General features: G+C 42.4%; 2 protein-coding genes and 3 long non-coding RNA genes across 7 annotated transcripts; 2 read left to right on the top strand and 3 right to left on the bottom strand.

Annotated features, from left to right (window-relative positions):
* Positions 1–3130: 3130 nt before the first annotated feature.
* Positions 3131–44619, bottom strand: BBOX1 (gamma-butyrobetaine hydroxylase 1). Of its 2 annotated transcripts, none has more exons than XM_082204177.1 (8): positions 44412–44619; positions 28600–29071; positions 28027–28141; positions 19730–19928; positions 10032–10137; positions 5467–5663; positions 4846–5012; positions 3131–3857 (listed from the first exon to the last, which is right to left on the bottom strand). In XM_082204177.1, the coding sequence occupies exons 2-8, from the start codon at positions 28996–28998 to the stop codon at positions 3697–3699; spliced, it is 1344 nt and encodes a 447-aa protein (XP_082060303.1). In that variant the 5' UTR covers positions 28999–29071; positions 44412–44619; the 3' UTR covers positions 3131–3696. The 2 variants fall into 2 exon arrangements, with proteins under 2 accessions (XP_082060303.1, XP_082060302.1); XM_082204176.1 differs by lacking the exon at positions 44412–44619 and adding an exon at positions 39363–39603.
* A 6302-nt stretch (positions 44620–50921) lies between these two features.
* On the bottom strand, positions 50922–54601 carry LOC309527512. Its single transcript, XR_014217260.1, has 2 exons — positions 53165–54601; positions 50922–51160 (listed from the first exon to the last, which is right to left on the bottom strand). It is a non-coding gene; the product is annotated as an uncharacterized lncRNA (long non-coding RNA).
* LOC309527684 lies at positions 51063–52392 on the top strand. The gene is made up of 2 exons (XR_014217290.1): positions 51063–51140; positions 51368–52392. It is a non-coding gene; the product is annotated as an uncharacterized lncRNA (long non-coding RNA).
* Positions 54602–54950: 349 nt separating the features above from the next.
* Positions 54951–92795, top strand: LOC309527373. 2 transcript variants are annotated; one of them, XR_014217201.1, is made up of 3 exons: positions 54951–57360; positions 81109–81176; positions 92024–92795. It is a non-coding gene; the product is annotated as an uncharacterized lncRNA (long non-coding RNA). The 2 variants fall into 2 exon arrangements; XR_014217202.1 differs by lacking the exon at positions 92024–92795 and adding an exon at positions 88111–88216.
* Positions 57729–59228, bottom strand: FIBIN (fin bud initiation factor homolog). The gene has a single exon (XM_082212973.1). It carries the CDS (start codon positions 58630–58632, stop codon positions 57982–57984), a length of 651 nt encoding a protein of 216 aa, XP_082069099.1. The 5' UTR covers positions 58633–59228; the 3' UTR covers positions 57729–57981.
* Positions 92796–122224: the final 29429 nt, after the last annotated feature.

Below are 122224 nucleotides of genomic sequence, written 5' to 3'. Positions count from 1 at the left end.
TCCTGCTGGTGGATGTTAAAATTCTAGTTAAAAAACAAAGGAAATGCCTCAAGCCTGACGTCTGCCCTTCCCTGGGATATAAAATATCAAGACAGCTGCTTGTGGGAAGAACTGTGTGTCAAGAGAAACTGTGTCCTCCTGATCCAGACATTGGTATTTACTCTGCTCCTGAAACAACTACCAAATCAGAAGAGTCTGGGAATGGGGGGAGAAATTCACTTCAGTTCCCATTCAGGGGTGAATCTACCTAATTCAGAGTTTCTGAACCCAAAACCCAACCAGCCTACAAAATTCACACCATGTTATTGCTGTCATTGTTGACTAACTGGAAATCACAAATCCATTTACCTCAGATCACTTAAATGGGCAAATGGGGGCAGGAGAGGATGTCCACAGGCAAATGCCACAGGGTAAATTTGCTTATCTATGCCATGAAGTATATGGAAAAAACAGTCCTACTGCACTAACATTAGTAAGACCCACTCTGAAGGAACACCATTCTTGCAACAGGGGATATGCTGCCAAAAGCAATTCTCTTATAGATTTGGCTGAGCCACAATTTCCCTTCATGTAGCCAAGCAGCTTTCTTATCTCAGCAGTGCATATCTACAAGTTTAGAGGTAATCATGGAAAGCCTTTTTGCTAAAGTAGTCTTCCTCCAGAATTATCTTTATTTTAGCATCTGTGCAAGGCACGATTATAGCGAGAATGGGTTTTTGCAAGTAGGCAAGAATCCAATCGGATAACTGGTTCCAAAACTAAACTTTATTAATGCATAAACACACGACCAAGTGGTTTTCAGGAAGCTTTGGGGTTGAAAGGCTGAATCAAACTTAAGAATTTTTGGTTTTGCTGTAGGATAGCACCATCTTAACACAGTAAACACTGGAAAGTTGACTTGCAGTTAAATGAGCAAGACCACTGGAAAATTGTTTTAATACACACAGATTAGAAAACATAAAACTGTTTGGATGGAAAATAAGAAAGGAATTAAGGGGATCGAGTAGCAATTAGAAGCCAATGTTTATGTTATGTCACATCAACTTGTGCTGTATTACATCAAACTCTAAAGTGATGCCAAAATTCAAAGCAGGAAGGAAAAGCCACTCTTTTGTGTTGCTTGGGGCTAAGCTTGCATTCTCAAATCCAGATTCCAGTGTAAATCTTAACTGTAACTTCAGCTCATTCTACTATGGAGTGGGGAAATAATAGCATTTATTAAAGCCAGTCTTGAAGTTCTCACATTTAGGAGAAGTCTTTTGGGGCTGAATAGATGCCTTACACTGCTGTTGGTTGTAATCAGCCACAGCTGTATTGCCAGGTGAATTCAAGCGAGTTTGCTCAATGCCCCATCACAGCAGCGGTGTGTCAAGGAGAGCAGGGTGGCAGTGGTGCCTTCTTGGTGGAGGCACTGCAATTATCGGGGGGGGGGGTAAGGAAGATAAGGAAGCAGTGAGGTCAGGGGAGATTTGGGTTGGCATCCTCATTTTCCTGCACATTCACATATACTTTTAGGATGTCACGATGCCACCAACACAAAGGTCCTCCAATTATGCTGTTGTCTCGTTCCATCCATCCTGATGAATGCAGCATCTCCTCTGTTGAGAAGGCACTGCTACTTCTGCTGCTGCTCTGTCCCCATCCTTCCACCCCCATCATGCACTGCTGCTATTCCATCAGGCTGAAAAAGACTGGGAGATGGAGAGCAATGCCATTCCACTGGCTCTGCTGAGAAACCAGCTCCTTTTGGCTCCTCCTCTCCCTCTATCTTTAAGAATTGGTACTGTTGTTTGCTTGTTTTCCTCTTCCTATATCATCCCAAAGCCATTTTGACTTTGGTGTCATGCCTTTGAGATTGATTTTATGGCAAAAGAGCAGGGCAAAAATGCTTCAAAACAATAAATGAAATAAACAGAGGAAGTGCAGCAGCAGTACTCAGTGGATCACAACGGGTTTTCATCTTTCTTTTGAGTGAAGCTGAGCCAAAATGCACCCCCTGCTTTAATTTCAGTGATTTTTCAGGGAGGGAAACTGAGGCCTTCCCAGAAGTGGCAGTGTTTCTCTCAGTGGCTGACAGAGTGTCAACAAGAGGTTGTGTGTGTGGCCAGTTTACAAAAGGCAGAACCTAGAAGGGGGGACTGGATAGGGCTCTTTTTATGACAGAACCTCCGGCCGTGGGATGCCTCCATTATGAGGCATGAAGAAGTGCAGAGCCACTGAGGAGGCTGAGATAGAGGTGGTTGCCTGCCTTTTTAGAAGTAATGGAGAAAGAGCACCAGTTGGCAGGTCCAGTCAGGAATCTCCAAGCACATTACCATAGTAATGTCATAGACCCACCCCTTGCTGGGAGTATCAGTTGTTATTTGCTAGTCTGTCCATAAAAGGCTAGCTTTTCAATTCTGTTACATGTTGGGGGGGGACCACTGCAAATCAGGCCTTAAAACTAAACCAGGAGGACCACTCAGAAAACATTGGCATGTAGTGTACTAGCAATGACATCATCTGGATGTCTCTCTTTTAAAAAACCAGAGTGAACAAGGGATTGCAATTCTGGACCAATATTGGTCAACAGGGCTAGAATGAAAACAACCAGAGTCAGTACAACAAAAACAATTCACCCTAATTCTTCCAGGTCCACTTCAGTAACAAGAGCAATGCACAAGCTCTCAGTTTCATCCAGCAAAGAAACATTAATACGAACTGGGTTTAAAAGAATGCCAGCATCACTGATGCAATAGTGAACTACTTGAAGTGGGAAACATGGAAGAAAAGAATTGCCAGTTCTGTACGTCACAGGAATTCCATTATGGTAGCATAGCCAAATGGGAGACCAATGCAAGACATACATTTTTCACTGTCATACTTTCTGTATGGTTTGCAGTCACTCTGTGCTTGTTTATTGTTACTATTTTAAAAGAAAAGCAGTATCAGTTTGCCTTTCAGATAATCTTTTGGGACTTGATTAGAAGATAAAACGTGTTGCTCTCGATGTAGCAGAAGATAAGACGTGTTGCTCTCTGTGTAGCAGGCAAAATACATATTACTATTGTAAAAACCTCAACACCATTTTTAGCCTGTCTTTCTGTCTGTAAGAAGTTTAGAATAACAATAAACAGTAAACTCACAATGGTTAACACAAGAAAAATCAACGTTTATTTTTTAAAAAAACCCACCCAAATCAATAAAACATTTTAAAAAGTATAAAAGACAAAGCCAGATGAAAACAGTGAACAGTACCCTTCAAAAGCCTGCTGAAACAAAACAGCTTTGCTTACAGACCAGCAGTGATATAACTAGGTGGACTTAAATGGGAAAGGTATTCCACAAAGTAGACACCATTACCAGAAATCCCCCTGCCCATTCTGGTTTCTTTGGCAACATCATTGGCAAAGCATAAGCTTTCAGATGGGCTCCAATACTTGTTGCAAATTCTTCACCACTTCTGCCCGGTCATCCTAGTTGCTTCCTTGCCCGTAAATCTCTGGGGAAAATAGGAAGTTTGGCCAGGCTGTTGTCAGCAGGAAAGGCCGTTTACATGATGTTATGCTAACCACTCACGTCAACCTTGTTTTAACAGGGGAGCAAAAGCTAAGACAGCCAGGAATTCCCTGAGGACACTGAAAACCTAGTGGATCCGTTGAAGGCCACCCCACACCTGCTCAGGCTGCAAGTCCCCAGTAGTCAAACTTTCAAGGGTTACTTTCTGCTCAGAACGTTCTTTCGCAAAATTCGGAGCCTTGACATCACCACATCCCAGTCTGCATAAGCCCCTTCAAGGTGACGGGATATCTCTGTTCCTGCTTCGTAACTCTGCCGACCGTGAAGTAAACGCCAGTTGTCAAACACTACTATTTCACCTATAAATATGACGAAGGGTACGTTTTAGAATACAATTAGTAGTAAACATGTATAGAGTTTTCGAAAATGCGATAGACCAGGAGAAGTGAGAGACCAGGAGAAGGCCGGCCCAAGACATTTTGGCACCCGAGGTGAACCACAAAATGGTGCCTCCCTCCCTACTAGGGAAACAAGGGTGAGGGAAGATCTACATCAGGAACTGTGGGGGGAGGGAGGATAAATATCAACATTGGGGTCTGCTGCCCCTGTGGATTCTGCCACCTGAAGCAGTTACCTCATGAGTGGGTCAATCCTGCTCATAGCTGACAATGTTTTGTGTTAGTGAAGCCCCATCAAGGCATTTTTGAAAATTGATGTGGCAATGCATATATAAATAATACAAATTTGTTGGATTTTATTGCACTAGCCAAATAACATCCAAAGAAGGAAAAGAAAGGGGAACACACACACACACACACACACACACACACACACACAGCAGTCGCTACATAGCTAGAGAAGAATGACAATATAGTTTTGAGCAGACCCAAGAGTAGGAATGTTGGAGAGATTCAGTGCAGTTCACATTTTAAGGTGAATTTTCCCATTTCATGAAAAAAAATGCAATTTGGAAAAAAAATCTCTCTTTCAAAATTCAACCTATTTTTGGGATTCAATTCTCTCAAGAGAATGTGTACAAAATTGTATATATTGGTGAAAATGACATAAAAATGCAAGAGAAATTCATTGAAAAAAATGTATGTAAGTCAAAATTGCATGCAAATGTGTATATTAGGAGAAATATGCACTAAAATGCTGGTGAATTCTGGAGAGGACTTTTTTTTAATTGCAACCTATTGAGGAAATGCAATGAACTGCATTTAAGACTAAAAAAAAAAAGGGAAACTGAGAGAAACCACAATTGGCAGATTCTTCACTCCTGCATAAGAAAATTGCTATTCTTGCTACTAAAAGCATTTTGGCTTATTATGCAGTTACTTTACTTACCTGGTTTCATTTTGTAGATGCATTTATTATCTTTGCTGTTTAATAAATCAACATAGTCCTTGAGAGCAGCATAAAATGGCTTTACTTTCTCAGCAGGTATATCAAATACTGTGTCTCTGGTTGCATTGTTGAAGTTGATACGAACCACTTCACCTTTCTCATCCACACTGTTGAGATATATACATAGGGAGAAAAATGTGATGTCCTGAAACTATTTCAACAGGTTTGGTGTAAGAAAACATAATTCGTAATTATTTGAAATTGTTTCGTCTTATAAGGCTCCCATAGCAGCAGTTCTTCACTACCATGCAGTGCTTTGCTAAGGGTTATGGTAACAAAAAGCAGAATTAAAGATATAAAGATAAATTTCTCCTCCCCCCCCCAACCCCGCAACTCTCCCCACCAAAGTATATTACAACGTGATACATCTAATAGTACAGACTTTTTTGTTGAAAAAGCTGCTATTTTTTTCTTGTCCACAAGATGGCAAGCTCACTTTTTGTTACTGAAATGGTGCAAAATGATAGCTGTTGCCTGTAATTCAAGATTAAACAGCTAGGCAGTGCCATCAGTACAGGATGAGATTGGTACGGTATAATCAGATGCTACTTTGTTACTTACTCTATAATTTTTTGTTTGGACTGCATGGAGAAATCGCAGTAATCAACCCCAATATCTGTGAAGTCCACGTAGGTGGAGGTCAGGATTTGGAAGGCTTGAGGGTTTTGTTGCTTAAGCTTGTTTGCTACATGAAATCCATCCACAACTTCACTTTCTCCCCCAGTAGGAGTCTGTTTTATACAATGGAGTAACTGAATCTGTAAGAAATTAATGCCACGTTATAACAGGCACCGATCTAGAAATGTCCCCTTTCATAGTCATCAGTTTATTGTTGTGGACTACACTTTTATTTTAGGGACGCGAGTGGCGCTGTGGGTTAATCCACAGAGCCTAGGACTTGCCGATCAGAAGGTCGGTGGTTCGAATCCCTGTGACAGGGTGAGCTCCCGTTGCTCGGTCCCTGCTCCTGCCAACCTAGCAGTTCAAAAGCACGTCAAAGTGCAAGTAGATAAATACCGTATTTTTTGCACCATAACACTCACTTTTTTCCTCCTAGAAAGTAAGGGGAAATGTCTGTGCGTGTTATGGAGGGAATGCCTACGGGTGGCATGCCTACGGATTTTTCTCCTCTAAAAACTACGTGCGTGTTATGGCCGGGTGCGTGTTATAGAGCAAAAAATACGGTAGGTACCGCTTTGTCGGGAAGGTAAACGGCGTTTCCGTGCGCTGCTCTGGTTCGCCAGAAGCGGCTTAGTCATGCTGGCCACATGACCCGGAAGCTGTATGCTGGCTCCCTTGGCCAATAATGCGAGATGAGCGCTGCAACCCCAGAGTCATCCATGACTAGACCTAACGGTCGGGGGTCCCTTTACCTTTACCTTACATTTTTATTTTAAAAAATCATTTCAACTCTGAATTAGCTTTGCTTTTGCCTATTGCAAACCACACCCTAGGCCTTCAGGATGGGCTGGACTAGATTTTTTTTTAACTTGAAAAAGGTTCTGACTCAGTACAGTTTTACACCTGTTTTCTACCAGTATTGCTCCAGTGGCAAATGGTTATAATACTTATAATGAAATCTGGATCAGACCTAGATCATCCGTCATATGCACAGATAAGTATGTGCCATTACTTTATCTCTATTTCCTGGCAGGAGAGATGCCATTTCAGTGCAAACACAAAACAAAGCTGGCTAATAAGGGTAATGAATGGGCTTGCTGACCAATAGCCATTATACAGCTGCTTGACTCGATTTTTGCAATTGCTCCTGAAAAATGTGGGGGCAATTGTATTCAGGCAGTTGCAATTACTCTAATTAAAACTAAGACACTGGGTATGTTTATGGTGCAAAAATTATGGGGAGCTTTATAAAAGACTCTTAAGTCTAATCATACTGTAAAACATTGGGTTAAGTGAATATAAAACTGCCTAAGCACTTATTTCTGCTCACTTGATGTTCCTACAGGTAAGACTACTAATCACCTTTATCTGCAAGACTGTGGAAGGAAATCAGTGCTGTCTGCCCATGACTGTGGCAGTAGCAGTAAGGAGTAGGACTGACTAATGACTGTGTGTGTCAGCTATCATGCCTTCAATCCTTTCAAACCAGCAGGGATAGAACCCAGACCTGTCCAAATTTGGAGCTTTCCTGGAGTCCCCATTATTTACTAAAGTGGGGCATGGTATAGGAGGAAGGGGTCCAGAGGTAACAGAGCCTGTTTGGTTAAGCCATGGAAAATGGAGTTCCATTTAGGTACTACTGTGAGAATGCACAGCAGCATCCAGCGACATGAGGAAAGTAGAGCTACGTTTTCCATTGTTCCTAGTGGCCATGCTCACTACTGCTTTCCTTGGGGCAAGGAGTTCCATGGGCATGCTTTCCTCAAGAACTGACCTTTGCTCTTGAGATATTGTGACTCAGCCTTTGGGCAGAACTTGCTGATCCAGAGACTCTAAGTCAAGAAGGTTTTTAAAAATATATTTTCCTCCTCCTGAGCCCACCCCACTGTAATCACCTTCTGTAAATTCTTCTCCAGTTCTCTCTTCACACTCAGCTTATACTTTATTCCTCTTCCAGCTGCCAGTTTCTTTCATCCCTCCTCCCTATTCCTTTTACATTCACTTCTTCCCCCTATAACTGCTTTCTTTTATTACCTCTTTCCTTTTGATACCCAGTTTATTGATTTATAACGTTATTATTTTACTAATAACAATGAATGGTTAATATCTATTACAATATGTCACTTTCTAATTTCCTTCAGCACTTTCTCAGGCCCTTTCTTTCTCCTCAGAGGAGGGAGACCTCCCTTCCTCCCCTCCTTCCCAACTAGCTTTACTCAGTATGCAAGGAGTTCCTGGTGCTGGCATTGGCTCAGCCAAAAAGCCAAAGTACAGCAGGGCAGGGCAAGCAAGCAAGCGAGAAGGCACTGGGCAGGATGTGGCCCTGAGGCCCACCTTGCAGCAGCCCAAGGTTCACTGGTGAGTCTCAGCCCACTGTCCAGAAAAGACTGTTGTGAAGGTGGGGCAGGAGAAACGATATTTTTGGATCCAGTTACAGATAGGTAGCCGTGTTGGTCTGCCATAGTCAAAATAAAAAAATTCCTTCCAGTAGCACCTTAAAGACCAACTAAGTTAGTTCTTGGTATGAGCTTTCGTGTGCATGAAGAAGTGTGCATGCACACGAAAGCTCATACCAAGAACTAACTTAGTTGATATTTTTGGAGTCACTTTGTGCTACTCTTTGCAAAACATTTTGGCAACATTTCAGAAAGCATCGTAAAATTAGGCAGACTGAGAGAGCGTGTAGATGGCAGATTGCTTCCAAAAATGAAAAAAAGACAAAACAAAACACCATTTCTATTTCCTAAAAGTATTTCTGAATTGAAAAAAGATTGTGGCTAACATCATATGGCAGTGTGTGATTCTTGGCACATGAGACAGTGAGCTAAGCTTCTCACATGAGGGATACCCCTCTGTTTCCATGCCATACCCGCTTGTACAGCACTGAAATGAATTTTCAAGGTAGCGCAGTGAAAGATCTGGCACCTCTTTAGAAGCACATGACGCTGGCCTGCTCCATTCATTAATAACACGATTGCTACAAATCGTCTGAGGGCCTTGAGCAAAAGTTTCCGACAGCATCTGTGGTCTGCACATTAATCTCCCGCCTGTGCTAATGCAGACAGAAAGGCAGAGCTTTTGTCACCATGTCATAAGTTCAGTAGGTTATTCAAGCGCTGGACAGACATGTTTTTTCCATGTTCTCCACTGCAACGCCTTTGCTTCTCGACAAATGGATGCTTTCTTGTGGGCAAGGGAATTTGAAGGCTGTCCTGCCCCCACTGCACATTTCTCAATGCTACAGGTGAATGCTGAGTAGCCTTTGATTTAGGAGAGTTGCTTTGTCTACATAAGCCTTCCAGAACCTGGTGCCGTCCAGATGTTTTGGAGTTTAACTCTCATCAGATCCCCTGGGGGACACCAAGTTGTGAAAGATTGGTCTACACCAGTGTTTCCCAAACTTGGGTCTCCAGCTGTTTTTGGACAACAACTCCCATCATAACTAGCTAGCATGACCAGTGGTCAGGGGTGATGGGAATTGTAGTACCAAAACAGCTGGAGACCCAAGTTTGGGGAACACTGGTCTCTACACAGAGAACTTGTTGGAATCAGTGTAAGCTCCACCAGAAGGTGTATTCACACTGTTCAATTTGCACTTCTGCTGACTTCTTGGCAATCAACAGGGGATTATAAGACTCTGTTGGATGTTGATTGTATGCAGTTGGCATGTGGCTGTGGGACCTGATTAAGGTCACGTGAGACCACTCTAAAGATCTCTCACTTTTTTCCTAGTGGGAAAGCAATGTTCAGTGATGTAGGTGCTTGTTCCTCTGAAAACTTCTCTGCAAAGTGTCACAGAGCTCCATCTTCTTCTCAATCCTGTTCCAACATAGATACAGGACTACTGTCTTAGACCATATGAAGATTCAGCTGTTGAAAAGATCTTGTAGTTGTTGCTATTGTGCAATTAATACTGTCCTCATTTTACTTACAGATGTCTCCCCATCTCTCCCAGTTTGTAAGATCTACCACCCACTATGGCATCAGAACAAAGATGAATCATAATTTATTTAGAATCTAAACTTCTGTTTTCTGAGGTTCTCATGGGTAGCCAACATAGTGACCTCCAGATGCTGGTGGACTACAGTTTTCATAAGCCCAGCAAAAATGGCCAATGCTCAGGGATGATAAGAGTTTTAGTCCCTCAACATCTGGGGGCCTCATGCTGTCTACCCCTCTTGTAGATTGTTGAGACCCAACTGAAGCTGAATCCAGAAAGAATAACATAATGGGTGACAGGTTGTATGACGAACTGGTGGGATGGAATAGCATCTGGAAATAAACTTTGGTCACTGAGAATAAGGGAGCAGCAGCTCGATCAATAGCTAAGTGATCCTTTCAACAACTAAATTCTGCCTGAGCTTACAGGATAATGATAGGTAGAATAGTAAATAAAAAACATTGACAAACACAGGTTTCAGATAAGATGGTTTTGGATAGTTCCTAGTTTTCTCCTTGCCTCACTAGACAGCAACACTGCATGTAGGAACATTGCTTCCTCTTACCCCAGGTGGAAACTGAAGAACAGGGTAATCAGTATGAAAACTCAGCTTCTCAGTTGTGTAAGCCACATTGTTCGCGTCCGCTTTGTCTTGAACTTGCCATGTGGGCCTTTATAATGAGCAAGAAAGAAAAAAGAGTGGTTGGAGAAAAACGTAATAATCTACCTGTAAATCTGGCTACTTAAAAAAATTGGCGGGTCATAAAATGTGCGTCATCATTTTTATGAGATGACTATTTTAGAACCACCGGGACAAGAGAGGAAAGGGTTAAAGCTTTTCCCCCTGCTAGCTATAATCTTGATAATTACCAATTCCCCAGCAGCTCCCATTTGCATTTATACATTCAATGTCATGGTTAGAAGAGACATTCCTCAGTCTCTCTTGCATAGAAGGGAATACTTTTTAACACTACACTTGTTGATATACTGTTTCTGGAAGTACTTATAAATTCATTTTCATTAAGCGGTTAAAACTGTTTGATCATTTTCATTAAGCGGTTAAAACTGTTTGATCAATCTAATCAATTGAGTGTCTAAACACCAAAGCTCTAAGCATTATAAGCACTCATTTGGAGTGTCTAGATGCCCTGCATTTTTCAGTGAAATTTGTTTTGATATTGCTTGGGACATCAAAGGGCTTCTTTACAAAACTTGCCTTTCAAGAGAAAACAAATGTGCCAATCATAAATATTGAGCTATATACACATCTCATTTGTTCCCCTTCGAAGTTAAGAGCAGGCTGCACAACTAATGCTCCCTATTTCCCTCTGCATTTCCAAGGATTAATGAACTAACATGAACAAGAAAGAGCGCCTTTGCTGGCAACAGGGACAGATTATACAGGGTGAAATGGTTGAAATACAAGGGAACGTAGAAGACAACAACACATTGCAATGCAGCCAAAATATGAAGCAGAGGCCAAGACTGAAAACCACATTCTCTGGTTCAAATAAACTTTGGGTGATGGAATCCCGTCAATATCAAAAGCATAATACATAGATCAGACATTGTTTAGGAAGTGCCTGTCAATATACGCAACCCATGTCGTAGCTCAAGAAAATAATTTAAAAGGAAATATTTAGCATAGAATTGGTGTAGAACCAATATTCAAGACATTGCCCACTGAAAACTGAGAGAGAATGTTTATTTTATATCACACCTCAAATAAATATTTATCTGTTATTATTTATCTATTGTTATGTGTTCAAGGATTTGAGTCAGACCTAAAATCTGCAAGCAGAAATTCTAGAAAGATGTGAATGGTAGTCACAAGACTATTTAAATGTCATGGGGAATGCCATATGATTGTATGGTACATTATGTACTCAAGAGAGTGTGAGCTCAATTCTGAAATATGACAACCTCAACCACATTTCCACCCTGCTCAATTTGTATTATGTCATCTGGGCTTGATGGTACGTTTGGCCTCTTTAATTAAAAAGGCTCCAAAACAATTTACTGGTTCCCAATAAATTTAACCCTTGTGACTTGGTTGCTTCTGAGGAAAGCTTTTTAAAGAGAGTGATAGCTTTCTTTTGTTTTGTTTAATCTGTTTGCATCCCGTGTGATTAATGCACTGGAACATTACACCCATGCTGGGGGATACAAAATTAAATGCAGCCCAGTACAAACTTGGAAGATTAACAGAGGAAGCTGTAACTAAGAGGCAAGGAACCCAAAGTAAAGATGCTTGAAGAAAAGAGGAATGAAGTAGTGGAGGATACAGGAATTGAAGGAGAAGGTTGGAAGACCCAAGGAGAAAGGAAAACTCCATATTAGAGGGCTGAATAATGCTGGTTCGCAGTGGGTGAAACACCAAGATGTAATTATTGGGGATATTTTCTTCCAAGGCAGTTGCTTTTTCCTATATCCTAATGCTACTTATCTTGGGTGCTGTAAGTCAGGATCACTTATTGTACTTTCACCCTCTTCTGCACAGAATGAACTGGCTCTCAAGATGACCAATGATAAAGTACAATATATAATGTGTCCCATATGTTAAAAAAAAATACAAACAGCAGAAAGACCCACAGATATGTTTTGTTTATTGCCCTATTTGTATCATTGTTTACTACCTTTTATATATGCTTCCAGAGTACACCATAGTTTATTTTTGTATCTGTGAGTCTGTTTTTTCTTGTCTAAAGATGATCAGCCAGATCTTCCTTGCAATTATGATTTATTGTATAGCGACTTGTTTTGATTTTTGAAATTTAGGAACCCAAATCTTGGGTTTTGCTTAAGCATGCTATCAAACACAGGTCATCAACTGGTGTTGGCCTGAAAAAAGGTGAATTGCAACAGGAGCACTGCCACTGTGCAAAAGTTGTCCACGGGTCTGCTAGGCTATAAAGGCAACATTTCACAGTTTGGCTTCTATCTCTGTCCCTTTTCTTTGGCGCAGAGGGGCAAAGTCATCTCCAAGAACCAGCTTTTATTATCCACACAGGCCCCTGATTTCATCATGTGTCTGGGACTCAAGTTCTCTGGCCTAACAATTACTTGTATCTAAAGTGCTTGTAAAATTTAACTACAATTCCACAGATCGGGAGGGTATGTTTTAAAGTAATTCTTTAATTTCCCCCTTTGACTTCTTTATTTTTAAAAAAGACAGTTCATTTGATCCACGTTGAAATTTGGCTGTGCTAAACTTTCCCTTTCTACAAATTTGCCAGCCTAATTAAATATGCAATTTATAGATTAGCAACTGCACAGTGGATGTGCCATTGTTGTTTTTGTTTAGTCGTTTAGTCATGTCCGACTCTTCGTGACCCCATGGACCAGTGCACACCAGGCACTTTTGTCTTCCACTGCCTCCCGCAGTTTAGTCAAACTCATGCTGGTAGCTTCGAGAACACTGTCCAACCATCTCGTCCTCTGTCATCCCCTTCTCCTTGTGCCCTCCATCTTTCCCAGCATCAGGGTCTTTTCCAGGGAGGGATGTGCCATAGAAGAGTGCATATCCATTGTCAATGTTTGTTTAGTGGGCCACTGGGACTAATTATCTGTTCTTTTTTCATACATTCTGGAAATGGCAACATCCCAAATTTTATTTGTTGTTGTCAGTGACCAGATAATTTCAGCCTAGCAAGACGAAGGTTTTGTTTTCCTTCAGTCATTCTCTTAGTACTTGGCTGAAACATTTACTTCCTCTCTCTTCATTAGCAAGTGATGGACTAATGAGAGAGAAGGATCTCCTCCACTATTCTCAGCATCAGAGTTGGATGGCCCTATTTCCTTCATCCACACCATACTACGCTTAGCCAACCCTGCATACACCAATACAGGATTCATGTGGCCTTGTACAAAAACATTATCGGGGGAAGCAAATCATTGCTGCTTCTGGAAGGAATGTGACTCTTCTAGCCAAGCCTTAGGAGTATTTTTCTTTCTTCTGTTTATTTTAAATAGCTTCATCCATAGAAGGGAGAGACATTTGTTGTTTATCACACTGTTAACTCTCAAAAGGAGATGCTAAAAATAAAAGAGATGTTTAGCTGGAATTGTTATTATCCAAGAGGCGAAAAACATGAAAGGTATTCTTTGGCTCCCTCTCCCCGATGTTCTGGATTTTGTGTCTAAAATAGTAAAATCTTTAACTAACAGAAATGGCAAAATTACAGATGGTAACATTCAAATGTGGCATGCCTTTTCTCCTCTGCTTCCCCCCACCCCATTTATAAGTCATCAGAGAGAATCAATCATCAGAACTGTAGATATTAATGATGGTTGTACACTTTACAATTGTTGCTGTTTCCTCGGGAAGGGCTGCGGCTCGGCCTGTGCTGAACGGCGAGATCTCCTTGTGGTGGACAGCAAGGTCTGAGAAGTCCTGACTCGAAGAAAATGTGTGTGCAATGTTGGGGATGGCTGGCGCGGCTGCGTTTGAGCAGCAAGCCACGCCCCCACCGAGCTTCCCTATTGGGTGCCGAACCGGGGAGGGGCGTGGCACCAGCCCTGGAGTTGAAGCAGGGGGCGGAGCACCCCCTGCATGATGCGGGAATCGTCTCCCGCTCACAACCCCTCCCCTCCTGGGAGGAGGAAAGGCTTTGTAGAATGCTTTCCTCAGGGAGGCTGGTTTGACGCCTTTCTTACCTATCTTACAAGGGCCTGTAGATTGGCAAAAAGTAGACCATGACAACTGAATAGGCTAGGGCAGCTGTGGAGAACCTATGGCCTTTCAGATATTACTGAACTACAACTCCCATCCTCCTGGGCCATTGGCCATGGTTACTGTGGCTGATGGGAATTGCAGTTTAGCAACATTTGGAGGGCCAAATGTTCCCCATTCCTGGCCTAGGGTCAGAAGGCCAAATGGTTGAGACTGTTAGGGATCCACTAGTCTGAATTATGAATGTCTAAATGATAACATTTTCATGCCAACCATTTTCTAGTGTGGTAGAGGGCTTTCAGCTTAGGACAGTGTTTCACAAACTTTTCTCTCTGGGCCATTTTCAGAATAAAAATATTCTCGCGACCACCGAATTTCTTCATTGGAAAACAAAAATAAGTAACTTCTATCAGTGCTTGATTTATATAATAGAACACAGCTATGTTAGAATATGATCATGGGACATCCCGAAAGTATAAATTCAGCTACATGAATTATCTGCAAACTATAATTAGACATGTGTCTCTTACATGTGTACCTTAAGTATGTATACAAACTCAATGAGAGGTGTGAGCTTGCTTTTGCCAGGTAATATCATTTATATTAGGTCTAATTTGAGACAAAATCTCATCTCCTCACCAATAAAAAGAAGCCTTTCTCTTTTCTGATCTTTCATATTTGTCAAAATTGAAAATCCCTGTTCATAACAATACAACATGGAGAACTATAGAAGAATAGCCAATGCTACTGAAGAGAGTCATGGATACTTTCTGGTTGTATATATATATATGTGTGTGTGTGTGTGTGTGTGTGTGTATATATATATATATATATATATATATATATATATATATGCAGGTTTTGGTGTCTTCGGGTGTCTTCCCGTGTAAGAGTCGGGGTGTCTGTGCGACGTTTCGACGAGGTATCACTCGTCATCTTCAGGCTGGTGCTTTCGGCTTCTTGTTACTGGAACAGAGCAGAGTCTGGTGTTTGAGTTCCTATAAATACTGTTGAGGGGTGTGGTGTATAGCCTCCAACGTTCTGGGCAGAGAGGAAGTTCCTAGATTAGTGTGCCTTTTCTTCTTTTGTTCCTTAATTACTTGAGGGATATCTTGGGTGATTTCATGAGTGATATTCTGAATATCACTGGGTGGGTCATTAAGTGTAGATTAGTTGCTAAAGCTTTCGTGTCTTGACCTCTTGAGCTTGTGAAGAGTTTTTCTGAGAAGATGGCTGTGCTGCATTTAGTTGTGCTCTGGCTTGGCTTCGTGTATAGGGGCGAGCTATGGTTTTGTGCCTTGTGCCAGCCAGATCTGTGTAGGGATTGCAGGGGGGTGCAGCATCCGGAGGTGCCACTATAGTTTGGCTACTGGATGGAGTCTGTAATATGTCTGTGGAGAGGGTCTGGGTTTGGGTCTGGTGTGGTTGATTGGTGACGGCGTTCTGTGTGCCTCTGGTTCTGGTGTCGGTTTTTGTGGGGAGGGCTAATTTCCAGATGTCTGGCAGGCGGGACGTGTCGTCACGCTTGTTCATGTTGTGAGGGTGTTTCTCTATCTCGATGGCTTCCATGATTATTCTCTTGTGGTGATGTTCCATGTTAAAGAGCAATTTGGAATCTGCAAAATTAATTTCGTGTCCTGTTTCTTTCATGTGTTGGAAAAGAGAGGAAGTTTTTTCTTCTTTTTTGACGGCATTCTTGTGTTCTGCGATACGTGCATTTATTCGTCTGTTTGTTTGTCCAATGTACGTGGCTGGGCAGACTTTGCAGGGTATTTCATAGACCCCTTGGTTTTCCAGCTGGATTTTGTCTTTTGGGTTTCTGAGGATATTGGCTATTTTTTGGTTGGTGCAGAAGGCTGTTTTGATATTGTGTTTATGGAGGATTTTGCTGATTTTGTCTGTAGTGCCCTTGATATAAGGAAGGAGGGCCATGCCATTGTTTTCTTCTGTGTCTTGGTTTTTGGGGGGTGTTTCTTTTTGGATTAGCTTCGTAACCCTGTTTTTCTGGTATCCATTGGCGATTAACACATTTGAGAGATTCTGTAACTCAGTTGTCAAGTGGTCTTTGTCAGCCAGGCGTTTGGTTCTGGAGATGAGAGTCTTGGCTACGGAGTTTATTTGTGCAGGGTGGTGGTGTGATTGTGCATGTAAGTAGCGGTTGGTGTGTGTTTTTTTCCGGTAGATAGTGTGTCCTAGGGAGCCATCAGGTTTTTTGTAGATTAGGACGTCAAGAAAGGGGAGTTGGTTGTTGTCTTCTATTTCCATAGTGAATTGTATTTTGGGGTGTAGGCTGTTGAGATGTGTGAGGAAGCTATCTAGTTTTTCTTTCCCGTGTGGCCAAATTACAAAGGTGTCGTCAACATATCTGAGCCAAAGTTTGGGTTTGTGTTCTGACTTGTCTAAAGCATTGGTTTCAAAGTGTTCCATGTACAAATTTGCGATGACCGGTGAGAGGGGTGATCCCATAGGTGCTCCTTCTATCTGTTTGTATCTTTGTCCATTGTGGATGAAGTACGTGTTGGTTAGGCAGTGGTTGGTCAGGTCCAGGATGTATTTGGGGGGGTTGTATTTGTTTTGAATGGCTGTCAAGGCTTCATTAATGGGCACTTGAGTGAAGAGAGATACAACATCGAAGCTCACAAGTAGGTCATCGGGATGTAGGTATTGTTTCTTTATTGTTTCTATGAACTGGAAGGAGTTAGTAACGTGTGAAGCGATGGATTCTGCATAGGGCTGAAGTTGCTTAGCGAGAAATTTAGCGAGATTTTGTAGAGGTGAGCCTATGGAGCTGACTATTGGTCTGAGTGGTGTTCCTTCTTTGTGTATCTTGGGGAGACCGTAGAGTTTGGGGCATCTGGATGATTTTTCTCTGGGGATGATTCTTAGCTGGATTTCTTCACTGATAGGAGAGGCTTTTATTTTGGATTTGGTGGTTTTTTCCAGATAGGTGGTGGGATCTGTTTTTATAGGTTGGTAGGTAGGGTCTTGGAGTATATTTGATAGTTTTGCTTGGTAGTCCGATGTGTTCATCACAACAGTGGCGTTGCCTTTGTCTGCTGGGAGAATGATTATGTTGTTGTCTTTCCTCAGGTTGGTGAGTGCTTTCTGTTCTTCTTTGTGTAAATTGCTTCTGGGTGGTTTGCTGGAGCAGAGGATGTTGGTGACTTCAAGTCTGATTTTATTGGCTTCATCTGGGTCGATTTTGGTCAGGCTAGCTTCGACTCCGCATATGATGTTTTCCGTGGGGATGCGTCTCGGGGCGACTGCAAAGTTGAAACCTTTGGAGAGTACTTTGGTTTCAGTTGGGGTGAGGATCCTGTTTGATATGTTATGTACTGTTTGTACATACATGTACATGTACTGTTGTACATGTACTGTTTGTTTCATGGGTTGTTGTGGAGGGTGGCTGGGCTTCTGGCGTTTCTCTAGTTTGTAGAGTTTGTTGGTGTGTCTGTCTGTCTTATGTGAGGTCTCAGTTTCAGCTCTCCAGACGGAGAGCCAATATCCTCAGAAACCCAAAAGACAAATAGCCAATATCCTCAGAATAGCCAATATCCTCAGAATAGCCAATATCCTCAGAAACCCAAAAGACAAAACCCAGCTGGAAAACCAAGGGGTCTATGAAATACCCTGCAAAGTCTGCCCAGCCACGTACATTGGACAAACAAACAGACGAATAAATGCACGTATCGCAGAACACAAGAATGCCGTCAAAAAAGAAGAAAAAACTTCCTCTCTTTTCCAACACATGAAAGAAACAGGACACGAAATTAATTTTGCAGATTCCAAATTGCTCTTTAACATGGAACATCACCACAAGAGAATAATCATGGAAGCCATCGAGATAGAGAAACACCCTCACAACATGAACAAGCGTGACGACACGTCCCGCCTGCCAGACATCTGGAAATTAGCCCTCCCCACAAAAACCGACACCAGAACCAGAGGCACACAGAACGCCGTCACCAATCAACCACACCAGACCCAAACCCAGACCCTCTCCACAGACATATTACAGACTCCATCCAGTAGCCAAACTATAGTGGCACCTCCGGATGCTGCACCCCCCTGCAATCCCTACACAGATCTGGCTGGCACAAGGCACAAAACCATAGCTCGCCCCTATACACGAAGCCAAGCCAGAGCACAACTAAATGCAGCACAGCCATCTTCTCAGAAAAACTCTTCACAAGCTCAAGAGGTCAAGACACGAAAGCTTTAGCAACTAATCTACACTTAATGACCCACCCAGTGATATTCAGAATATCACTCATGAAATCACCCAAGATATCCCTCAAGTAATTAAGGAACAAAAGAAGAAAAGGCACACTAATCTAGGAACTTCCTCTCTGCCCAGAACGTTGGAGGCTATACACCACACCCCTCAACAGTATTTATAGGAACTCAAACACCAGACTCTGCTCTGTTCCAGTAACAAGAAGCCGAAAGCACCAGCCTGAAGATGACGAGTGATACCTCGTCGAAACGTCGCACAGACACCCCGACTCTTACACGGGAAGACACCCGAAGACACCAAAACCTGCATTCCTGTACCCGTGAAAATCTACGAAAGCATATATATATATATATATATATATATATATATATATATATATATATATATATATATATTACTATACTATACCACACTGAAATGTTTTAAATGTTTCTTTGATTGTCCATGAATCTTCCTGCCAACTAATTGCACTAGTTGCTGGTTCAGTTCAGGACCAGGCCCCATTTAAAGCACTGTGCTGAACTTTAAAGCCCTAAACAGTTTGGGAGCAGGTTACCAGCACTCGTTCAACCTTCAAGGCCCTACTTATATGTCACTACTTGGGTAAGTGCAATCAGGTTGGTAGGCAAAAGGGACAGGACCTTTTCAGTGGTGTCCCCAGGACTGTGAGACTATATTTCAGCTAAAATTTGTAATGCCTTATCTTTGCAGGCCTTTAAATGGGCCCCTAAACTAAGGTTAACAGATGCCCTTGTTTCCTGGGGACAGTCCCTGGATTTACAAATCAGTCCCCTGACAAAATCCTATCATTCCTACTGAAGTTGAAAAGTGTTCCCAGATTCATTAAAAAAAATAAAAATCTGGTAACCACAGCCTAAACTGCCTTCTCTTAAATCAGGATTTCATTGGTTTGCTGCATAAATTTCCCTGAATTTCTGGAACTGCTATAAATTTGTATAATTTTATCATTCTAACCGGGTTGAACGTTTTGTGATTAGATGATAGAATGGGGGGAAACAGTACACAACAGAAACTAGGATGCAAAACCTTGCATTTCCATCATCTCTGTAAAATATCTTGCTAGAATCTTGTACCACTGACTATCACTATGGAGAAAAATTAATGCAAACTCATTCTGTGCCAGTGTATTGTATACTTGAAACAACTGGCTGGAAAGCTTTTGCGCCAAATAAATTTATCTGGCTACATAACTATCACTAATGCAAAGAAAATGCTGAATTGATAGTAAAAGAATAAATTAATATCTCTCTACTCCCACCCCTGGAGTGATGTCAAGCAGCAATATGGGTCATAAATTTGACAAGAGCAAGCATATGTAAAAGCTTTAACTTACCCATAAAATGTGAGGCGAAGGAATCCAATACGTTGCCCAAGTTTAAGCAGCTCTCCCTGTCTGCTGGCAGCTCCCGTTAAGAGCACGATCCCTGTCCTTTTAAGGGTGACCAGCCACTTGTATGCACTTTCATCACTGTGCAAGACCTCTTCAAAGGCCAGAGTTGGCAGCTGAAGATCAGAACCCCAGTACTGACGTTCTGTAAAAGCCGCATTAAGAAAAGGGAACACATAAAGAAGTATTAATGATTATTAGATTGTTAATGAAAAGTACTAATAAGTACTAATTAATGAGAAGTATTAATAAGATCTACTTATTTCAGTGTTACAAACTGGAGTCTATCATTAGGACACACAAAGCTGAACAACTCCATTTAAAAGAGGACTCTTTCAACCCCTCACAGTGCTGCTGTAGCATTTTATTAGCCTTGCATGAAAACAATGCAGCCAATTTTTTTTGTACGGCTTCCGAATGGCATCTGCATCTGCCAAAGGGGAAAACGTCCCTCATTATTAATGTATAGGGGAATACTAAGTTCAAAAAGTAACCCCTGGGACATTTCCCAGGAAAGGACTTTGCTCTTTTACAGTGTGTGCAGAATGCTGCCTATTGTATAAACAGACACAAGCTTTAAAAGCAATTCTAAGAAGCCATTTGCCTCTTGCGTTATGAACCCACCCAACTAAAACCTATCCAGTCTAGCTGAAGATATTTTTCTTTGTGTGCACAGCACTCCAAATCTGTCTTGTCTCAGATGTTTGCAAGTTGAAGGTTTTCAAGGACTAAGTTAAGAAGCAAGATGCTCCAGGTTCAGCCACTGTGACTGGAGCACGAGGAATGCAGGGGCTCAAAGAGTGGGTGTGGGGGGTACTGCTGTCTTCATGCTCTGCCCCAAAGCATATGGATTGTCATTGTTGCAGACAGGATGCTGGATTAAAAATGGACCCTTCACCTGATCAGGCAATGCTCTTTCTATGCTCCCATGGAGCAAAACCCATGCACTTTCCCAGGGTTGTTATTATTGTCTACTTTACTTTCAGCGATGCATGTGATGATCCAAGATTTCCCCTGGAATTCTTGGTTTACCATCACATGGTTTAATTGCTGCCTGATCATGAATGGAAGAAAAGAGCCTTTACTGCAACTATCTATGCAGCAGTAGCATAATGCAAGCAAAGATACACAGACCCAACAGAAGCAAACAAGCTAATTATGAGCACACTGTGTGTGGGTGTGCCAGTACATAAGTACATACAGACCACCCAAATGAATTGACTTCATTGGAAATTTTTCTCTATAATAAATTCAGGCAGCCAAGGAAACTTGCTAAGCATCCTTTGCCAATTACTTGATTGCTAAGCAGTTAGATTATGACAGGGGAAACATATTTCCTACTGGTCTTCAGGAGAAATGAAGGACAAATTAAGACATGGCAGGGCAGTTATAGTTGCCTTAGTCACGCACTGGGTGAAGATTAAGCCATTCTCCATTTACAGCGAAATCAAAGCACATGGACTCCCCCCCACTCCCGTTATGCTGTCTCCTCATGGTTTGTCAAGCCCAAACACCTCTTCTCTCAACCTGACTCTGATACCAGAACTGGGAGGAAAAGGCTCGCATGGCAGACTGGAGGGGAAGTATGGGGTGGGCGATTCACTCCCCTGACTTGCACTCCCACCTCCTTCTTTATACATGAATAGAGAAGGCAATAAATAATAATAATAATAATAATAATAATAATAATAATAATAATAATAATTTTATACTCCTCCCATCTGTCTGGGTTTCCCCAGCCACTCTGGGCTGCTTCCAACAAAAGATTAAAAATAAATTAAAACATCAGTCAGGACGATGGGGGTGGAGACGCTCCTTCAGGTATACTGGGCTGAGGTTGTTTAGGGCTTTAAAGGTCAGCACGTACTGGGAGCCAATGTAGGTCTTTCAAGACCATTTAATTTAACTATTATGGCTGTCCCCAGGGGAAATGCTGATTGGCCCAGGATGCCCCACGCACATGGAAAAGCTCTGTGAGCATACATCAGAATGCATATAGACCTCTCTTTTGCAATTACTGAATATGTATCAGACGGGGAGTGTGGCACATAACCAGGCTCATGAACACTTGCCCTGTCATATCGTGCAAAATAATAAGTATGAAAATGGTGTCTTCTGCTTCTTGTAAAAGTAAAAAAAAAATTATTGAGTTAAACTAGTTGAAGCAGATGAAAGACTAAGGAAAAGGAAATTAATTAAAACGACCCCACTATTCATGGAAATATCCCAAAGGATCATCTCAGAGCTGGTCACTGAAAAGATGATCCACAATGAAAAAAATGTGTTTCAAGGATGTAGGAAACTACCCTGGATTATTAAAAAAGAAAAAAACCTTAAATGACAATGGCTGTTACTTTTGAAATAGCTATTCCAAGCTGCCATGTGGAAAAGCTAAAGGAAGGCTCCAAGAACCATCTGCTTAAAATTGCTTAAAAGTAGAACCTTTCTAATCACAAAATTAATAATTATCCCCTGGTAAAAAGTAGAGTTTGCACTGCACATACGAACACCCTGTGGAATATTATCTGCTTGTTATCATCACTATCCTCTTGCCAAGCCAAATAAGATTAAATAATTAAGGATATTCTGTGAGTTCATTCAACTAAACAACAAGGAAAGACATCATTTAACATTCCAACTGTTACTGAGAAGTTACAGTTTGTGAGGACTCAGAGTGGTGTTTTGTAACCTACTGTGAATGGCTCCTCCCACTCCCTACTCCAGCTCCTACCCCTTGCTCTGGGGCAGGTAAGGCCTGATCAGCATAATCAATCACAAGATGTGGTCACATATACCATTTGAATGGCAACTGGGGTAGGAGGGCTCAAATATTTTATTGGGGGGATGGGACAAAGGGACCTTGGCCTCTAGGAGTTGGCTTCTACATTCTGGGGGCAAGGGACCTTCACTCAGCCCTATGCCTGCCCTGGGATCTTCCCCAAACTCAGACCCAACAGCCCTCAATGCACTCAAACCACCTCCTTGGAACCTCAATCCAGTTCTCTGCCCTGCTTGCATGTTCAGAAGACAACCTACAGACCAGTAGAAAATCCACAGCTGAACTATGTGGCAGGACCTTTTCGGCAGAACATTCCTAAATCTACAAATGCTGTGGCAGACGAAAATGGTCTCCAGTTCAATTATTAAACATAGCTATTAAATTCAAGTTCTGTTTAGGAAAACAGACCAGCAGCAATAACTCTGCAGGCGTTGTTCGAGCCCACCATAAACTTAAAAGTGGTGGGTACTCAAGATTCTAAAGTTAACTTGGTTATTTATTTCACATGCTGTTTCTTGTGGCAGGTACGCATCTCAGTGTAGTCAGCAAAAGCTGCCCCGAGCCGACGACTGCAAGTAGTAAGAACAATTTTCTCCATTTGCAAGGTTTGCATTTTCCAACCACAGCTAGCATGTCTGATTCCTCTGGCTTAAGCCTGTTAGAGGGAGAGTCCAAGAAACACAACGCACACATCCTAATGTAAACCATCCACACAAACCATCTTTCTATCTGACTTTGTGTTTCTAAGAAGCTGTGGCATGACTGACAAGTTGCTGATTCCCCCCCCCCCAAATATTCCTAAAATGAAGAAAACACAGTGTGGTCCTTGAGGAGAAATGTAATCACACCTTATTAAATTCCTTAGCAAATCTGCTCCAACACACATTTTGCTGGACTCAATAAACCGTGGTTGCTTCACTATAAACAAAGAATGGCTCTTCATGAGGGGGACGGAAGGTTGCTTCCCAGATTAAGCCACTCTGACAGTAATAATTAAATTACAAAGCAAATCCAATAAAAGATAAATGTGTTTGCCTGGTGCATAAGTCCTGTGAAAATTGATGGGTTCCACTGTACGCTTTATTTTCTAGTTTTTCTTGTCTTATTTTTTTGATTTGGCTCCTGAGGTCCCAGCAGCAGAACCCCATTCAATGGGATGCTTCCGCTGGTGGGAAGGGAAATTATTTTCATAGATTCCACCTTCTCCCTGCAGTTGTTTGAAGACTTACTCCAGAGCACTTGAGGACCCTTCAGAACAGTGTGTGTGGCTACAGGGAAAAGAGGAATGAGTGAAAATCACCTGCTTTCTCCTTCCATGAGATGGAGCCTTAGCTGGATCAAAGTCTCTTCCACAAAGCCATTGTAACAAGGAGAGTTGGTTAGGCTTAGATCTGTAGTCCTCTCCACTACTGAAAAGGGGCCAGCCCAAGACATTTTGTGGCCTGAGGTGAAGGACAAGATGGCATCTTCTTCTAATCCATGTACAGAAGCTGACAACTGGTAGCTGAATATTACTTTAACACCGACGACAGGTTAGCTTCCATTCTCTGCACCCGAAGGTAGCGCGCTAGTTTAGAGATGGCCTGGCTATATGGCACAAACACCTCTCTTTCAACATCTCACCTTACTACTATTACTACTACCACTCTTGGGTAAAGTTGTATTCATTTTCTTGGCCATTCTTTGTTTGCACGTGCTCTACAAAATGAAAAATTACTACCTGGAAATGAGGGAAGAAGTGGTTACATCATTATGTCCATACTGTGACATTTCTAACACTCATGTATTATTGCTTAGAATGTATCTAAAAAAAGGGGCATAGTTTTCTTGACTGGTGACTGAAAGGCTTCCACACTGAGCACTGACTGTGATATACCAGGCTTTGTTCACTCATTTTTAACAGGGAATCTGCATGTGTTTCATCTCCATTTTTCCAGACTTCAGAAAATCCAACTTCATTTTTTAACTCTATGATCCCAAGTGTTGATGACCTTTTGCACTGTCATTCTGGCCTGTATTGATTCCTCTAGCCATTTTCTTCTTGGTTAACTGTTTTTCCTCTTGAGGAACCTTTAATCATTCCTTTTCCAAATAGCATTATTTTTGTATCCGCTTCATTTTTTTCTGCCCCACTCCCAATGGCAGTGCCGGCATAACCATCACAGAAAGTGCATTGAAAGAAGATGGCAGAACAAAATTATATCATCCCCTCCAAAAAAGCAACAACAGTTGGGGCTGGAGAAAGGGGACTGTCCATTTGGCTGCAAAGTGTTAGAAGTCAGGAAACAGACTTACTATTCTACTTCCAGATTAAAGCAGAACCGTGATGACTGGAGGCTGCTAAATGGGTGCACATCTTGAACAAACATCAACAACAATAAAAATCATAACAATTGAATCTGCAGCTATTTTCCAACAGCAGAGAAGACTAAAAAACGCAGCTCACATAAACATCCATTATAGCTAGCCTAAACAAAATGTCTCAACAGCATGCCTCAATGGGCCAAGCGCTTCAAAATCTGGCAAATGACAAATGTTAACCAATTCCATAGACACAGGCTGAATGCAACAGAAAGTCATGATAGCACCTGAGTGGCTGATAGGGCTCATAGGAACGTAAGAATTCTGCAGATATTCTTCTAGAGAATGGAAAGTCACCATCCAGCATGGAAGGAGTTAAAGATGATTATCCTTCAGATTTACAAACACTTTTATTGAAAATAACTCAGCAAATACCAGGTCAAAGCAGTATGTACAACATGCCTTTGTCTAAAATGTTGAAATAACTGGCTGTCCAAAAGAATAGCTTTGTCCCACAGAACACTATATGAGATGTAACAATATAATGCTTTCTAAATTGCTTAAACGCTTAAACATTTGTGCCTAGCTATGCACCATTCTGCCATAGGGCTTTTCTAAATGACAGACTGGATTTGACTTTACCTTTGAAACTGTTGCCAAATTATTAATGTTTAAAAAGTTTCTTATCTGCAATTCAGATAATTATATACAGAAATGAAAGAATTTACAAAAAACAAAGTCCTTATGTATGTATATGCATAGTTAATAAATACATTTGAAAGGTAATAAATAAATATATAACTTTACACTCAATGTAAACTAACAGATAAACATATCATTATATGCACATTACGATATACCCTCAATAAAGTGTATGGCTTTAATGAATCTTGTGTTATACGGTTTCAATATTGAATAAATAAGCTTCATTTTTCAATAAACTTTTTGGCTTTTTGTCTTCCTTCTCTTATCCAGTTTCACCATATAAAGCATATCTCATACTTTAATCAGCCACAAGTCAATAGATGGTGAAGCAGAGTATTTAAACAGATGCCAAATTAAAAGGGCATTCCATCATCTGTCACCAAGAAAGATTTCTGGAATATAGTTTGCATTTGCAAAGAAACACGCAATTATGTTAGCTTTGTTCTGCAGATTTGCATAACAAGTGGAAAATAGTGTCACATAAATATGCAGTCACCACTTATTATTGTTCCGATAATTTTTGTTGCTGTTAACTTATGAACCATCTAATGACTGGCATTGTATACCACCCAATGGCTGCGTCAACTCACGTTTACACTTTGCTTTTTAATTTCCCCCCAAAAGATTGCTATTCTAATCCTGATTATTACCCTCTCTCATACTCAAACAGACCTGTCTATCCATCAGCCTGTGGAATTTGATCTCAACAAATTTTCCTTCCTTCAATGAAGAGAGTACATTATCCCATTAAAAAAAAAAAAAATCAAGAGTAGCTGCAGCTTGAAAATCTATTAAGCAGCAGCTCTAAACAGGGATTGTGTTCCATGCCAGCGTTCCCTGCTGGTAAACCACCCCATTCACATTATTCATTATTCTACCATTTCATCATGGTACATATATTGTTTCCACTACTTAACCACAATCAGTAGAATTTCCACTTTGCTACTGTAGCACAGGGTTGAAGGTTACAAATTGTGGCAATGGAGTTGCTCAGAAATGCTAAAAAGACAGGCCATGAATGCTCTGACAAGTTTACTTCTCACATCCAAAGCAGCCTTCAAATTGTTGCAGTGGGGAAAAACCTGTTTATTTTTCATACAATTTGCAGGAAACTTTAATAACTTAGATTTCAGAAGGAAGTCCAATAGTGCTCATTCATGCCTTCAAAATTATTTTTTACCATTGCTGATGAAAAACAGATCTATGTGCTATGAAGAAAAGGAACACACACTTTCCAGGAGACTGCATGGACCATAGGCTTATCAATGAGTTATAACCGCTTTTCACATTTCTCAAGAATGTGTCATTCATTAGATGGACTGATAATATCAAGGTTTTCCCCTCCGGACACTATCAGCTTGATATTGATTGAAGTAGACATTCAAAGACTAGTATATTAAGCAGAAAAACTCTTTTACCCAGTAGTCTAACCATTAAAAAAAGAGAATGTATTGGGAGTTTTTCATATGAAGAGTGCATTCAGACATTTGATTCTCCCACTCTATTCTCTTTTTAGATGCCTTTACGTTGTCCGAGTATCATATGTATGCAGTGCATACGGTATAGACACAATATACTGTAACTTTCTTTCTATGTTTATGTAAGCGGACAAAATTCAGTGTTGTAAGGCTGGAGAGGAAGGTCCCCATGACTCCCAAGAGACAAGAAGTGTTTGGTTCTCTCCATCTTACAAAAATAAAAATAAAAAAAAATCTCCCTTGAACTACATAATTCAAGCTTCCATCTGTGTATAAAATCAGAGCAAAATTCCAAAAAGCTGATCCCTTTCAGCAACGATTTCCTTTCCTGGAACTCATTTCAAGAACATTGTGCTAATGCACAGGTTAACAGAGGCAGTTTATATTATTCAATTAAAACATTTATGAATAGTTTTCTTCATCTCTCTCAGGAGAAATCCAGATTTCTGAATTGTGAACAGCTCTGCCTGGGGAACAAAATAGCTCCTGTGTTGTGTAATTTCTCTGAGTCCTCCCCACCCCCATCTTTTGAGGATTGAGCAAAACAAGAATGCAGAACTGCCTCCAAATAACAGCATGGGATCTGTTTACTAATTGGAGCATAATTCTGCATAATGTGTGTGCATGCTGCCCAGAGCAGCAGCCTTGCACTTTTCTGAGAAATTTGCTTATTTCCAGTACTAACACTATTTTATGTAGACTGCGTAGAGGTTTTCGTTGATTAAGTGATATATAAATCCTGTTACATTCATATAATGATGACATCCTAGCCAACTCTCTGTGTATAATAAAGTGCACAATGCAGTCCCTTGGTTAAATACTAGATCAAAAAGATAGGAGGAATGATCAAGTTAGATAAAATATGTGAAGCCCTTTATCACTGATATATAAAATCCTGTTGTTATTAAAAATGGATTCCAGATCGATTGAGAATGGGGTTCCCTTAGTGCATTTACTACAGAAATGGTACGAATCTCTACCTGATAGAAATAATTCTTCCTGCATTTTTGCTCTTGCTTGTTCAGAAAAACATCTCTTCTTCAACCATTCAGCCTCAAATTCACTGGTGTGGTCATCTGGCCATACAATGCATACCTTAGTCCACAAAATAGAAAGAGACATACATTGAAAGCAGACCGGAATAATCCAACAAGCATTTTATTTGCTTTGCTGTTTTTTCTTCTTTGTTTTGTTGGATTGGGCTTTTTCCACATAATGGAAGCAACTGGCATGTGGTCTTGTTATGTGTGTGCAATCCATCACATTAATGGAAGGCAGTTCCATTAATTTAGCAGGCCTTTCTCCCTAGTAAGTGTGCTTAGGATTGCAGCCTAATAACCTCTTTCACTCTGAAGAGTTTGTATAGTGCGATGCTATGCATGCTTATTCAAAACTAAGTCCCACTGTGTTCAGTGTGGCTTATTCCCAGGTAAGCAGCATTATATCACTGCAACAAAATGGTTCTACACGTGGAGATTAATATATTATATGAAAACTTTTTCTCTCTCTCTCTCTCTCTCTCTCACACACACACACACACACACGTACGTTACCTTTTTCTCCCTCTGTGCCAAAGTGACATTCTTGGCCCCAACATTGACATCCAGATTTTCAAGAAGCAGTTTGCGTGCTTTAGCAGAGTGCAGGAAGCACTCGGGGCACTGGCAATTGTCTCGCAGCCACACAGAAGGGTAAAGGCTCTTGCTCCCATCTTCCCAGTGGACACAGATAAACTGATTTGCCTCCAGAGCTTCCACTTTATGGATGGCTGCACTTGTGTTGAAGGCCTGAGCCATCTGCGATGTCCCTGGCATTGAATGCTGCCAAGGCTTCCTGCTCAGGGAGAAATGTTTTTGATGGCTGTGCTTGCCGTTTTGTGCTTGCAGCAGAGTTCGAGAACAGTCTTGGTGGACTTTGGTTCTTAACAAGTATTTAGCGATTGAAGTCCACATCTTTCCTTTTCCTTGTTTGATCTTCAGTACAGAAAGGCCTTTTCACCCTGTGAAATCTCTCTCTGGGTCAGTGCTGTAAGAATAAAGCATACTGATGAAAGGCAAGAAGGAAGAAAAGGGATTCTGTTCAAAAGAATGTTACTTCTGGTCCCTGTCATCCTTTCATTTTGGCACATAATGTCTCCATTTCCCCCAATTCCCTTGAAGATCTGATCAAGTGCCCAATACTAAGAATTTGTCAAGAATGTATAACTTGCTGTTGAAATGGAATACACAAGACGAAACAGTTAAATCAGTTATGATTAAGTGGGCACAGGACATTGGTCATAATATTATGTCTGCTGACTGGGAAAGGTTGTGGAACACCGGTATTAAATTTACGGCATGTAGTGCTTTAAAGGAAAATGTGATGAAAATGGTCTATAGGTGGTACATGACCCCAGTTAAGCTAGCAAAAATTTACCATTTGCCTGATAACAAATGTTGGAAATGTAAGGAAACTGAAGGTACTTTTTATCATCTTTGGTGGACATGCCCGAAGATTAAGGTTTTCTGGGAGATGATATATAATGAAATGAAAAAGGTATTTAAATATACCTTCCTTAAGAAACCAGAGGCCTTTCTCTTGGGCATTGTCGGCCAATTGGTGCCAAAAAAGGATAGAACTTTTTTTATGTATGCAACAACAGCAGCAAGAATACTGATCGCAAAGTATTGGAAGACACAAGATTTACCCACCTTGGAGGAATGGCAGATGAAAGTGATTGACTATATGACATTGGCGGAGATGACGAGCAGAATTCGTGACCAGGGAAAGGAGACTGCGGAAGAAGACTGGAAGAAATTTAAGATTTATCTTAAGGACTATTATAAACTCGATGAAGTTTAGAATGTCGAGATTTTATAGAGAGAAAGGGTTGCAGTAATATAAGATTAGATTAAGAAAGGACTATGATGAATTAGGATGGGACAAAACATTTATAAGTTGCTATAAAATTCGGACATGAGGATGCAGAAAGGGGAGGTATGGGGAAGTCCGAGGAAAGAAGTTTATGAAAGGACATTATGAAATTATATTTGTTTGTTTGTCTGTTTTATTTATGTTTGTTTGTTATAAAAACTTTTGTAAAACCAATAAAAATTTTATAAAAAAAAAGAAGATCTGATCAAGTGTTTTTTGGGGGGGAAAGAAAGAAAAAAGTTTTAGCTTTGTATTGTATGCCTCAAAATTTGGACCCCAATACAAGAAGTCTGACAGAACCATGGTTTTGGAGGGCAGCAGATGTTGCAATACCAAACAATTTTAAATGAAATATTATTGGCTGTTCCAAAAGAAATAACTTGCACCCACTGGTTCCTCTCCATGCCTATAATATTGGATCAGCTGACACATCAGGCAAGTGTGGGTCCCTCAACGATCTGTTCAACCACTTTTCTCTCACAGATCTACAGATACTGCATTTGAACCTTAGAAAACGAGGCTCTGTTTACAGTGGGTGAGATTCAACTAATGAGTCATGTCAGCCAAAGCCCTATTCTAGGACTTCCGCTTGCACAATGGGCATTCTCCCCTCTCTTCCTCCTGTGCCCCTGAAATTGTCTTAGGGCATGGGGTGGAGAGGAGCAACACAGAGAACAATTCCTCCTATTGCTGCTCAGAGGAATTCTTAACCAGCAACACATTTGTCTATAGGTGCTTTCACTCCTAACACCATTAGGCAAGTTAAATTCACCCACTTGCAAAGCCACAATTAATAGTGCTTCTGTGAGCTTACAGATACACAGACAGATTCATTTTTGAGATGTGAAAGCGATCCAATCTCATGAAGCATCATCCAAGTGCTTGTGGCCAGGGTCACAGTGAACATGCCATTTCAGCCATCCCTTATGACAGCCTCTGCTGACCTGCTGACCTCCATCTGCAGAAGGCTACAACTCCCAGCAGCTCCAGCCAGCACAGCTGAAATCTACAACAGCTGGAGGGGAACCAGGTTGGCGCAAACTGCCTTATGAAATGGTTTAAAAGCACGGATTCACTCAAGAAGTGGTCACAATCGACTTTATATATTCATTCATTTCATTTCATTTATGAATCACTTCCCATGAAACATCCCAAAGTGATTAGCAACAAAAACGTCAACAATAAAACACACACATCAAAACAATTCCAATTCCAATTCAGATGCAGACTGGGATAAGAAAGTCCACTTATGTTTTTCCTTGCAGCACCACAACATAACCACATACTATATTATTATAGTATATTACAATTATACTACTATTATTATAGTCAATATATTAAGCATCCAGAAAACAATCCCCTTGTACACATGTCCTTCCATACGGATAAACAGGTAGTCAAAACATGTGCACATAGACACTCTTCCTTCCCCCCCCTTTCATATGCACATAGACAAGGACCATGCAGATGCAGACATGCACAAAGGATGCGCTCATCCCCAACCTGGCAACTGCAGTAGCTGCTGCCTACTTCAGACACCTGTGGCTGACAGTCAGTAGGTTGGAGCAAGGGAAGGAGCTGACCATCTGGGCACCTCCTTGCTTTTTTCAATAGAGTAGCCCAGGCTAGGAGACAACAAACACACATGGCATGCAGCAGCACGGAGCTACACACATCACTGCTGCTTCAGAGACGCCCCTGACAAAAACAATAGCAATACCTATATTGAGGGGGGAAATGAATGGAAAACAGGGCAAGGAAACCAACTTTCACTCCTCTCAGCCTACAACTGGGGGACTGCAGTGGCAGCAGCAAAAGCCTCAAAACCAGTCAGGCCCATAGTTTTCCAGATGGCTGGCAACTCTCTCCTGCTGCTGGTTTCTCAATTAATAACAGATGGGGGAACACACATTTATAATGCTAGTCTGTCTAAGGTTCAAAGGAAGAACCATTTTTTTCCTGGAAAAATCACAAGGTTGAACTTTCCAGTATCCCCTTACCCCAGTTAGCTGGGGTGACCAGGAGCTGCCAAAACTAAAGGATGGGGCGGGGGAGAGAGAAAAGCTTAAGAATGATGAGATCTGAAAACATAATAAATGTAAATTCCTATTGGCCTCATGGTTATGCAGCCTGTCGGAGCCAATAACTTTAATTTTTCATGCTTATCACTGCAAGCCGCAAAAGAGAACTGCTGACTGCATGTAAGTGGCATGTTGTTTACCCGCATCGTTCCATAACAGGGAAAGTATGCGCTAATATCTGCGCTCTCCCTGGGATGAAGCATTGCACCTGGCTGATTCTTTTTGCTGTTGTTCCCATCTGAAACCCTAAGCCAGCTCAGTCCAGTCATCTTCAACTTTTTGTGGCCTGAGCAAGATAGAACATGGCAGCTTCCTATGTTCCTAATGGAGAAAATACCTTTTCACAATACCAAAACAACAACCATCTTGTGGTATGTAGGGGCCATTTTGTGTGTGCACAAGGGGTTCACTGGATCAGGGCCATTGTCTAAGATCCTCAGCTACCTTTTCACAGCAGCATAGTGCCTTGCATGTCCTTAGGTCCTGGGCAATACCCCCAAACCCACCTTTTCACTCAGCCTTGCCAAACCAATTCTCTGTTCTATCTCTGCCTCTTTTCTCCAGGCCTTTGCTTTCTCTGCTCCCCTTGTGTTTCCCAATATACTGCTTCCTTCTCCTGCAATGACTACTCAACATAACTGCCTATTTCCCCTTCCTTCTTTTAGCCTCTTGGGATCCCTGTATGCTGCTTCTCCAACCTCCCAGGCCTTCTCTACTTTCACGTTTCGCACCTCTGTGCTTCAGTTTGTAGTGACCGAAGAATCCCAACTTCTACTGCGGGGGTGAGGAAACTTTTTCAGCTTGAATGTCACATTCCCTTCTGGGTGGACACATGCCAAAGCTGGGTGGGGCCAGAGGCTAAAGGAGGTGGAGCAATGAATGTAAATTTTATCTTTGTACAGTAGGCTAGTTTCCATACACCTACATGCCACTTTCTAGCCTCCATCCAGGGAAGCAAGAGGCATTATCAGAATTCTAGGACACACATCAGCCATACAAAAAAAAAAACCACACACACACACACTCAAGAAGAGTGCAAAGCAAGGACAATGAAGGGTGTGTCATGGGAAGAGGGGCTGTGGCTGAAGAGACGAAGAGTCCCAAGGGCCTGATAGCGAGGCTTGAAGGGCCACGTTTCCAAGCAAAAGTCTTTAAAATGCTTTGTTTCCAGACCTTTGCAGTAGACTTGGACCTAGGAGTATACCACGTTTCAGAAATACCAAGGCAGGAGCATCCTTGTACATGTAACTAGTCCAAAAAATATTGACATTTTTGAAGCTGTGAAAAGGAATAAAATCCAGCTCTCTGGACCACATTTCTATTGTGTCTTCCACTGAAACTGGGCGGAGTGAACATCAAAGGAAAACCATTGATTTATTCCAGCTGAAGAATGGCTCATCACACAGCAAGAAGATAATTTGTGACAGAATTTTATATTACATGTTTACCAGGCTATAAATTCTTAAAATATTCACTGATGCTTAGATAGTTACATTTCAAGCAGACCGCAAGTACATATTTTCATACTTTACCATAATCCTGCTTCAAATCGTTGCACAAAAATTTAAATCCTTTTAAGTGGGGCAAGCAATTAATGCTCCACCCACCTTCCTTGTCTATTTGACGCAAAGCAAATGCTCAGAACAAAATTAATCTACACCAGACACAAGAACTAGCTTCAACTAATGGCAGTTTCAAATAAACCAACACATTTAATTCTCCAGTGTGGTGTAGTGGTTAAGAGCGGTAGATTCGTAATCTGGGGAACCGGGTTCGCGCCCCCGTTCCTCCACATGCAGCTGCTGGGTGACCTTGGGCTAGTCAAACTTCTCTGAAGTCTCTCAGCCCCACTCACCTCACAGAGTGCTTGTGGGGGAGGAAGGGAAAGGAGAATGTTAGCTGCTTTGAGACTCCTTCGGGAAGTGATAAAGTGGGATATCAAATCCAAACTACTATTACTACTACTCTTCTTCTTCTTCTTCTTCTTCTTCTTCTTCTTCTTCTTCTTCATTTTCAATCCTGGTGCTGACTTACTTCCAAGGAATAAGGACAGCTGCTTGCAGGTATGCAAAGGATGATCTTTGCAGATGAGGGATGGCTGAAGTACTACCACAAAGTTTCATTAGCAGCTCTTATTCAGGTATCTTGGGGGGGGCATGCCAATTTTGGAGGGGTTGTTGTTATTTTAATCCCTTTATCCACAGTCCAAATCCTGATCAGCTACTCACTAAAAAATAACAGTGCATTTAGCCTCGGGGTCCATAAAGAGAGAAGGAGCAGTGATGTGGAGTTGGGAATTTTTCCTGCAGAAAATTTTCCATTTCTTAAATTCATTAGTAGCAATAAATGGGTGTCAATTGCAAATGAATGGGGCTGTCAATATCTTAGTCAAGCTTGGCAGTTCTAAACTGTTTGTTTCAATTACTTAAAATACAGTTGTACCTTGGCTCCCAAACGCCACAAACCCGGAAGTGAGTGTTCTGCTTAAGAGAAAATTCTTTGGAACCCAAATGTCTGACAGGGCTTCTGATTGGCTGCAGGAGCTTCCTGCAGCCAATCTTAAGCCGTGGTTTGGTTTCCAAACATTTTGGAAGTCGAACAGACTCCCGGAACGGATTCCATTTGACTTCCAAGGTACAACTGTACTGTTACAGGTTTGCAAGGGGGCAAGGATCCCCTCAAATTCCTGGGTGCCAGGTTCTCCCCATAATTTCTGAAATTAGTAAATTTGGGGTTTGATCAATGGATTTAGCAAGGCCTTAAAAAGTTAGTCACCCAGCTTCCTCAGGAGCTGGGTTTAGAGAGGTGCCATTCAAGAACAAAGACAGGTAATAACAGAGTTATTACCTGGACAAAAGGTGAGAGATTCAGCATCAGGCTGCCTGGATTACAGGGGGTGAGATGTCACCACAGGAAAAAATGCCTTTTGAAGGAGACTTTTGAAACAGAGGTTGCCAGGGCAACGGGGAGAGGATGCTTGAAGCTGAAGGGAAGGAATTGTTTTCTGCAAAGGCTGCTGTGAAGAAGGGAGGAAGCAGGCAAAACATGCATGCTGGCTAGGAGAGGCTGCACCAAGAGACCAGGGGCTATGTATGGTTGGCTGATGCTTTGGAACCAAGCTTACTGAAGCTATGAGACGAGCAATGAGAGACACTCTTGGGGTGTGATATTCTGCAACCCCCATACCAACATTCAGGTGTAAATATATATATAAACCATATTTTTTAAAGACACTACTCTCTGCTGTGCCTTGATTTCCCAATGGATATACAATGCTGGTTAAGAGCCATGAGCCCTGGAATCTTGTTACCACTTGGCAAAGATTGAGGTGGCCTATAATGATCCGTATAAAACAGACACGCTCACCGAGATTACTCTAGAACAGGAATATCTAACCTGAAGCCTGTGCCAAACATATGGCCCCCAGTGCTTTCAGTTTCCCTTCCAAATCTGTCATTTAAAAAAGAAGTTTAAAAAAGGATTTTTTTTGTTTGTTTACTGTTCCAATGGGTCACCCACTGTGACACCCCTATGCCAAAAGGATCTTTGGGGGCTCCCAATTCCTTTTTAAAAGTTTTATTGATTGCTCCTATATGTGCCCCACTGTGACAATGTGATGTCAAAAGTTTAGGAATAAACTTGAAAAGTAGTCCTACAACTCTGCATTTCAATACATATTTTAGAAATACCCGTGAGATTGGATTGCACATATAAACACCCAAATCACCACACCATTCAACTTCCAATAGTATTATTTTGATCCCTTATGATCACACAAGGTATTTTTAATACCTCTTTTGAATTATTAAAGGCTGAAAAGATAAACTTTGCAAGCTTACAGAAAAGAATGGTTGTAGCCTGAGCAATGCATCCAAGCAGTAAAGATGTTTTGCATTTTTGTCATGAAACACGCTCATGTAAGCATTCAGTTGATGGTATCAAAAGACAGCAGAACCAACAGGAACACACTCCCCTTGCCTAGCTCTGGACTCTAGTTCCACCCACCAAAGCAACCAAAGCTATTTCAGTCCTAAAACCAGGCATAGCAAAATGTGCCTTAAACACAAAGAGCAGGCTTCACCTAACTAGTCCTACTAGTGGAAGCCAACACAAGGGCATGCACTAGTGAGCCAGTATGGTGTAGTGGTTAAGAGCGGTAGTCTCGTTATCTGGGGAACCGGGTTCGCGTCTCCGCTCCTCCACATGCAGCTGCTGGGTGACCTTGGGCCAGTCGCACTTCTTTGAAGTCTCTCAGCCCCACTCACCTCACAGAGTGTTTGTTGTGGGGGAGGAAGGGAAAGGAGAATGTTAGCCGCTTTGAGACTCCTTAAAGGGAGTGAAAGGCGGGATATCAAATCCAAACTCTTCTTCTTCTTCTTCTGCAACAGGGTTTTCTTCCCCTTTCCTTCCCCTGCACCCCCCACAAGTGGCACAGGGTGGGGGTGGGAGAACCCCCAGCACAGCATGGGGGTGGTGTTCTGCCTGGCAAGCTGATGGAACAACTGCCATAGCACTACATTAAATTCATCCCAAAGTAAAATTAGAAGAAAGAGGACCGGGAGGGGGGTATGGGGAGAAAGCAAGGATGCCAAGATCTGACCATTAAAGGAAGTGGGAGTTCAAAATATATGAGGTGAGATTTAAAATGTCTAGCTGAAATATGCTTTAACTATTCCTTCTTTACAAGGCAATATTTGGCACACTTGCGCTATTACAGTATTTCATACTTTTACTAGATTAAAACCATACTGACCTGGAAGACCACCTATGCCTGGGATATATAGAAGCAACCCTGTCAAATATTCTTTTATATAAGAGATCAGAGAAGGGTCAGTTTTGTTAAAAGGATGGGTAATTTTATTACCAGTAACTCTGTAGTTAAATACAAATAAACCAAATTATTGCATTCTAGGGGATTAGCCAATTGCTGATGAGGTCAGGAAAAAGAAAAATCTCTGTATTACAAAGCCAGTTACAATTCTCTTTCATTAAAAGTTTTTGGAAGAGAAACTTAGGCTATGTACACATTACCATTTAATTCGGATCAAGTGTGCTACCATCCCCGGTGTTTGAAGCTGAGTAAATGTAACATTATAGCCACAATCCGTATGTATCCTGTAGTGTCTTGTTGCAATGATATGGAAACAAATTAGGTAATGTACATTGGGTGAAAATGTGCTAAATACCCCGTGATCCTAGTAATATCCTGTATGGATATAATGCAAGCTCCAGCCCACTTATTCTGGAACACTAACATAGACATTGGCAGGATTCCTGTTGAGTAAAAGGGTTGTGCATCACAACCTCACTTTGTAAAGAACTCACCTTAAACAACCTCTCGTCCTAAGAAGACACCAAACCCAGAGTCTACGAGAAATCCCTTCATATTAAAACATAACCGGCAGTAAACACATTCCATGCATTTTATTCTGATAACCATGTTTACCAAGGAATAGATGAATTCATGGTGGCTGACACAGACAGCTTGTTCCCAGTCCTGCCCTGTCCTGCCATATTTCTACCCAATTCAGTGCTAAGGAACAGCTCTGTAAGATGCTAATGCTGTTTCAGGCACAGGAGGAAATTCTGAACTGCCACAAACATCCAGTGTTGAGATGTTGTGGTGGGCTAGCGGTAGTGATGCCCCATCAACCATCCTCAAAGAAGCATTTCAGAATCCGAAATTTAATTTATAATTTGAGAGGTGCAGAGGGCTTGCTCAAATTTGATTAGACGTCACACCTCATGACCTGGAAGCCTTGATCTCTGATTCTCAGTAACTGAAATGATGAGATTCCTGAGAGGTGAAGAAAAGCTACTTGAAGATGTTCATTTATAGTGCAATCTTAAGTACAGGAAGCTGGCGGGACAGACACCAGTTCAAGTTAAGTCAGCATCCCTGCAGTGAAATAATTTTGATCTACACATTTCTCAAAAAACCTTTCACAGATCAGTTACATGACCTGGCAAACCAGGTGAAATGTACACTGCCAAAAGGTTTTGTCCTGACCACAACTCTGAAACACTTGTATTGGGGAACTTACACTGGCATGTGCTCTGGTGGCTTAAGTTCCATTGGCCGAGACCCAGCTCAGCCAGACTGAGGGAGATACACAGTTGTATCCCTGGCGGAGTTGGAATGGGTGAGTTATGCTGGCGTAGCTGAGCCAGGACAGCTGAAGATCCACCTTTTCCAAACTTGCTAATCCTGACAGGTCTTGAGTTTGGATTGCACTGTTATTTATAATTGCATTGCATGTTCCAGGTTGGATCCATGACAATGATTCCAAACAAACACACATGAAAACAAGGCCCCACCATTTCCCACAGCTATCATACCATATGGCTCTCTCGCACAAGGGTCATTTGGCTACCTGCATCATTGTGCAAAATGGAGAGGCGTTTACCAGACACCACATACGTGCAGCATAAGCCTGAATACGGGACTCATTGTTTTAGTCTGAAAATGACTCACTTGCTTCCTATCATCTTGCTTACTGAATGCAAATATGTTCACATAGTGTGGTTCCTTATGCACCTGCACACAAGTAGCATCAAGTCTGGGACAGCCCAAAAGTTTGCGTAAGTGCAAAAAAGGGAGGGGCACTGAGGAACCTAAGTGTGGAAGGGGGGGGGACACCCAAAAGCAGAACAGAGAGTACTGAAAAAGTTTTGTATGGGCTGGCTGACTAGGACAGGGGGAATGGAAAAGGGGGGAAACGCAATGGTGTGTGATAGAGGGCAAGGTTGGAAGCTGGCCAGGCCCCTGAGCATGCACACTCCATTCGCAACATTTTGCAGCACCCCTTGCCTCTTCTCCGGCTCCCTCTGTATATGGAGTGGATTTGCACCAGGGAAATGCCCACGGCTGCCTCAGCCCAGGCTCACCCATGGGAGGTTCCTATCTCCTCAGTAGCTTTTCTACAAGGTCTGCTGTACAAGGTTTTCCTCTACATGCAGGTCCCGATGCCCCCGAAAGAACCCAATCGTGGGGGTGGGGGGGGTTTCCACTGGTTCCCCCACTCCTTTCGCAGGAGTTAAGACAGCAAGCCCAGCTGCACTTTATTTGGGAATAGGTCCCCGCTGAATTCTGCAGGGCTTGCCGCCGAGTTAACTTTCGGAGAGGACCGTGCTAGCAAGCAGTTGAGGAATAGGATCCTCCTCTCTCCCTCTCTCCCTCCCTCCCCCCCCCACCGGCGACGAGGCCCAAAAGGAGGAGCCACCCATGAACTCTGCCCTAAAGCGCCTGCCAGAGGCGACGCAGCCACCTTCGGCTTTCCAAGCAGCGCGCGCGGGCTGCGGCGGGTGGGAGGGCTCCTTACCTGCCTGACGCTACTGCTGGGCAAAGCCGGCCAACTGGGTCCTCCCACCGCCGCCGGCTTCGGCCGAGGCAGGGAAGGAACGGCGCAGGCAGGCAGGCAAGCAGGCAAGCCGCGGCAGAGGAGGCGAAGGTCAGTTCGCCGGCTCGCCCTCAAAGAGCAGCTGCAAAGGCGGTAGGCGGTGATTCAGATGCGCGCGCGCGCACGCACCCCTTCTCGTTTGGGAAGGTATGCGCGCCGGAGAGAGAAACTCAAAGCGCAGGGCATGCCGGGATATATTTTTAGTGCTGCCCCCCAACCTGTTGCTTGGAAGGAGGTGCCGTCAGCAACGATAGAGTTAAAGATAGACACCCATCGAGGGCGCATCCCGCGAGCCAGGAAAGCCCGCGGGCGACCGGCTGGAGGAATAGGAATCTCTCCGTTCCTTGAGAGGGCTTTTCAGCCCCGGGGCCGCATTGCCTTCTAAGCAACCTTCCTCGGGCCATATACCAGTGGCGGGTGGCGCTAGAGGCAAAATAAGAGAGTGGCAGGGTGGTGTAGTGGTTAGAGCATCGGATTAGGATCTGGGATCCCCACTAGGCCGTGGGGTGACCTTGAGCCAGTCGCTGCCCCTCTGCTTAATCTGCCTGGAAGGGTTTGTTTGCGAAGATAAAATGGGGAAGGGGAAACCATGAGCACCACCTTGAGCTCATTGGAGAAAGAGGTAGGATGTAAATGTAATAAATAAAGTAAAAGGGCCATTTTTATCTCTGTACAATAGACTGGTTTTACACCCACACCCTTCTGTTTCTGGACAAGCAAGAATCCATCCCGTTCAAGCACACAGGGAGAGGGGTGTGTGGAGAGCCAGATAGAGAGGCTTAGGATTTGGCCTTGGGAAGGTTCCCCCCCCCTTTGTACAGCAAGAGCACCTCATCTCATTCTGGGTGGCCCTGAACAGGGCTGTGAATGTGGGGAGCATAAAATGATTGCAGGGAACAGCTGCCCTCTCACTTTTCCTCTGGAAAGGGAGAATTGGGTCTGCTGTAGTGCTCAGAGGCAAAGCGCAGCTCACAACATGGAAGGCTGATACCCCCCCCCCACTGCTATACTTCCCAGTAGCAGAGGCAACCTCTACAACTTTCTCTTGTTATGTCTTTATACCTGTATTCAGATTGCACCATGTGTTTAACTATATAGGATCTAAATTTCCAATGTAATTTCTATGTAGAATTTCAGAGCCTTCTAGGCTACTCACTCTAGCCCCCTGCTAGAGGAAGTTAATCCAGAACTAGAACAACCCCCACAGATGACCATCTACTCAGCTTGAAGATATGTAATGACGATAACCAATAAGATCCCTAGGTTCTATTGTTCAGTTGTTTTCCACGAAGAAGTTTCTCCTAGCATTCAGCCATAATCTAGCCTAAGTTCATACAGTAGAGCTATAGACGTGCAGCGCAAATCTCCAGTAGATGTCACAAAATTGGAAAGTGCAAAAACTTGTCTTCTCTTTTTAACACAATACAGCCAAGATAAAGAAACTGGTAGTTGCACGACTTTGCAATTCAATGTTCAGCTCTTGCAAATTCATAATTCATTGCTCCTCAGACATACACTAGTTGATTTCACAGCCAATAAGACAAACTATTATGGCTTTGCATAAGTGCAGAATTAAGGAACAGCACACTGTGGAGTTGCAAGTAGTGAGATCAAGCTCCAAGTATCAACACCACCAAGTGTAAAGCCTATTCATCAGTGTTACACCAGAAATAATGTATGGAATATCTCCAGTGTTTTAATACTGTCAAGCCAACGTCTTTATCAAAGACTGCAACATTTTACTTGGATTTAAGAATGGGTAGTGTGATTGATGGAAACAGGAGCAGATGTAGTAGAGAACTTAAAAGACTGTTTTGTGAATTAGATTTTAACAGCCATTTTGGCAACAAGACTGGAAAATTAATTCATACTCAGTTTTGTTACGTATAGGAAATTAAATATTTGGGTTGGTAGCTCTATTCTATAAGACTCAGTGCTGTAATCTGTTCATAATATGTCTTAATTCTGTTCTGTAAGTCACACATTAAAAAGGTAACTTTATAAAGAAAGTTGACTTTGCCTAAGTCATATATAGGTATAAAAGGTAAAAGACCCCTGGATGGTTAGGTCCAGTCAAAGGTGACTGTGGGGTGTGGTGCTCCTCTCGCTTCAGGCTGAGGGAGCCGGCATTTGTCCACAGACAGCTTTCTGGGTAATGTGACCAGCATGACTAAACTGCTTCTGGTGCAACAACACACGGCAGAAGCTAGAGCGCACGGAAATGCCGTTTACCTCCCCGCCACAGCGGTACATATTTTTCTATTTCCGTTGGTATGCTTTCAAACTGCTAGGTTGGTAAAAGCTGGAACAGAGCAACAGGTGCTCATCTCACCACGCGGATTTGAACTGCTGACCTTCTGATTGGCAAGCCCAAGAGGCTCAGTGGTTTAGACCACAGCACCACCCACTAATAATAATAATAATAATAATAATAATAATAATAATAATAATAATTTATTCATACCCCGCCCATCTGGCTGGGCTTCCCCAGCCACTCTGGGCGGCTTCCAAAAAAAATATTAAACTACTGTAATAAATCAAACATTAAAAGCTTCCCTAAACAGGGGTGTCTTCAGATGTCTTCTAAAAGTATGGTAGTTGTTGTTCTCTTTGACATCTGGTGGGAGGGCATTCCACAGGGAGGGTGCCACTACCGAGAAGGCCCTCTGCCTAGTTCCCTGTAACTTGGCTTCTCGCAGTGAGGGAACCACCAGAAGGCCCTCGGTGCTGGACCTCAGTGTCTGGGTAGAATGATGAGGGTGGAGACGCTCCTTCAGATATACTGGACCAAGGCCGTTTAGGGCTTTAAAGGTCAGCACCAACACTTTGAATTGTGCTTGGAAACATACTGGGAGCCAATGTAGGTCTTTCAAGACTGGTGTTATATGGTCTCGGCAGCCGCTCCCAGTCACCAGTCTAGCTGCCGCATTCTGGATTAGTTGTAGTCACCTTCAAAGGTAGCCCCACATAGACCGCATTGCAGTAGTCCAAGCAGGAGAAAACCAGAGCATGCACCACTCTGGCAAGGCAGTCCACAGGCAGATAGGGTCTCAGCCTACGTACCAGATGGAGCTGGTAAACAGCTGCCCTGGGCACAGATTTGACCTATGCCTCCATGGACAGCTGTGAGTCCAAAATGAGTCCCAGGCTGTGCACCTGGTCCTTCAGGGGCACAGTTACCCCGTTCTGGACCAGGGAATCCTCCACACCTGCCTGCCTGCCTCCTGCCCCCCAAAAACAGTACTTCTGTCTTGTCAGGATTCAACCTCAGTCTGTTAGCCGCCATCCATCCTCCAACCGCCTCCAGGCACTCACACAGGACCTTCACCGCCTTCACTGGTTCTGATTTAAAGGAGAGGTAGAGCTGGGTATAATCCGCATACTGATGAACACCCAGCCCAAACCCCCTGATGATCTCTCCCAGCGGCTGCATATAGATATTGAAAAGCATGGGGGAGAGGACAGAACCCTGAGGCACCCCACAAGTGAGACCCCAGGGGTCTGAACACTCATCCCCCCCACCACTTTCTGAACACGGCCCAGGAGGAAGGAGCAGAACCACTGTATGACAGTGCCCCCAGCTCCCAGCCCCTCAAGATGGTCCAGAAGGATGTTATGGTTGATGGTATCAAACGCCGCTGAGAGATCCAGCAGAACTAGGAAATAGCTCTCACCTTTGTCCCTAGCCTGCCGGAGATACCAACCAGTGCGACCAAGGCAGTTTCAGTCCCATGATGAGGTCTGAATGCCGACTGGATTCCCTCTAAGTCTAGATGGCATCTAGTATAGATGGCAAAATGCATTGGAAAATGTGGGATAACACTTGCTTTGATGCAACATCATCTAACCTCCACACAACCAAATCTGAATGAATGCTCATTAAGTAGCCGGTGTCATCCAATCTAGCAAATAAACCGGAATGAATGCTCAGTAATCAGGTCATATGGAAGTGCCCTGCCTTTCTATATACCATGCTTCCTATAGCACACAGACTACACAATTTGTCTACTTATAGGGGTAGAGACAGTGATAATGAAACAGCAAGGAGAGACTTCAACCAATTCAGTCTAATGAAGTATTGCCAGCATTTCATTTTAAATTCTCATGAAATACACTCTCAAATTGTAGTAATTAATTCTGGAAAAAAATGAAAGAAAATATTTCAAAACGAATTGAGTGAGGATAGAAATCTTGGAGTTAAACATTTCTGCAGCTGCAGATGTAATTCTGAAACAAGTTTAAGTCAGCAGTGTTTGCTTGATTGATGCATCCTATGGAATGTATAATGGGTGTTGCATGAGATCCAAGTGGAAAAGAATCTTATCCAACTGAAATAAAGCACACTCCTTTCTAGATTACATAATAACTCAGCAAAACTATGACTCATTACCATTATCCTTCTATTTTCTGAATGCTTGTAAAATGGAACTTTAAAATAGAAATGTCCAAAGTAATGTGTAATGAAAATCTGGAACTCGTTTCCTTTACAGTGCACTACGTGTTTTTGTTACTGTCACAATATCATTTTACAGAAAGGTTAATATACTTATTCCATCCAGCCCCACGTTGGCCATCATAACAACCCAATTAAGCGGGAGTGCTTCAACATAAGGTTTTGTCCCATGTGCCTGCTACAGCTGCATGTAGCAACTATTTATTATATTTTTATACTGCTGTTTCTTCAGGGGTCTCAGGGCAGTGCACATGGCTTCTCCCCAGACCACCCTGTTGCATGCCATGTAGTAGTAGATTAAGCAGGGACATGGCCCTGCCATGACTGAGCAGGGATCTGAAAACAGTTCCCCCTAGTCCAGCATTCCCCAACCTTGTGTCCCCCCAGATGTTTTGGACTGCAACTGCCATTAGCCCCGGCTAGCATATGTTGAGTGGGACTGATGGGAGATGTAGTCCAAGGCATCTGGAGGGCACTATCTGACACTCTACATCACACTGGCTCTCATGACAACTTACCTGGCATTACTTGCCTCAGTTTCCCACTCACACATTTTCAAGCTGTGGAAATTATGAAAATTGCCACCTAGAAGCTGCAGCTGTATCTGGAGTTATGTGTCGCAGAGGAGCCTTAGACCATGTGACCTTTCCCATGGGAAAAATAAGTAGGCGATTAATGTTAATCATCTGCTACACAGGGCATTTCTTAAGAATGTGCTCTTGCATGGTCACAACTGGATGGAATTTACTGTGCCGGAAAGTTCTGCTTCTAAAGGAACAAGTGCCACCCTGCTGGGACACATTTAGAAGAAAAATGTTTCATATGAAGACTTGCATGGAAAAACCAACTTATGATAACTTGGCTTTGTAATCACAACTGAGTATTATCCACTAGTGATGCAACAGCTTTGGTAAAGCAGTCAGTTGCCATGGATGAGCAAAGGATTCATTTTGGAGCATGATTATTCTTACAGTTGACCTTTTTAGAACTATTCTGTGTATGATGGATCTTGAATCTTTGAAAACAAACAAAAATTGGTTAAGTATTAGGAAAGTACCATAAGATTATGTGATCTCTGAATTATGCAGTGATTTGGCTAATAAAGAACTTGCTAAATTATGAGATATATGTAGGTGCTGTTTCTGTATAGCTCTATTCCACTTTCCCTGGCTTATGTAGGACTCATATGGGTCCATAGAATAAAAGATTAGTTCTTCAGGCACTTCCATGGCATGAGAATCAGATGAATAAGGCAAGATTTGCAGGGAAGGTTTGCAGTATCCACAATCTAGCAAAGTGAAGCACATATCAATCAGCTCCACTGATTTCTCTCTACCTGAAATCAATGGAACAACGGTGCTTAACTTGCCCAGAATTAATGGTTTCCATATATGAAGCAGTCTTGAAAAACACTGTCTGGTCCACAGTTTTTGGAAACGAGGTATCTCCATGTTTCAAGAAATAAATTCAGCCCCAATTTTCTTCTTTGGTTGAATAAAGATCAAAGTAGGGAAAGAGACTGAAGAAATAGTTTTCTTTAACTGTCTTCAGGCCCAGGCACATTTTTCCCTTTTGAAAAACACCAGACATTTCTGTCAAACTTTAAGAACAGCACTCTTGCTTCATTGTTCAAGATCATAGCTTCTATTTGTACAGACTAATAATCCTTCAGAGCTGCATGAAAATATATGTATGTATGTTTGTATGTATTTAGTATGTTTGTTTTAAAAGAAAGTTCAAAATTAGATGTCATGGGAAGAGTTCTAAAACCCCCCCCCACCAGGAGTGACATTTAGGGGATGTTAAAATAAAGATAAGGTTCTCACATAAAACCCAGCATGAAAATACTTTACAGAGTTAATAAGATTCAGAATTTTGATCCTCTTTTTACTGCCCAGTAAAAGATACATAATCTGTAGCACATGGTTTAGAACAAGTATCTACAATTTTTTCAGACCCATGACGCACTTTTAACCCAGGCATACATTTTGGGATCCATTTCTTAATCTTGTATCATATACTTGCATGGTAGTAGTGCTCCTGTTGTGACCCAACTTGGATTGGGCCATAGCCCACTGATCATAGCTGTCAACTTTTCCCTTTTCTTGGAAGGAATCCTATTCGGAAAAAGGTAATTTCCCTTAAAAATGGGGGAAAGTTGACAGCTATGCCACTGATCTACCAGTTGAAGACCAGTGGCTTACAACATATTTTACTATAACTATGTGGGGTGGGAGGGTAGCTAGCTAGCTAGATAAATAGATAGATACACACACATATGTACAGTGGTGCCTCGCAAGACGGAATTAATTCGTTCCGCAAGTTTTTTCTTCTTGCGAGTTTTTCGTCTTGCGAAGCACGGTTTCCCATAGGAATGCATTGAAAATCAATGAATGTGTTCCTAGGGAAACCGCCTTCAGACCAGGTCCGGGGACAGTCTGTCCCCCGACCTCTTCTGAAGGCTGGGGGGGGGGGGACAAGGGCTTTTCTTTCCAATGCCAGCCTTCAGAAGGCTGTTCTGAAGGCTGGCGGTGGGAAGAAAAGCCCTTCTTCCCACCTCCCGCCCCGCAAGCTCCGGGGACAGGAGGGCTTTGCTGCCGACCGCCAGCATTTTAAAAGCCCCTGCTGTCCCGGGGCGATTTTAAAATGCTGGCGGGTGGGAGCGAAGCCTCCGCTGTCCTGGGGAGATTTTAAAATGCTGGGGGTCGGCAGCGAACGTTTCGCTCCCGCCCGCCAGCATTTTAAGATCGCCCGGGGCAGCGGAGAAGTCTCCGCTGTCCCGGGAAAGCAGGCGGGGGGGAGCAAAGACTTTTGCCCCCCGCCGGCCTTCAGAAGAGGTCCAGGACCTCTTCTGAAGGCCGGCTGTGGGCGAAAGTCTTTGCTCCCGACCGCCAGCAATTTAAAACAGGTCCCCGGAGATTTCCCTATGGGCTTTCGTCTTGCGAAGCAAGCCCATAGGGAAATTCGTCTTGCGAAGCGCCTCCAAAACAGAAAACCCTTTCATCTTGCGGGTTTTCCGTCTTGCGAGGCATTCGTCTTGCGGGGTACCACTGTATATGTATAGATAGGTAAAGGTACCCCTGCCCATACAGGCCAGTCGTGTCCGACTCTAGGGTTGTGCGCCCATCTCACTTAAGAGGCCGGGGGCCTGCGCTGTCTGGAGACACTTCCAGGTCACGTGGCCAGCGTGACGAAGCTGCTCTGGCGAGCCGGCACCAGCGCAGCACACGGAAACGCCGTTTACCTTCCCGCTATAAAGCGGTACCTATTTATCTACTTGCACTTAGGGGTGCTTTCGAACTGCTAGGTGGGCAGGAGCTGGGACCGAAAGACGGGAGCTCACCCCGCCGTGGGGATTTGAACTGCCGACCATGCGATCGGCAAGCCCTAGGTGCTGAGGTTTTACCCACAGCACCACCCGCGTATAGATACACACACATATATTTGCAGTTTAGCTTTCTAAGTAGCCACCTATTCCTTTCCAGACAACCTTTCCAGGAATAGGAGTCCTTTCTAGACATCCAAGCATTTTTTAAAATGACAACAAGATTTCGTTGCATGTTAAATAACTAATCTGAAGCTAGTAACAATTTTGATGGGTCATTAATTCATTAGGACATTGCCTGTATGGTTGAGTCAGCCTTCAATATGATTTCTTGCAGCACCTGATAAAACATTCCTGCTTGCTTTTGAGCATTCTGTTCATAAGCCTTTCTTTTAATATGAAAATGGCTAAGCCACAAAAAAGTTGAAGTTGAACTGTTTACTGGAAAAGAGTCTTTTCAGACCCCAGAATGACTTAAGTGACAATCCAATGCATGTTTTGCTTTTAAATATGCAGATAGAGTAATATGGAAATGCACCCTTATGTGGAGGAAAACTTGAGGAACCCAATGTGTTTTGTGTGATATATGGATTTATGTGACAATAATGGGGAGCACGGAAGTAAGAGCTGGACCATAAAGAAGACTGATTGCCGAAGAATTGATGCTTTTGAATTATGGTGCTGGAGGAGACATTTGAGAGTCCCATGGACTGCAAGAAGATCAAACCTATCCATTCTTAAGGAAATCAGCCCTGAGTGCTCACTAGAAGGACAGATCCTGAAGCTGAGACTCCAATACTTTGGCCACCTCATGAGAAGAGAAGATGCCCTGGAAAAGACCCTGATGTTGGGAAAGATGGAGGGCACAAGGAGAAGGGGACGACAGAGGACGAGATGGTTGGATAGTGTTCTTGAAGGTACCAGCATGAGTTTGACCAAACTGCGGGAGGCAGTGGAAGACAGGAGTGCCTGGCGTGCTGTGGTCCATGGGGTCACGAAGAGTCGGACACGACTAAATGACTAAACAACAACAAGAAAATGGGGAGCACTGAATCATTTGCAACTTCCATAAGGTCACCACCCCTGTCCTGACTTAAAAGTGAAATCCTGTGCCTTGATAGATACGATTGCTAAGGCTCTGAGGACACTCAGCCCCCGCCCCCCAACCTACCAACTGTAGAGCTGTGGCTGACTTGGTCATCCCATTACACAGGGTAGTCAGCAGGGAGAAAAATGAAGCACCTAGATTTCCCAACAAACAAAGCATTCATCATGTCCCAACTGATGGCAAGGATCGCTTCTCCCTGCCGCCCCTTGCTTCAAAAGAGGTCCGGGGACAGCGGGAAGCGCTCCCCGCTGTCCCCGGACCTGGGGGTGCGGGGAGAAGATCGCCTCTCCCCACCGCCCCTTGCTTCAAAAGAGGTCCGGGGACAGCGGGGAAGACCCGCTGTCCCCGGAACTTGCGGGGCAAGCTTCGTTTTGCGAAGCAAGCCCATAGGGAAATTCGTCTTGCGAGGCAACTCGAAAACAAAAAAACCTTTCGTTTTGCGAGTTTTTCGTCTCGCGAGGCGTTCGTCTTGCAGGGCACCACTGTATCACAATATTTAAACAGGACGTGACACTTATTGTCAAAAGATGTTAAAGGTGATGTTTCTCTACCCCCTTTTCTCGACTAGCATTTGAACCCATCTGCTTTTAAATGTTTTTTTTTTTTAAATAGCACCAATATTAAAGGTGCTGCCATCCTTGATGCCCAAATATTAAAAGACAACTTTGTTCTGTTTGCCAATGGACATTTTCATATGTGAAATTTAAAAACGTCCAACCAATTTGTCCTTTAGAGACATATGTCCTGTACGATTCTGCTTGATAGCATGAAGTCAAGCGCTGTAAAGATCCCCAACTCTTTGTTTAGAATGTTCAAAGTGCTTTGTTCCTTTGAAAGGCTGGAAAGTGCCTGTTCACTCCTGAACAGTGAAAATAAACACAGCTGCAGTGCTCACGGCATTTGTTCCAGAGTACGTTCCACTGGAAAGAATGAGATTACCCCAGAGCAAGTGCCTAGGTCTTATGTTGGCACTGACATGGTTTTAAATGGACATCAGTTGTTTTAAAAACTTCTAAAATATGAACTTGGGGTTTTTGCCCACTTCCTTGTTGTGTATGTAACAAAAGACGGAGGAGGCATTAGACAGAAATGTTCTTGAGGAAAGGCATTGGGAATTAAAGGTTGGCAACTTTCAACCATCCATTGTAGCTTGATCTGCAGACATTGGCAGCTGAGAAGGTCTCACTGCTTTACTTTCTGTAGATCAAGTTGCTAGGGCCTTCTTTTCTGGTGAGTTCGCAACCTTTGTTGAGAAACAAATCCACTTTGAGTTTTATCAAATGTTGATGCTTGTGACTTTTTCATGCTGCTGATTTAAGAGGGCAAAGAGCTAATTTATTTTTCATTTCATGCACCTGTTCTTTTACAGTATGACATTTCTGTTGAACATTCATTCTGATTTGTTTGCACAAAGCTTACATGGAGGATAAATGATGTCTGTTTACTGAGCATGCATTCTGATTTGTTTGTACAGAGGTTATACAACTTCCAGGCGATTGACTATCTTAAGCTTTCAAGTGCATGTTCCCATCAATTTCCTTACTGCAAAATTTCCCATGTTTTTAAAGTGTGTTCCTTGCACAAAAGTACATGAGCACTTTAATCCAGTTTCATTGAGGAAGCCTAAATTTGTCCATATTTGATTGACAACCTCCCACAAAAGTTTGGAAGTGGTCTGAATGACAAGGACAGGAAAATTACCAACATGACATTTTCTTTGGAATGTTACTTTGCAATCTGCCATCATAGTTATATCGAGCTCTTTCCTAACTACATGTCACAGTTAGATATATTTACTGCTTCCCATTGAAGTCATTGGCATTTCCAGGAAGGTATTTGAGAGTGTGAAATTCTCTAACCTATAATGCACCTTACTGTGTCATTTAAATGGTAGCAACTGCCAAGTATGGTATCTCTACATCTCCCTTTTCTGTGTAAACTTGAAAAGATTATAGACCATGATCCTAATATCAATATGATCTAACAATGGAATGGCACTATGATCAGGTTAGCTTGGAAGCATCTCAGAGTGCCATTTTATATGGGAGATGCTGAATGTGTGCCTTTGGCATAGGAGGAAAGGGTTAAGTAGGCTGCAGAATATTGGGTTTAACTCCTATCAAGCAGCAATTTGCTAGAGAGGATCCACATAGAGGACCATCTTCTTGCTGTATCAAAGCTAGCCCAGCTTCCAGCATAGTTAAGCCAAAAATGGTGGTCACTATTGGAATGGAAGGGTTAAACATGCACTTAAATTTCTCCCAAACATACATAGGTTTTAAGTGTGCTTGACTTTGGCTGAATCATATCAGGGGTTTCTGTAGGATTTGAATAAACTTTGGTTTTTTAAAGAAACCATTGGATGGATTCAGGCCAAGAGTTCAACATTATTTTCTTTAAATAGAATTTACAAGTTACATTTTGGCCAGAGTCCTGACACTTAAGTAAACTGACACTCATGTTTTACCACTGTTTTTCAGGAAGCTGAAAGAAAAAAGTTCATGCTCTGAGCTCTGAATTTTTTAAAAAAGAAGTCTGATAGTTTTATAACCAAAGGAATGGCAAAATTCATTATCATTGTAACAGAACTGTAAATGTTTGTAATCAATCAATTTTATTACAGTATACTATTATTGCAGAAGGATTAGCCAAAGGAGGCAAAGTGTAAATGGAATGCTGTACTCTAATTATAAGTGTCAGCAGAAAACTTTCAAGTGCACTTTGTCCTGGTACTGTACTGATCTTCCAAAACAAAATGTTGACTTTTGAGACAAGGTGCTCATCAGTGAACACAAATGTAGGTGGAACAGTGCTGTTTGGCAATACAGTGGTGCCTCGGGTTACATACGCTTCAGGTTACAGACTCCGCTAACCCAGAAATAGTGCTTCAGGTTAAGAACTTTGCTTCAGGATAAGAACAGAAATCGTGCTTCGGCGGTACGGCAGCAGCAGGAGGCCCCATTAGCTAAAGTGGTCTTCAGGTTAAGAACAGTTTTAGATTAAGAACAGACCTCCAGAACAAATTAAGTACTTAACCCGAGGTACCACTGTACCATCATGTCCTACTGAAACAAAGAAAACAGTAGTCATGACAAATCTAAGTTTGAGAGGTTATATCATAGGGAAAAAAGGTAAAGGACCTCTGGACAGTTAAGTCCAATCAAAGGCGACTATGGGGTGCGGCGCTCATCTCACTTCAGGCCGAGGCAGCCGGCGTCCGTCTGCAGACAACTTTCCAGGTCATGTGACCCGCATGACTAAGCCGCTTCTGGTGCAACTGGACACGGTGATGAGTACCAAAGTGCACGGAAATGCCGTTTACCTTCCCATGGCAGTGGTACCTATTTATTTACTTGTGTTGGTATGCTTTCGAACTGCTAGGTTGGCAGAAGCTGGGTTAGAGCAACGGGAGCTAGTGTTACTCCACACTTTCCAATTCATTTTACCATCATTTTCATTACCACAAATGATGGGTTGGGAGCAGTGGGTTTGTTTGCACTAGAGCACCAAATCCACTTTAATTTTGCAATCTGAATTTGCTGGTGTGTAGTTGAATCCCAGTGCCAAAATACTGAGTCTGGAAGTGGCCTATATTTTTAAAGCACTACTTTATAAAAAAACTTTATTGGCTTGGAAACTTTTACATTCAAATTCAATTAAATCTTATGTTAAATGAAAGAAACCCCTTGATAGGTTGCTGCTCCGATTTTTGCAGTGCTGTCAAAGGGGCAAAGGAAACTTCTAGAATGACATGATTAAAATGCCCTCCAAAACAGGACTTCAACATGTTTCTTTAAATATTTATTAGAACCATACAAAGACAGTATTCCTTCTTAAATGTAGCTCATATTAACTTCGATTCTGAATTAAATAAACAGTTGAAATTAAAATCAAATCAAAACCAATTCCCCACCATGCTCTTTTGCTATTGTCTAGGGGCACAAATGATTATTTTTTTTTAAAAAAAAGCTAGCAAAAGTATGGCAACATGAAAGTTACTGGTGTATTAGAACAAAAAAAACTTAACCAGGTTTAGGCTGCAATACTAAGCATGCTTACATAACAGTCTCACAAGGAAATACGTTTAAAAGGAGGAGGAGAAATATATTTAGGAGCTGATGTTGTTATAAAAGAAGAAATAAGATTATGGAATAAAAAGAAATGTGTCCTTACACTGTGAACAGAACAATGGGAGAAATAATCCTTATTCAGGTGGTCACACACACAGATAATCGCAGGCTCAAGCTTCTGCATGCGTTTCACATGGCATTTGTGGGTACTGGTGGTTTACAGCAGGGTGGGGAATTTTTTTCAGCCCAGGGGACACACTGCCTTCTGGGCAACCTTCCATGCGCCATGTGCCAGTGGTGGGTGGCGGCAAGATGAAAGTGGGTGGTGCCTGCACATGCCCTTCTCCACCCAGACAAGCAAGAGGCATTATTGGAGCTCAAGGGCAACCCGCCCCTCCAGCCAAGTGAAAACACTGGGGGTCAGAAAGGGGTAGGGTCTGGGGAGAGTTCCATAGATAGAAAGTCCTTGAGGGCCACATTTGGCCTCCATGGGTGTTTCCTCATTACCGGTTTGCAGGTGACCATAAAAATGTCCTTTTTTTTTATTACAAAAGAAAGAAAAATCACAGCTTTTAGTTTGAGCTACAAACTGCTTGTTCTGGAATAATCTCAGCAAAATGCTGTTTGCATTCCAGGAATACAACTAAAGTTGCAAATTTGCACAATTAAGCTGATTAAGCCCAACAGACCAACTATATGGAAGAACACAGTCCAATTTAACTGCAGCCTACTTCACGCTATGACAAGATGTATAAATTATAAGCACACATACCATGGATCTTATGTCTTATGTAAGTGTGCACAGGACTGCAACCCATGCCAATTTCACATGCTGGTTGAAGTGAGCTATGGGCCATGCCCATATCGGAGTGAATGAGAAAACAAAAGGTAAACCAGGGCAAAATGTGTGACCACATATACACACCTCAGTGTGGATTTAAGACTCCTTGTTTTATCCACATTTGGCTGTTGAATTTGTATTTAGGGGTGTGTTTTTTTAGGGGGGCAGTTTCTGGTTGAAAACAGCAATAGAAAGTCCAAATAAGAATACATTATTAAAGATACACAATGGAATACAAAATAGTTGTTAAATATTAGAATGCTTAACTTAATATGTCAAGATTTCATGTATATTTGTTGCATACCATTTACAATGTATACTTTCAAGAAATAGTAAATTTAATAAATACCACCCTGAAAAGCAAACTCTTATTAAAGGGTGTCTCATACCTCTCTAGGGTATCAGTGGAAATGAAGCTAAAGTAGGCCTGCTTCTGGATAACCCTGTATTATAGTATTTTTCTCACTATGTGATTTCTTACTGCTTTGTCACATTGTTGAGGACACATAGCCAGTTTCTCACTAAAGCAAGCATAGCTAAGAATAGTCAAATGGTTGACTATAAGGGTTGGCCCTTATAGATTGTTATTCAATCAAGCGGGAGCACAATGTGACCAATGGTGCTGGTTTACACATAATGAACATGGTATGGGGCAAGCCATTGCTGGACCACTCATGCCTGCAAATTCACAAGCAATCCTTCAAGAGTCACTAGTGAAATCACAACATGTTTCAGAACTAGATGACTGAGCACTGCCCAGGTTAATTAGTTGACTTGACAATGACAGAAACAAAGCCAGCTAGCTTCTGATATAAGGGTTATCTTACAGTGCAATCCTATATTTTTCTGTTCATAAGCCAGCCCCATTGAGTTCAATGGGACTTAACTTCCAGGTTAAGTGGGTGGCAGTGCAATCCTAGGGAAATGCCGTTGTACTTCTAAGCTGGCATGTAAATAAATATATATAGAATTAATGGCTAACCTGAAAAGGTACTTCCAATACTTGATATTTAACGCAGCGATCTTAAAAGAGCAGAATCAGGAAAGGGCTAGTATTATGCAAGGTACTAGGAAAAGGAATAGGTGAAGGAATGAACCATGCACTGAGAGCACTGAGATGTGCTTGGTAAAGAATCCTGTGGCCTTTACAGCATCAAGCCTATGCATGTTTATTCAGAAGCAAGTCCCACTGAGTCCGATGGGGCTTACTTCCAAGTAAGTATGCACAGAACCCACAGCCTAAGTTTTCTTGTAGAGAGATGCAGGTAATTAAATAGCTGGAAGACGGGAATAATTTTGGAAGGGTAAGAGTGTCTGCAAATTCAGCAATAATTGCCATCAAGCATGTGTTATATTCAGTACTATCATAGGCGCCGACTCCATGGGGCCTGAGGGGGCCTGAGCCCCCTCAAAAATTCGTTTGGGGGGGCTCCGCCCCCCAATAATCTCGGACGCCCCTCCAGCAGAGCGCCACCGCCGCCCCTCCCCCAGCCCAAAATGTACAGGGTCGGGCTGCATGCCTCCTGCCCTCCCTCCCGAGCAAAAGCTCCACCCAATTTCCTTCGGAGCTGATTAATAGGCGCAGCACGCTCTCCCCTATTCGCTCACGAGGAGGCGGCGCCACTTTATCTGCATATTCATGAGCTTATTTATTATTCATGAGCTTTCCCGGGCCCCCCCAATATTTTTTATAAGTCCGCGCCCCTGAGTACTATGAAAGTACAGAAGATGGAGGGTAGTATTTTAGTATCTGAACAGATGTCTTAGGAATGCCTTTTATTCCAGACAAAACAGCCCCCTTGTACACAATACATCCAGTTATTTCCAAATACCTCAGCTCTGCAGAACTGTGTCACAGGCACTGCAATTGCAGAGCACCTCTTATTGTTTAACATGGCAAGTGAAATCCCTACAGTGCGAGCAATTAGGAAACAGAACAGCTAGAGGAAAGAAGTATGGTGATAGTGATGATGTAGCAGCAAGGGGAAAGGATTTGCAGCAATGGAAAAGACTATTGCTACTGGGAGTCAAATTACTGTTGGGAATTCATATATCCCAGGTGGCTACACATTGAAATAGAAAGAAAGTCTTCTTCTGCCCTGCTGGCTCCAGGAGCCTTACTCTCATCCACTGAAAGCCTGAGGAATTAGATTCTTATTGTTTACCTGTACAGTACCTGAAATTCCTAGTGCAAAAGAAGAGTCAACAGGATTTGTCACCTTCTTTTAGAGTGGAAATCTGACTACCTCCGTTCCATTTTATTCTTAAAGGTTACTTGGAAGCGTTCCACTATCTCTTTTTCAAAGGGTACAGAATTACCTGTTCTGAGCTTGGAGTAATATTGCCAGAAAGCCCTATTTTGGTTTTAAGGACTGCCCCTTAGTATGGAGCACTGCCATTCCACATAAGAGAAGAAATGTTTTTTTGAAATGTTACAGCTCCACTAGAAAACCACTCTGCGGACACCATAGCAATTACTTTTTATATTTAGATCTGGCAAGTTCGAACTCTCGATGAAGGGAAGGATGGCTCAGATTCCAATCTCTCACTGTTGCTGGCATTCCAGCTGGGCTGTCTCCCAGTGGGCAGGAAATTTACATCTTGGAGGGAGCCAAGCTAGACTCAACAGTAGCTTCCAACTACGCTAAATCCTTTTACAGAATTTAAAACAATTCTTGCACAAAAGGAAAGAGGAGGAAAAGGATGGGAGTCACTGCTTGAAGTTTGGCAGAGTTTTTCAGGCAGGCCCTAGGGTTTCGCATCTTAAAGACTGTCACTTGTATTTAAAAGTGCCTAAGGCACAAATCCACATTTGATAGAACAAAACCCTTGAATGTTCACAGCTCCAGCTCACCTAATTTTGCAAGTTTAGAGGAATGTAATCAGAAGTACACTAAGCACAGTTGTGTATTCTGCACTGAGTAAAGGTAGCACAGGGGAGATGATGGCGGCATGGGAGATATGAGATGATAAAACTGTTACTGTAGGTATTCTCCATACTCTATGACTGGGATAAGTGTTAAATATGATAACAAGGTGGGGATTTCCTCCTCAACGGGTGAAGATAACCCCATAATTTTTTTAAGAGATAGAGAAAAGGCTATATTCTTGCAGTCTTGTGTGATATGGATGAACACCACACCCTTGTACTTTGCCAAATAAATAGTTTCCACATTCTGGCTCCATACAATCTCTAATGAGTATTTGAATTCCTGTTTTCCCCAACACACACTGAAAGGATGGGAAAGTTATTCTCTTACTTCTCTTGAGGCCTCATACAAAAGTTTGCAGCTACCTCTCTGGAAATGTTTACAAAAGATCACACCCTTCTGCTCCTGATTATGGAACCTAAAACTCCTTGATTTCATTCTCAGAATCACTAATCAAGAAAACCTCCATGTCAGCTATCAGCTGTGAAAGAGTGGAATGAAACTTCTCTTTAGCTATCCTTAATTAAGTCTGACAGGCTTACAGAAGGGGGTAAGGAGCAACAAATTCCCCAGTCGGCCAGAGAATATGAGGATTGCAACATGATTTAACAACTATAAGTTGACAGACAATTAAGACTTATGACCTGGGGTGACCCTTGCAATAGTCTTGGACAGGTCACTCAGCTTCATCTCTTCCAATATAAAAGGGGCAAACAGTGGTCTACCTCACAGGTTTGTTGTGAAAACACAACCCATGAACAACTGGTTGCAGTTGGGAGGAAGCTGAGAGCAAGGTCCAAAAGCTATTAGCAAGTCATTATCTTTTGGCCTCAGCGACTTATTTCCCTGGGTTACTGACCACAACTGGTTTCAGAGTGCCTAACTCTGCTGAATTGGGACTGATTGCAAAGTTTTCCCGTATGTCCAGGACTATCTAATAATATAAATACTAGTAAGACTCGTGGGATAGCTGTGCAACCCAGTTATCCACAACTGAGCTACTCTTGGTTGTGCAGTAGTGCAGGCTTCAAAAGCTGCTGACAAGTCACACTCCAGCCTCCATATCCACATCTGGAAAATGCATGCATAAGTAATCCACCAATGGGTTTTTTTTAGCCAGCAAGGCTGCAGTTTGATATATGCCTTCATGGGAGCATGGCTGGCTGGACTCAACAGATCTTATTTCCAAGCAGGCAGGTATAGACTGCCCTGTTAATTACCTGCACCTCCCTTTTACACATAACCCTCAAAGCAGAGGAGGAACACAACACAACCAGCTGGTAAGCCACCTCTCCCCCACCCACAGGATCTATGTGCATTCAACAGCTGCGTGACAGGCAGAAACCCAACAGGTGCAGTTCTTTTAACACAGAGATGTAACAGTCACCTGTTGAGTTTCTGCAAGTGAGAAAGTTGGGAAAGGCACAGGAGCCTGTAAGCATTATTATTATTATTATTATTATTATTAAAAAAGCAAAACAAAACAAGTGTTCCAGGCCATTTGGGTGCCTAAGGCAGAAATGGCACCCTCGGTGGTGGCAAATAAAATAAGACAGCCCAATTAATTGCCAGCTTACTGTCCTTTAATATAGCCCCACAACAACCTGTCCCCTGAGGAGAACCGCCGCCTCCCGGGTTCCTTTGCACTTTCAAAGGGCTACGCGGGAAGGATGATATGACTGACAAATCACAGCCGCTGTTTCCAATAGCAGGAGGGAAGGCGCGCAAATGACGCGCGCGGAGGGTTTCCGCGCCTTGGCGAGCTGTTGTGGGGCGGCGAAAGGTCCTAAGTGGAGGCGCCGTCGGCGTCCTCCTCAGCCTTTGAGGTACTCGGTCTTGAGGCGGCTGAGGCGCGTGCCGTGGCTGCGCACGGTGAGCGCGAGCAGCTCGTACTTGTCCCGGAGGCCCGCCGAGACGGCCAGCGTGTCCTTGAGGAGGGCGCGCGCGTGCACGAGCATGCCGGCGAAGTCCTCGCTGAGGCGGCTCCCCTCGCGGCTCTCGTGCTCCTGGCCCTGCCGGAACTTGTTTTCCAGCTCGCCCAGGGACTTGTCCGAGTTGGCGTAGGCGTCGCCGATCTGCGTGGCCTCGCGGCGCAGGTACTTGCCGTAGCTCTCCTCGCCGTCCAGGTCGTACGAGATGCTCTTGCGGATGCCCTCCAGCACCCGCGCCGCGTCCTCCACCTGCCGGCCCAGGACGGTGAGCTCCTCGCGCAGGGTCAGGCCGGGGGCCGCCGCCGCCCGCTGCTCCTCCTCGGCCGCCCAGCAGCGCCGCCGCTCGCTCACCCTGAAGAGCAGCTGGCACTTCTCCGGGTCGTCGTTCTCCTCGTAGTCGCCGTCGGGCACGAAGTAGTGGTGCAGCGTCCCGTTGGACATCTCCGGGTACAGCGGCCCGTCGAAGTAGCCGCGGCACACGCTGCCCAAGCAGGCCAGCAGCCCCACCAGGCGAAGCCCCAGGGGCAGCCCCATCCCGGCCAAGGGGAGAGGCGGAGAAGCGGCTCCCCGACGGCGGGCGAAGGCAGACGGCGGCGGCGGAGCGCGGAAGATCAAGTCCTCTCGCCCTCCGCGCGGGGCTTCATTGGGGCTCGCGGTTGGGCTTCTCCTGAAAAAGATCTCTCTCGAGTCCCCCACGAGATCGTCTCTAGTCCTGTAGGTGGGGAGCTGTGTGCGCGGGGAGAGAGCGAGCGAGCGAGCCCTAGGGAGGAGTTGCTTTTTATTTCTTTCCCTCCAAGTTCCCCATGCACCTCCAGCACGTTTTTCCTCCTCCCTCCACTCTGCCTTCCAAGTGAAGAAACGTGCGAGCAAAAGCAGAGAGAGAGAGAGAGAGAGAGAGAGAGAGATTCTAAGCTAGACCTGCCTGAAGCCGCTTGGTTTGCTACCCTTTTGCTGCTGCATCTGGATTGGTGGTGGTAACGCGGGATCTTGGCTTTTGGCCGTAGGATCTCTCTCTCTTTCTCTCTCCCCCTCCCTCTCAAATTACAACCACCGGTCCCGTCACTTCTGCAAAAGTCCAAACGCCAAGTTTGGAAGGAAGCCTTTAGACCTCGGTGCCATTGTTAAAACTACAGTGTCATCCCTTGTGGAAAGCTGGACTGGGGGGGGAGCGGTGGGAGAAATAAAGGGGTGAGGGGAGATCCCCAATTAGTTACTCTTGAAGAAGGTGAAATGCATACCAGGCACAGCTAAAGTCTGGGAGAATGCCAGCAAGATTTCCAGCAGAAATCCCAAGCAAGCCCCGTCAACTTATTTTGAAGACAGACATCTGCAGAAACGGCAGTGTTTTGGGATGCTTGCACTAGGGTTGGGTACTGAGCACTTTGTAATGTCTTGCGCCATGCATACACCACACCATGACTGCAACCCTTTGAGGGGAGGAGGGGTTTGTGATGTCATGAAATTGAATGAAGCAATTGCCACATGGTTTCAGATCAACATGACAGCTGCTTATGTGACTAGATCTCACCCGAGCCCTGCTTTTTCAAGTTTTTAATTAAAAATTAACCCTGGCCCAGGGTTTCCTTTGAAGGCACACATGGCCACCACCTTGCTGAAGCTAAGCACACACAGGTCTTTTTATTTTGCCAATATAGCTGGAAGAAAGATATAAAAACACCACTAACTGACATTAACAATAACCGTACTCCATCAATCCTAACTTCAGCATATGGAATAATATGTGCAGTAGGTATTTCAACAAAGATCAGCAATTAGGAAAGGGCAGTGTGAGATCTTCAGACTACTGAGTAGTAGATGCTGAGTTCTTGTCCTTCCTTGCAGGATCTACATTTATTGTCTATCTGTTAGTTCCCACATCACAGGAAGATAATTTAAGAGTGTGTGAACAACTGCAAAAATATAAATGATTTCTCCAAAACATAGCTCACACAAACAATAATTTCTGACCAGAAAGCTGACACCACAGGACATGCCCACATCATGTGCCTCAAAGAGGTGTTTTTAGCATTACACTGCCGGCATCAATATAACCAGCTCCCTCCTATAAAGGCACTGTGGAATCCAAAATACCCAGAGCATCATTTTTTGTTGACTCAACCTTGATTTTAAATCTAAAGATGGTAAAACAACTTCCAATGGACTGAGCTGAATGAAACATTCATTAAGTTCCTGAGCATCCAATTTACAACAATTCAATAAACATTTATAAACAACTAATATGACTTCAGCTTTCTGCAAAGATTTAATTGTTTTCTCAAGCAATGTAGGGAACATTGAGGCAACAAAGCTGACGATCCATAAATAGATGCTAAAAGGTATTGCAGTTGAAGAAGATACAGTGCTGGCACTCAGCACTAGCTGGTAAGTGGTATCTGGACCACAAAATGGAAAATGACAAAAATTCTCCATCTGATCCTCATGAATATATCCTACTATCAACCCACTTTTTCCACAATAAGGACTTTGTCTCTATTTTCATAGTATGCTGCTTTGCACTCCATAATGGAAGAAAAGTCAGGCATATGTTTAAGAAAATATGTACAGTGGTACCTCGCAAGACGAATGCCTTGCAAGACGAAAAACGCGCAAGACGAAAGAGTTTTCCGTTTTTTGAGTCGTTCCGCAAGATGAATTTCCCTATGGGCTTGCTTTGCAAGACGAAATGTCTTGCGAGTTCTTGTGAATTTGTTTCCTTTTTCTTTAAGCCGCTAAGCTGTTAATAGTCGCTAAGCCGCTAAGCCGTTAATAGCCGCTAAGCCGCTAATAGCCGCTAATAGCCGAAAAAACCGCAAGACGAAGAGACTCGCGGAACGGAGGCACCACTGTAAATAAAAAAATTATTTGCCCTATATGCAAGAAAGCACACAGTGCCAAAAATGAGAGTAAGGGAAGGAAAGAGCAACAGTGGTGGTGTAGTTTTAAGTGGTGTGTTATGATTGGGGAGACCCAGGTTCAAATCCCCACTTTTCCATGAGACTGTCAGCCATTGAGACCTTGAGCCATTCAGTATAATCTGCCTCACAGGGTTGTTGTGAAAATAAAAAGTCAGTGGTGGAGAACCATTACTTCTTAGGGAGGTCTATACATGAAATAAGTAAAATAAGGCTTGAAAGATTTTAATTTGTAGGTAGACTGTCATGAGAAAGTTTGGCACAAGTTGCTCGATCTAAACAGTTTGTGTTGCAGGGTTGGGAAGCTGCCATCTATATGCAAGCAAATGGGTTTTAGGGTTTTAAGCTTGACCCCATTGGCTCTAGAATAACCCTAAATCATACACCCATTGATATGTCCATGGATTTCAGTGGATGTACTCTTTTAGGTAGAATGTCACCCAATTATTTAATGCATTAACTTATGTTATTGTTGTTTAGTTGTGTCCGACTCTTCGTGACCCCATGGACCAGAGCACGCCAGGCACTCCTGTCTTCCACTGCCTCCCGCAGTTTGGTCAAACTCATGCTGGTAGCTTCGAGAACAGTGTCCAACCATCTCATCCTCTGTCGTTCTCTTCTCCTTGTGCCCTCCATCTTTCCCAACATCAGGGTCTTTTCCAGGGAGTCTTCTCTTCTCATGAGGTGGCCAAAGTATTGGAGCCTCAGCTTCAGGACCTGTCCTTCCAGTGAGCACTCAGGGCTGATTTCCTTAAGAATGCAGAGGTTTGATCTTCTTGCAGTCCATGGGACTCTCAAGAGTCTCCTCTAGCACCATAATGCAATAGCTTCAATTCTTTGGCGATCAGCCTTCTTTAAGGTCCAGCTTTCACTTCCATACATCACTACTGGGAAAACCATAGCTTTTATACGGACCTTTGTTGGCAAAGTAAGCACAAAACCAAAATGGGATGGTTTTAGAAAGACTTTAGTGGAAGGTAGTGCTACAACCAAGAAATACAAGGCACACATTGCAGATAGTTACATATCAACTTCTCCATGACCCAGTTCTCGAGGGGTATTAATAGTGCTTTACCAGTTTACATGGTCCAGAGTGGCACTGCAATTGCTGCCCAGTTGGTGCTGACATGTGACAAGGCCCTTTAATTGGTGGTTCCTGGGTTGTGGAATCCACAGTCAAATGCAACCACCAGCCTTGTATATTGGTCTCTAAAAGTTCAATGATATTTTTGTTGTTTGCCTGGGACTGTGAAAAGAAGGTTTGCTAAGCACCTCTAAGGTTGATGAATCATAAGTTGTGCAACCTCCATAACCCATTCATTTCTAACTGATTCCTCACCCTTTGCTTGGACTTTCCAAGACTGGTTAGAATATCGAATGTAGGGAAACTCAATTAAGGACAAAGGTCAGTGACAAAGGAGCAGACAAAACCACATAGGAGTTACTCATAGAATTATAGAGTCTTAAGTAACCTCAAAGATAGTTCAGCCCAACCTCCTGCTGACACAGAAAATTCACTGTGAAAATGGGTGCACTTAGGAAATTGTATTTCTTCTACCAGGGCAAGAAAAACTGGCAATGCATCAATAGGAGGAGACTGGATGTGTGATGATAGGTAAACAGTGGAAGCATTTAATTGTCTATCAAATGGATGTTATGTGACATCCAGAACAAACTCATGGGTTAGGTGACTAGAGACTTAATTGCCAGACTTTCTCTCTCTCTCTCTCTCTCTCTCTCTCTCTCTCTCTCTCTCTCTTTCACACACACACACACACACACACACACACACATAAAGAGATACCAATGACCGTCCCCAAAGAATTATAATTGAATTGTTACTATGCATTGCCTACCAAAGCCAGCTAGTTTTTGTGTCGCCTTTTAAACTGAACTCGGACAAAGCAAGACATAGCTCTGTTCTCTTGAAAGCATGTGGAGCAAATCCTAATTCTGTTTTGATAACAGGCACGCTGTGAGGTTCCTTTGGCAGATGTGATGCAGAGTCCTGTTCCATTAATAGCTGGATGGTGTGGAGATGTCTGGTTGTTGAGACATCACCCAGCACCACCGAAGTGATTGCATTCAGTACTACCAGAGTGACTGCAAGCTCAATGTGTGCTGTGATTTGAACATGTTTGGGAACTGCTAGGGCACTTCTGCTTTGACTAATAGAGCAATAGCAGAGGAGCGTGCACTTAGGAAAAGAACAGCTAAGTAGCTGGCATGCTAAGTCTGCAGTTTATACAGCAGTGTCTCAGTGTTTCTCTGTGCTCCCCATCTGTCATAGCCACCTGTTGTGTCTTGCATTCAGTTTAGATTAGGAACCTTTTCAAGACTCAGAGTGCCAAACATTTTTGCGCCAGTACGGTGGGGCCCTGGATAAAGTGTCTAATCCCTATGGCAATAAAATTGCTAACTATTGCTACTACTGACTCCCATGAAGCTCTGCAGCTGCACAAATATAGACCATGGAATAATACAAAGGCCCAGTTCTTTAGCCTATTACATAAATTCATAGAACGGCACAGCAGACTCTAATAAGGAGTGGGTGGCTAAAACTAGCTGTCATGGCATAACTGAAGGTTGTTTTTCTTTTTAGAATTCTTCATCTCCCTGATGGGGTTTCCTGGAAATAATAAGCACCTCAGAGCAAACACTCCCCTCCCCACATATAATTAATAGGTGTGCATGCAACAATATATATTTTTTTGTAGGAGGGTGTTGCTTTATGGCTCAGATTTACAATGCAATTTCCACAGGGTTTAAAAGTAGCTGGCTTAAGTGTTTTGTGAATCACTTCCACTTCTGAGGCATTCCCGGGAAGACCAAGTTTAAACCAGGCTCTGTTAAACCTTGACTGGCTTTGAAGAGAGCCCAATATAGATTTGCTTGCCAATGGAGACAGATGTTCATGGATGTTATTTGTACCGCTTGGGAACTTTGTGTGTGTGAAAATACTGCATATATATAAACAGAAATCTGCATATCTGATTTGGACGCTAAACACCAGCATGCAGCTGTTTGGGTATGCACAATTACATCATGCAAATGTACTTTTCTGGCCCATACACAATGGAGTAGATAAGAACCAAATTTGCTCGGTTGGGGTTGGTTTGTCCCCTGTGTGACACCAGTGAAGTCGATGCCCAGCTTTTCTCCTAGGACATGATGTTGCTACTGAAGTCAGCGGAAGCTGCGTGTGCTCGTCTGCCAGGAAAAGTGACCTCATGCTTCCTTATATTTAAAACAGTTCTTCTTAACTGGAAAGATGAAAAGACTGTGTTGCTCTTCTGTCATTTGTTCATTTAGAATCATGGTAGTTTGACAAAGACTCTCTTCAGAATAAACACTTCTGTTCCAGTGGCTGTGTTTGAATACTGTATATTTACTCTCCATAAGGTCCTAAAGGACTCACAGGCATTTAGGGCAACATTATTATTATTATTATTATTATTATTATTATTATTATTATTATTATTATTATTATATTTATCAATTGCTCTTTTTTTAACAGAAAGGTGAACTCAAAGTGGGTTACAGAGAAACATTAAAACAGAGTAAAAACATCCAAAATTGTTAACCAGTAATATGCACGAACGTGCACACGCGCGCGCGCGCGCACACACACACACGAGAACAATTGGACCCAAATATTAATCTGAGACCTATCACCATTGGATTATCAGAGCATTATGGGTGCCATTAGATAACATAATTAAATGCCATTTACTAAAGTAATAGAAACCTCAGATACAAGTCTTGTCAAACCATAGCAATGTCTGGTTTGTTCACCTTGTAGCAGTTTTCCTGGGCTGAAGTACCTTAAACTAAGGTGGGAGGGTTACATTTATGAATGTTTTTATATGAAGAACAAACACATCTCCCCCCCCCCCATTGTGATAGGTATTTGATAAGGAAGAAGTCCAGGTCAAACCTTTCTATCAAGTTTTCAACAGGAAGGGAGATTTGATAAGAGATAGCATTTTAGTCACTCAGTCTCCCACTTGCAGTGATAAATCCAGGGAAAGCTTTACCACTTGATTTTGATCATTGAGTGCCCTTCAGCATCACTTCTCAGCCACCAACTCTTGCGTTCCTATGACTTCAGTGGCCAGCACTGGAGCACATCATTGGTGAGATGATCATGGAGGATATTTGTCGGGCATTCCTAGATCTATGTTTGTGTGTTTTTGATTAGCATATTTTTCTCTGTACATGCCAGCTACTGTAATGAGCTCCACATGTTTGATGTCATGTTGGTGTTGTGGAGGGGGGTGGCGGTGGGATGTATTGAGACTTGGTGTTTAAAAGAATAAACGGACTCTAGATTTTAATGTCTCCAGTTTCTAATGCAGGCTAATAGCCTAAACGGTTTCATCCTTCTTGCTTTTTCTTTCTAGCCCCAGTGGCAGATGGTCTTGCTTGCTGCTGTTCAGGAGAATACTCAAGGCTTGGATAATAGAATGGATCAATCAGAAATACTATGATTTTCCTTGTTAAGTTTTATTAACTGTGTTTGCTATCAGGGACAGTGTGTCCCTTTTTCACTGCTTGAGGCAAAACGAGAAGTGCCACCAAACATACCACCTCTGCTGGCATCTCTGGCACCTTTGGCAAAATCTTTGCCTAAGACAGTTGCTTTACCCCACTTTGTGGGTGGGGCAGCCTTGTTTGCTATGGATAGACACAGTGAAACTGACACCCCCATAGAAACCATTGAAATTGTGTGGAATCATTAAACACAAGGCAAAACCTAGAGCTTGACTCACTGTCAGATGGTCCAATTCACTCTGGAAAGATGAGTTAACTTAGGGAGCAATTCAAACGCAAGATCCGCTGGGATGAGTGGAGTTTGGAGTAGGTGGGCTTCTGGCTGAGAGGGGGTTAACCCCCTCATCCAGGCTCAGCCAGAGATATGCCAGGGCTTAGTCCTGAAAAAGGGGTGTTTGAGGGGAATGGTAGGGGTAGGGTTGAGGGTGGGACAGGGCAGGGTAAGAATTACCCCTATTCCTATGTTTGACTTGTTCATGTCACCTAGCAACTTAACAGAATTTACACTGGCAGGAAGGGTGGTGTAAGTCAATCTCTATTTTAAAGGCTTTTCCCTCTTCTGCTAGGCTTGGGCTGGCTTAGTCAGCAGTAGCCTCTTTCCTGAGTGGAATGTAGAATGGGGTAAATTACACGTGCATAATTTACCATAATGCTGGCTTCCTATAGTTTGGATTGCTCTAACCGCCAGCTCCTATTTCCCTGTGATTTCTGAATTTCCTCAACATCGAAATAGGCCTGGGAGTTCCCATGTTAGTCTGATCTATCAAAACTAGTGTTTTTCTGACATGTGAAATTACAGGTTGGCTACATGCCACTAACTGTGTCTGCCCCTGGACTCATCCCTTAGACTTCCATGGGATCTTTGTGGGAGATTAACTGCTCTGGAGAGTTAAGTGCTTTGTGTGTGAATCATGTCCTAAGATTGAATCAGCCTATATACCATGGATATACAGACTTTTAGTAATGCTTGATTTGTTCCACATGCTTACCCACCCTGCAGCAAAGTATGCTTTCCTAATGCAGCAACATTTGTAAATCTCACGGTGCCAAGACACAATGGTACAATCTGGAATGGAATCGGTTTATAAGTGTAAAACAAAGTGCTCCACAAATCAGCTAAGTAGGGGTTCTTGGGCAAGACTTCTGGTCTCTAGTGAGAAAGTTTGAAAAGTCAGCATGGTCATGAAATCCTTGAGTTCTTCCCTTAAATTTCTAGCTCTGTCTTTAATAGACCGAAAAGTCGGTTTTAGTATATCTGCCCAAATGGGTTCATTCTGCCATTTCATTTTTGTGTGTTTTTACAACAAATTACTTTAAAATGGTATGCATTTTGCAACTGAACAACATAACTACCAAACATATGGTTTCAATGGAAAAATACTAATAGTTCTATAAAGAAAAATGACTCCCCTACTTTAACAAATATGATAATCAAATTCAACATAGTGGAAGGTCAACAAAAGCAGGCAAAGAGATTATACCTATGGCCAGCGCTATATTTATTTTCTCAACAAGTTGATCATTCCACAGCTTTTTAATGACTATATCAAACAGTGATTTCATTCAGCACCATCAGCACTGTGTTATTCTTCTCTTCTCTAGCTTGAGTGGAATATAACGGAGAATTCAGATTTCCTGGTACAATTGACTATTTTTACAAGCTTGCACTGGGAGTTAATGCATTATATGAATTGCTTCTGTATTTGTAGACTGAAAGTTTCCATGCTGATTAGTAGCCATTTGCGCCCTCTGCATCCCACATCAGAAAACAGAACTAGCGGCATTTGATGGCACAGAAAGTTAAGTCTTAAGGCATTTCAGCACTTTTAATGGATTTGGCAACTTTTTTGCTATTGCAGACTTAACTGAGCTACTGATTTGGAACACCAAACAAGAATATATTTTACAGTGAAATATCAAGGGCCCTTTTCTTTGCTTAGCAAACCAAATCTGACTTCTAATAATGAAGCATGGGCCAGGTTAACTAATATATGGTTCAGTGGAGGGAAAGATTCCTTTATGATGACAATAGGAAACTAGAGGATTTATATACAGTAGTATCTGTTAATAATTCTGTAACTAACAACATGCTACAAAAAATACATTTAGGTACTTTGAAACAATTTATACAGCTTTTAACCTTCTGAACTAGGTCTTGTAAGGACTTAGGTTTATAGCAGGGATGACTAACCTTCCAGATGTTCCTTTATTACAACTTCCACATACCTGACCAGTGGCTGTGCTGTTTGGGGCTGATGCTAGCAGGAGTCCAACAACATCTGGAGAACCATAGGCAAGGTAAAGGTAAAGGGACCCCTGATCATTAGGTCCAGTCGTGACTGACTCTGGGGTTGTGGTGCTCATCTCACTTTATTGGCTGAGGGAACCGGCGTACAGCTTCTGGGTCATGTGGCCAGCATGACCAAGCCACTTCTGGCAAACCAGAGCAGCACACAGAAACACTGTTTACCTTCCCACTGGAGCAGTACCTATTTATCTACTTGCACTTTGACATGCTTTCGAACTGCTAGGTTGGCAGGAGCAGGGACCGAGCAACGGGAGCTCACCCCGTCATGGGGATTCGAACCGCCAACCTTCTGATCGGCAAGACCTAGGCCCAGTGGTTTAACACACAGCACTCCCAAGTTATTGGATACCATTATCAAGAATTTGTCTCAGAGACTCCCATCCAGCAACCAAATCCCAAGACCATCCATCATCACCCAGTACTGCCAACTGGGCATTAGAGTCATAGCCTGTTTACCATACTCTGATGTGACATTTCATCAATATCTAGTGTGAGTCACTTGGTCTGCTTTTTCTCCTGGAATTGCTTCATTTCATCTCCACCATCCTGCATGGTTAGTAACCTGCCGTGTCTGTCATTTCCATCCATTTCCCTCCTCTAGACATGACTGAGTCGCTGACTCAGTCCTCCTTCTGCCTTCCATGTTGCTCTGGTCCTGCTATTGTGTGGAGCAACAAGTTGCAGTCTCTTGCTCTCTTTCTCACCTAGCACCTGTCTCCCTGAAGCAGATGCCAAGCTTTTCAGAATCCAAAAAATTGGTACCACATTACCATGTGAACAGCAGGAGTAACGTTTTCCAAAATAATAATTTGATGCACGTAGCATTCCCGCTCCCTCTCTCTCATCTGTGACTCATGTGAGAAACATTTCTTATGAATCATCTGGAGATCAGTCCTGGTTTTGGCACTTGGATATCCTACACTCATTGCTCCACACGTTTTGCAGACTGTTGGCTATGTGCTTATCATGGACAGGCTATTGTAAGGTGAAGGGATACCTCAACATTTCACATTGCGTTCAGTCAAAAGTGTACATTGGCACAAAGTGCTTCGAACCACCCTGGAATCTATGGATGAAGGGTGGTATACAGATTTAATAGAATAAATAAAAAGTGAGGAAAGAACAAGTTACTTTGTACCCCTGTATCTCTTAAAGGTAAAGGTAAAGGGACCCCTGACCATTAGGTCCAGTCGTGACCGACTCTGGGGTTGCGGCGCTCATCTCACTTTATTGGCCGAGGGAGCCGGCCTACAGCTTCCGGGTCATGTGGCCAGCCATGACTAAGCCGCTTCTGGTGAACCAGAGCAGCACACGGAAACGCCGTTTACCTTCCCGCTGGAGCGGTATCTATTGATCTACTTGCACTTTGACGTGCTTTCAAACTGCTAGGTTGGCAGGAGCAGGGACCGAGCAATGGGAGCTCACCCCGTCACAGGGATTCGAACCACCAACCTTCTGATTGGCAAGTCCTAGGCTCTGTGGTTTAACCCACAGCGCCACCCGTGTCTCTTGGCCAGTGTTAATTGCTACAGTTATGTATAACACAGGAAGCTGTCTTATGAGGAATCAGACCATTGGTCTATCTAGTTCAGTATTGTCTACACGACTGGCAGCATATCCTCGGGGTTTATGGCAAGTTTTCTCTCAATTCTACTTGGAGGTGCTAGGGATGTCTGCATATCAAACATGTGCTACCACTTATCAACGTCTCTTCCTCATAATACAGCTTCTTATTTAGAGAAGGGATTTTAAGCACATCAGTCCAATCAAAGGTCTACTATGTTGGAACATGAACAGGGTGAGAGACACAATCCGAAATGAACGTGATTGCTTCTTCCATGCTGGAGGTTCTGGTGCAGTTAGTAAGGCAAAGCCTGTCTCTGCATGCAGGCTATGCTTGTTAGACTGGGGCAATAGAGAGAAAACCTGGAAAAAGGCAATATTTAAGAGGGTTGAAATTAGCTTGATAAATACTTCTTCTGTTTCACTGTTGCCCCTGGTCAAGCAGGTTTTGCAGGTTTGGGGAACAGAAAAACCTGTGCAGCCTCTTTAACAGAGGCAGAAGTGGAATGAGCAAACATAGCATAAGCAGCAATCTCTTTTTCAAATTGCCTTTAACTCCCATTGAGAAAAATCTGCTACTATCGCCTGTCTTCAGCCAAACTTAAACCCATTTAATTTTTGGTGAAATGAATTCCCAGTCAATTCCATGCATGTTTCTGAGTAACTGAAAATGAATTTGAGAGAATGGTACAAATTAAATAATCGATCGATCGATCGATCGATCAATCAATCAATCAATCAGGGGGCCACTGTTAGCATGTTGGACTGAGACCTGGGAAACCAGGGTTGGAATCCTCACTCAGTCACAAAGCTCACTGTGTGACCTTGGGCCTCACCTACCTCACAGAGTTGCTGTGAGTGTAAAATTGGGAAAAATATAACTATGTACACCACCTTAAGTTCCCTGGAAGAAAGGTGGGATATAAATGTAAGAAAATACTAATAACAGTAATAATAATAATAGATGGATGAATAATCATTTCTTCCCGTATGTATGAAATGATGCAAATTATTTCTTATTCTTTTATTACTCATCATAAGCCATTAACATGTTCTTTTAAAAATCACTGAAACCAGCATGATGAACTTACGGAAAGTGTCTTGAAAGACTTTTTGTACTACTTGATCTGGCCTGATAAGAACACTGTTAAATCAAATCTAATTTTAGGACAGAACTATAAACAATATGCTCTACTTCTGGCCTGAGGTTTTCCTACAGACTCAGAATCTCATAGTTATCCATTTTTTAAAATGGAAAACATCTGGGCTATAAGTGATTGCAGGTGAAAAACACACAGATGGCTAACACATACCGAGACAAGGAAGCAACCCCCTTCAGGGATCATAACTTTATCTTAGTTAACTTCATTGCTTAATCAACTGCCAATTCTCTTCTCCCCTCCTAACCTGGACAAATGTTATAAGTGGACTACAGTGGAAGATAAATGTGAAGGATGAGATATATAGTACCCAAATGCAATGCTGTCTGGGGATTCCCAGTTCTCCCCTTAAAAAACCATTTTAGTAAATAAATGTTTTACTACTTTATCTAGCTTTTTTTAAAAAAATGCAATGTGTTTTACAGTCTTTATTATAATTTTTTTGGTTTATTTATTCACCACTACCCTGGGTGATTTAAATAAGATAAGTCAAAACATAAAACTACTAAAATATCTTTTAAAATTTAGGTGGTTTTAAAAATGTATCTTATATTAAATTTTGTAAGGTGCCTTGGGAGGGCAAGACTCTAAGGTGGAATGTACACACATATAAAAAACGCTGTGAAATTATTATTAAATTTTTTTTTTTGAAAAATACACTGAATTTTGCATAGCTTAGTGTCACCATCTAGTGTCACATTTGTATATTGCACTTTACAACCCATTTGAAACGTTTTATTTGCAGCTGTATAGCTGAGTTCTAATAGGTCACACACACACACACACACACACACACACACACACACACACAACAAGTAAATAAATAAATATGCTTGCCTTCACAACAATTCTACGAGGTTGATCAACATGATTCCCATTTTACAGACACGCCAACTTTCTAGTCATGTGAATTTTGACTAGGTTTGTATCAAAAACACACCTGCTGGATCATATCTCCTTTCAGCTGCGTATTTTACCTGCCTCACACCTGACATCCTTTATATCAGGTTTGGGATAGGTGGGTCGTGCTCAGCCAAAATGGGCTCATGGGCCTAATCGGGAGGCCTGGGGCAGGGTCTAATGAGGCTCTCAGGTTGGAGGTTCCCTATCTTGGGGATAGATCATTATGTGACTTTTGGGTTAGCAAAAAAGTGGGAAGAGAGCTACTTAACAGCAAAAAGGCCCCGTATGTGATATATATGATACCACTTTAAATAGTTACAGTTCTCCCCACAGAATCCTGGGAAGTGTACTTGTAAAGGGTCCCGAGAGTTGTTAGGAAACCCCTATTCCCATCACAGAGCTATAATTCTCAGGGTGGTTTAACAGGTGATCCCTCTTCCCATGGGACTGTGGGAATTGTAGCCCTGCAATGGGAATAAGGATCTCCTGACAAAACTCAGTGTGCTTAACAAATGACACTTCCCAAGATTCTTTTGGGGGGGATGTCATGGCTATTTAAAGTGGTATCATAGTGCTTAAAATGTACATTGTGGATGGGGCCAAAAGACAAATCTCCACACGTATGTTTCCTATGAGGTGTGGGAGGTATTAAGGACCTATTGCCAGAATCTATATACTGTACCTCACATAGCTGTTATAGTATACTTTTGAGAAGGCCTTTTGTTTTAATGTAATAATTCATCATATTGGGTGGTCCAGCCAGTGTGGTGTAGTGGTTAAGAGCAGTGTACTCATAATCTGGTGAACCAGGATCGCTTCCCCGCTCCTCCACATGCAGCTGCTGGGTGACCTTGGGCCAGTCACACTTCTCTGAAGTCTCTCAGCCCCACTCACCTCACAGAGTGTTTGTTGTGGGGGAGGAAGGGAAAGGAGAATGTTAGCCGCTCTGAGACTCCTTAGGGTAGTGATAAAGCGGGATATCAAATCCAAACTCTTCTTCTTCCTCTTCTTCTTCCCTCTGTGTTATTTGTTTCCTCTTCAGTTCATTCTATGATCCTGATTCATCAAGTACCAGCAGCATACCAAAGAACTACTCAGCATAAAATGTGCTGCATTGGTACAGCCAAGGCTTGACCAGAAAACAGACAGCAAACCTGCTGAAAGGTTAGCTGGATATGAGCATTTGTTGCCTTATTTTTTTGACTCTTTTAATAAGAGACACCAGCATGCAGTTTTACACCCGGTTACACATACTTAAGTTTGCCAAGTTCAACAGAACCGAATACATTAACTGGATACAGTGTCACAACTTTTGCATCTCTCAAGAAGGATCTGCAAATTCTTAAGAATAGCCATTTGCCAATCATCTACGGTTCCCAGCAACAGGAAGGGAAGCATTCATAAACTGGGGGGGGGGAGGGGAGAGCTTTTCTTGTTTGCTTCCTGTTGGTTTTCTCACAAATGATGGATGGAATGTATTTCTAGGCAAACTAGTAACAATTTTTGTGGTATAGCAACTTTGGCAAATAATTGCAATATTGTTCAAATAAATAAAAACCAAGTGTGGGCTGTGCAGCAGAGAATCAGATTTTTTAAAACCTTAATAACTTCTGATATTGCTCATAAATTATGAACACAATCCAGCCAATGCTAAGCATCTTTAAATCCTACTGATTTGAAGTTTAAACATGTGCTTCGATCCAGTGAAATCAATGGGACTTTGAAGCTGGGACTTTGAAGCTGACCATGTCCTGTCCTTTTTAAAAAGCTGACTTGTCTATAACATCCCAGCTTGCTTTCCATGCAATGAATCTGTGATGTTCTCATGAAAGCTTTATTGGATCCCAAGGCACATCTGGATGCTGCAGAACTGGAGCTGGAGAGATCTAGCACCGTACCTAACTGATTCGTTAATTTGTTGTCCGCTATTTGAGCCCGCAATAAAAAAAATTGAAAAGGCTTATTTTGAGGCTCTGGGCTTTGGAAAGAATACTGACTTTAAATAGAAATGTTCATCTGATTGCTGCTATCTTGGGACCAGAGGGATATACTCATCCTGTAGGCTATATATTTTGTAGCAAATAAACTCTATTCAGCACAAATTACAAGGGAAAGAATGAGGGGGGAAGTTTGGCAACACACTTAGAGTGTTATGCAGATAAGGTCAGCAGTTTAAATCCATGTGATGGGGTGGGCTACCATTGCTCTGTCCCAGCTCCGCCAACCTAGCAGTTTGAAAGCACACCAGTGCAAGTAGATAAATAGGTACCACTGTGGTGGGAAGGTAAACGACATTTCCATGTGCTCTGGTTTCTGTCACGGTGTTCTGTTGTGCCAGAAGCGGTTTAGTCATGCTAGCTACATGACCCAGAAAGCTGACTGTGGACAAACACTGGCCCTCTCGGCCTGAAAGTGAGATGAGCACCACAACCCTATCCAAGGGTCCTTTACCTTTACCTTTTACCCTATGCAGGCAAGCACATCTCAGTTATTAATGGACTGTTTCCCTGAAGTCCAGAATCATTATAATTATGTTTTCATCTTCAAATTTAACAAAGATAAAATATATATATTAAAAAATATAATAAAGAAAAAGAAATAATAAATGAATTGCAACATATGAAAATTGATTCGGAATCTACAGGGAATGTTTCTGCAGATTTGAAATTGAGATTGATCAGCAAAAAATAATGTTTCAGGTATATTGGACTGTACAACATTTGTAGAGGAAAGCACTCTTCAGTACTTATAGATTTTGAAAGTGTAATGCTGAAAATGCCTCCTTGAGGCATCAAGATATGGGCTTGTCCAATGATACATTGTTTTGGGTTTGAAGTAGTCATCTGTATCAATTTTGTATCAGTGAAATCCTTGATACTTGCAGATGCTCATGTACTTTTCCATTATAGTTCTATAGCAGGACAACAGAATTGGATTTTGTAAACCCTTATGGTCACTATGAGATTTGTACTTTGAGCCTCTGTTGCCATCCATTTGTCATTTTAGGTTATCTGTGATTGTGAGTGTTTCATGGTGTGCGGTTTTTGAAATGGTTGTTGCAGCTTGCACAGATGGTACACACATGTGTGCATTTCCAGTAGCGTTTCTTTGTTTATATTTATTTATTTGGAATTGATTAATGCAAAAAATCTTTATTGAGCCATACAAACCACATTTAAGATGGGGGCAGTCAAGGTGTTGTTGGACTACAACTCTCATCATCCCTGACCATTGGTCATGCTGGCTGCGTCTGAAGGGCATCACATTGGCAACCCCCTGATATTAGATCTCTCTCAGTCACCCAATGAATACGACACATATTACGTTAGACCAAGAATAAACTCAAGGGACATTTAAAGATGCTCCAACACAGCTAAGGCTTAGGCAGCCAGGAAATCCTTCCTAATGTTTCACATCCTGCTCCCCCTCCCCCCGTTGACGGTGTTTCACGCCACTTCAGCACGCTTCATGGAAGTGAGAATTATAAATCAATAAACTTCCATTGGAGCCACAGAAAACAAATTTGCTCCATCATATATGTGACACCCCTTCAATACATAAACAACACTTGGAAGAGAATTGTAAATGATATCCATTTAAGGTATTTATTTGTTGCAACCAACCTAGAGAACTTGTTGAGAAGGACAGGATGTAAGTTATAGAATAATTAGAGCAAATGATTGTTGTTACAGAAGTGAGCCGAAATTTCTTAGACTTAAAAAATAAATAAAATCAAAATTTTTCTTTTTCTCATTCCTCTCGAAAAAGAAGAGTTTTGCAGGATTTCATCCACTGTGTGTGTGTAGACCACAATCCCAGACTCACAATGCCTTAACTCTAGATAAGAAACATTGTGGAGAATGGGAAATGGTGGCCATGCTGCTAAGGCACTTTTTCTGCTTGGGAGGAAGGGAAGAAGCTGTGGGATGTATCCCGTTAAGCAGTTCCACTAGTGCAAAAACTTCCTCTGTCCCCCCTCTTTCTAATGCCTTTTGCATGCCCTTGAAATACGTCCTGCAGCAGCTTTAGGGGCAGGGGTGCCAACTTGAATAAAATATTGGAGGGCAGGTAAGCCCCGCCCTGCACAATTGATCACATGATGTGGTGCATGCACACCATTTGAATGACAGTTTGTTTGCCCACAGATAGAATGGAAAATTTCAAAAGGCCATTTATGCACAGTTCTAGGTATGATACATCTTCAGGGAAGTGGATAGCAGTTTTAAAGAGGAAACTCTTTGACTGAAGACATTTTCTTGGGCTACTTTGAAACTCAAATGAGATTAAAGAAGGGAGACACCCTCAGCAGTGACATCATCGTTAAATATGCAACCAACACATATTGCTTTGGCTCCGAGCCTCGCTATCTCCTTATGCTTTAAAAGCACAATGCATTCTCTCTTTCCAAAACATCTGCAGCCAGGCTGCTTGTGATGCACAGTCATTGCCTTAATAACTTCTAAGCAAATGTGAAGCATTAAGCTCAGGATGAAGGAATGTAGTCTTTTGGTACATGAGACAACACACTGAGCACAGCAAAGTTATTAACAGCATCCCTTGAGACAATAATGAAGTGTACAAAAAGCAATTATCTGTTTGAAATAGCAGTAGTGGGGATTAGGACCTTTGCTTGCGCTTACTAGAGCTCAGCTTCTGCATTTGTTTTCCGGCCAGGACTTAACCCTGGGACAAATAATGTAAGAAAACATTCAAAGCGCGCTTAGTAACTGTGGTGTACATTCCTCTAGTAACTGAGTAACTAGAGATTGTCCTCATAGGCTGGAGGCATTTCAGACAAACCAAAGAGTTCCCAGGCCAGTGTACAGAGGGCTGGGAAGCTCCCCTTTCCATTTCAGTAGTGGGACTTCCATGTGCAATTTCCTCTGATTTGTCTAAACCTCTTTTAAAGCCATCTAGGTTGTGGCTGTCAACTAACATGCAGTAGCAGGTCTGCCACTCATTGTGTGACAGGCTTCATTTTGTCTGTCCCGAATCTCTCATCTTTATTGTATGACCCTGAGTTTTCAGGAAGAAAACTCTTTTCTATCTGCAATCTAGACATTTTTTTTATAAGCCCAATGTTAGGAGTCCATCTTGTGGCCATTACTCCTGTGAATCCTATGAGACTGAAGGAACAGATCATCCGCACTAATTGCTTCTCAGCATTTCTACCCTCCAGCACGTTTTCTTTTGCAGTCCTGCCTTTACTCAGGAAATAGGGGTGGAACTGCATCACAAAGTTTAGCTGTTTTATTGGTAATATGTTGAGTCTGCTTTTTAAAAATGATGCCATGTTTTTCCAAATGGTCCGAGGAAAGGAAAAAGAATCCCACTTTGTGCAAAAAACAGTGCTGTAAAATTGAACATATGGGGCACATGTGTTGTGCTTGAGTGGAGCCTACCTGCTTTTCAAGTGCTTATTTTATATTTCTCACAAACAACAGCAGGCCAGTTTATCTGATGCCATCAAAGGGGGGGGGGGAGAGAAGATTCCTGGCTTTATTGTGTTTGGTATTATTTACAGCATCTGTCAAAATATGCATGGAGGTTGTGCATCTGTTCATGCACCAAATCTGCTCTGTGAAACATTGGGCCTGATTGCGCTGACTCAGTTGATTTATGGTTTTTTGTTTTCGTGGTTACTAATGATGGAGGGAGAATACCATGACTGTTTATGTGATCTCACATCCAATAATAATCCATGAGTGGATGAAACAACAAGGACCGTAATCTTTTTTGAGAAAATGAAAATTGCATACTTCAGCAGAAATTGGAAATGTTTAAAAGTTTGGCTCCTAAACTATATAAAGGATACCATCAAATGGAGATCTGTTTTTGCTCAAGATGCCCGTATTTGCATCATAATCAATTACCTGGAGAGTTATCACCCTCTAGCATTAATCCATTCTGGTAGAGGTTTGTGCTGTATTCTCTATAAGGCTGGAGAGACCCATATAATGGACTTAAAAGCTGCTTCTAGCATTGTCTCTGACCATGCTTTAATACGGTCCTGTATTTCAGGAATCTATGGGCTGAATTCAGCCCAAATGTCAACATTTTTATGTCCTGTTGATTTCATTATAAGAGCTAGGCATCTGTTTAAAACTCCCACACTAAAGTCAGTAGGACCTTAGAATGTTTGCATGGCAGTGAACACCTGAATACAACTTGAGCCTTTAAACCTTTGGATAATGGCAAATTATGTATTGTGAGGGATTTTAATGAATCACATCGATTTCTGCTTCCTTTCTGGGTGACTAGTATATCTAAAGGCAAAGTAGGACAGATAGGCACAGCTGGCTTTATTTATTCCATAGCAACACACAGTCAATGTTTTGGAAAGTACTATATTTACTATTTAGATGGTTTGGACATACTGATGATAGCAACCAGCACCTCACAATCTGTGTAGCCCACCAGTTAATACAGTTGTCTTCTGTACAGAGTACCCTCCACTGAGGTAAAAAAAGCTTCCAACAAAATAATTATGCACATTTCTTCACAGAAGCCATCTCAAATGTATTATTAATTCATTGTGATTCACCTAAACTCATAGCATATTAATATCACTGGGACCTTATGATGATGGGCAGGCAATAAATTAAATAAATGAATGATAAGATTAACACTGAATTCAAACACCGAATAACTTTTGCCCATGTGGCAAGTGATCAGCACTCTCCACAATGCTATCTCGAATCCATGGAAAGGAAAGAACTGTAATACATGGAGAATATCAGGCATGGAGAGTGGGTGTGGAGAAGATCCTTAAGCAGCTTTGGTGACAAAAAAATGTTGTACATGCAGCTCCCAAAGAACCATTCAAACCAGGCCTTAGTGATCAGAAAAGCTGCTGGAAGAAATATACTGTGATTCATTCATTTGGAATTTGCTGCCAAGGAGTGCGGTGCAGTCTCCTTCTTTGGAGGTCTTTAAGCAGAGGCTTGACAGCCATATGTCAGGAGTGCTCTGATGGTGTTTCCTGCTTGGCAGGGGGTTGGACTCGATGGCCCTTGTGGTCTATTCCAACTCTATGATTCTATGATTCTATGAACTGATGATGGATTTGGAGGCAATCCTTAGTTAAGCCATTGGAGGGCGGCAGGGATAGACCATAGCTATGCATGGAGATGGGCACCCACTAGGAAAATAATCATTTTGGCTGCTTACCAGGCCATGTGCATGTGTGTGTTCTGCTTTGGTAAATTTTACAAACTTTCTACAGTTTATATATGGAAATTTTGGTTTTTCCTAACACCCTGCCTATAAATTTGGAAAAAAGGAAGTCTTTACACCGACCTCTATGGAAAGTATTTTATAGACGTGGTCACTGTTATATTGGCTATGAATGTGGATATCTCATGCCTCAATCATGAAATGTTAGCCTTGGCAAAATTCCCATTTACTTTAAACAACGTTACTGCTATTACAATGGAAGCTTCAAAAAGAGATTGTCTGAAGAGGCCGTTGTAAACTTTACTGCATGCAAATTACTCTCTCTGGGTGGTTTCTACCTACACTTAAATAAGGCACTGGAGTTTCTGTCAGTTTTAAATGGCACATCAACTAGCCCCACAGATAAAAATAGGGCAGACCTGGAATGAAGTTCCCTATTACTGAATTAGACCATGGGCATATCTAGCTTAGTTCTGTTGACACTGCCTGGCACTGACTCTCCGGGGTTTCAGGCAGAAAGAAAATAAATTTCCCTACATGGAAATACCCAGGATTGAATCTCAGACCTTATGCATGCAAAACATGTAATCTACCATGTAATCTACACACCTTTTCCCTATGTGTGACTTGGGTTCAAGTTCCAGTTTAGGATAGTGCAGACAGGATTATTATGTTGCCTCATACATTTCAGGCTCATTATCCCATCTGTAAAATGGGAACAATCACAGAATTATTGTTAAGGAGGAATATTCCTGGATCCTGACCTGTCAATCTAGATTGCCCCCCCCCCTTCTGTTAACTATGAATAGACCAGTCATGTACTCACTAATAGCATCTCACCTAGTTCAAGCCCTTAGTTTCTGGTTCAAGTGCTGGGATCCCTAAACAATAAAAAGATGGTAACACACTCTGTTTTATAAACATTATGTAGACGTAGAGTAACTGCAGGCTCCTAATGTAGGACTTCTGTTTGGTGACCCTGCCCCTCCTCTTACTCTTTCTGAATAAAACATACTAAGGCTGTGTTTACAGTCTTGAGAACTGTAGTTTGTTAAGGGTACTGAGAATCGTAGCTTGGGAGGGGGATAAACTAGGGGTGGGAAGGAAATGTGTTTTAAGAGAATGATATGTATGCAGCCCGTGTCAGTATGATGGTAAAATGAATAATTGGGCGTGAGGAGTAGTTCCATGAAGCCTGCTCAGAACTCCAAGGAAGGATGAGATAGGATGCTAATATGATAAATAAAATAAGCCAACACATTGCTTATTCTTCTTTTTCTTTATCAAGGCACCCTATTATAGCTAAAGACTTTACAAAATCGTCCCCATATTTTATTTTACTTTCTGAGCAAAACTCTCTCAGCCTTTCCCCCTCCTATTATCTGCCCCCTAGGCTCATTATTCCATTTTTGTAGAAATGAAAAATCACGGGAGACGAGAGAGGCAGGTGTAGCTAGGCGTCTCTCAGGGCGGGCCCTGAGAGCCTATTTTATTGAATATTGCAAGCATTGCCCCAGGTGGGCCTGTGGTTGATTGGTTGATACATACACACAGAAACTTGTAATTGGTTAACATAAGTACTAAGGCGGGAATTACATCTGAAAGGTGGGGATTACATGTGATCATTTATCATTGATGGAGAGAAGGCTGAGAATCGGAGCTAGAACTAGACAGGCATGAAGCCTCCTAATTGAATTGTAACTAGGGATTAATTGGCACAAACAATATAACAATCGGGTTCTATAGTTATGGTCAGCTAGGCATGGAGAGCAAGTACAGTTTGTTTTCCATGAGCTTAGGATGTCTGTTACTAATGATTGATTATATCATGTAACAATGTAATCAGGTTCTGTAGTTGTGGTCAGCTAGGCGTGAAGAGCAGGTTCGTACAGTGTGTGCAAAAGCAGGGAAAAACCTATGAGCAAGATTTCTCAGAAAGCAAGAGAAAAGAGGAGCAAGGCTTCCCCATAATGGAGCAGTTTTGTGCAGAAAGAAGACTTCCCTTTACATTTTAAAACCTGTTTTCATGCTCATTTTTAATTTATTAGCACCTCTATTTAATTATGGTTTCTAGAACTGAGGGTCATGCCCCAAATGAGGTCTTGCCAGTGCTTAGCTTTACAAGCTCACAGTGACAATTAGGCCAGCCTAGCTAGTATTTCATCACAAATTAGAACTCAGTGAAGCTAAACTTTTATGCAAAGATTGTTAATTAAGCCTGTCTCTGGTGAAACCCAGCCCCTGACTGATTTTTTTGTTTTGTTTTGTTGTTCTAAAATGCATGCTCACATCTGATTATGGAGAGAAAACAAGGAACAAGAAAGGGTAGGGGAGAGACCAGTGTGGCAGGCAGAAAAATATTTTCCTGTCAGTTCTACAATATTAATAGAGTTTGTTGCCTTTCTTAGTAATAAATAACAAACCATTCTTTCAGGAGCCAATGAAGCAAGCTTATACCTTAGCCATAAACATCCCAAGGAACGACGGCAAGTTTCCACAAACGTAAGATAGCATTAATTTTTTACGACGGCTGAAAAATCCACAGGGTTTGTAAAAACAGGTTGTAATTACAAAAACCAAAAGGACTTCTGTGTGCCTTGGTACATTTCAGAGCTGATAAGAAAAACATGCTGTTGTTGCTATAAAGCGAAGAAAAAAGTTACCAGAGAAGGTGAGACCTTCAATTTTGTCCCTGTTTCTTTGAAACTGGCAACTTGGCAATTTTGGCACCCCTCCACTGAGTTTATTCATAGTTTTGTGAATTATGCATGTCACGGTTTAGTGAAATATGTATTTAATTAAAGCAAAAACTAATGTACTGGTCTCATCTGATTATTTTTTAATCCTGATACAGCTGTAGAACTTATAGGAATGGATTCTTGTCAACTTGCTTATACAATGACTTCACTTTCCCAATTGCCTTCGGAAGATCTGGCATGCAAAACAGCTATACATAGCTTTAAATAAACATTTACTGCCAAATACTCGTTGTGAAATAACTTTTCATGTCTGCATTGCATCAGACATGCATTGTTTAGTGAAAACCCTTTAAAAGCTTCAACTGGCCATGAGAATGGTCGTTCAAGCAAATTATCTCCCTGGTGTCAAATATGAAGTGAACTGTATCTTTTATGTGGCTTATTTGGTCGAGGAATCTTAATGAAATGCTTCAGTGCTAAATTTTGAAAAGACACACAATGGTAGCAGTTGTCTCCATCCCTTCCTAGTAACGGAGTAGTTTCCCTTCTGCAGTTTCCAGGATGTCAGAGATGATCTACAGAAAGGAGCAATTGTGCCAGGACTCAAACAGAACCTTCCAGTTTGCATGCAGCTGGCTGTCCTTTGTGGTGAGCCACTGAACTGTGTGTTACAATACCTGCCTAGGCAGCATAGTGTTGTTCTCAGGCTGCTTAGAGGTCCCACCTTCTCAAATGGGCCATTAGATCCTCTGTACAGGATGAACTATAACAGGGAGGGGGGAAGCTGTAGCCCTTTAGCTGAACCGCCTTCATAATTTTCTATCTAAATCACAGATAAACACAACAGTGCATATGTTTAGCCCCATGAACATGAACATGGCCAAAGGATGTCACGTCGAGGCCTTTAATTCAGAACATGGTACCATATGAGGCACCTTGAAAAGTTTTGCTGGTGTTCATGAAGGCAGAAAAGTTTTGGGGAATGCTTGGGAAATGGTTTCATTTATTTCCTTCCATTCATATCCCACTACAGGTATTCTTCTATTGTGGAACCCAAAGCAATGCACCTGTTGATCCTAGGCAGTCACCTGTACAAGCACTGATCAGGCAGAGATTGCTTAGCTTCAGCAATATGGCAGCTTTGTGTGCCTACTACACATACCTTTGGGTCCTGTGCATGGGGGTTCTGGTGGGAGACAGGACTGATGCCATCTTTTCTATAGCTCCTATAACCTTCCCTATCCAGCTCACAAATGTACCCATTTGTGTTGTCCGAGTCAGTAATTTGACATCAGTTTGAATCAGCTCACCTCCTGCAGAATAAATATGCTTGTTATTTTCAGATTATGTGCCGATAGGAACACAGTGAAAGGTCACCTGCAATTGCCTCTTGTCAGCGAGTGATCCATAAGTTATTTTGCACTTAATTTGGTTTGTTTCCATTGATGTCAATGGGGCTAAACATATGCACAGATGCCCTTTTTTGGCTCACCGACGCAACTTTGTGTTTAACAAGGCTTAACAGCTCTAAGACATTGTACTTCTCAAAACACCTAATTGCTATGAAGTGGGAAATCATCACAAGTCTAGTTTGCCAATTCAGGGCTTGTTTAATGTCCCAAGGCACCGTGAAATGGTGCCAAGACAGTAAATTTAATTTTATTGGAGATCTCATTCCTACACTTGCTTTGGTTGTTGGGATACAAGTAGAGGATTGTGCCACGGCAGCCATGGCACCACACAGTGCAAGGCAAATGGACCTGGTCAGCTGGACATGCTCTCTAGGGATGTTGGAGAATTTCGACAGCAACAGAAATGGAAGCAGACATTGCCAGTGGCTGGTTATTCATCCCATTTCTAGAATGGAAAGCAGTCCAGCAAATATAATCAGCATTATGGTAATTGTTGGCTCCCCACCCCTGCCACACACATTTGCATTCACAAGAGCACAACACCAAAAGACAGGTATCTTTGGGTGCCGTGCAAGCCAGCTAACTCGCAGGGCAGCGCAGCACCAAAGTAAATGCATCCTGATTTTCATCAGAAGAATGTTGGAGGGTATGCAAACAGTTGTCCACCCAATTGTGAAATTCAGAAAAGTGTGAATTCAAAGAGTAGCCCTAAAGTGTGCACTAGATAGGTTCACCTTTAAATATGAACTAAATTCAATTTCTCCTGTTCCCCCACCTATGTTTTCCTAGTATCTTCCCTTTGTCAGCTAGCTCAAAGACAGCACTCAAATGTCCATAGCACTCTAAGCTTTGTGGAGAAATGTCCCAAATCATTGCCCTAAATCGCACCCTCAGACTTTTAGCCTGCCTCATGATTAAGCTGGCTGTGTATAAAAGTGTCATGTATTGTGTTTCTAATACAAAGGGTTCACACTGGCACCACTCTAACAGGATGCTATTATAATAATCCAAGAATCCATGTAAGATAAATAAGGAAAAGCATATTTTGAAGTTTGTGGTTTGCAAAAGCCAACAGACCCACAGTCCGGAATGAGTTGCAGTTCTGCTTTCCAAATGCCACCAGAGCAATATACAATCCATCAAAGCACACCATCTTAATACATATTTCTGGAGTGAGACATCTACGAATTCAACAAAATAAGTTTTCTCTGCTTATTTGCCATCTAGTTTCACATGGAAACTGAAAACAGATTTAATCAAATACTGACTGTAGTTTTCAGTGCATAGGATCATTTTAAGGGTGCCTGCTTCTGTATGAATCTCACTGAGATGGATCTGCAAAGCATCGCAGCAGTACTTGATATTGTTATGAGGTTTTTTGGGCAAAGGAATTAGGCTGAATTCCTAGGCCCCTTTTAATTCTTGGAATCGCCAGGTGAGCTTCCTGGTGAGGTGATTGCCTGGGTGATGAGCCATTAAGGGGAACAAAATTAGCAGAAATGTATAGGATAAGTGACAATCTAATGTAGAGGCAGCAAGACGCGTACATGCACAGTCAATTAAAAGTTGATTTTCTTCCAGAAAAAACATGCCACTTGTCCAGAGCTCTCTGCCCCCATGACTTATGGCTACCCTGATGATGACTCAACAAATCCTCAGTGTTGTTCCTCTTCCTCCAGAAACAGCGAGTGAAAACAAATCTCTTCCGTCGCTTCTGTGATGTCAATTTTCCCTTTTCTTGTACGTTCTCTTCTGCGTTCTTGCATGCTGAGAGGTTTGCAAACTGGATTGGACAAGCTATTGTCTGCTACGTCCTGTGTTTCCCTGGGCTGCGAATTCCTCCCTGTCCTTTCCTCTGACCTCATTTCGTCCCCTGGGCTGCCATCCAAGTCTGGCAGCTGCTGCTGTTCGCTTGCTGGCTCCAGCCTGACATCTATGTTGGAAATGTAAAGAAAAAGAAGGGAATTTCTACCATATGTGGTGGACTTGTCCTAAGGTAAAAATTTATTGGGATATGATATATAATGAGATGAAGAAAATATTTAAGAATACTTTTCAAAAGAAACCAGAAGCTTTTTTGCTGGGCATATTAGGTGATGAAATCTCTAAGAAGGATTATAATATATTTCTTTATGCCACAATGGTGGCAAGAATTATTTTAGCCCAGAAATGGAAGCAGCAAGAAATTCCAACAGTAGAAGAATGGCAAACTAAGATCGACTGAAGACGCAGAACTGGCAAAACCGTCTGAGAAAATCCATGACTGTTTGAAAAAGACTGGAGCAAATTTATTTTATATTTGAAAGAACATTGTAAATCTCTGACAACACTAACAGGACTGATTTAAAGGTTTTTGCAGATTAGAAATAGAAACTTATCTACAATGAGAAGGAATTTTAAGGAATGAAAATAGGTAGATGGGGGAATTGGAAATGCAAGGAAATGATGAAAAGAAGATAGAAAGTCGGTTTTGGGGGGTGGAGGGAAGTTTGAGGCTTGAAAGTCTCAAATTATAGGTGTTGAAAAGATATGTTATAAATGTTTGGTTGAAAAATGAAAACTTAATAAATATTATCATGAAAAGGGGAATAAAGAAAGTGGATTTGTGTGAGGTGACAAATAAGTGGTGCCCAACTCACGGGCAGTTAGAAAGAGAAAGCCAGACTTGAGAGCAGAGAGTTGGATTGATGTGGGCTAGGAGTAAAGCAGCAAGGGAGAAAGCAGAGGGAGAGAGAACAATGCTTGATTTCTGTTTCAATCCAAGGCAGAGGCTATGGGAAAAACAAGACCCCTTTGGGGGGTTAATGCCGTGAATCCCTCCATTGTAGTCTCAGGTTCTTTATGTGTGTATATGAACCACATACCATAAAGACACCACCGTTCTGTGCTGCATGTGTATGAAGAAACTGCATAGATGGAGTCAATGGTATGTACACTATGTATGTGTATATATGTGTATGCACACACACACACACACGGAATGCTGAGGAAAGGAAGGAAAACCAGAGCGAGGGTAATAGGAATGGAACAGAATAATACAGTGGTGCCTCGGGTTAAGTACTTAATTTGTTCCGGAGGTCCGTTCTTAACCTGAAACTGTTCTTAACCTGAAGCACCACTTTAGCTAATGGGGCCTCCCGCTGCTGCTGTGCCGCTGGAGCACAATTTCTGTTCTCATCCTGAAGCAAAGTTCTTAACCTGAGGTAATATTTCTGGGTTAGCGGAGTCTGTAACCTGAAGCGTATGTAACCTGAAGCATAGGTAACCCGAGGTACCACTGTATGGATGTGGGTATGGTTGGCTTACTGGCACCTTGGACAGGACAACTCCATGCTGCAGCATTTTGTTGCAGATTCAATTTCTTTTGCATTTAGGGCACATTGCTTCAAATGGTATGTGTGTGGTATGCACACATGTGTGTTTCAAGCTGCAACTGTCTTGTGCACCACCTGACAAGAGATCTTTTTAATGCTGGACCGTTGGATCCTGTCCTTGTTCAGACTCTGGTATTTTAAAAATTCTGTGCCAGGTGAAAGCTGTACCTAGCAGCCAGAGGGTCTGGGTTTGAGCAGTTTCAGGATGTGCGAATATAAACAAAACGAAGCTGATCTCCAGCCAACAAGCTAGGCGTTGTACTGCAGAAACTTTTTTAATAAGACAGTGTTCCCCCTCGTCTCTCTTCCCTAATACAGCCATATGAATTGAATCCATGCTCCTTCCATTCAGGGAATAAATTCATGTCCTTCTGATTCCTTTACCTGGATATATCTTAAAATATTATAGTTGAATATGTGGTGCAGGTTGCTTTGCTACAAACCAAGTACTTCAAATCAATTCCCAAAAAAAATCAATCAGAGAAACCCATGAATTGGCCTTCTTTGTATGGAATGAAAATAAAGCTAAGACATGAAGATGAAGGGAGGGTTAAGCAAGCTGGCATCACTGATGACGAGGCTGCTCTGGTCCCTGCAAAGTTGTCAGGGCTATCAGAGAAAATCTATTTAAAATGGGCATGCTAACATAAAATATACTTCTATCTCTTTTTAAGAAATCTGACATGTGGGACAAAGCTTACCTCTTTTGTGCCCTCTGCCCCAATACAGTCATACCTCTTGTTATGTTTGGTTCAGGTTACGTCTTTTCAGGTTGTATCCCGCGACAACCCAGAAGTACTGGAAATGGTCACTTCCAGGTTTCGTGGAAAAAATTGCAACCCGCACACGCGCAGATGCGGGTTGCGTTCTGCTCATGTTGCAAACCGGGCTCCGGAACGGATCCCATTCGCAACCGGATGTACCACTGTATTTTTATGGTGCCATCACAGCATTCAGCAGACTGCAATCCTTTCTCACCAATGATCAAATGCAAAAGAGAACAAGGTCCCTGGATCCTTAATAATTGTGCAAATGGAAGGGAATGCCATTGTGAGCACCCCTGCCATTCAAGCTGTGCCCGTGGAAATGTGCTCTTCCACAACTATCAGAGCAGGAGCGGCTAGGCTTTTTCAGCCTGAAGGGCTGTGCTTGCTGTAAGCCAACTGTCTTGAGGGCCACACACCAACAGGGGGCCTGTTCTAAGTGAAAGCAGGAATCACTGAAGGGGGAACAACTACCCCGCACCTGCTTTCACTCTTAGGCATCTACATAAACTGGCGGATATGCTCGTCTGTCTATTAGCAGAGGCACAGTGAGGGGGAATTGCTCTATATCGTTAGAGGTCAGTCTCTGAAGAGCCGAGATAGGGATTTTGTCTCCATCACAGCCCAGCACTGCAATGGGAGCAATCCATCCTGTATCTGGAGCACTCTGACCTGGTTTCAATGGTGGGCAAGAGGAAGAAGAGGCAACTCCCCTAAGTTAAGTCGAGGTCAGGTTGGCCACCGACAATGGGTTGGCAGGCCTAAGCCAGTCCATGAGTTGCAACAAGTTCACCACCCGTTGGTGTGGGAAGTCTGTTTTCTTTTGCAAATGGTTAGTTACCCTCTGATGAGTGGATTCATAGCTCCATGGTAGAGCACCTGCTTTGCATACCAAAAGTCCTGGGTTCAGTCCCTGGCTGATAAAGATTCTGTGGGGTGTATCATCACTGAAGCAGTCAAATACAACACTTCCTGTTGCCTAGAGTGGACACACAGGGGAATGTTGCTCCAGACAGGGAGGACTTCCTGTCATACCTGCTCTGGAGCCTCCTCCTCCTGTGTGCGACCAGGTAGATGGATGTGACCCTAGCAGATCCTGAAAAAGGGCTAGTCACGCAGCCATCTTCCTCTTTTGCTCTTTGCCTCTCTTTGGCTCTTTGCCAGCAGTACACAGCTCATCCTTACAGAGGATGTAAGCCACAAGGTCGGAGGCGTAGTTCAGACTTCTTTTCTCTACAAATGTAACTGTAACCACAAATTGAAATCTGCCTTCAGAATATTACTGTGAACTGAATGTAAGTCAACTTTACCCTTACTTTTAAACAAGACTGTCGTGCTATTATTATTTTAAGAGGGAAATAAAAGGGGAAACTTACCAGGAACAATCCAGACTGGACAAGCCAGACTGGATAGCTTAGCTTAAATGATTCTAACGAATCCATCAACTTGCTTCCAGCAATCTGCAAGGGAATGTGCTCTGCTGCTTGCTCACTAGCGGGAGTGAGGAGGGATAATATTTAATCAATATATCTACTCCTACTTTCCTCAACATTCCCACAGATTCCATGCCTGAAACCTCTGCCAGTAAGTGTAGACAATACTGAGGTAGATGGACCAATGGCCCAACTCACTATAAGGCATCTCCCTATGACTCTGTGTTGATCTGCCACCAAGGATCTTCATTTAAGAAAACAGAAACCAAACAGAAAACCAACTGTTGACATTCAGAATTGGATGAGGCCAAGGCTGTTGAAATATAACACTCTTCTGCAGAATTACACAAAGACTGATGTTGTTTCCCTTTCACAACAACATTTTCATGTGTGCCTTGGTTGCAAAATGTCTGGCTGGATGTCTGGCCTGGAAGACAAAAGGTTCACTGGCAAGTTGGTAAAGCATTTCTGGACTGTCTAAGAGCAATGAAGATGGATGATCCATTGATTGATGACCTTAATGGAATGCAGGTTGCAGTGTGGGAGTCAGCCTCACAGTACTGGTTGCCGGGAAGAAGGAGGAGGGCTATTGCCTTCATGCCCAGTTTGTTGGTTGCCCTGTTGGCTGCTGTGAGGAAACAGGACATCGGACTAGATGGACTTTTCATCTGGTCCAACAGGGATCACCATATGTTCTTTCATTAGGGGTTACACAGATTTATTACTTAAATGAAACTGCACTGTACAGAAATGCAGAAAAATAATAGATTAACTCAGTAAGGCTTACGTCTGAGTAGACATACAAAGGATCATTATTTTATTTTAGTACATTTCTACCCCACCCTTCTTCCCATAGGCACATTGGGTGGTTAACACCAAAGTGGCAAAACTAAAACAAAGCCACATGTGAAAACAACTGAACATTTAAAAGCATTAAGGACATCTAAAAGCATGGGCTGTGAGTCCTAAAAAAAAGGGTTTTCTTCTCCATGCGTCCCAGTATCAACTGGTTAATTATAATGATAATAAACATATGGACATCAGGATATTTCCTACAAGTCTCTCCCTCACCACCACCTGCAGACTGACTATGGTGCTCACATAGGGACATTTGGTGACATAGTGTTACATCTGTGCACTTTGCTGGTTTTGTTTCGTTACGCAGCGTCTAGATTGCACAAGTGTAAAAGAAATAAGTTAATCTAGGATGTCTAGACTCTCTTTCCCACATGACTCCAGCATGGAAGATTTTGACCAGCACTGTCCCAGCTTTCATAATTTATACATCTGCAGTGTATTTTCACTGTATGGAAGCCAAGTTCCTATAGAGATCCTGCCAAGGAGCTTTCCCACTCGTTCTTGTTTGATCAGCCAAGCTACGTTTCGAATGCTAACTTCCTTTATGACCAAAACCCATGAAAGAAGAACCGAGTTGTTAGATAGCCCATTTTCCATTAAGAAAACATGAAACAGACCAGGCAGGTAACCCTCCTATCAGCTCTAGAGCTATTAATTCAAACTAGCAATGAATACTAGATTTCCTTCCCATGCAGAGTGTTAATTGTGTTAAGAAAACAAATCTGCTTCCATTGTGGGGTGATGTGTGCTGCCCCCACCGCATATGCAATAATTTAATTTGCCTTCCCTCTGCATATGCATCTTTCAAGCCAAGCACCTGAATGTGGCAGCCAGAACACACTGGGAACACACAAAGACCATGGTGACCTCCCGGTAGATGCAGTCCTGAGAGGGTGTCTCTAACTCTCTCTCTCTCTTTTTTGCACAACTTCTGAATGGTGGCATGATTTTGCAGCAATTGGCAAGAATATCAGCAAGAAATGGGTTTGATCATTTCTGGGTGTGGGCTAAAGGAGCTTGCCTTGATCTGAGCATGCTCAGAATCTAAGTTAGCATTTCAAGCCTGGGAAGGATGGACAAATGGACAAAACTGATCCCTGTAATGATGACTTTCAGCAAGATCACCAGTAGCTTCTGTCAAGCCATACCGCTTTGCTAAAAATGGGAGATCTGACTGCTTCCCACCTCCATAGTAGTCCACTGAATACATAGTATTTATTTTGCAGAGCAGTCGTAGAATCATAAAATTCTAGAGTTGGAAGGGACCCCAAGGGATGACCCAGGAGAGCCAGTGTGATGTAGTGGTTAAGAGCGGTAGTCTCGTAATCTGGGGAACTGGGTCCGCGTCTCCGCTCCTCCACATGCAGCTGCTGGGTGACCTTGGGCCAGTCACACTTCTTTGAAGTCTCTCAGCCCCACTCACCTCAGAGTGTTTGTTGTGGGGGAGGAAGGGAAAGGAGAATGTTAGCCGCTTTGAGACTCCTTTGGGTAGTGATAAATCGGGATATCAAATCCAAACTACTACTACTACTACTACTACTACTACTACTCTTCTTCTTCTTCTTCTTCTTCTTCTTCTTCTTCTTCTTCTTCTTCTTCATCATCACAAATCTTTTTCAATGTGCATCAATCAATCATTTTATTTGTATGCCACATTTCTACAATTAAAACCATGCTCAAGGCTGCTTACAACATACAAAAAACAACATAACTACAGGCATAACGAAAGTATCATTAGCAAGATACAAAGCATCAAAAAGTGCACAACCAAATGGAAAAAATTCTATCTAAATAATAAGATACAAAATAAAGATATGAAAAAATAACATCAATAACAGCAACAACCCTAACCCCCTAAACAATACTCAGACCAAGATTCTGTTCCCCAACCTCAGTCAGTCAGGGTCCTGCCCTCCCAAGGCCAGGAAGAAAAAGGTCTGCAAGGCAGGGAGCATTTCTTCTAGGACTCATAGCCAAGATGTGCATAATGCACATTATATAAAGTTCTTCAACACCTGTTCATTGCTTTCATGCTTTACATTTGTAGGCACACCTCATTTTTCAACCTTGTTCCCATAGAATCTAGAATAGACTGCTCTAGTGTGTTAGATCTAGGGCAGCCTTTGAAGACCGACTGGAAGTTTCAACTGATCAGATTACAACAGTTCATCCGTAAAATGGGATGGGTAGATGGGAATATATTTCACCAGTGTTTAAAGGTTTGCAGTGATTGCCAGCTCGTTTCCAGAAACAGTTGAAAGTCCTGGTTTAGACCTAAAAAGGAATAAATGATCTGGGGGGGCCAGGCTACCTGGAAGATTGCCCACGCTTATAAACTTGTCCATTTGTTAAGATCTTTAGGGAAGGACCTGGTCTTTGTGATTCCACTTTAGAACTGAGGTGGGCTGCCTGCAGGTTATAAACTCCTTTCCCAGACTGATTCATCAGGTGCCCTGTAAAAGCTCTTTAGTCTTTTGCCAGGCATTCAGGCATAGTTAATGACTGCTGCCCTCATACCCATCTTTGCCCAGTAGATCTTTAAATTGTGGTTTAATTTGAAATTTTGCATGTTAGAAATTCTTTGATTTGCATGCTACCTCAGAGATATTGTGGTTGAAAGGTGGGATAAACAACAATTTATATATATATGTTTCAGAAGTCTTATAATGGAGAACATGATCAATCCTGTGCTTGTTTACTCAGAAATAAATCCCATTGTGTTCAGTGCAACTTACTCCTAGTTTAGGACTGCGGACTTAGTTCTTGATGCTACATTATTTAACGAGGATTCTACTTGTTCTCATTTCAGACCTGTAAATGTTGTGGCATGTTGTATCAAGAGAGAGAATTTCCATCTTAATCCTCCGGATAACAAGATTGACATCTGGAACACTCAGGCACACGCTCTTCCAAGAAAACGGTGTCAACTACATGCACAGTCTCTCTCTCGAGGCTCATTTCGAGTTCCAAGAGGCATTTTGGAAAACTTGTGCAATTGTGATACTATCTACCTCTGAGAAAGGCATCAGCAACGTTCAGGTCTAAGTTAAACTGGGCAGGAGGAACTTGTGGTCCTCCAGAGGTTGCCGGACTTAAGTTCACATCAGTTCCAACCAGCATGGCTAATTCTTAGCGATGAGAGGAGTTTGAGTCCAACAACATCTGGAGGGCCACATGCTTCCCAGAGCCTCATTCCCCATCCTCTGTCATAACTGCCATGGATTAACTAACTGCATTTTTGGAGCATTTTTCTGAGTTTGTGGTTTTCCTACTAATATAATATAATTCCCTGTGTATCAGCCAGCGTAAGTATTTCCAAAGGCTGGATTGCCCATTGGCTGCAAATCAGTCCTTTAGTACTCGGAAAAGATCACCCATCTTCTTATCTTCCAAAGTACCCAACTCCTACTAAGGTCAATAGAAAATATGTGAAAATGCTGACTGGAGGTTCTGACTCAGGGTGTAAATTCTAAATATTAATTACAGTACTTAAAATGTCTGCAGAGCACACAGCCTGCAGAAGATAAGAAAACAGTGTATGTAACGACTCTGGAAAATCAACAAGGCTTTACTAGCTGAGAATCCTTGCTTCAGTTTGAACGTAAAACCAATAAATCTACTCTAATGATTAGATTTGTTCCAGTATGATTTCTAAAGGAATGTTGCAGGCCATTAGTCTGAACTATCAGGCTCTTAGATTATGATGTTCATATGTCAGCCCCCCACTGTCTCATACAATCAACCAAAGGACAATGTCTTTGCCCAAAGTACAACTTCACATCAAATGACTATTAGTCAATTATATACTCTATCTGCAGCTATAATTTAATATCTGAATGCATATAATATTGAAAGATGTGAGTTGAAAGTAACAAATATTCATATATTCCTGACCTTACAGAAACTGGTTATGTACACCATCAACCCGTAACACAGCAAAGGTATCAATTTGTAATTCAAGCCACATACCCTGCAGTGATACTCAAAAAGAAATAATTTTGCTTAATATTTACAAGGTGTTGCACCTTGACTTTTTGGACACTGCTAAGCCTGACTAATCCAAGTAGCTTGGAATTTAGTAAAAGGATACAGCTGCAAGAAGTTTGAGTTTAATTGAATTTGACTAACATTATTTAAGATTGGCTTGCCGTTGATTGGTCTATATTTTCAGTTGCAAATGGGCGGTCACATGGGAGTTGCAGACCAAACTCATACCAGTAGTCCCATACCTACTCTTGTGTATATGAGGAGTTCCACTCTTGCTCATGAGTATCTATTGTAGACCTCTGCCTCAAAGTCAAAGCATACTTATAATTTGTTCACATATGAGATTATGAAATGTGCAAAGACGTTTTAAATAACCCTATTTGACTGACCGAACCCAAAGAGTACTTCCTAATGGTTCCTCATCATCCTGGAGAAAAGTGCCAAGCAGGCTGCTGTAGGGTTCTTTCCTGGGTCTGGTTTTGTTCAATATCTTTATAAATGACTTGGATGAAAGAATTGAGGGCATGCTCATCAAATTTGCAGATGACACCAAACTAGGAAGGATAGCGAATACCTCAGAAGATAGAATCAGGATTCAGAATGATCTCAACAGAGTATAGAACTAGGTCCAAATTAACAAAATTAATTTCAATAGGGACAAATGTAAGGTTATACACTTAGGAAAGATCAGAAGCACAAATATAGGATGGGGACACCTGGACTGACAGCAGTGCAGGTGAAAAGGATCTAGGGGGTCTTAGTAGACCACAAGCTTAACATAAATCAAGAGTGTGATACAGCAGCAAAAAAATGCTAATGCAGTTCTAGGCTGCATCAGGTATCCAGGTCAAGGGAAGTAATAGTACCACTCTATTATTTAAAGTCCTATAAGGCCTAGGACCCTCGTACTTATGGGTTTGCCTTTCCTGGTATGCTCTGTGGAGGACCTTACAGTCCACAAACAATAACATCTTGGAGATCCCAGGCCTCAAGGAGGTTAGACTGGGTTCGACCAGAGCCAGGGGCTTTTTGGCCCTGGCCCCGGCCTGGTGGAACATTCTGTCACAAGAGACCAGGTTCCTGTGGGATTTGACATCTTTCTGCAGGGCCTGCAAGATGGAGCTGTTCCGACAGGCCTTTGGCCGGGGCCCAGTCTGACCCCCCTTTTTTTGTTCTAAGACCCAGTGTGTAAGTGGCCTCCCTAACCCTTTCATATATGACCAGCACAAACAGTTGGGCCTAGTAAGCATTTGGTGTTCCTCATCCCCTATAGTTATAATCTGCTCCAAATTTGATTTTAAGATGTATTTTAATTGATTGTTTGATTTATGTTTTTAATGTATCATACTTTGGTCAGGGGTCCCTTTACTTTTTTACTTTGATTTTAGCCATCCTGACTGAGGAGGGCGGGGTCTAAATTATTATTATTATTATTATTATTATTATTATTATTATTATTATTATTCTGCCTCGGTCAGGCAACACCTTGAGTACTGTGTCCAGTTCTGGGCACCACATTTCAAGAAGGATATTGATGTGTGCAGAAGAGAGTGAACAATATGATCAAGGGTCTGGGAGCCAAGCCTTACGAGGAACAGTTGAGGGAGCTGGGTATGTTGAGCTTGGATAAGATGAGCTATGATAGTTATTGTCAGGGAACTGACATCGGAGCCTGAGGCGGAGGGAAGGCTCTCAAATGATGCTGGAGAAGGGCCCAGCAGGGAGAGAGGCAGCTCCGCAGATGGGGAAGCAAATCAGCGCAACACCAGGGATAAAGGGGGGCAGATGGGGGAATCGGCGAGAGGGCTCCAGGACTCTTCACCGGACACCAGCGGGGAGAGCACGGGTCCTCCGCTACCCACGCCCACCCTGCGCAGAAGACTTCCGCACAGAGAGAGTAGGAGGAGACTGGGTGTCAAACAACTTTTATGTTGGAAAAGATTTAAGAAACGCCCACTGACAGATTCTGCTAGCGACTGAGGCAGCCATGAAGTGAAGGGCTGCCCAGACTGAAAGGTTTAGCAAGGCAACAAAGCCTGGAGAGGCGGCAACTTACACACGAGCAACCCATACACATTACAGTTATCGAAAGAGCTGACACATGGAAGATGGAGCAGGCTTGATTTTTCTTGCTCCGGAGGGTAGAGCCCGAACTAAAGGATTCAAGTTACAAGAAAGAAGATTCTGACTAGACATCAGGAAGAACCTTCTGGTGGTAAGAGCTGTTGGACAGTGTAAGAATAGATCTTGGAAGGTGGTGGGCTCTCCTTCACTGGAAGTTTTTAAACAGAGGTTGGATAGTTAGCTGCCAGAGATTCTTTAGTTGCACTTCCTGCGTTACAGCGGGCTGGACTGGATGACCCTTCGAGATCCTTCCAATTCCACAATTCTATGACTCTGTGATTATGTTGCCTTTCTCCTGTAAATAATTCCCAGATCCAAATATACACTCGTCCTCTTTCTTCTCATCCATATTGCAAGTTCAGGGAACAACCTTGCATAAAGTGTAACTCGTTTTATGAGCCAGGAAACCTAACCCTTGCTCGGTTGGTCTTCATGCAAAATGTGATTCTTTGAATGCTTGACAACCATTCAAATTTCACAGCATATGCTAAAGTCTTGAACCCAGTTATGTGCTCACCACGATATGCCAACACATCCTTTTTCAGGAAAACAGGAACATTCAGCAAGCTTATAAATGGAGTTCAGAAGGGCTCATTGACCAGAGCTTGGAAAAACAGTTACTTCAGCAGCAAGCAGTAACTTTCTCTCTCTTCCACTTGGATCACAAGCTCAGGGGCCTGATGCCAAAGAGCATTCCCAGAAGTAAAAGAAACAGCAAACATTGCCTAATTAGAAGACTGCACAGAGGCTGATGTGTTCCTTCCCTCTCATGATATTTCCTCTTTAGCTCAGGACATGTGCTCCCTGAGATGCCTTGTTCTCCTAAATACAGTGGTACCTCGGGTTACAAACACCTCAGGTTACAAACACTTCGGGTTGGAGACTCCACTAACCCGGAAGTAGTACCTTGGGTTAAGAACTTTACCTCAGGATGAGAACAGAAATCGCACACTGGTGGTGCGGCAGCAGTGGGAGACCCCAATAGCTAAAGTGGTACCTCAGGTTAAGAATGGTTTCAGGTTAAGAACGGGCCTCCGGAATGAGCTAAGTTCGTAACCAGAGGTACTGTACCACTGTAACTCTTTAGCAGACAAAATGTGAGTCTCTTTCTAAAGTGAGGTCTATTCAAGCATAATCAACTTGTGTGTGGCTCATTGCCCTGTGGTAGGGCACATACTCTTCACACATAAGACTTGAGGTTCAATCCCTGGCATGTCAAAGGCTAAAGAAAGGCCTCTTCCAGAGACCTCTGAGAGAGCTGTTGCCAGTCAGAGTATACAGAGCTGGGTTAGGTGGAACAATGGCTTGACTCACTAACAGACAGCTCCATATGCTCATTCAGGCTCTTTTTCTTTCCTAGAATCATAGGGTTGGAATGGACCCCAAGGATCGTATTTTCCCCTTCCTATTTTGTTTGCCCAGTTGTTTACTATGTTGTTCATTTTTTGGGTGGCCTGTTTTTGATGTTGATTTTTTAAGCACAAGATGTGCTTCTTACATTCAGAGTCTTTCTATCAGGATGCAAGAATGAATACTATGTTTGCCATCAATTTAATAATAATAATAATAATAATAATAATAATAATAATAATAATAATACATATTGTAGCAAACCCTTTGCTGTACTATTAACTAGGGTGATGAAATGCAAAGAGGGACAGGTTACTTATAGTTGTATAACATTTTGGCAGGTGTAGTTTGTCAAGTGATAAAACCTGCAATTTTCTTTGATATACAACCAGGTAGAGGAGTTCAGTTCTTTGAATCTGGCCACTATATTGATTTATATCTTCTCAATCCACCTTTTCTCAGCTTTCCTGAAGGAATGGACTCCCTTGTCCATATATCACTGTGACAGATATACAAAAATCTCCAGTTGCTACTTCACCAGTGCAACTCATGCCATACTGAGCATGCTAGTCCAGTATGAAATGATTACGGAAACAAAATCAATTTGGGGCTATGTATTGCAGTGGTAGCCATGGCTCAAAACAATGTACACACCTATGTATAGGCCTCAGTTTACCCCCGTGACAACTTCCAATGTCATGATTAAGCTGGTGTCGAACCCTGGGGTGAAAAAATAGTTTTCTGAATCCAACTCTCATCTTATTGACTGCTTTGTGGATAGAATGGGAAGCTGTCCTTGTTAAAATCTGGCCTCCATTGCTCTTTGTGTTGTCAGTCAAAAGGCCTTCACAAATATGTCCCTCACAGCTGGGAGAGTAAGTGTATTGGTTAAAGTTAACAGAAGACCATTAGATGAACTACTGTGAAGTTCACAACAGGAAAAAAAAAACAATCAGGCTTCCTGTGATTCCATGCCAACAACACATTAGTAAACTGCTATTAACAGGCAGACTATAGACCATCAGGGAAACAAATCATCACAGCAACCAAGTGAAATTGGACTCATATGTAAAAATATGTATCTGAAAATGATGTCATTTCTGGCACAAATTCCTCAGTTTAAAAACTACAAGTGCATTCAGTTGAAAATAGTTTGACATAGCAGCAAAGGGAATTTGATTTCAATCCAAGGCCCTATGGACAAAGTCATTATTATACCAGTTAGGTAACAAATGCATGGCTATAGTCTCCAAAAGCATTTTTCTTTAGTGCCACACAGATGATAAAAGCACAATTTATGTGGTGTATAAATACAAAGCAGTCAATAAGACTAAAGTTGGGTTTTTATATTCTAGGAATTAAAGAAGCACAGTAAAAAATGAGCCTTATAATATCCAGAACAGTTAGAAATCAAGCAAAGCGACTCACTGTCTTTGTGAACATTTTCAGCAGTGCCAAAAACCACTTTCGTTTTCTGGTAAATATTTAGTACACCTTGGAAAAGAAAAGGCTAAAGAGTGGAGTCCATAAGACACTTGGATGGCGTCTTCCATGCCTCCTTCTGGCAACTGCTGCAGCCAAGCTGGTGCCAAATGTATTGCTCTGCTTATCTTTTGACCACATCAGCAAGGTTAAGAGAGGGGTCTTGTCGCCTGGGCAGTCCCATATACACTGCCCAGACTTGAGCCCAGGAGAAGTCCCTTCAGTGCTCCTAATGCAGTGAAAACAATACAGAATGCAGAAGTTCTGAGTTACCAGTCTTTGCAGCCACAGCTGGCACTGTGATTCTCCAGCGGTTTGGTTTCATGCTCTCAAGGCAGGCAGGTGCCAACAAAAGCAACAATACATACAGGTGCAATGAAAGATAAGATACTTGAAAAAAAAATAAAAAAAATCATAAAATTGACAAGATCATCTTGTGGAAATGGAAACAACTGGACAGGATGGTTGGCATAAAAACGGTTTAAAAAAAACACATGAAAGCTAGCAGCAAGGATGCCTGCTGAATCTCTGTTGGAAAAGTATTCTACAGTATGGAAATAGTGACACTAGGTGTCCAACCTAGTTGAAGCCAGTCAGGCTTCTGAGATATGGGAGGCAACTAACAGCAGTTTCAGTGATATAAGGGCTCAGCTGGTTTTTAAGGTATTCATGTTGTTCAAGGTTTCATGTATTAAGCCTAGACCTTGAACTTGGCCTGGTAGCATAAAGGCAGCCAGTACAGAGGTGTCAAATGTTGTTGTCTGTCTGCCCCCATCAATATACTAGCTGCTTTCCCAAGTTCATCAAGCAATCCAACCCAAAACCATTTTGACTCCATATTCACATACCTAAGAAGTAAAGGCATGAATTCCTGACTAAGTTGCGCTTCTCGTTTCTTCTTTTTGGCACAAGTAATGTGTTGCAACCAATGCTGATCATATGAACTAGGGATAAATGTATTAAGTTAATTATACTGAAAGGCATTTGATTGACGGCTTTCTTTGGCAATGGTACTTCTGAAAATCTCCTGAATTTTGTTAAAGCAAGCAAAGTAAACATTATTTTTGAACACTGTTACACTGTAACTCATGAATGCCAAGTGAAAGTGCTCCAAATCAATGTCAGGAAGGGCCAATAGCTGTATTCCAAGGGGATACGCAGAACAATTCAAGGATCAATGATTATATATTAGCCACACACATTGACATTTTTGTACATAGGTTTGATAATAAAACTGATGAACTATAAGGGATGCGGGTGGTGCTGTGGGTTAAACCACAGAGCCTAGGGCTTGCCAATCGGCGGTTCAAATCCCCACGACGGGGTGAGCTCCCGTTGCTTGGTTCCTGCTCCTGCCAACCTAGCAGTTCGAAAGCATGTCAAAGTGCAAGTAGATAAATAGGTACCGCTCCCGTGGGAAGGTAAACAGTGTTTCCGTGTGCTGCTCTGGTTTGCCAGAAGCAGCTTAGTCATGCTGGCCACATGACCCGGAAGCTGCACACTGGCTCCCTCGGCCAGTAAAGCAAGATGAGTGCCGCAAACCCAGAGTCGGCCACGACTGGACCTAATGGTCAGGGGTCCCTTACTATAACAGCAAGAGCTTCATAGTTAACAGGAATATGAATACCTAGGCATTGCTGGACGTGACATCCAAATTCAAAGAGAGATGCAACATTAAACCTTGCAAAATACCTGCGTCTTTTAGCACTTCTCTCAAGTGATCAACTTGATCTGCTAGTTGTTCTATGCAAATCCTATTCATTTGTACAGGCCATGTGCAGTGGAGTCAAAAGTATGAGGCTGTGACACTCACACAAAGGCCAAAGGATTTCATTGCTTTTGCATATTTTATCCTCATAGCTTTGACAGATAAAGCCGTATCTGTGGCAGGTTCCTAAAGAGGACTTGTGTCTTCTCTATTGTACACACTAACCTCTGCTTGATCCTTTCTCTGTCTAGTCTATCAGGCAGGAACAATGGTTCACAATGTCTGCTTTCCAAAAAAAGAAGAAGATTGCTATTTGGCACTTAAAGGAAATAACTAAGAAATCAAGGACTTTTTGCTGAACAAGCAAATTTGCAGCTAATTCAGTTATTGGCATAGAAGTGTACTGAGGGAACAAACTGGCACAAAACTTGTCTGGGGGAGTGCAAAGACATAATGTCATTCTTTTTGAATCTTAGTGGATGAAATACTTTGGGAAAACACCTGTGATACAATCTTCAGAGAACCTTTTGGCTTTGCCAAAGTAAATCTCTGATCCAATTTTAAGTTGTTTATCTCCACCATGGCCTGTCTGATTTCTCCATTGTAGTAGTAAAAACCAGAAAGACAGCAGAAAAGTGCAAATCCGAAGAGTAAGGCTGCAATTGAACCCTCACTAATTTTAGAGTAAGCCCCATTGAATTCAATGGGACTTATTTCTGGGTAGACATGGTTAGAATTGTGACCTAAGTCCACTTGAACTCAGATGGGCTTTCTTCTGAGTTGGCATGTGGAGGATTGTTTGTGTGGAATAGGTGGTGGATTGGGGAGAGAAATGTTTTTCTCCCTGACCTGAATCTATTGAACACTGTGAAGTTTGGCTTACTCTCTGGATTTAAAAACACTGTGACAACATCATTCAAGAACACTGACAAGGCAAGCCTTTCAATTAGCATTTCCATAGAAGTGCATGATTGGGTCTAGATTCCACCAGATCTCCTTTCCTTTGTGTGAAAATTCACATAAACTGTAGAAATTATCAGGGGAGGAAATGTAATGAAAATGGAAGAAAGTGCTGCCTGAATGCAGCTACAGAACTTACCCTTCTTGCCTTGACCGACATTTCTATAAATTAAATTCATGCTTCATTCTTTGTGCTTGTTAATTCATAAGTAAACCCCACTAGCATCTTTAGAGACTCTGAAAATGTAGGGTGCTTCGAGGATAAATTATATGGTTGGCATTCATAGTTGTGCTCTGAATGCTAGCAGTAACATGTTTATTCTTTGTGGTCAACATCATTCCTCATGTACCAACAATTTTGTGTGGCATATCACCTGACTATGATCTCAAAAGGCTCATATTCACCACAGTTTTGGCAGTCGATTGAATTCTACCACCACTGGGCAAGACTTCAGATTTTACCACCTTTCAAGATGGCCAAGTTTGACTCCAGTTTGACAGAGCGCAAATTTGATATAGAGCCATTGTTACATTTATTTACCAGCTGCTTAGCAACCCAATCCAAATAGTCATCTGGTGGCAAAGAGAAAGGGGAGATTTATTGGATAGATCTGTGGATTGACGGGTTTAATGAATATTTGGGTTTACTGCTGCAAATATTAAATTTTATATTTTCTTCTCATTTTAATCTGCCAAGCATGGCTGCTGCATCACCTCTGTTTGTCCATCCAGTCCATGATTGTGGGCATCAGAACTACTTGTGGTCCCTGTCAATGTGCTAAATCGGGGGGGGGGGGCTGTCGAGTTATATGGTGAAGCTGATCTTCTCTTTGCACAGTCTCACCACCCCCACATTTCTAGGTGATAGCCAGGATGTGGTAATGTGAACTCCCCTGCTTGCTCCCCAGCTCAATGGAATCGCTGTGCAAGAGAGTATGAATGTCACACAGTATGCTGCTCAGTGGTCTGAAACCACTAGTGATGTCTTGTCAGTTCAAGGAAGGTGGATGGTCGTGGTACTTGGTGCATGAGAAGTTACTACAGGATAGTTCATATTTCTATTAACCTGCACATCCAGAATAAGGGTCAATAGACTTGCATTAGGTAATGGCAGTGCTTTCCCCCCTAAAAAAATGTTTAGGGGTACTCTCATTTTGACTCAAGAAAATCACCATTTTATAGTTCAAATTTGTCCAGTAAATGGACAAAATGTTTAGGGGTATGCCTACCCCTGTGTACCCATAGGAAAAAAGCACTGGGTAATGGTAATGGGCCACACTTATGGCACTACTTTTAACTCTAGGGACTCCTGTAAAAGTTCTAAGATCTTTTGTCTTAGAGGCAGCTCTGGCCTAATTAATATGTTCCTTCGTTCTCACCAGTGTTTTACAAATTCATAACAGAAAGCAATAAAAAAGTTCTTTTGCTCTCAGCTCTTCATCTTTACAACACTGTTTCAATTTGTTGCAACGGAGCCCAAATGGTTTAGCAAAAGTCCAGTGAACAGCATGAGTTTTACTTTGGAATCTGAATCCGAATGGCCCGTTATATGCAGTTTTGGTTTGGACGAATGCAAATAATGCTGGCCAAACCCCAAGCTACATGTGCAGATGTACACACTGGAAGCTAAGCAGCCAGCCTTTTCTTCAGTGAGAATGAAATTAAAGGCAATTAATGTAAAGGAGTCCAGCAACAAAGTGATCATGAAGGAAGGCACGCCAATCTGGAAATAAATAATGGTAGTATACACAACTCTCTCTCAGAAGCTGGCTATTTTTCATACATGTAATAGGAGAATTATATTGTTCTCAAGAGAGCCCTAATAAAAATGATGGCTGATTTAGTTCCTCAAACTTTTTTTTTTAAACAGAAACAAGCATTCATACATATAAAATTGTAAATATATATAGCTAGTTTGTGCTATTTGTAGAACAAAACTGTTGTAGTTATTTTGTTCCTCAACCTTTTAATGTCATCCCCTCATCCACCCCAGTCACAAGGTCACACCCCATCCTTGCAGGTGGTTGCTTACCAAGAGGGAGAGAGGGGCATCTGGAGAGGTTGGTGTGGTGGCAATGCAACTGCAGGAATGTTGTAGTGGCTTTGCCAGTGCATTTGCACTGCACCATCCTCTGAACTGCCTTGCCCCTTCTGCTGGGAAGTGACTCAGGCCTGCCTGGTGAGCCACTTTTGCATACCTGATGTACTGTATTTTTCGCTCTATTGGACGCACCGGACCACAGGACGCACCTAGTTTTTAGAGGGGGAAATCAAGGAAAAAAATATTATCCCTCCCTCCAGCCCCAAAGAGCAACAGACAGGCTGCGCGCAGCCTGTCTGCTTCTCCCAGAGCTTCTCGGGGCTGCGGGGGAAGCCCGGGTTCCCCCACCAGCCCCAAAGAGCAAAGAAGCCAAGACAGCGCACGGGATCCATAGCCGCGCAACCTCTCCAGCTAGGAGCTAAACTTCTCCAGCGCGGCTAAAGAAGAAGACAAGGCAGTCCAGGGCAGGCACTCACTGCCCTGGCTTCCTCTTTAGCCTTGCACAGCATCTTTAGTCTTGTGCAACGGAATGGATTGCGCCCGCTGTCCACCGGGGCTGGACTAGATGACTCCTGGGGTTCCCTTCCAACCCTGCAATTCTATGACCTCGGAAGGTGTTTGGGGTCTCCACCACTGGAGGCTTTTAAGCAGCGGTTGGGGGACCATCTGTCTGGCGTTCTTTAGCTGTGATTCCTACATTGTGAGGGGGCTGGGCTAGATGACCCTCGGGTGGCCCTCCCAACTCTATACAGTCCTACATTTCTGCAGCAGGAGATCCACAGCCACTTAGAATCACAGAATCATAGAATCATAGAGTTGGAATAGACCACATCGAGTCCAGCCCCCTGCCAAGCAGGAAACACCATCAGAGCACTTCACACAATGCCCACACCATCAGAGCACTTCACACAATGCCCACTCCCAATTTTCATCTGAGAGACATATGGCTTCAGTGTCTAGGTAGGTACACTTCCCCCACCCCACTTAAGCTGAGGGAATTCCTGCCCAGAGAAGCTCCCAGGTGAGGCAAGGGTTAAGATCTACCTCTGGTAGATCTCTTGCGGCTGGAGAGGCACGCAAGGCTAAAGAGGAAGCCAGGGCAGTGAACGGGATGGATCGCACTCGCTGCCCTGGCTTCCTCTTTAGCCTTGCAAAGCCTCCCCACCCCCCACTGGAGAGGCGCGCAAGTCTAAAGAGGAAGCCAGGGCAGCGAATGGGATGGATCGCGCTCACTGCCTTGGCTTCCTCTTTAGCCTTGCATAGCCTCCCACGGCTGGAGGGGTGCACAAGGCTAAAGAGGAAGCCAGGGCAGTGAACGGGATGGATCGCACTCGCTGCCCTGGCATCCTCTTTAGCCTTGCGAAGCCTTCCCCCGGCTGGAGAGGTTGTGCGAGGCTTTTCTAGAGGAGGGAGAAGGGACTGACTGGCGGTGTCAATCCCTTCTCCCTCTTGGGGAAAAGTCCGCAAGAGCCGCGCGAAGCTTGTGTGGGGCTCTTGAGGGCGTTTCCTGCCTGCCTCCCCCCTGCATTCACTCCATAGGACGCACAGACTTTTCCCCTTAGTTTTTAAGTGTGTCCTATGGTGCGAAAAGTACGGTATATTATTTGTTAAAAAAATTATATCCCACTTTTCACCATGTAGGTCTCAAAGTAGCTTAAACAGTAAAATATGAAATACAGTTGTACCTTGGAAGTCGAACGGAATCAGTTCTGGAAGTCTGTTTGACTTCCAAAATGTTCAAAAACCAAATTGCAGCTTCTGATTGGCTGCAGGAAGCTCCTGCAGCCAATCAGAAGCCATGGAAGCCCTGTCGGGCTTATCTTTCAGGGTGCAAAGGCTTCCTGAAATAAAACAGTTTTGACGAGGCACCTGAAACTCAGTAGGGCTGGTGTCTGCCTCACTTCTTGTGGGAGTTCCACAGAGTTGGACCCACAAAACTAAAGGCATGACTCCTCATTGACGTGAGTCGTGCGTCTGGCTCATAGGAAACCACTAATAGTGCTTTCCCCAATATGGTATACAGGGTAAGGCTTTGTATACTAGTACAAGAACCTTGAACATAGCCCAATAAATTTAGGTTTTCTTTAGGGGGACTACACACACACACACACACACACACACACACACACACAGCAACAGTATTACATCACAAAATCTGAAAAACTAGTATGTGGCAGTTGTGGAATTCAGCCCTCTTACTTTTTGCATTGGTCCTCTTTGCAGACCATGCAAAGTCGCATGAACTGGAATTGCTCTTGAATGTTGGCGCTTACAAGTTTGAAGCCTCCTACATGTAATGGGGTAAATGGATTGCGTGAGAACAGTAAGCCTTTGTATGAACAGAGCAGGACGGTGGAGTCAATCCAAACTCCTAATGAAACAAAAAGAGAAGATTTGAGCAGGCCGTCGTGGAAGGGATGTGATGAACACACCCACAGTTTTCAGTCCACAGATCAGATGCTTGTGCCAATATAGCTGTAGCCATGGCTTTCATTTTTAGATCAGTAAGATCCATTATTTTGCAGGACCAGAAGTTGCTGGATGAAGCGACCTGCTATAAATCAAATTACAAAATGAGTCTGGAGACAGGAGAGAAGAGGAAAATCCTTCTGGACACAAGAACCTGTCACATGTTCCAGTTTTCCAGGGTTCGCAGCACCTGATTGTTTCATTTTGAGCCAGCCTCTGGCAAGGCAACAGCTGAATAACTTTGCCGTCTCCCACCAAATCATCTGTGAACAATTGTACAGGGGAAAAAAATCTATTGGCCAGTCTTACATCAAGCAGATGCTGATTCCACTGTCATTTGCCAGAGCTCTGCTATGATTTAGAGCTCCCGATCTACATTTCTTCCCAACAATGATGCTGAAACCCTAGTGGGATCCTTATCATGGCACGGCCAATAAAATGCACAAAGGCATCCTCCTTATTACATACATACCTGTTCTGATAGTCTCAGAGGAAGGTTTGGCAAAAGCGGAACAAGACATGTGCAAATTTTATGGGCTAGCAAAATGTCTGTCCTCATGACAGGTGGAGGAAGGAGAGGGGGAAAGCACCCACATAATGCAGAGACCACCAAGGCACAATGCGTTCACTTTGCATTCTGTGCGCAGAGATCTCTGCCTTCCCCACTGGGTCCCTGACTGTGAAAGCTGAGACATTCAGGGACTGGATAGTTCTTCACCCACTGAGAGAGTTCCAGTGCACCACTTTTTCTTTAGGGACATAGGGAAGCTGCCTCATACTGAGTCAGATCAGCAGCAGCAGATGTTGACAAGAGAGATTTTTATGCACTAAGTACACGAAGATTGCTGTACTGGGTTAGAGTAAAGCAAAGCAAAGCAAAGCAAAGCTTGGTCTAGTTCAGTGATTCTGCCTTTCACCCAGAAGTACCGTAAATGGTATCTGAATGCAAAAGCTTTATTTCTGCCCCTGCTAGCAGTCATTCATTGTGGAAAAGTAGCATGTAAGTAATCTCTCTCTCTCTCTCTCCCTCTCAATGTGCCAATCATGCCCCCCGGCCAACTGGACTGGCTGGCTGGGGGCCGTGACGCAGCTGGGGACTCTCCAATGACGCGGGGGCTAAGTCCAGCCCCTGCTGTGTGTGAGAGGCCATGTGGCCTGCCCGCAACACCGTCCCACCAGGAAGTGGAGCGGTTTTCTCTAATCTTTTAAAAGTGCTACCTAAACTAATGACCCTTGCCATGCCTTCCATCATTTCTCCAATGAAAATAGGGATGTCCTATTCCATGTTTATGATGATGATTATACTCTGCCCATTTCGGGTGGCTTTCAACATGTATAAAACATAATAGTACATTAAAAATTAAAAAATAATAATACAGGGCTGCCTTCAGACATCTTCTGAAAGTGATATAGTTACTTATCTCCTTGGCTCAGGGATCACATAACTCCATACACTCCAACATTTCTCCAATGAAAATACGGATGTCCTAAGGAAAAGTGGGATATTCTGGGATCAGATCAGAAACCGGGATGTAAATCTGGGACTATCCCTGGAAAATAGGGACACTTGGAGGGTCTGGGATGCTTGGGCATCTGTTGAGAGTCTACATCCCATCAAGGGCTTCATGGACAAGTGCTCCTTGGTCCTGCAGCAGCAAGGAGACAGACTCACTGAGAAGGGGAAACCGAAGGATCAAAGGGAGCTGCCTTATTAGAAGTCAGACCACTGGTCCCTCTAGTTCAGTACTGTCTACTATGAGAGGTAGCAGCATTCCAGGGTTTTAGACAGGAGTGGAATGACTGGCATGTATTATGACCTTGAGATTGGGTTTGGTGGAACACTGCCCCATTTATCCTACTGGGCCAATCTCCACTACACACACCCTCACAATGTGCCTGCAGAAAATCTGGGCCATTTTCATGGTTTTCCATGGAGGTACAGAGACCGTGCTTTAATTTTTAGAGACAGGACCAGCTAAGTGAATGTATTGTATCCATATGGTATGGTTGTTTTATTATATACTTTAGTCGTTAGATTCATGGATATATAATAGGAAAACTTCAGCTGCTGGAACAATTGGGCCATGAAAACAATTGCTCTAGGAATTTGTGGAATTCCCTTTTGTCTCCTGGTTCTAAAGTGAAGCTGTCTTGTTTTGTCTCTAGAAGTCTGAAGAAGTGTTCTCTCTGGAGGCCACACCCAGTCATTTAGGGGTATGCTTCATGTTTCCTAATTGCATGCAGTTTGCAACAATGGGAAAGAGAGTAACAAAGGGCTGCAAAAATAGCAACCATAATTCATTCTTGAATTTTATGGAGATTTCTCTCATTTCGGGAAAATCACTTATAAAACAGGCCATGAACTTCCATCTGTGTGAAATTCAGCAATAGAAATGGATAGGCATATTTGCACATGCTGGCGAGCCCTAAAATTGGGTTAATTTACATGTCAAGTGATGGTTTCATATGAAAAGTAATGAGACAAAATGATATTAAATTGGCCCCCTGTTCTGACACGTTGTTCTAATGCATTGGCTGAGCTGAGGGTAGAGAATTGAAGGTCTTTCAAATTGGTTAGCTAGTATATATTGGCAGCTGAGCAAGTCAAACATGAGCATTAAGTAGTGGATGATGTTCAGTTCTTGGAAAATTCTTTTAGAAATTGGTTTTAAACCCCCAAAACATGAAGCAATAAATCTTGCAAACCCAGACAAATTTGCCGTTGATGTAAATGAATGCAACCATCTATTTTTTAAAGATAATTATAAACAGATACAGCTCACTGTAAGCAACATCCAGCAAAAGTCAAGCATTTTAAAGCTCCATTGATTTCAATGAGCTTAGCACTTTTATTAAAATTAATGGGATGTAAAAGTGCTTCACTTTGGCAGGATTAAGCACAGGTAGTCTGTACATAAGAAAGATTCCAGCATGATCATGTTCAAAACAACTTTATTTCCCAGAACTGCAAGGTATTAATTATATGCTCCTCAAAGGCACGGTGTCAATACAGTCTTGATCAGATTCAATCCACAATAGACAGAAGCTTGGATGGCATGCAAAAGAGAATATAAAATAAAAAACTTAAACCACTTTTTCCAGGATTGAAAGTTCCATAAGGCTGATGATTTAAACATCGTATCTGGTTACTTCTAAATGGAGTCTGAATTATTTTTACTTCAAACGGAAGTGTGGAGCACGTGATTTTCTGTGGTTGCAAAGAATTACAAATGTCCCTGGATCTGCATTGTTTATCAAGCTATGACGTATGATGGTTTGGGGAATTTTTTTTTACACCAGGAATTTTAATATCTGGATTACATCAAGTGATATCAGTTCCAGCTTTCAGACAGCAGTTTCCTTGCCAGGTTTTGCATTATTAATCCCTTGGTAAGCATCAGGGGGGAAAAATCTGCTTCTCAACTGTGCATAAAAGGGATTGGGAAGCCTGGGTTTGGGGATCAAAATCCACACGTTGGAATGTTAACAATGTTATTTATGAGCAGTATATTTTCAACCATGTGAACCTCAAGGTGTCAGGGCAACCTGATTAGATCTTGCAAAGCTGGGTGGCAAGATTGCAATAGTTTGCAAACAAGCCATAGTAATGCAGTAGGAAAGGAGGGGTGTGGGAGTCTTTGGTCTCTCTTGGAGATGCGCAGTGATGTTCCTTTCTGCGTGATGTAGATAGAGTTATTCCATTTAAGTCAAGTTCACATTTATTGTTTTTTAATCATTACTGCAAAGTTTTATGTTAGAGTAGCCTCAAGAACATTTGGTTCAGTGAATCTCAGTGTAGGTATCACCTTTCACAGAGTTGGACCTTTAGCACAGTGCAAACTTTACTAGCTGATTGCAAAAACACATGTGCATTCATACCCATACAATACATCAGTTCTTCCACCAGTGGAGGGTTCATCGGGCTGAGAAACTGTAGCTCGCGGAGGGAGGGGGAGAGGCAGAATTCTGAAAGCTTTGCACATTCCCTATTCACATGAAAATTAAAGTTGCACTAAAAATCCTCCATTTTCAGCAATTTCAGAGTTGGAATCCCCCCCCCCAAAAAAACACCACTTTGAGTGAATACACTCTCCTTTTTCAACTTTCAGGCACTTGTTGTTGTTTGTTGTTTAGTCATTTAGTCGTGTCCGACTCTTCGTGACCCCATGTACCAGAGCACGCCAGGCACTCCTGTCTTCTACTGCCTCCCGCAGTTTGGTCAGACTCATGTTTGTAGCTTCGAGAACACCGTCCAACCATCTTGTCCTCTGTCGTCCCCTTCTCCTTGTGCCCTCAATCTTTCCCAATATCACAGTCTTTTCCAGGGAGTCTTCTCTTCTCATGAGGTGGCCAAAGTATTGGAGCCTCAGCTTCAAGATCTGTCCTTCCAGTGAGCACTCAGGGCTGATTTCCTTAAGAATGAATACGTTTGATCTTCTTGCAGTCCATGGGACTCTCAAGAGTCTCCTCCAGCACCATAATTCAAAAGCATCAATTTTTTGGCGATCAGCCTTCTTTATGGTCCAGCTCTCACTTCCATACATCACTACTGGGAAAACCATGGCTTTAACTATAAGGACCTTTGTTGGCAAGGTGATGTCTCTGCTTTTTAAGATACTGTCTAGGTTTGCCATTGCCTTTCTCCCAAGGAGCAGGCGTCTTTTAATTTCGTGACTGCTGTCACCATCCGCAGTGTTCATGGAGCCCAAGAAAGTAAAATCTCTCACTGCCTCCATTTCTGCTAACTGCTGCACCAGTGTTAGTTTTTAAAATCCCAATCTGCTACATTTCCCTCCTTCTGCAATTAGCTGCATTGATATTCCATGCCGTGAGGAATCACATAACGAATGTAATGGCATCACAACATGAAGTAGCCAATCAGATTTGGCCAAGTGATGATTCCACTAAGGGCGATTGGGCAATTGAGAGTGAAGGAATGAAAGCTCAGTGTAAATGTATAACCGACTCCTTTTGCTAGGGAGTGCTGGAAAATCATCAGAAAGAGGAGGAACTTTCAGCACTGCTAACAATGTTTATAAATGGCTGAATAAGGGAGTGAGCAAGAGCTCAATGGTAGAGCACACATTTTATATGCAAAAGGTAGAGAGCTAGTGTGGTGTAGTGGTTAAGAGTGGTGGACTTGTAATCTGGTGAACCGGGTTCACTTCCCTGCTCCTCCACATGCAGCTGCTGGGTGACCTTGGGCTAGTCACACTTCTCTGAAGTCTCTCAGCCCCACTCACCTCACAGAGTGTTTGTTGTGGGAGAGGAAGGGAAAGGAGATTGTTAGCCGCTTTGAGTCTCCTTTGAGTAGTGATAAAACAGGATATCAAATCCAAACTCTTCTTCTCCTGGCATCTCCAGCTAGGGCAAGGAAAGAGCCAGATATGAAATTTTGGAGAGATGCTGCTAGTCAATATGAAAAGTAATGGGTTTGATGGGCCAGTACTCTTTCTATCATGGCATAAGGCAATTCCGTAGGTTCCTGTCAGCTGACGCCTACTGAAAATGCAAGAGCAGGCACCCAAAAAATCAGCCCTCCAGCTGTTTTGGGACTACAGTTCCCATCATCCCTGACCACTGGACATGTTAGCTAGGGATGATGGGAGTTGTAGTCCCAAAACAGCTAGAGGGCCGAGTTTGGGGATGCCTGTGCAAGAGAAACAGGCACATGCCACATTTAGCTACCCTAACTTAAATGGGAGTAGTGGAGAAATGGAGAGCTAATCACATTTGAGGAAGTTATGTCTCTAAGGAAAAAACTCAACATTTCTGAAGAAAATGGAAAAATGAAGATTCATAAAAGTCATCTGCTAAGTATAGTAGAAAGAGGAATGAATACATACATCCGGCAACTTTGTATCTGTTAACAATGGGATGGGAATTGCAGAGAGTTTGCACGTTTCAGAGAAAGTAATAGGAAGCGGTCCTGGGCACACATACAAAACTAACCATTGGCTTGCATTTTAAATGAAAGAAGAAATATGTAGGGGCTTCAGGTCCCCTGTTGTATGAGGATTCTTTAACACAGAATACTCAAGTGTCTCACCAAACCCTACCTCCCAATTACGGTATATGGGCACAAGAAGTTTATGATGTAGCTATATTTAGGTACCTATTCTCCATCAAGGCCAGCCTAAGACATTTGACTGCCTGAGGTGAAGGATACGTTGGTGCCCCCTCTACATTTCCAATTTAGGGGGTGACTGGACTGGCTTTTGAATCTTATTTCAACCCTTATGACAAGGCAACATCCTCCCCCATACCTGAAGCAGTAGGCTAGCTTAAGGCCATGTAGGGTGTGGCAATGGCACATGTTCACTTTGCTGCCATCTCTCAGCATCTGCTGACAATGGAAGGGTTGGCACTGTTCTCCATCACAATAAATCACAGCACAAATTAAATACATTTTCTTTTAAATGTAGTCTGCAAAATGTTATTGACATTATCTCAATATAATCAAAGCTTGTTTTTGATGGAAAACGTTCGTATGCTGGATTACATGTGCCAACTGAAATATTGTTTCCAGCAAGACTAAACTATTCTAATTTTGTTTTTGTTACAGAAATCATCGTATGTGAACCAAAAGTAATCCCAGTCTTTTCTTTCCCTTCTTCTTGTTCCATCCCTACCCCATTTTAAACCAACCTAGTTTCCTAGCACTATGTAACAGTGGAATACTATGTGAGGCAGAAGGGGGGGGTGGGGAGGAATGGAATGCTTTTAGGTGTAAATGGACCTTGGCTCTGTTAAATGCAAAAAGTGTTAAACTTGGATGAGGCATGAAGCCAAGCTGGTTGTGCATTCAAGCATCAAACAAGCCAGAACGGAATCAGGTATTCAGTTCATTGGTTAGTTAACTTTAGCTGTAGGGTACTAAGTGAAAAGGCAGATTTGATCTCCAATGCAACAGTGTATAAAGTTTCAGGAAGAGTCTCTTTTTCCTGGCATAATCCATAATGACATGAAGTCTCCTAAGGTCCCATCAGTGGAAGCTCAAGCTCTAAAAGTAGCTGCTGTGCATGAAGCAATATCACAATGGGACCTCTGCTGTAGGCAATATGGAAACGTGTCTTCATTTGTTCTTTTGGCCTTTGTTATATGATATTCTTCTGTGGTTTTGCAGTAATAATAATAATAATAATTAGAGTCACAACATTGACTAAGTGCCCAGACACATTTTTTTCCATCTGTATTCTCTACTGCTAAATTTCCATCGTTATCCTTCCATGCAGACCATGTTGTCTGCATTCTTTCTGAATTAAATACACAATTGCATGATAATCGGTTATCGCAACACCCTGTATTCCTGTTGTTGAACTGAATCCGTTGGAAGCCAACTGCTCTGTAGCCAAAAATGTAAAAAACAAAAACAAGCTCCTGTAGATTTGGTGGGGAGCCAATGGAAAGCCTACAAAAGGATGAGCCAAGACTGCAGACCTACACCCTGATTTTCGTTCGCACACTGCAAAGGTTTCCTGTAAACATCTTCATGAAATCTTTTCTCACATTTCTTTTTATGACTCTACACCTGTTAATTAGGCTGAGGCTGCTGAAGTGGCCCGAGACCATTTTGGATGTGAGTCCTGGAGGCCTTTTTCTTCCTGGCTTGGGAGGGCAGACTCCAGATTCAAAAGCTGAGGCTGCCGAAGAGGCTTTCGGGCTGGGGTATTGTTTAGCAGGGTTTGTTGGTGGGGGTTGTTGCTGTTATTGATTTTTAAAAATCTTTATTTTAGACCTCATGATTTGTGTGGCAATCATTTTTTTATGTACATTGATATGTTATTGCTTATGACCACTTCTGTTATGTTTGTAATTACAGTGGTACCTCGGGTTAAGTACTTAATTTGTTCCTGAGGTCTGTTCTTAACCTGAAACTGTTCTTAACCTGAAGCACCACTTTAGCTAATGGGGGCCTCCTGCTGCTGCCGCGCCACTGAAGCACAATTTCTGTTCTCATCCTGAAGCAAAGTTCTTAACCTGAGGTACTATTTCTGGGTTAGCGGAGTCTGTAACCTGAAGCGTATGTAACCTGAAGCATATGTAACCCGAGGTACCACTGTATTATTATTTTTCATGCTGTAAGCCACCTTGAGCATGGGTTAGACTATGGAAAGGCGGCATACAATAAAATTATGTATGTATGTACCAGAATGGAAATGTTACTGTCTTACTTTTAAAACATTAAACAAGGAAATGTGTTCCAGTGGCTTAAGCATTTGCCTTGGCCTGAGTTCAGCTTGTGCTCATCTGCACTCTGGGGATGAGCGAGTCACTTTCACTTAGACCTGGTTGCCCATCTGTAGAATAAAAATAAGAATGACCTACCTCAAAGAGTTGTGGGGTGGATGGTAGAACTTGCTGCATGTTTATACTACTTACAATCACCTACAAATTGACTCAGAAGTAAATCTCATTGAGTTCAGTCGAGCTTTCCAGGTAAGTGGGTCTATGACTGCATCCTAAAACTGTTGTATAGATAATACCTCTTTGTATAAGATAGCATTCTTGATCTCCTAACCATAGTTGGGAAATTGGGAGCATGGGCTCATGTCTTCCTTTCCCATTCCTCCACCTCCCTCCTTATGGGAACTGGAGGGTATGAGCAGTCAGAATGAAGTGACCACCTGGGGTCATATTTCATGTGTTCCTAAAGAACTGTGATAGCTGCCAAAATGGTTCCTGTCTGGACAAGGTTTTGTTGCTGATGTATAAAGCCCTAAACAACTTGGAATCCACATGTTTAAAGGAGAATCTCTTCTTACAGAGACTCGCCTGGACGTTTAGCTCTACCAGCATCGTAGAACTAGGAATTATACATTGTATGAGAAGTACACTTCTCCTGAATCAGGCACAATGATGCTGCAGGCCAGTGTTGCCCAGCTAATGCGAGCCAACAACGGGATGCCTTTTAATGGCAGCCATCAGCCTTTGGGGAGGCTTACAGGCCCTGGCTGTGGATCCTAGCCTGCTCACAAATTGGCCAATTGGGGGCAGGCTTTGGGGCTGACCACTGGCTTTGTTCAGGTCTGCTCCCAGGGTACTTAGGATGATCCTCCCCTGACCTCTTCATCCATTCCATCAACAGATCTCAGACCCTCCCTCTCTTGTATTTTGCTCTGACTTTGCTGATCCCTGTATTTGGAACTGGGCAAGAATTTCCTAGCCAAAAAGTATTGTGCTTGTCTGTCTGTTATTCTCTGGCCAGGGTGGAGGATAGAGCAGTATCTGGACTGAGAAATAATAATAATAATAATAATAATAATAATAATAATAATAATAATAATAATAATTTATTATTTATACCCCGCCCATCTGGCTGGGTTTCCCCAGCCACTCTGGGCGGCTTCCAGAAAGGGCCTTTACTGTGGTAGCATCTCAATGGTTAAACTCTCTTTTAAAACCTGACAGCTATTAATGTTCAGTTAGAATTATAATCTTCTTTCCCAAATTTGAAAATCAATTATTATTTTATTTTGTTATTCATTGATTGTTTAATATTGTTTTATTGTTACCCACTCTGAAATATTTGCCTGTAGGGATGCATTTATCATAACAAACAACATTTTCAGAGAGAAAGTAAGGTTAGCTCAAACAATGGTTTGAAATCCTGACTTTAATTCTGTTTGAACCTATGATGTACTACCATGTACTTAACCATGGTTAGGAGATTGAGGCTACAATCCCAATTCCAAATTCCAACTTTTCCTCAGGAAAAGATCCCTTGAATTCAATAGGACTTACTTCTTAGTAGAAACTCCAAAACTTTTTCATGACAAATTCATTTTACCCCATCAAAACAAAAAAATACCCTGCCTTTAACAAAAACTCAACCAAAATTATGTCATGACTTATTTTCTGTTTTGTAATTTGCTCCAGGCAGCCATTATTTGCATGTTGACACAACACTTTCCATTTCTTGCTTTAAGGTATATTTGTGTTCATTTTCTGCTGCCCACAATGCAGATCACATCCTTGCCCTAGAATCGTGAATTTATATTGATTATTTTTGTAAGGAAATATGCTTCCACTTCATTTCCCCCTGTCAAATCCAGCTGCCAAAATCACTTTTTTTGCTGGCAGAATCTATGGTTTACACTCAGTTTTTAAAATATATATTTGGATTTGCAAGAATATTATACCAACTGAAGCTAAGCCATGTTCTTTAAAAGCCTGCCACCTGACATCCATCAATCCCTAAGCCCCTGATGCTTCCAATCCTGCCTGGAACCATATTTACTTTGGAATACCATTTTTAGGTTGCATCCACATAGGTTTTGAGAAAAAGGGTTGACCATGTGGTCACTCATCTCTGCGCTGATGCTGTGGGCACAGTGGGCATCCTATGAAAGGGGCAAAGACTACATCTGGAGTGGGGCTTGCCAATATAAATTTGCGAATGCAGCTAAGAGAAAGACAAACTGAAGGAATGAGCAAAACAGCAAGATGTAGTGGCACATTGGAGCAGGCCTCAGTTGCTGGGGTTGTACAGGACAGAGCAGTGGCATGATTGGGTGATGTGGGCTCAACAGAGGAGCCAATCTGCTGCACCCATGCCAGACTGCCTTTGCCACTTTGCTGCCTCTGTACCATCCCAGGAAGCAACAGCACTTGTCGGCTCCCAAGACAACATAGTATTGAATTCTGTCAGATATTTGTGTGTGTGTGTGTGTGTGTGTGTAATATTGGTTTTAAAAACAGCCACTCAGTGTCCCTCTACCCCTGCTTTACTCAAATCTCTGTTGTTGTTTAAAACTTTGATTTTTCTTTCAACATCCAGCCACCCCTGCTTTGCATAAGCTTTTGCTATTGTTTCATACAACCACTTTTTTCCTTTCAGCATTCATCCCTTCTTACTGAAGACATTTCAGATATATGGAGTGACCTCTCCAGTTGGCATAGGAGTGTGGAACTGGATCTGGCCAGTTATTCAAATCCTCTTCTCTACCATCTCCCCCTGGACCAAGTGGAAAAAATGGTTTATAAATATGAATGGCAAGGAAGAGTAGTTGGCCCACCTCATCTCCACACAAAGCCCAAATATATCCAAGCTAACAGCAGAGGCAACTGCTCTGTTTATTTGAATTCATTCGCTATGTTGTTGGCAATGCTGTCTTACGACAACATATAAATCACTTGAAACTTCTAGGAGTTGAAAAGACAATGTTAAAGCTCAGAATCTTCTTTGTAAGCTAATAAAGTGAAGCAAAATGGCAATCATCCCAAATGCAGGGCGAAATGGTTTACAACAGCTCATCCTGCTGGCATCACTTCTTGATCCTGTGTGTGGTGCAATTCCATTATAGTTCTGGCCTGTTGGATGGGATGCATCTTTTGAAATGTGCTTTTTCTATTTTAATGCTTTATGGAAACTGTCACAGAAGACCCTGTGCTTGCGACCCAAAGCCTGTTAACTAGAGCACTTGGATGTAGGCCAGATTAGATGCTTACATTTCAATGGGACATAAATCCAAATACGTTGACTTAAACAATTTGTATTTTGTGGTTACTGTGGTACTCTTAGGACAGCAAATTTTCTGCCCAGACCTTCCTCTTTGTTGCTTCAATTCACAATACAAGTGTCATTTTGACTGAAAGTTCTTTTACAGGAAGGGCATTGTCTTACAAAATGTCCCCTTCAGGAGAAATAAAAAAGAAAATGTGCCCCAAATTCAATTTTCACAGTGTCTTTGTGATTGAGTGACACATACATGAATTACTCGTCAAAGCCACAACCACAATGACATTGAAGTGATTGGCTTAAACCCAAAGCATGCCATTTATTTCAGCACAATAGCATGCAATTAACATGAAGTGCTTTCATTTAACTGGACTGAGAGAGTCCAAAAAATAAATCAGTGGCCATACAGGTAATAAAATGTCAGACAGAATGTGAACAGGTAAAACTTCCCCCTGGTCTGTATTTTCATTCCAGAAATGACAACCTTTTGAATTTCTGTCTGCTACACAGTTGTTAAAGGCACAAAAAATGATGCTTTCTCCCACTGCTAGCCATAAACCAACAGCTAGGCTGCAATCCTACTTACCTGGGAATAAGCCCTTTAAACACAAATACACTTACTTCTTAGTAGACAGGTATACTATTATACTGTAAGTTGAACTACTATACTATTATACACATAGTGAACTACACTCCTAAGGTGTGTCTGGTCTTTTGCCCCTGCACAGTAGGAGACTTATCTAAACCTCTTTGCAGTTTTCGCATCTTGCATTTGCAGTTAGGAGGCAGGTTCTTTAACAGCAGTCATCTGACCTGGTGAAAGTAAGTGCTCCATGAGTCAGATTCAAATACCTGGTGATGCTAGCAGAAGCCAGTACAAGGACTCCCACTAATGCAACTGGTTTCCCCTCTGCTCCTCCTTTGTGCCCCCATACCTCCCCCATATCCAGTCCAGAGAATCAGGAGAACCCCAACAATGTGGGAGGAGGAGAAGGGGAAATTGTTCCATTGGGCAACCAGAAATGCTTGTCCTGATGGAGCGATCTCCTTGGTGCTACTTTGAATTCCATCCTCTGATATTACAGTCCATTGTCCTCACTCTGTGTGTCTTGATTTTAGTGCAGCCACACCTCCAAAAAGAGCCCAGTGGTGTCCAAAGCATGTTCATGAAAAGTGGTTCCTTCTTTCAAGTAAGAATTAAACGAACACTCCCATATGCCTCAAAGCGATTCTTTGAAAATATAATGCACCAGTTGTTTTTGAGAACTGGGCTTTCTAGTGGTAAAACCTATAAAAAGAAATCAAGTGTTTTCTTACTTTAAAGCCCCCTTTAAAGTACACTCCTTTACTTCTGCCATATACAAGTGAATGGCTGTCATTCACTCCTATGGGAGGAAAGTTAAACAGTACAGTTGGGGACACTCTCAAAGCTGCCCAATCATGTTAGTTTTTCAGCCTTTACAGGCAGGGATCCAGTGGGCACTGAGGAACGTTGTACATCAGTGTTCCATTGTAGGATGTGGGTCTTTTCCTACTCCTGCCTCCTCTACCTGTCATGATGATGGGCATTTTGCTTCTTAGTAATACTTGAAAACATGCTTTGTGCATTTGCAGCACTTTCCCAAGAAACTACTGGCATAAAAACGATCTGGTTTAGAGATCCCCATAGAGTTTCAAATACAGCCCCACTATTGTGAAGAAGCTTAGGTCAGGAACACTAAATCATAGCAGAGGTTTGGCAAATGACAGTGGAATCAACATCTGTTTGCTATCAGATTGGCCTGGCAATAGTAATTTTGGGGTGCAATTGCTTTAGAAGATTTGATAGGAGAGAGGTATGGGAGTGTCATTTTGCTATTGCTGTGCCAAAGGCTGGCTGAAAGTTAAATAATCAGGTGCTACAAACACTGAAAAACTAGAAAGCATGGCTGGTTGACATGTCCAGGATTTCCCCCTTCTCTTCTGTCTCCAGTGTAGTTTTCCAACATGGCATAAATCATGTCCACCCAGTGCATTTCATGCTGTTTTGTACGGCAAAAAGCTCAGTGGAAATTCAGCATCTTTCTTGCATTGTTAAATGACTGAGCTCCAAATGAAAGCCATGACTGTGTCTGATTTTGGCCCAAGCAAGTGCCTTTTAGAATATTGACTTTGAATGTGCTGAAGACTTTCCTTTCCATTTCGCTTTTGTTTCATTTGATTGTTCAGATTTGCTCAGCATTGTCCTGCAATGAACCTGTGCTTGATGTTCACATGTTGTCATTGGGAGGGCCTTTACCAGACTGTTCATGGGCATGTATTAGCCCAACTCCACATGCAATCCCTGTATAAACTGTTTTACATTCTGCCATTTAAGAAATGGTGCACTATTTGTGCAAATACGCAACTTCAGGATATAAATACATTTTAGTTCAACGGTTCAGTTCTACCCCAAGTCACGATGGGAGAAAACAACAGCTGGGAAGTGAAAGAGACAACACCATATACGAACAGAAGAAATCTCCATGGACATAACAGTTTTCACACACAGGGCAGAATAAATATGATAGTTTAAGTTCCTCACTTGAAGCTTTATAAATTTATATATTGTAGCATCATGAATAGAAATCATTAATTATGTAGCTGTTGACTAAGGGATTATTATTATAACTGAAATGTAACTGACATTAATTAAGATTATGGAATGCAGTGATATAAGATCGGAAATGCACCCAAACCACCATGTGGGGAGCCACTTTAACTAAAATGTATTAATTGGAAATTTGATAATTGTATAATTTGAGAATTAATTGTTATTGTTATAATTTGGCTATTATTGATGGTATATTGGAAAACAAATATAAAATATAAAAAATAAAAACGTAGTACAACCGATATCTGTCTTGCACAGTTGAAGAAGAAGAAGAAGAGTTTGGATTTGATATCCCGCCTTTCACTCCCCTTCAGGAGTCTCAAAACGGCTAACAATCTCCTTTCCCTTCCTCCCCCACAACAAACACTCTGTGAGGTGAGTGGGGCTGAGAGACTTCAGAGAAGTGTGACTGGCCCAAGGTCACCCAGCAGCTGCATGTGGAGGAGCGGAGACGCGAACCCGGTTCCCCAGATAACGAGACTACCACTCTTAACCACTACACCACACTGGCTCTGTAGTGGCTATGTATGAACAGGGTTCACAGACATAGGGACCTTTCTCTTTAAGCAAAGTATACCCAAACTATAAATTAAATTTGTATCATCCTGATATAAAATAGTCCACAGTCCATTTCTGTGAGGTCAATACACTGTGGATCAAGAAATCTAGCCTGAGATTTCATTCCTAGCACGTGATAATTCAGAAACAATCTAATCTGCAAGAAGAAATTTAAAAAATCTGTCTCTAGCAATGCAAAGCTATTTTATTCCTCTTATTGTGTTATTTTCATTATGCCTTATTTCTGCTGAATTGAAAGCATCATATACAATTTTGTTTGATGAAGTACTTTCCTTCTTAGTTTTTCGTTTACGGAACTTAAGAAATGAATTTACATTCATCTAATCTCTTTCTGTCACCAGAAAGAGATATGGCAATGGTCATATATCTTGGACAGAATTATAGTTCTAATTTGTAGCTGTCCTATATTTGTTGACAACTGTGATCCAGACTTCATCTATGGCAGCTGGTTCAATTCAGCAATATATATTTTTCTTTCATTTATGTCAGAAACTGCCATTGCTTCCTGCCATTAATTTGAGTAAGGGGTGGAGAGCTTACTTGTATGTGTAAATCATATGAATTAGAAAAGTAAAAATGTAAATGTACAAAACATGATCTTAGCATGGTATCATTAAACTTTGCTCTAAGTATTCATTTTTTTAAAAAATCAGGCTGGATTAAGAACATCTGACAAATAGATGCTGGAGAAACCTGTCCTTTAAAATGATGGGCTCCATGAAGAGCAGGGCTCAAGTCCAAATTAATGCATGGCAAAACTGAGTTGTGTACATGATTGCTTCCTACAGTGTTCTTTTCCAGATAGCATCTGGGTCCAAGATGATGCCAGTCTAGGCTGTGTGCTGTCCTATCCATTCTTACAGGGGATGGGAGAGGAAAGGCAAACTTTTTTGAAATTCCCCTCCCAGTACTGATTTCTGCATTGGTGGATGCATGGAGCTACTTAGTAGTAGCCCTACCAAATGGGGAGAAGAATTTTATTGGTGCCCTGTTGTTGTTGTTTAGTCATTTAGTCATGCCCGACTCTTCATGACCCCATGGACCAGAGCATGCCAGGCACTCCTGTCTTCCACTGCTTCCTGCAGTTTGGTCAGACTCATGTTGGTAGCTTCGAGAACACTGTCCAACCATCTTGTCCTCTGTCATCTCCTTCTCCTTGTACCCTCAATCTTTCCCAGCATCAGGGTCTTTTCCAGGGAGTCTTTTCTTCTCATGAGGTGGCCAAAGTATTGGAGCCTCAGCTTCAGGATCTGTCCTTCCAGTGAGCACTCAGGGCTGATTTTCTTCAGAATTGGTGCCCTACTTCCCTGAATTTCTGATTATGTGCATAAGTGGGTAAGGCTTGTTTTGCCACATGGCAAGACATTGCATATGAGCTGCTGAGATGTTAGTTACAAGTAGACCCACACAGCAAAGGGACACAGGCTCTGACCCTTTCTCAATGTCACTCACCCCACTTTTTGCAGTAGAGGATCTTTTAAGAAGCATCCATCAAAATCAAGCTTCTGAATGTGTCCTTCATTTAATATGGATTTGCTGGATCAAGGAGGAGGGAGATAGACAGTCTTCCCCTCTCCCTCTCATCTGTTTTTGAACACACAATGTATGTGACTGTTTGCTTGGCTGCAGCCTGGGAGATGATTGCAAGGAAGGGTCAGCAACTGCTGAAAGCTTTGCACCCCTCAAAGATATTTGATCAATAGAGTCAGGACATTTCATTGGATGTGGCTTAAACAGCGCATCTCAAATCACATGAAAAGTTGCTGGTATGAAATGCCCTTACACTATATTTTCTGCTCTAGGGATATGTGTGCAAAAGTAACTTGAAGTTACAAATGTTCTTTCTCTGTTGCCAGGGCCATGCTTCCAAGGCACTTCAAACTGTGATGGAGTTTGAAAACCAGGTGATACACCCTTGAGCAGGAGGGTAAAGAAAGTGGTGGTGATGTCAGTTTCATTTCCCATTCATTAGCAAATTAACCTGGTTATGAAAAATATTTTGTTTCTTTTGGTGTTGGTACAAGCAGGGATTTTTAGAAGTAAATGAAAGACTTCTATTAGACATGTCCATTTTATTCAGAAATTCTATATGAAATCTCTATTATTATTTTTAAAATGAATGACTTCTTTCCCATCTTTAGTGTTAATGAACTAACGACTGAGAACTGGAAAAAGTGAGTCTGCCTTCTAATGCCAAGGTAAACACAAGAAAATAAC

This window comes from Podarcis vaucheri (genome assembly GCF_965113315.1).
Source record: "Podarcis vaucheri genome assembly, chromosome: 1".
Classification (NCBI taxonomy): Eukaryota; Metazoa; Chordata; class Lepidosauria; order Squamata; family Lacertidae; genus Podarcis; species Podarcis vaucheri.
Note: the sequence above shows the minus strand (reverse complement) of the source record. Positions and strands in the feature narration are given on the sequence as shown.

What these genes read in the sequence shown, in the direction of transcription:
- FIBIN (XM_082212973.1), bottom strand. Translation starts at nt 58,632, where the DNA reads ATGGGGCTGCCCCTGGGGCTTCGCCTGGTGGGGCTGCTGGCCTGCTTG.
- BBOX1 (XM_082204177.1), bottom strand. Translation starts at nt 28,998, where the DNA reads ATGTGGACTTCAATCGCTAAATACTTGTTAAGAACCAAAGTCCACCAA. An exon ending in GGAAGAATTATTTCTATCAG is followed by an intron (nt 19,929 to 28,026) that starts GTAGAGATTCGT and finishes CGGCTTTTACAG; the next exon opens with AACGTCAGTACTGGGGTTCT. An exon ending in TTCTTCAGTTTCCACCTGGG is followed by an intron (nt 5,664 to 10,031) that starts GTAAGAGGAAGC and finishes AATTTCTTACAG; the next exon opens with ATTCAGTTACTCCATTGTAT.